Source organism: Haliotis rubra, unplaced genomic scaffold, assembly GCF_003918875.1.
Source record: "Haliotis rubra isolate DU_JTF1 unplaced genomic scaffold, ASM391887v1 Scf763, whole genome shotgun sequence".
In the NCBI taxonomy this organism is placed as follows: domain Eukaryota; kingdom Metazoa; phylum Mollusca; class Gastropoda; order Lepetellida; family Haliotidae; genus Haliotis; species Haliotis rubra.
In genome coordinates, this window is record NW_025767483.1 from 68,903 (window position 1) to 200,455 (window position 131,553).

Here is a 131,553-nt window from a genome sequence, read left to right on the forward strand (position 1 = left end):
GTGTGTACCTTTTGTATTGTATACATTTGTTAATAACTTTTGTAAGATAACTCAATAAATTATATAACATTATTAACATTAATCACATAATGTGAGATAAAATAGAAACAAACATATGAGGTACAATTGAACCTAATGATGGATTTTGATGCATTTCAGGCTCAACCTACAGGAAATAGAAGCATTGGTGTTATTTCAAATGACATCATGACTGCCTTAGATTAAAACTTGAAGGAGGTGACATTCCCCAGAAAAGTAAGATTGTCAAGTTTTATCATTTTTGTCAGAAAATGAACAAGTTTGATTTACCTTTGAAAGAAATCCACAACCCTGTCCATGGAAAATACAGACTGGAAATTATTGATGGGGACAGGAAAATAGTGATTCCTCAGTCTGGGACTTCATAATGTCATATCCACAAATTTACACAGCGCGTTTGTTGGGTTCAGGATCCGAAATTCCGAAAATATAAGAACATTGATAAACCGGTATTATGCTGAAAAATTCTTAGGAATCCGTACAGGAGTTTATTGATAAGCAGGGTGACAGGCAATTGTTATCCCAAATTTCCTAATGAAGCAAATTTGAAACCTGATATAGAAAACACCAGTGGGGCAACATACCATTGACTTTGTGGATCAACTACATAGGATCTACCTTGAGTATGGATGGGGAAATCCAAGAATACCACAATGTGACCAAGGCTCTGAGTTTAAGTGAGCAGTCAACCAATTATTAGTGGTGGTCTGATTAATTGAAATAATCAAAGATTGGTCGCAGTGACTAAATGACCAAGCAATCGAAAATGTTTTCTCATAATCGAACACAAGCAGTTTTGGAACACTTGTTTGCATTAACAATGTTTTTTCACAAGGTTGGTTTGTCTGAGTCATTTTATTTACATTTCATAAGCACTACAAGCTTGTTCCAAGTCATGATTGAATTTATCTTAAAGACTCCTGGAAATTTATGTTCCTCACATACTAGCCATCCTTTAAATATGTGAAGTATGAAAATGCATTTTGTGCAATTTACCCCCAAACCCAAAGAACTACATGTTGTTTTTTTGTAAATTATTTTGTGCATTAACAAAGGTAACAGGAACATTTGATAAATGATCCTAACCAATTATTTTCGATGATTGATCGGTTGTAATGGACCAATGATCAATTTTAACCAATTCCCAACACTACTAATTATGCATTGAAATGGGAACAATAATTGTCATAAGTCTTAACTCACCATCCCTAATATCAGGGAAGAGTAGGAGATAAATAACAAATAATATATATGGGATCTGAAATATGATATGTAATCTATAAAGGTCATGTCCATGGTTAAGGTCACAGATGTAAAGGCATCTTTGTGAACCGTTGGTACCACCACAAACTGGTAGTAATTCATGAACACTGTATGCCATAGTCACAATCAAACAATTGACCCCACTTTTGTTAGGATTATAGAGATATTTTGCTAGTTTCATTTGCACATGCATGGCTGAAGATGTATTTGTTATTTTTCCATTAAGTGAATCAATGTATTTGACAGTTCACATCTTTCTGTCATGACAACTTAACAGGTATGCTCCTTTTTTGGCAATGTTATATACTGTAGTTAGAGTTTTCTGTTTTGATGTTACATTTTAACCTCAATTGTCAAATAAGGCATTTTTTAAGTTAAATCTCAACATCTGTGTCTATTTTGTGCATCCCTTCATGGTTACTCAGAAAACATCAACGCATGGATGCAGTTATTATTTATATTATGGCATTAAAAACAAATGTTTATGTGTATAAATAACTTCATATGTTTACAGGTTGTTCACCATACCATCCCATGTTGGGTTGCCCACCAGTCCAGATCAACAGTTTGTTGAGGAAAAGCTTGGAATTCAGTTGATGCCTATTCTTGCTGTGAAGAGGAGCAATCTGAACTGTATGCAGGGGCACTGTTGAATTTTTAGATTTATCATTTAATTAGGCAAGTGGGCACATCTGTTATCCCATGTCATACAACAGTGCTGTATCTATATAGGTGAAAATAGATCCCCAGGAAAAACTCCCTATGTTAAGTCAGGTGACCAGGCGGTAGTCAGTCTTGGTAACTAGTTTATGGTACAGCTGGAGTAGTCTGGGATGTTAATTATAATGCAGAGGCAATTAAAAAGAAAGGTACAGCATCATACAAACATTAAAGGACTGATGAATGCTACATTATTATGATTATTATTATTATGAATGTATGACTTCAGTCTTTGCTGTCAAATGCAAAACTCAGTCACTGAAAAGTACCAGGGTACCATTTCTAATTCATGGCATTACAAGATATTGAAAGCTTTAAGAGTAGGGAGTGAGGGAAAGATTTCGGTGAAGTCATTATTATGTAACTTGTGCTCATATGCTTTAGGATTAATGGTATGTTCTCTTATGTTTACACTTCTGGTGATTTTATGCACCATTGAAAGGGAAAAGGATGTAGATTTCTGTGCCCTCTTGTTACTGTTTGCACAAAAGCTATGATTTAAAATCAGTTTGACAAAGTGTATTCATATTGTATCTTAACATTCCCATGTTTTTTATGTATTTTTTTTATTTGTTCCCATAGTCAAAGGTATACAGTAACAACAAACACAGAAAAGGTGTAAAGATGTAATTATAATTTGTTGCTGAATATTGGCATGAGTGAATTCCATTTAAGACTTAAGACTGAATTTATCAATTTCATTGTTTCCCTTGAAAATAAAGTTTTGAACAGAAAATATCTCTTTTGATGCCATTTTATATTTAATGAATTTTGGAATTGATTTTTTAAATTTACATAAATTGATATGTTTTTTTGCAGAGATAATGATTTGATTTAGTAATACATCATTATGTAATGTACCAAACCAAATCAAATATTTGTAATGTTTATTTTTCATGGTAAATAGTTGTTAATTGATTTCGAGATCATTCCAGAATTTTATGGTTTCACAACAGTCCTAATAAGCACAACAATTGCTCTCAGAAACATCATTGCAAACTAACGGTAGACAAATCATTGTCAGTCAGGTTCATTTTGAATAATTATATTTTAGTATAAATAACTATTTGCAGAAATGTGTATTGAAAATTCACAATCATTGAATATCATTTCCCATTTAGTACAAATCTTAAGTTTGTCATTTTTAGAAATACACTTGTCATTAAGTAATCTTGAACGCTTTGAGAGTTTTAATATATATTTTATAACTTAGCCTATCTCACGGTATGCACCATCTCTCTCTTCTACGACCATGTGTGGAAACGTGCTGTCAGCTAAGTTGAGTCAAATCTAACTGGCTTCTGACCCGCCCTGACCTCTGCCTTCACCCTGACATCAGTGCCTGTCAATCATCCATCAAAGCGTGGGGCTCGCCTAAACGATCACATGACCACCTCTACTTGTCATTCTCTTTCTTGTCGCCACGCTGTTTAAGAGAGTTTTTTGTTTGTGTTTTCTACTATCGGGAAAGCAAATCGTCACGCTTCAAAGAAACGCAAACATTGTGATAGATGCAATAGTAACTATTTGGCAGCAGACCCTCATAACTCTTGCGTGGATTGCCATGAACGATGCGATTTGTCTAAACGTTGTAGTTTATGTGCTAACCTGGACGACGATGCATTCTCAGAGTATCGTCGGGTAGCTAGCAGGTGCAAGGCAGATAGAGATCCGAGGAATCCATTGCAAGGTCCAATGGAGCCGAAGTGTTCTAAATAAGATCGCCAAATAAAATCTGCAATACGTTCTAAATCCAAATCTCCTGAAGAAGATTTTCTGTGCTTCAACTGTTCTGACCCCATTCGTCTAGTTCTATTACTTTGGAAGATTCGTCACCTCCACATATTGTTGTTTTGTCTACATCTGACATACAACCAGGGCCGTCCTTGTTGGTAAATGTGACTCAACGCCCTAATGGGTTGGAGGTGGCGACTACTCATACTATTACATCACAAGTGACGGTTACAGGCAGTGCGGCGCTTTCAACCAGTGCGGCACTTTCCTCGGGAGTGACACTCTCATTAAGACATTTATATACGGGCAGAGCGCCGCTTGTCACAGATCCCAGGTGGCTACTCAGAGCGCCGCTCTCTTCCAGTGTGGCGCTTTGGGTGGATTCGGCGCTTACTACCAGTTCGGCGCTTCTTCCCGGTGCGACGCTTACCCCTGGTAATCCCAGTTCGGCGCTTCCTCCAGGTTCGGCGCTTAACCCTTGTTTCCCCGGTTTGGCGCTTCGTCCTGGTTCGGCGTTTAACCCTTGTTTTCCCAATTTTTTGCTTCCTCCTGGTTCGGCGCTTAACCCTTCTTTTGCTGGTTTGGCACTTCCTCCTGGTTCGGCATTTGCTCCTGGCGTTTCCGGTTTGACGCTCCCTACTAGTTCGACGCTTCATCATGCTGCTTTTAATTCAGCACTCTCTCACGGCCGTCCTGGTTCGGCGCTTACTGAAAGCGTTATTGGATCAACGCTCACTCCTATTGCGAGTTTCACTTATGGGCCACCTGGCTCAACGCTTACTTATGGTGTTCCTGGTGCGGTACGGTCTCAAGCTGCTGGAGTGGTTCATGGTTCAACGCTTCCTCAGGTTTCAGCGTTTACCCACACAAGTGCCATCATCTCATGTGGGCGTGACTCAATCAGCTGTATGTTCATCCTCGCTGTGTGACATACCTCATCTTCCGTTCCTTCTGCTACAGTTTCGACGGTGAGATCTGTTTTGCCAGTTTCCTGGAATCCAGTGTCTGAGGGGGCAACGTCTCAACCTATGGACTTTGATGCCTTTGTGTTGGTCGTAGCATCAGCTACAGCATCAGGAGCCAGTGTCATCTCCTGTTACTCAGTCATCAGGGTTTTCGACTACGCTAGCGGTGCCTGTGCAAGAGATTCTACGTTCAACAACGCTGTCTATGTCTTCAGGAAGTATGTCTCCTTCGGATGTGAGTGTGGATGCTGTTGACTCACCTCAGCTACTTATCTGGATTGCTGATAACCTCAAGTTACAGCGTAGTACTTCGAAGGATGACATTTTATCCAGTTTTGATATGAAGACTGGAGACTTTGCTTCTATCATGTTCCCCTCCCCGACCGTGCATCACTCAGCTGACTGCGTCCCTGGATGAGGCTTTTGATAGTTTGAGGAAGATTAAAGATGGTTTTGCTGAGCCTCGCTTCAACTTGGCATCGGCTCATGTACATGGATTGTCATCTATAATTGTCTCTCCTCCAGAAGATGATGATATCACGCTGTTGGGGATGAAACAGAGAGATTATTCGCCCTTTCTGATCGAAGACGATGAACTGATACATTTAGATGCGTCCATAAGGAAGATTATGGCTCCATTGAACTTAATGTTGACAACTACTGAAGTGGTGGTCATGTCTGACGCACATGCTACAACCCATCAGCAAGCATACATCCGAGCGGCTATGGTATTATTGCAGGAACAATTCCAAACCATCCTAGATATCTTGGCTCGTTTCTTCTATGTCCACGGCTATGAGGCGTAGAGGACTGTTACAATTTTCATCCTTGGAAGACAGATTCAGAACAGACCTCTTTTGCCCACCCTGGTCGGGTAATTCTCTGTTCAACAGGGCGATTAGGGAAGTAGCCCATATTCCGAAGATCCCGCTTCTCACATCAATATTCTGGAGTTCAGGGCAGTGATTCTAGCAATCAGTCACTGGCAGAATGCTCTACAATCAACCTCTCTCATGGTCAGATCGGACAACGCAGCGGTGGTGTAGCATATCAACAGAATGGGGTCAACAGGGTCTCCACGGCGTCTACAGTGGACACAACGATTCTTCAACCTGGTGGATTCTTGGTGCGGGCCAACCACATTTTTGGGGTGAAGAATGTCATCGCAGATGCTCTGTGTCGACCGAGTCGTCCCTCTCCAATGGAATGGAAATTACATCCCCAGGTGTCTCAGACTCTTTGCCTTCCAATGACGTTTCCAACAGTAGATCTCTTTGCTACGAGGTTCAATCATCAGCTACCTCGGTTTGTGTCACCAATACCGGACCTTCTAGCTTGGGACCTGGATGCTCTGGCCATTCCGTGGGAAGATCTGAACGCTTACACGTTTCCGCCAGTGGCCCTTCTTCCTCGCATTCTGGTGAAATTGCGTGCAACTGGAAGGATAACTCTGCTTTTGGTTGTGGAAAAGTTTTGAAGCTTATTGCAGGAAGAAGGGCATCTTGTCTCCTACTACGCATCCCGCAGATGGTGGCAGAATATCTTCAACATCTCCGACCTCCAGGAAACTTAAAGGATTTATCTAGCTGCCTCGCAGGATCGCCGAAGACTACGAAGAGACTGTTCATCCCTATATCTACTGCCTCGACTTTGGAAGTCTCCCTGCACTGCCTTGGCTTTGGGATGAGAACTATGATCCTGCGTGCCTATACCTTTGCTAACCTACCTCCGCCAGCAATGGCCAAGCCTCATGAGACCCGAAGCTCTTTAAGGCCAACCATGGCTCTTCACAGGAACTGTTCCTTCAGTCCATCATGGAGGGCTGTTTTTGGAGATCGGATACTGTGTTCTCCTCACACTACCTACGGGACCTCTCACTGACAGATGTGGAAGGACTACATCAATTCGGCCCCTTGGTTCTGGCACAGCAACTGTCTTCGGCCCGTGCTCGCAGATAAAGCAATCCTTCTTCGGTCGGTTCTGCTCTGTACATAATAAATGATATCGATGTTATCCTTATCTTGGTACTTTTTGACCTGGGTCTAGACCCTCCTCATCTAGAGAACTAGGACGTGTTGGTATTGTCACACCATGGCGAGAAGACTATGAGGCAAGTCCTGTACTACATGTAGAGAAGGTCGACATTCCGCTTACTGACCTCTACTCTTTGAGCAATCACGTCAGTGAAGTGTTGATCCCGATTACCTGTATGGTTTTCAAAGCGTTCTGCTCCTAAGTCCTTTCTCACCTTTGGTAAGTTAGGGAGATTGGTACTGAACGTTAAACTAGTTGAGCAACCGGGCTATTCCTTCTGTCATTGTCTGTGGGGGATAGTTTCGAAGCAGGGACTGTCCAGATTAAGGTCCTGGACTTTAATTCACTGGGGTCACCTGATAAATCGCGGGGTGGTGGGGCCTACTTGCCAAACTGCGTCCTTTTGCTTGTCAAAAGTTGTGGCTGAAAACCACATTAACCCGGGAGCGCCCACTCCTTAGAGTTTTTGTGCTGTGTAAACCTGAATTTTTTTTTTAAAAATCCCCAACAAAAAAACATCTCAAGTTTGGAGTTTGCATATCGGGAGTTGGTTGCTTTCTCCTGGCCTCCTTGAGTTATGCGTTTTCCCGGTGGTAGTAGTAACCGGGTAATCTGCAACACGCCTACCAACCATTGGATTATGCATACCGTGAGATAGGATAAGTTTAAAAATTTGAAAATTTTATAATAAATTGTATATTTATATACTTGTCCTATCTCACCCCACCTGCCCCACATCACAGATTACTGGAAGCTCCAAGACGAGAATGACAAGTAGAGGTGGTCATGTGATCGTTTAGGCGAGCCCCACGCTTTGATGGATGATTGACAGGCATTGATGTCAGGGTGAAGGCAGAGGTCAGGGCGGGTCAGAGGCCAGTTAGATTTGACTCAACTTAGCTGACAGCACGTTTCCACACATGGTCGTAGAAGAGAGAGATGGTGCATACCGTGAGATAGGATAAGTATATCAAAGTATCAAAGTATTTTCAATTCTTTGGTAAACATTGATGTATGAATTGTAGGAGGAATGATAACTGTATTTTTAATAACATTTTTCCAAATATCAGGTCAGATTTGAAGTAGATAGTTATAGTCTAATTGTGTCCCTCTTATTTTGTATTGTATCTTTAACTTATCAAAAGGCATAAATCCATGCTCATCACATACATCTTTTACTGTCAATAAACCCTTATCCGCCCAGTGTCTAATATAAGTGTTTTTATGATTATGATTGAGCCATAATGGTTGTGCAAGAATGTGATCAGTATTGTCAGAATCAGCATTAACCTTTTTGCAATAATTGTTCCATGCTTTTAAACATCTTTGCAATAAGGGTTTTCAATGTTAAGTATTTTGTGAATATTTGCTCCATACTTGAAGTTATCATTATAAGGTATATTAAAAGGATTATTTTTGGATGATTTTTTACAGTAATTATTGTCTAAGAGTGGATAATTTTAGAGCTTCAATAAATGTTTTATATCAACCATACCCAGTCCCCTTCAGCCTTTTAATCTTTCCATTGTGATTCTTTTTATTTTATCATTATTACCATTCCAAATGAATTTGAAAAATATCTTTTCAAGAAACTTGCTAAAGCCATCTGGAGGATTAGGCAATGAGCTTAAAATATGTACTACTTTTGAGAGGGCTAATGTTTTTATGACAGTAACCTTTCTTATCAATGTTCCCAAGGTTATATGATCAAGCTGGATTGTGTCAAATAGTTGTTTTATTTAAAGAATGTGTTATTGCCATCGAATTCAAATAGGAATCTATCTATCTATCTATCTATCTATCTATCTATCTATCTATCTATCTATCTATGTCTCTGTGTCTGTATCTCTCTGTGTCTCTATCTATCTCTCTATCTATCTCTCTATCTCATCTTTCTTCTCTATCTCATCTCATCTCATCTCATCTCTCTCTCTCTGTCTCTCATCTCATCTCTCTATCTCATCTCTATCTCTATCTCATCTCTCATCTATCTCATCTCTATCTCATCTCTCTCATCTCTCTCTCATCTCTATCTCTCTCTATCTCTCATCTCTATCTCTCTCTCTCATCTCTCTCTCTATCCTATCATCTTCTCTCTCTATCTCATCTCTATCCCATCTCTATCTCTATCTCTATCTCTCTCTATCTCTCTCTATCTCTATCTCTCTCTCTCTCATCTCCATCTCTCTCTCTATCTCATCTCTCTCTATCTCTCTCTCTCTATCTCATCTCTCTCTATCTCATCTCTCTCTATCTCATCCTCTATCTCTATCTCTCTCTCTATCTCATCTCTCTCTATCTCTCTATCTCATCTCATCTCTATCTCATCTCTCTATCTCATCTCTCTCTCTATCTCATCTCTATCTCATCTCATCTCTCTCTATCTCATCTCTCTCTCTATCTCTATCTCTATCTCTATCTCTCTCTATCTCATCTCTCTCTCTCATCATCTCTCTCTATCTCATCTCTATCTCATCTCTCTCTATCTCATCTCTCTATCTCATCTCTCTCTATCTCTCTATCATCATCTCTCTATCATCTCATCTCTCTATCCCATCTCTCTCTATCTCATCCATCTCTCTCTATCTCATCTCCTATCATCTCTCTCCATCTCATCATCTCCTCTCTCATCTCATCTCTATCTATCATCTCTCTATCATCTCTCTCATCATCTCTCTCTATCTCATCTCTATCTCATCTCTCTATCTCATCTCTCATATATCTCTATCTCATCTCTATCTCCATCTCTCTCTATCTCATCTCTCTCATCATCTCTCTCTCTCTCTATCCATCTCATCTCTCTATCATCTCATCTCTCTCTCATCTCTCTATCATCTCATCTCTCTCTATCTCATCTCTATCTCATCTCTATCTCATCTCTCTCTATCTCATCTCTCTATCTCATCTCTCTCTCTCTATCTCTCATCCTCATCTCATCTCTCTCTATCTCATCTCTATCTCTATCTCTATCTCATCTCTATCTCATCTCTATCTCATCTCTATCTCATCTCTCATCTCATCTCTCTCTATCTCTCTCTCTCTCTATCTCTCCTCTCTCTCTCTCTCATCTCTCTCTATCTCCATCTCTATCTCTCATCTCTATCTATCATCTCTCTCTATCTCATCTCTATCTCATCTCTATCCATCCCATCCCATCTCATCATCCTCTATCATCATCTCTCTCATCATCTCATCTCTCTCTCATCTCTCTATCTCATCTCTATCCTATATATCATCTCTCTCTCTATCTCATCTCTATCCATCCTCATCATCTCATCTCTATCTATCTCCATCTCTCTCTATCATCATCTCTCTCTCTATCATCTCTCTCTCTATCTCATCTCTCTATCTCTCATCTCTCCATCTCATCCTCTCTCATCCTCATCTCTATCCCATCCTCTCTATCTCATCATCCTCTCTCTCCCATCTCCATCTCATCTCTCTATCTCATCCCATCTCTCCCATCTCATCTCCATCTCATCTCTCTCCATCTCATCTCTCTCTATCTCATCTCTATCTCATCTCTCTCATCTCATCCTCTCTATCCTCATCTCTATCTCATCTCTCTATCTCATCATCTCATCTCTATCTCATCTCCATCTCTATCATCTCTCTCTCTCATCTCCCTCTCTCATCTCTCTCTCTCATCTCTCTCTATCATCATCTCTATCTCCTCTCTCTATCTCATCTCTCTATCATCATCTCTCATCTCATCTCTCATCTCTATCTCTATCTCATCTCTCTCTCTCTATCTCTCTCTCTCTCTCATCTCTCTCTCTCTCTCTCACACACACACACACAAATTATAATTCTAATCATAACAAAAATTGCACTCGACTGATTTTATGTCACTGGATGAACATTGGTTGATGGTAAGTTAGTGGTAAATAAAATCATCACTTTTTAAACAAGTTCATGGTCAGCACAGGTATGGATGGTATATAGTGCCTAAATGCAAGAGGTAATTTGTTTAGAGTGTGTGATGAAGTATTTGTTGATATTTAGCCATTTCTAGAGCCAACAAAGAAACAGTACATTTTTAACCATTTACAATGATCCACTCTTACATGAACCCATGAAGATTCGGGTTAGAATTGATCTTCAGTAACCCATGCTTGTCGTAAGAGGCTACTAACAGGATCAGGTGGTCAGGTTTGCTGACTTGGTTGACACGTCATCTTATCCCAATTGGGTAGATCGATGCTCATACTGTTGATCACTGGGTTGTCTTGTACAGACTCGATTATTCAGAGACCGCTGCCATATAGCTGGAATAGTGCTGAGTGTGGCTTAAAACTTAACTCACCTACTCACTGTTATATGTACCCTGAAATGAAAACATTGCTGATGCCTGGATTTGTACCAAAGTAGGTAAAATATCATATTTTTTCACATGTATTGTCGTAACAGACTCATTGCCAGATGCAAAAGAAGGAGAAACCCATGACAAAAAGGTTATTACAATTTGAGACACTTTTAAGAAATATTATAATGGTAAGCATTGCTTTATGCTAAAGGAACATGTTTGCACTTGGTGATAAATAATTTTACTTTTCAGGAAGGGGAGAACAGACTCCAAACAAGAGTAGATGTGATGACACCAAGAAAGGTATTAGCTGATGGGTATAGTATATGGGACTAATAAACTCAAGAAGAATCATAATTTGGTATGCAAATGCTAAGTATGAGGTTGTGTCAGTTTCTCATTTGGCTTCAGATATGGCATTTTCTCACGTCATTCATTTTTCTGAAATGGTTTATTGTCTCAGTTGATAAATGCTACATTTGTACATACATTGAAGAATATTTGTGATACTCATGAAAATGTGTGTGTGTGGGGATACTAGAAGGTACAAACTGTAAAAGAACTGGAGCTATAGGCCTCATTTTGTGATCTTGAGTTTGAACAAGAAGGGCAGCTAACTGCATATCTGATGCACTGTCTCAAAACCACCAAAATGAGATCAGTCTTGAAACATTTTTAAAACAAACATGAATGTTTTGTTTTGTAACAGTGTAATGATGCAACATGTTACATCTTGGTGCAGAATAGAAAAGTGGATATGTAATGTCCGCTTAAGGGAACGCTCATTAATTATGGCTTTGTTACATTGGTTTTTCTAATTATATGATGCTTTTTAATTTTATTTATGTATTTATGTTTGATACCATAGGGTATACTTTCTCTATTTTTATGTACTGAAATTTTACCCAAACTAATTATTCCTCTCCTGCTCAAACTACACAATTGAATTACATTTTGACTAAGAATAACAATTCTGTTATATACCAAGATGACATTTACACATCAAGTGAGCTTTAATTGCGAATAATCAGGAAGAACCCGAATGTCAAAGTTCAGACATTTTTCCAACAATTCAGATTGCTAATTGACAAAACTGAAAAAGACCACATTAACAAGATTTTGGAATAAATGTTTTATGATTTTGAGTTTATTGTAATGAATAAACACTTCCTCTTGCCAGATACTGATAATTACAGCTAAAATCTGTTTGTTTTGTTTGTAAAGCAACTTTTAATGCATTTTAAAATTTGCCTTTTTTTTAGTTTGACTGTAACTTTTCCTTAATCTTAGTTTACAAACTTTCATCCATTCACAATAAATAACGCATGTATAGGCCACACAACAATCAGTTATTACTCTCACTTTTCAAAACACCTGTTTTTAATATGGGCAATTATCCTAATCAAAATTCAATGATGTTTTCGTTTTGGAAATGTTAAATGCTTGCTCTATCAAATCATAAAGGTTATTTTTTGAAAAGAGTTGAGAATTTTATTTCAGACAAACTTAATTGGTAGAAATAGAGGGTGGGTGGGTTGGTTGGTTGGTTGGTTGGTTGTTTTATGCACAGAGGGTGGGTGGGTGGGTGGGTGGGCTGGTTGGTTGTTTGGTTGGTTTTATGCACAGAGGGTGGGTGCTGGGTTGGTTGGTTGGTTGGTTGTTTGATGCACAGAGGGTGTGGGTGATTGGTTGGTTGGTTGGTTGATGCACAGAGGGTGGGTGGGTTGGTTGGTTGGTTGTTTGGTTGTTTGATGGTGGGTGGGTGGGTTGGTTGGTTGGTTGGTTGATGCACAGAGGGTGGGTGGGGTGGGTTGGTTGGTTGGTTGGTTGGTTGGTTGATGCACAGAAGGTGGGTGGGTGGGAGGGTGGGGTTGGTTGGTTGGTTGATGGACAGAGGGTGGGTTGGTTCGTTGGTGGGTTGGTTAGTTGATGCACAGAGGGTGGGTGGGTTGGTTGGTTGGTTGGTTGATGCACAGAGGGTGGGTGGGTGGGTTGGTTGATGCACAGAGGGTGGGTTGGTGGGTGGGTGGCTGGTTGGTTGGTTGGTGGGTTGGTTGGCTGATGCACAGAGGGTGGGAGGGTGGGTTCATTGGTTGGTTGGTTGGTTGATGCACAGAGGATGGGTGGGTGGGTTGGTTGGTTGGTTGGTTGATGCACAGTGGGTGGGTGGGTTGGTTGGTTGGTTGGTTGATGCACAGAGGGTGGGTGGGTTGGTTGGTGGGTTGGTTGATGCACAGAAGGTGGGTGGGTGGGTGGGTTGGTTGGTGGGTTGTTTGATGCACAGAGGGGTGGGTGGGTGGGGTTGGCTGGTTGATGCACAGAGGGTGGGTGGGTGGATGGGTTGGTTGGTGGGTTGGTTTTGATGCACAGAGGGTGGGTGGGTTGATTGGTTGGATTGGTTGGTTGGTTTGATGCACAGAGGGTGGGTGGGTGGGTTGGTTGGTTGGTTGGTTGATGCACAGAGGGTGGGTGGGTTGGTTGGTTGGTTGGCTGTTGGTTGATGCACAGAGGGTTGGGTTGGTTGATGCACAGAGGGTGGGGGTGGGTGGTTGGTTGGTTGATGCACAGAGGATGGGTTGGTTGATTGGTTGGTTGGTTAGTTGATGCACAGAGGGTGGGGTGGGTTGGTTGGTTGGTTGGTTGGTTGATGCACAGAGGGTGGGTGGGTTGGTTGGTTTATGCACAGAGGGTGGGTTGGTGGGTTGGTTGATGGGTTGGTTGGTTGATGCACAGAGGGTTGGTTGGTTGGTTGATGCACAGAGGGTTGGTTGGTTGGTTGATGCACAGAGGCTGGGTTGGTTGGTTGGTTGGTTGATGCACAGAGGGTGGGTTGGTTGGTTGGTTGGTGGGTGGTTGGTTGGTGGGTGGCCGGGTTGGTTGGTTGGTTGGTTGTCTGGTTGGTTGATACACAGAGGGTGGGTTGGTGGGTTGGTTGATGCACAGAGGGTTGGGTGGTTGATGCACAGAGGGTGGGTGGGTGGGGTTGGTTGGTTGATGCACAGAGGGGTGGGTGGGCGGGTGGGTGGTTGGTTGGTTGGTTTGTTGGCGGGTTGGTTTGTTGGTTGGTGGGTTGGTTGGTCTGCTGGTTGGTTGGTTGGTTGGTTATGATTTTAAGGAGGGTCACCCGTTTCTTCTGGGAGGTAGGGTAGTCGTGGAATTTTGTACACATGTACCCGGGTGGGTCAGCAATTTGTGTACATAATTATATTTAAATTATAAATATACAAATTAATGTGAAGGCGAGGGAGGGGGGGCATAATTGTATTTGTACATGGAGGGGGTCACTTTTGTACATAAATTTTAAGTTACTCAGATTGTACATGCTTCTCCATAAAAATCATCAAACTCCTCTCCCCCCTCACCCTTGTGATTTTTGTTGGACTAAGTTTGTACTGCCAAAAGAAAATTAGCTTACTGATGCTATTATTATCTCATTGAAACTGACTGTTGCTATTTTTTAACAAGCATAAAATATTAACTGAGTTAATGTATCTCAGTTGATGTATAACACAGTTTCCCAAATATGACCAAATATTGTGATGCAGGTACATGATATACATTTATGGTAGTTCACCTTGTCCAAGCATTCGTTCACAATGGTACAAAAATTCTTATCAAAACGCCACACTTATAAAATAAAAAAAGGTTGTTATCCATAAAAAGTTGTTCAATATAAATAAAAACACTTCTATCTTTTTGTACTTCAGAGCAGCCACATATTACCTCGAGAGGTTAACCAGAATGCAAATCAACAGAATATGATGCTGACCAAGTACCAGGAAGAGGTGTCCCCATCACTGTAGATGACAAGTGATGACAGTTATCTTGATGGACTACAGGAATAATTCAAGTGCATTCATTATGCAGTTTACTGATTTGTATGATGTATTTTGATAATTGTTTTGGCATTCTGATGTCAGCTGAGTAACACCTCCATAATGGAGACAAATTAAGGAACTTCTGTTTTGAAGCAGTAAAATAGTCTCAGCAATAATTTTTATTTATTTTGCCAGCAGAACAGAAGTTTCCATTAATTTTCCCACACAAACATTTTGTGCTTTTCTGTCCCCCATTTGTGCTTATTGTCCTGCTGAACAATTGGACCACCTTTCCAGTGACATTTTTTTTACACTGCATGACAATGTGATTTAGAAGTATGATTTGATATAGTTTGATGGTTTGATATTAGTATATGTGGCATGTAGTAAACAATGGAATAGTAAAGTTATACCATATTTCTTGTATTTCATGATACTGGCTGTTATATTACTTTTGTGATAGTTAGTATTTAATTAAGGCTTTACATACTGGCAACTAAGTCTCTGCATGTCTGCCATGGAAGGCATGTAAAACTGTTGCCCTTTGCCAGAATGAAGAAAGTTTTATATGTGTAATTTATGATATGTGAATAATGTCTTACATGTGATGTTACATCTAACTATTTAATGTGTATGCTGTTAGTCTTAGAAAAAAGAAAATTTCCCCATCTTGAAATATTCAGCTTTGTCAGTTTTTGTTGCTCCAGATTTTGCCATATTTTGTTTCTGGAGGACATTTTGTTAAATGTAGTTACGTATCATGGGTTCATACCAAATCATTTGATAAAGGTAATAATTTATAAACAAGATGTGCAGCTCCAGTGAAACAGTGTTGTTTCCATAATGACTACAACACAAAGATTAATGAGATTATTCTTCATTAGTCCTGGGAATTGTTTTGGTAAAATGTTCATGTCACAAGACAACACAGGTTCTAAGAAGGAATTCACACATGCATAATTAAACATGACATGTGCTTCTTCTTTCAAATGGATACCCTGTTCTTTGAAGGTTTTGGTCATGATCATTAAAGTTGATGTCAGTGTTCATGTAGCTGTAAAACATGTTTCACTTATTATTACTCATATATGATGCAAGGTATTCCTTATTTTCATGTCTGGTTATAATTACTGAGTGAGTGAGTATGGTTTTACACCACTTTTAGCAATATTCCAGCAATATCACGATGGGGGACACCAGAAATGGGCTGTACCCATGTGGGGAATCAAAACAGGGTCTTCTGGGTGATGAGCGAAGATTTTAACCACTAGCTATAGGCTAAACCACCACACACCTCACACCCTACCCTCCCCCGAGATGATTGTGAAATGTGACTGTAATACTTGTATTTATATCATAGACTTGGTTATTGTTGGATTTTAATCAGTTGTATGGTTTTACATTATTCTTGTAACACTTGAAAAAAATATTTGAAAATATTTTCAAATAGCTACCTTGGTTTGTTTACTAGTTTATATTTTCACAAATATGATGGGTGTAATGTTCAATGCCATATACATGTAACCTCCACGTATTTACACATTTCACGCTGGTGAGCCAATGGCATTACTTCAATTGTTTGTAAGAGTCTTTTCAACAGACATAAAGATATGTGTGTGGAACCAACTTAATGAGTTCGGTACTACATATAATTACATTTCATAGTATTCTTCTTGCCTGTCCCATTTCAAGACAGGCTGCTCTGTATTTTAGTAATAAAACATCTTTAACAAAACTCATTTCTTTTTGTCATTTTATGGGGAAATCTGACAATGGTCAGTTTTTATCTGGTCAGCTGGTGCTCTACAACATTTCTGAATACACAAACAACTAACACCATGCAGGATTTGATGGATGTCTATACTTGGACAGAAAATGTCCACTGTGACATGTTCACCTTGCACATGCTTGTCTATGTTCAGCTGCATAAACTTATGTGACGCCTCAGGCATTGGTTTGACTCCTACCCCAATGCAAAATATATACAGTTGATGCCCTTGATTGGGATGTGACTGGTATGATACTGATAGAGGCATCATAACCAACTATCTCTCATTTCACACTATTTCAAAGATGTCCCAAATGTTTAAACTTCTCATATCTTAAAAATCACATAACACATTTGCATCTTTTACCTTTAGTAAACTGTGCTAAAGGTGTCCTGTATACATTGCTTCTCATGCATACTGTATAAGCACACCTATATTTCAAGTTTAGACTAGACCAATTCTATTTCTTGTTTTAATGATCCTCCAGTTGTATTTTTCCAGAATACTTAAAAGAAATAAAAGTGAATTTTCCCCGCTTCAAAAAATAAAATCCTAATGTTTTTATTGGTCAAAAATGTAAACTTACAAGAAATTCTTCTGAGGACAAAAATATGTAAAACAAGAAATACATTGGTCTGGCCTTATTGATAAAGAACATGGCACATAACCCAAGAATTGATTACCAAACACCAAATTCAGTTCCAACAGGGAAGACCTGCAGACAACCCACCACCCTGCTAAAAGACTGAGTATGGGTTTACACCACTTTTTAGCAATATTCCAATATTAATAGGCTTGTTCCGATTTGGCCATATCCGCGTATTTAAAATATTCTTTTCTTGGTTAATAGTCCTAATACGGATAATATCGACAACACTTCAACAACCGAGGAGACTTACTAAATGTTATACCGTGAGAAGAAACACACCAGAAAGCGTGTTTATTACAATATTGTTGTTACTGTTTATTTGTTTCACACTTTCTGACATCTTCAAAATATCATCATATTTTTCAAATCCTGTTATACATTTTGACCGCCGGTTTTGAAAGAGGATGGCATGTGTTGATCAAATTTAGAAAGAAAGACGCATCTTTGAAATTTGTACGTTTGCGCGGGTACCACAAATGTTTGCAAATCGTTTGGAAGAGATCATCTTCAGTGTTGGTCACAACAGTAATAGTTGTTAGGGTAATAGCATTCATAGAGAAGACGAAATGGCGGCTGCTAGAGATGCATTCGCGATATTTTTCAAGAAAGATAAGGTAAACCATGGTCCAACCGTGTAAATGTTTATACACATGTATCTTTAACATAGTCTGAATATAATACTTTTCATGACATGTTCTTTTATTGCCGAGCATATAACAAAAGTGGCCGATGTTTTGAGGCATGAATCATCGGGCTTCCTGTAGGCTCGTCATTTTGACAAGTCTTGTTACCGTGGTTGTCACCCAACTTCCCTAAAGATCTGTAGACGCCCTGTGTTATACGTGCAACAGAATTAATCTTTTTAAAATTAAAAAAAAAGATTCAGAAAGGCCACCTACATATTCTCCCCTGGTTAAATATTTTGACTCCTGATCCCCTGGCCCCCGACTTTGACATCCTCGTGGGAACTATAAATACACACTTCCTCCTTCTCAATCTAATTTTTCTAAAGTAGCCTCTAGAAATATCGTTGCGATTTTAAATTAGCTCTATCTTCTTTATGACAAACTGACAAGAGGACTACTTGTCGAGTTTTTGTCACCATATCGACTTGGGCATGTTGACTAGGAGATGGGAATTCTGAGTTGTAGTATTTAGGTTTGTACATTTACAGAACCGTAACCTAAATTCGTGGATAACCTTGATTCGTGAATTGCGGAATTATCATGCAAGCTCGTAAATTAAGTCTCAACTGACGTCACAGAACGGTACTTTTGATGTACATACAAGATACCGTTAGCTCCATCCTTCTCACTTCTCGTTGTCTGCTTTCCTTGGTTTCAATACTTACTGCGGTGGGATGTCGTACATAGTGGTATAAAGTAACCGACTATGTAATCCACGAAACAAGGTGATGTCACATTTTATGGGCACACGAATGTGTGATGATTGTAAATGGCTTCCGTAAACAAAGGTTTTATTCACGAGTGGAATATTAGGCATTTTAAATTTGCTGAATCAATGAATAAAATATTCAGTGCGTATACAAAATGAAATCATGCATTTAATATATGAATTTCGCCGCACTTCCCTTATATCCACGAATCAAGGTTACGCTAGTGTACTAATTTAGTCAAATTCCACCCTGATAGCTGTATCATGAATCTAAAATTGCATATTGCACTAAACAGGATACCACAACATGCTCAATACATGAAGTTGTTGGTTGTTTTTTCCCAGTAACAAGCTCTCTCACTAATCTTCTCAGGAGTGAATTACTTAAAAATGAAGTCCAATGGCCATTGGGATACCCTCGCGTCATAGGTTTCCGTGGTATTAAGAAATTTATGACTATGAATATGATCGCTCATATTGCCAAGTCATATAAACATAACTTTGTGTTAGACGACATACCTTTGTATGTATCATTTAATGTCAATAAAACATTTTTGTCATTCTGAAGTTCATTGTTGTCCGAATCGGACGACAGGCGTCCATTGTGCACAAACTCAGGTGACGTCATATGTTTCCGTGGTATTTCCTACAGATCAAATTACGGGCGTACAGCACATGTCACAATCTCACACGTTGTCAACAGCCAATCCGGGAGTGTCAAAGTAGGTTTACAGTAATAACGAAGTTGATAAATTGTAATACAGTAAACGATTTTGTAGAATTAACGCAATAGTCATATTTCTTCAGCATAAATTTCCAGTTCATAAAATATGTAGAGTTGATCAAAGGGATACGTGAAATGAAAAGTGAAAAAACAACTTAAGAGATGACCCTATCGGGCTTCCATAGTTTAAAAAATAGAGCTGGGATTCACCCCTTAGGTCACGTGATTGTTTTTATTGATGACATCAGCTAGCAGACGAGCGATGTTTGCAAAACTTTGAAGCTGAATTTGTTTATAGAAAATGTTTGTAAAGATCGCACAAAAAGTGCATTACATGCTAGACATAAAGTTGCATTAGTTTTTAATAGTAGATGACTGTAACGTAAGCAAATTGATGAAAGTCTGAACATTTTTTGCTCAGAGCCGTGACGATTGACTGATGAACGTAAACAATCGATAGGTGGCGCGATTTGTTGAGTGGATCGTGAGAAATTATGTCATGAGAAAATACCACGGAAACGTAAGTTCCACGGAATCATATGACGGCATGGTATGTCCATTTGACCATCCATTTGAATACATTACCGTGTTCACGAATAGAGTCGGACCCTCTGACAAATCCGGCAGATTCCCCAACAGTTCGAAAAAAGTATACAACCCGCAGGCCCCAGTGTCTGACTATATTTGACAATGACTTTGACTCAAGTTGTTATATGAGACACGTGACACTTGTTTGCTGTTTATAAATCTTATGTTTGTTAATAATTTCAATGCCAATTATGAGAAATGTTAAATCTGAAATATGTGTTTAATTTCATTCTATGGGTCCTGTGAATTTTCAATGGGTCAGACAGACATCTGAAACTTACAGGACCCAATGTCCTGTTACTTTGAAACACCATTCGTGAACACTGACATTAAACAGACATGTACCATCACACAGTTGCAAATCATGGTAATTCACAATTGCCAACAGAATTGGAATAAAAATGAAAACTTCTTTGTACTCGAAACACACCATCAGTTGTGATGTTTCTGGCTTACAGAATATACAGTTACTAATCAGTGTTTTCTCTGGAATTGTCTTACGAATGTCCCTATCAACAGTGGAGTAGTGTATGTTATTGTATTCTGAGCATGGTGAGAGATAGTGGATGTTTTTTAATATAAGAGGGTTCATCATCATGTTCGTTCAAGGCATCAACATTTGATTTTCAGTATGGCAACAAGGTGGGCATCTTTATTTAAAAATAATATTTTGAGAGTTTTCTTCAAATCTTTACTTTCATGCTTGGCTTCAAGCTAATGTTGGACATCCATCCTTTCTCTGATATCCATATTGATAAAATAACGAAATCATTTGATGCAATCTGACCATGCTGAAAGAAACTATGTCACTGGGTTTTTTTTCACCTTTGATGAAACCCCAATTTTGAATCCGATTCATTTGAAAGCCTATTCTAGTTCATTTCTCAAAAAGGTCTGACATTTGAATAAGCCTGACAGGAGACCAAAACCAAAAGTACTGAACAACAAAATCTTTAGGGCAACCTGTACATATTTGGGCTGAAAGGAAAGATAGTAAGCTGCAATAAATACACTAAGAGGCCGAATACTATATGTTTAACGAATATATTGGTCCAAATGTGATATTTATTCATCAATATTTATGTTTAATACCAATGGATTAAAATGACAAACATGTCATGTAATTGTTAAGGTTGCAATATTTCAGTGATTATGTCTGAAAAGGCAATGCATAGCAAACAATAGCCTAATGACGGTGCCATAAGGGGCCTTTTGAAAGTAACAAAAGTCAGGTTGCTGCATGGCTTGGTTATATTCCATTTTGCATATCTCACATAAATAAACAGCAAAATAGTTCCAATTAAAAACACTCCCGTGAAAATGTTCATAAATATTTTATCCAAGAGGCCACGAATAATGCACTGATTTCATGAAGGGATAACGTTTGATTTACTGAATACACAAGTGAATCGTAACAGTAATAGAAGATAGGAGTCTGGAAACTTTGCCTCATTTACAGTCAGTGCCAAACACTCTTCAGCTTGGAATTGAGCATGCCGGGTTGGAAGTAGAATTTTGCAGTTGTATATCACAGGGCCCATTTGCTGTAACGAAAATATAGAAAGTACTTATTGCATTTGACAAGAAACCACAACATGCTCAAAGATATACATTGTTGTTTAACACCGCACTACGTAATATTCCAACAATACAATCCAGTGATTGGAACATGAGCATTGATTCATGTTATTGGGATACAATAACATACCTAAAATGGGGAGGTATGAATCTTGAAATCTCACCACATCTACACATTACACTATTGAGCTTCCTGGTCTGAACTCACTTTTAAACATCAGTGTTTGTAGATTTAGTGTTATATTATTTACTATTATTAGATAATGTTACCAGACCAAACAAAATTTTATTTGACACAGAACTCAGAGAAGGAAATTGCAGACTGCATTTACCCATGAATAAGTGCCTTTTTATAATTTTTTGTATTTTTTTTTCAAATAGTTATGTAAAATGTACTAAACGTGCTGACATTTCAGACTTTCCGTCCCCGGAAGAAGTTTGAACATGGTACTATGAAGTACAACCTCCACAAACAGGCCAATGCTTCCCTCAATGCTGGGATTGACCTGAGAGAGGTTGTTCGACTCCCTCAGGGGGAGGACATGAATGACTGGATTGCTGTGCATGGTAAGGGAATAAACATATAAAACTTTGGAAGCTTCAATCTTATTAACTGACAACTGAGCAAAGATCTGAAGCAATTGTTAATGTTTGTTATTGGTCATCCTTCCATCAAATAGAACCTACCTGATCATTGTGAACGTGACGGTCGGAATGTGTTTTCTAATCATGTGATCTCTGATTGGTTATAACAGGGTATTCTGAATGACAGGGTTGTATTACTGATTCCTTCCAAATCATTGTCTAATTATTGCCTCAGTGAGATAAATATTTGACTCGGAAGAGATTTTCTATGGCCTGTCAGAAGTATTTGATCACCTATAAGTCATTCCAGAAATTTCTTTTGTTTGTGCTCAAATTTGGACTTGATATTTTTCAAAGAAAGAATCTAGAATGGAAGTCACATGTTTGAAATTTGTGGTATAAAGCTTAGAAATGCTGCTTTCCGATTGGCTAATGTCAATAGTTTTTGTTACTCCATTGGTTGGTTAAAGTCTGTTGAAAAACTGTTCTGACATGAACTATGTGGGATTCCTCAGATCGTTGTGTTGCATTATGGTAAAGTCTGTTGAAAAACTGTTCTGACATGAACTATGTGGGATTCCTCAGATCGTTGTGTTGCATTATGGAGCACAAAGATTTCGTTTTAATGAGATAATGGGCAGCTTGGGTTTTGTATGATGTAATTTAGAACAAAAATGTTCCAGACACAAGTTTGGAAATGTTAACAAATCTTGCCACAGGTTTTGAAAGAATAATTGCAGGCTGTTGACTGGATATCCTGAGAAAAGTCTGGTACATTCACGGCCCCGTTCCTCAACACGATCGTAGTGCTACGACAGTCGTAAGTCCATGTTAAAGTATGGGAGTTACGATCATCTTAGCTTACGATCGTGTTGAGGAATGAGGCCCAGGGCTCCAGATAAGGGCCGTATCGGTCATCTGTACAGATAAAAAATATGCACGATACGGTAGGAAATAATTTAGCCGATACGCACCACAGCAATGGTGTATGGTCTTAGAATCATTTACAGACGTATTTATCTGAAAAAAAGTATTGTTTTATTGTTTATTGACCTGTTTACACAAGAGTAGCAATGTTGTGGTGCATATATGAAACAAAACACAAGATTACTGATAGTACATTAGCTTCCATTCAGTACTCTAAATGTACACTAAGGTTTTCCAGTACTCAATATTGAACAAATAAGGAGTACATACTCCTGATGTTGAAAAATTATCTGGAGCCCTGTACATTGGCTGAAGGTCATGTTCTTAAAGAGTAACCTCCCTTTCCATATTGCTTTTCCTTGATGTTTTATTACTGAAATATCTCCACACACTTGGTTACATAGTTTTTCCACCCAACCTATGGTAGACTTTGTTTTATTTTTCAGTGGTTGACTTCTTCAACAGAATTAACCTTCTCTATGGTACAATATGTGAACACTGTACTGAACAGACTTGCCCAACGATGTCAGGAGGACCAAAGTGAGTTATTGCTTTACCTTGATGTTTATGATCCAATGACCCTATCCACAAACTGTTCGTTGGACTACACTAAGCCTATGATAAAGTGAGTGAGTGGGTTTTACACCACACTCAGCAGTATTCCGGTTGTACGGTGGCAGTCTGTAAATAGTCGAATCTGGACTAGACATTCCAGTGATCAACAGCTTGAGCATCGATCTACGCAATTGGGATACGAAGCCATGTGTCTACAAAGTCAGCGAGCCTGACCACCCTATCCCATTAGTCGCCTTTTACGACAATCATGGGTTACTGAAGATCAATTCTAACCTGGATCTTCATGGTCCCTATGATAAAGTATGGAGTTGCGATAGGTTGTAATGCTATGAACAACTTGTGGATCAGGACCATGCCTCATACTCCTGTACATCCAAGTTACAATAGGTGTGTAGTACTCCTTTGCTTGTTGTGAGGTGACTAAACTGGATTGTGTCATCAGTTGTTGCTATTAGGGCTTGTTGTGAGGTGACTGAACTGGATTGCGTCGTCAGTTGTTGCGATTAGGGCTTGTTGTGAGTCGACTGAACTGGATTGCGTCGTGAGTTGTTGCGATTGGGGCTTGTTGTGAGTCGACTGAACTGGATTGCGTCTGAGTTGTTGCGATTGGGGCTTGTTGTGAGGTGACTGAACTGGATTGCGTCGTCAGTTGTTGCGATTAGGGCTTGTTGTGAGTCGACTGAACTGGATTGCGTTGTGAGTTGTTGCGATTGGGGCTTGTTGTGAGTCGACTGAACTGGATTGCGTTGTGAGATGTTGCGATTGGGGCTTGTTGTGAGGTGACTGAACTGGATTGCGTCGTGAGTTGTTGCGATTGGGGCTTGTTGTGAGGTGACTGAACTGGATTGCGTCGTCAGTTGTTGCGATTAGGACTTGTTGTGAGGTGACTAAACTGGATTGCGTTGTGAGTTGTTGCGATTATGTCTTGTTGTGAGGTGACTGAACTGGATTGCATCATCAGTTGTTGCTATTAGGGCTTGTTGTGAGGTGACTGAACTGGATTGCGTTGTGAGATGTTGCGATTGGGGCTTGTTGTGAGGTGACTGAACTGGATTGCGTTGTGAGTTGTTGCTATTAGGGCTTGTTGTGAGGTGACTGAACTGGATTGCGTTGTGAGATGTTGCGATTGGGGCTTGTTGTGAGGTGACTGAACTGGATTGCGTCGTCAGTTGTTGCGATTGGGGCTTGTTGTGAGTGTGACTGAACTGGATTGACTTGGATTTCGAGTCAGTTGTTGCGATTAGGGCTTGTTGTGAGAGCTTGTTGTGACTGAACTGGATTGCGTTGTGAGTTGTTGCGATTGGGGCTTGTTGTGAGTCGACTGAACTGGATTGCGTTGTGAGATGTTGCGATTGGGGCTTGTTGTGAGGTGACTGAACTGGATTTGACTGCTGCGCCGTCAGTTGTTGCGATTAGGGCTTGTTGTGAGGTGACTGAACTGGATTGCGCTTGTGAGTTGTTGCTATTGGGGCTTGTTGTGAGTCGACTGAACTGGATTGCGTTGTGAGATGTTTGCGATTGGGGCTTGTTGTGAGGTGACTGAACTGGATTGCGTCGTGAGTTGTTTGCGATTGGGGCTTGTTGTGAGGTGACTGAACTGGATTGCGTTGCCAGTTGTTGCGATTGGGACTTGTTGTGAGGTGACTAAACTGGATTGGCGTTGTGAGTTGTTGCGATTAGGGCTTGTTGTGAGGTGACTGAACTGGATTGCATCATCAGTTGTTGCTATTAGGGCTTGTTGTGAGGTGACTGAACTGGATTGCGTTGTGAGATGTTGCGATTGGGGCTTGTTGTGAGGTGACTGAACTGGATTGCGTTGTGAGTTGTTGCTATTAGGGCTTGTTGTGAGGTGACTGAACTGGATTGCGTTGTGAGATGTTGCTATTAGGGCTTGTTGTGAGGTGACTGAACTGGATTGCGTCGTCAGTTGTTGCGATTAGGGCTTGTTGTGAGGTGACTGAACTGGATTGCGTCGTCAGTTGTTGCGATTAGGGCTTGTTGTGAGGTGACTGAACTGGATTGCGTTGTGAGATGTTGCGATTGGGGCTTGTTGTGAGGTGACTGAACTGGATTGCGTTGTGAGTTGTTGCGATTAGGGCTTGTTGTGAGGTGACTGAACTGGATTGTGTCGTCAGTTGTTGCTATTAGGGCTTGTTGTGAGGTGACTGAACTGGATTGCGTCGTCAGTTGTTGCGATTAGGACTTGTTGTGAGGTGACTGAACTGGATTGCGTTGTGAGTTGTTGCGATTATGTCTTGTTGTGAGGTGACTGAACTGGATTGCATCATCAGTTGTTGCTATTAGGGCTTGTTGTGAGGTGACTGAACTGGATTGCGTCGTCAGTTGTTGCGATTAGGGCTTGTTGTGAGTCGACTGAACTGGATTGTGTTGTGAGTTGTTGCGATTGGGGCTTGTTGTGAGTCGACTGAACTGGATTGCGTTGTGAGATGTTGCGATTGGGGCTTGTTGTGAGGTGACTGAACTGGATTGCGTCGTGAGTTGTTGCGATTGGGGCTTGTTGTGAGGTGACTGAACTGGATTGCGTCGTCAGTTGTTGCGATTAGGACTTGTTGTGAGGTGACTAAACTGGATTGCGTTGTGAGTTGTTGCGATTATGTCTTGTTGTGAGGTGACTGAACTGGATTGCATCATCAGTTGCGATTATGTCTTGTTGTGAGGTGACTGAACTGGATTGCGTTGTGAGATGTTGCGATTAGGGCTTTTTGTGAGGTGACTGAACTAGATTGCGTCGTAAGTTGTTGCGATTAGGGCTTGTTGTGAGGTGTCTGAACTGGATTGCGTTGTGAGTTGTTGCGATTAGGGCTTGTTGTGAGGTGACTAAACTGGATTGCATCATCAGTTGTTGCGATTATGTCTTGTTGTGAGGTGACTGAACTGGATTGCATCATCAGTTGTTGCGATTATGTCTTGTTGTGAGGTGACTGAACTGGATTGTGTTGTGAGATGTTGCGATTGGGGCTTGTTGTGAGGTGACTAAACTGGATTGTGTCGTCAGTTGTTGCGATTATGTCTTCTTGTGAGGTGACTGAACTGGATTGCGTTGTGAGTTGTTGCGATTGGGGCTTGTTGTGAGGTGACTAAACTGGATTGCATCATCAGTTGTTGCGATTATGTCTTGTTGTGAGGTGACTGAACTGGATTGCGTCGTCAGTTGTTGCGATTAGGACTTGTTGTGAGGTGATTGAACTGGATTGCGTCGTCAGTTGTTGCGATTAGGACTTGTTGTGAGGTGACTGAACTGGATTGCGTCGTCAGTTGATAAATGCCAAAGTATCGTGCACTGAAGCTGCGATACGATATGAATCCTCGATTTAAGGGTGACGATACGATACGTATCATGATACTAAAATATTTAATCCTAACACCAACTATAAATAATCTGAATATCCAAACAAAACCATTTTAAAGTATTTCGTCAAATTCCGCCATCGTTTTTCAATGTTCATTCAGAAACGAGATAATTAAGTTTATACACGGACTTTGGAAATGATAATAACATGTGAGCGTTATGTCGGACACAGTTCTTGAAGCAAGAATTTCCGAGAAAACGTTTACTTATGAAGGGAAAATAAGTAAGCAAATATTTTAATCATCAAACAAAAGTGAGTCTTTTTCTTGACAGATATCGCGATTCGGCAATATTCAAACTTAAACATCGATGTATCGTTGCCCATTTGAAGTATCGTATACGGGATATACGACAATGTAAAACTTTGTATCGATTCACTGTATCAGCGGCCCATGGATCGATACTTATCGATGAATTGTCACACCACTTGTTGTCACTCAATGTCAGGCTCGCTGACTCGGTTGACACATGTCATCATATCAACACGTCATTGATCACTGGATTGTCTGGTCCAGACTCTATTGTTTACAGACCGCCGCCATATTGCTGAGTGCAGCGTAAAACTAAACTTGCTAAAAATTGAATTACTGCCTTGAATGTGTCTATCAGCATTATATGAATGTTAAGTTTTGGTGGGCTATGTAATGCATGCTACAAGAAGCCGGCTGTCTACCTGGTAGTGGCTATGTTTGTTGTGGCGCTATTTGAGACAAATCCTGGCTAATTCTTTTCTGTGCTGACATCTGACATCTTGCTACAGGTATGAGTACTTCTGGAGTGATGGTCAAAACTACAAGAAAGCCACAGCCCTCCCTGCATCTCGGTATATCGCACTTCTCATGGAGTGGATAGAAACTCAGATTAATGATGAGAACATATTCCCTGTTTCTGCAGGTAGGTTATCAGTCTTGTATCTTCATATCAGTCCCCACATCTCGGTATATTGCACTTCTCATGGAGTGGATAGAAACACATTACCATGTTCCACTTACCAATACATCTATCAATTATTTGAGTCATTTTGCAGACGCACTAAAGCCTAACATAGTGATTGTCGTATCATTAGGGAGTATAGAAACCGACCCCAAATGCTGTGCTAATTTGTTTTGTTTATGACTTTGAGTTGGTGATCTGTGTCTGGGTGATTGTTGAAAGAAGTTAGTGAGCAAATAACGAAGCATATGACCTTTTGTAAACCAACTTCTTGTTTATTGCATAGATTGATGTTCAGAGCAGATTCTTACACGGTTAATGATAGTGCTGTAAGAATCTACTTCGACACTTAGCATTTAGCAATAAACAAGAAGGCGTATCCTTTGTTATATCTGGTGGTAAGAAATTGGAGTTGTCTCCCTTCATGCATCATTTACTCCATTCGTCACCACTCACCCCTTTCTGTAACCTCCAAGAAGACTCGTCCCCCACTCGATACTTGTTATGTGCGAAAATACGACAGACCAATCAGAACGCGCATAAATGAGCGCGGTGCTTTGATAAAAATAATCCCAAGTACTTAAATCATTTATGGCATTATGTCATTGTTTCAAAAATCATGAAAAATATATATCGTCATATTGAAAGTACACAGAACGTAGCTAAAAGGATTTTGCTGCCTTTATGAAGTTTTTAATAAGAATCATGCGATTGACGGTGAGAGATTCAAATACACGACATGCGTTTGTTGACATAACTGCTCTCATGGGTCCAACTGCGTGTATTTCTGACGATCTTGCGGGCTTGTTATGGAGATTGTACGTGCGCTTCGACCATTTTTAGGAAATGTAATTATACTGCTACGAGTTTCAAAACAATAATATCGTATTTGTATGTAACTAATCAACCTTAATCTTTAACATTCGGCTTATATTTCATAGCTCTGGGGATATTTTAGTCTGACTGTTCTTTGATCATTCATATTTTTTTCAGCAAATTCATTTAAATTCCACCAGGGTGTGACAACACGGTTCCACGAATGTTCAGTTTGAGAAATATTTCAAGTCATTTTTGAGTGTCTGCTTTGGGATTTAATGTAGCTGAAAAAATATTATTTTATTGGTATATTCAATAAGACAATTCCCATTGAAAATGTATTGCATTCATTTAAAAAAAATACATCCTTCAATGAGGTGCAATATTTATAGAATAAAAATGTTATTGTATGGCAATTTTGTATCATACCTCATTTCAACCCTTAATCCCATATCAGCCAAAAGCTCTCAGTCTGATTTTGGGCCTCCGTTGATGGTGAGTAAGATATGAAAACAGCCATATTTAAACCTCTAATGATCTTATTGGTTGCACAGTATTGACAAGCTTATTAAATAGGTACATCCGCCCATAAGGGTATATTGTGCATTGATTCATTGCCACATTGTTTGAATCTTGTTTCAGAGACACATTTTCCCAAGAACTACCTTCAAGTGGTGAAGAAAATCCTCAGTCGCCTCTTCCGAGTCTTTGTCCATGTCTACATCCATCACTTTGACAAACTTGTTGCCATTGGCGCCGTATGTAAACTTTTCTCAAAGAATTCTCATCTTTTGTCTGTTGTTAGTGTTCGAACCAAGTAGGGGCCATGGGGTAGTAGAGTTGTTAAAGCCGAAGACCCGGGTTTCATTCCCCACACGAGTACAATGTCTGAAGCCCATTTCAGAAGTCCCCAACCATGATATTGCTGGAATATTGCTTAAAAACAAAACTCACTCAATCCATCATTCAAACCAAGTAATCCTAAAGTCCGACCAGGTGGATAAGGTATTCATACTCCCAGTAATTGCTGGCTGACTGTCATGGTGTACTCTTGATCCTCCCAGAAGCCAGTAAAGTTTGTATTGAATTTTACCCCCATTTGTTGTCAAAGCCATATGTAAAATAGATCTGCAGTAATGTTAAAGATGATTCTATTTTATCATTTTGAAGAAAATGCCAATGGTTTTGTAAAAGAAATCTTTGCTAGACATTTAGAAGATGTAAGAACATGAAGATATGAATCTTTACGAATAAGAACTCTTTTGTAATGTTTGTGAGTGAGTGAGTTGGGTTTACGCCACTTTTAGCAATATTCCAGCACCCAAAATGGGCCTCACACATTGTACCGATGTGGGGAATCGAACCCGTGTCTTTGACTTAACCAGCGAATGTTTTAACCAATAGGCTACCCCACCGAGCCCTCATTTTTTATGAGTTTCATGGCCACTTGTTGCATCTTCATCAGGTGAATGTGTCTGATGCATTCACTGAATGGGGCTAGAAGTAGCCCTGAGACATTGCTGCAGAAAAATAGAAGTCATAAACACAAATGTTTCATAGTTATGACACAGATGCCGCTTCAGTCCCATTAAGATCTCACTATCTCTGGCGGTGGGGTAGCCTAGTGGTTAAAGCGTTCACTAGTCAGGTTGAAGACCTGATTCGATTACCCACATGGGTACAAATCTACAATGTGTCAGAGGTACAGGTAAGCTGCGTATCTGCGTAAATTACGCAAATATTTATTTGAAAACCCAATTCCTATTACGTCTGTTGCGTACAAGTACGCTTGTATTTTTATAAATACTCAATAAATTTGATTGTACATGCGCACACAGAAAACTGTCAAATCTTAGCTTTCGTACCAGTGGATAGATAAAGCAGCTGAGGTATATTTAGAGGTTCTATTTCGGCACATGAACACTCAACTAGCAGTCGTTTCTCATATAACAGATCAAATATAAATAACAAACACTAACATTTAAACTTTATTATATTTATCAATTAATGGAAAAAGGCAAAATACCCAATTGAGTTTGAGTGCAGTGAGTACAATTTGTTTGGTTACTCAAAGGAAAATTAGGATACCCAATTGAGATGAAGACAAGCGGGTACATAACTCATGACCCAAAAAGTTATCTGTAGCTCTGATGTGTGTAGCTCATTTCTGGTGTCCCCTGCTGTGATATTGCTGGAATATTGTTAAATGCGGCATAAAACTAAACTCACTCACTCACTCTCATTATCTCTAAACAAAGATATGAGGACGTGACATGGATCATGTCAGAACTACCTTTCATGAACTTTGATCAACCAATGAACAAGATGCTTACATTGGCCAATCAGAAACCAGCTTTTTGAGCTATGCTGGCCACAAGTGAAATGTGTGTGTGAAAGCCTGCTCTTTGTTTCAGGAAGCTCATGTAAACACCTGCTACAAACACTTCTACTACTTTGTCAATGAGTATACTCTGGTGGATAAGAAGGAACTAGAACCCTTGGTAAGATACTGCTAATATTTGTACTGTATGGTACAACTGTGTCATTATGTGTCCCTTATTTGTGTGACCGCCTCCGTGGTGTAGTGGTTAGAGCGTCCGCCCGGGGTGCGGAAGGTCGCGGGTTCGATCCCCGACCGCGTCATACCAAAAGACGTTAAAATATGGTACTTGTTGGTCCCTGCCTGGCGCTCGGCATTAATGGGTACAACAAGGACTGGTCGGCTCGGAGTCAGTATACTGTGTCTGAGTGGGGTATTCATGCTTCACTGGGGCATGGTATCTCAGTGGGCTAGCACTATAAAACCAGCTTCAGTCTGGGCTAGTACAAGCAGCCCCACATACACATACACACGCATGCACGTCGTCATATGAGCGAAATATTCTCAAGCACGACGTTAAACCCAATTCCACCACTACCACCGTATTTGTGTAGGATCTGTCATAACTATGTTTATGTGGTACTCAATGGTGCTGCAATATACTGTGAACAGTTATGTCCCCTATATGTGCCAGGATTTGACATACCTGATTTCATGGGGTCCATGGTTCTGCAATTTACTATGAATGGTTATGTTCCCTACATGTGCTAGGATCTGACATGTCTGTGTGAAGGGGGTAATTAGTGTTGCAAATGGCAGCATAGAGTTGTATCCCTTGTTTGTGCTAGGATCTGAAATGGCTGTGATCCATGGTACAATAAATAACTATATGGAGTTGTGTCCCTTCTATGTGCAAGGATCTTATATAGTTCTGTGACATTGTCTCTACTGCTGCAATTCATTTGTGTAGAGTTGTCACTTACATATGCTAGAATCTCACACACTTGTTTGCATGGTACTGCAGTTGGCTATGAAGAGTTTTGTCCCTTATATGTGTAAGGATCTGATGGTGCTGGTTCTAGAGGGATCCCTTTGCTTGTGAATCTAATGATGAAGTGTACATGGTTTCATAAGAGCAAGCATGAATTTTGCATATCGTATGTAAGCCTTTTTGGAAACTTTATGTAAAGTTTTTATGTATTGACTGTCTAGAAACTCTATTCTTTACTTGTTTTTTCACAGAGAGATGACGGAGAAGATCTGCCACTAGTGTTGCCAGCCACCGTAACAAGCTGTACATTGCAGCCTTCACCAAGCACTACCAGTGTAGAAACGCAGGGCTATATTTTTGTGTCTGTGAGCGATGGGCTAGTTTGTATGCACAGAACCTGCTCTGTGAAATCATGGCCTAATTTGTCTGACTAAAGTGCAGTTTTAGGGTGAACGTTACATTGAGACATAGCAACATCAAAATAGGCTACCAAAACAAGAAATTGTGCCCATGCATGGAATTATTGCAGTACTTTATCATTGAGGAATGTTAGACTTGTGATCATATCATGTCATCTGATTGTTTCAAAAAAGTGTAGAACATGTGTCTCCGAATTCGTACATCAGGAAAGAAATTGAAGAACGTTGCTTTCTCAGCTGTACTGTAATCGTGTCACTGTGGACGTTTTTGATGGATGTTTTGAAAGTGTCTTGAGATTGTGTACAGTTATTATGGAATGGTGCTTCCAAAAAATTTGACACAAGTATCAGGGACTTATCTAGGAATTTAAACTTGCATCATATGGTCCTTAAAATGTGTAAACGAATAGAAATGTTAAAATAGGTTAAAATTAAAATTATTTTATTGGGAAAGGATATGCCATTGTGAATTTGTAACCAAAATTCTGTATCGTTTGTGGGCTATGAGGTGTTGTTAAAGCCTAGATAAGTCTCTGGTGGTGTATAATAGAACCAGTACCCTGTTCATAGTCATTCCAGTGCAAGCATTTCAGATAGTGGACAGATTCTAATCTCATAAATATTTTATTTTGACTCCCGTGCAGTGTCTCTCAGTAGGAAGACCTGATGACACCTTAGTGGAGGGACAATGAGGTGAAGCATTAGGAGACTTTTTGTTTAACCAAAGAAATTTTAACTTTGACCAACAGACCCATACTGTACACAAATATTTCTTTGATGTGTTTGGGTGAAGGTGTCGCAGTGCTCAAAAATGACAGTTTATTTACTGTGGCGGTGACTGAGTTAAATTTGGAACTGATCCTTTTTAATTCCTTGTCAAGATAAGAGAATGAAATATTCTGGTCTGAATTTTCAATTGTACCTTGGATTCATAAGTCTGGATATACACCCGGCACGACCTCCCAAGAGGAGTCATCATATCTTCATGCAGGGGGTATTTGTATTGGGGTTAAAGATCAAATTTTGTTGAGATTGGACAGATTGCAGCTTGCTAGCTAGGATCCTTAGTGACAAGCTTTAACAATCAACATCATTTGCCTCAGGACTGGTTGCGTCTGACTTGTTGCTTCCGAAATCCACCGATTAGTCTCTTTCGTCAGTAATGTCCGACAGGCAGTTCCAACATTTTGTAAACACTTATTTACAGATAAATATGCCAAAATCCTGGCTTATGATGCTCAAAGTTTCATCTGTTTTTGTGGCAATTTTGTAGCCTGAAACAAAATCGAACGTTTTACATTAATACTTTCTCAGGTTAACTTCTGTGCAACATTACTCTTGCCTGAGAAGGTATATAAGTCTGTGCAAGTTTATACATTGAGGAAGACAAAATATTACCATGGAAGAACATGGCGCTGTCATCTCATGGTGTTGAATGTATGTTATAAGAATTGACAGTCCGCCCAGCCTGAAATGTAATACACCTATTAGGAGCTGTTTGATGAAGCTCTAGGGCATTCTCGTTTGAGTATACTTTCATACCTTAGGGTGATTTAAGACAGCTTTAATGAAGGTGTGATAACATAGACAAGCCTATTGAACTATTCTTGTTGTCTTGATCAACTTGAAAGTTAATTTCCTTCATCAATTTCTTACACATTTTCAATTTTGTCAACAGTATGACGTATTGATTTGGAATGGTGAAGGGTATATCTTGTCTGCATTATCACACCACTCCAGTAATGTCATAACATGTAGTGTTGACATCTCATTCATGCCAAGCCACTATCATCCTCACCACACAGGGGATGTTGCATTCTGGTCATACACTTACTAACCCTGGATTCCCCTCTGAACCGTCTAAAGCAAACATTTTCAGTCGGATCAATATGCATTAATCACTAGACTGTGTGTCTTTATATCCCCTTGAAGGAAACAGTTTTTCGGATAATGTAATGACTGTGCATACGCTGTTTAACTGTTTGATGATCAGAGTGCAATGCCTGAGGATGTATTTGTGTTTTATAAGTACCCTTCATCCTTATCATGTTATCAGTCCACAGATCGTGACATGCTTGTGGCTGTTCCAACACTGAGACAAGGCTTCGGCCACTCCTAATACAGAATAGTATAATCCTACATGCCATGTCAGCAGTGCTTCCAAACATGAAAGGTTTTGTTTTCTCAATCATCTGATAATGCAGTAATACAGTGAACCTCCCAGTTCAAGGGAGGTAACCTGTGAAAGACTATAGAAAATTAAACAAGGAAATTTGCCAGTCAAGATTTACATAAACAGTTACATCTTCCATAATCAAAGAAGATGTGTTAAAAGTCGTTTTTATTTGTTTGGGAATAAAACATGGAAATTCTTTGTCAAAAGATAAGAGATCTGAGCTTTATTTCACTTATTGTTAAGATTCAGATGACATCTAGAGTGGTGGAGCGTCTATTATCATTGTCTCGTGACTGGCTCAGAACAATCTATTTCCGAATTATCGGCAAAGATATCTTTTACCCCCCAGAGCTATCAGCTTGAGACAACGATCAAGTGTCTCAATAAAAAAAAGATTATTGAAATCTGTGAAGCAGTGTGTCGTGGCCTTGTCTGTGGTCTGAGGACATCACATTGGCTGCCACAAATCTGTGACCAATTGCTGTGTTACCCTACCTAGTCATATGAACAGTCGAATCATTACATGGCTGTTGCATGGTGTAAATATTGTGTAGTTACTCTGTTCCTTTTCAATGTCATAATCAAACATTTGTCATTCACATTGGAGTCTTGGATCTCGCACGTGAACAAGGATTTTGTCTGCAGACTGAGTTATGGGTCCCATGTTTTCAAATGAAGCCACATTAGAGGGTTACTTTGTTAAGGTTGAACCTTTGTTAACCAGTAACTTCCTTCAGTGGACAGTCAGTGATCAGTTAGGTCCTCTATCCAGGAGTCCTTTTTCTGTTTGTCTCAGATGCTCAGTACTTAAAATGATTCTGATGGATTTGAACTGACCAATTGACCCTGTGTTGATACAGGGTTAGAATATAGGCCCACAGCAGACTATGCCTGTCATATGAGGCCATTAAATGGATCAGGTGGTCAGACTGAGTCATTGTATCCCAGCTGGTGCTCCTGAAGTTTCTGGTCCAGACTCGGTTATTTACTAATTGATGTCATATTGCTCGAATAATTGCTGTCCACAGCATTAAGCAAGGAACAAACAAACTGTCTGGATTAACAGAGTTGTATATTATAAATTTCTTAAACAGCAATATCATACCTTTGTGAAATGGGGCCAACTTTTAAGAAATTTGCATCAAACTGTAACTTGAAAGAACACATTTTCTGTGGTAGGGTTAATAAAAAGAATAATTTGTTAAGGGATTTGAAAGATAGCTTCATTTTGAAATTCTAACACTCAAACATGTCCTTTGTTAGCCTGTGCAGTTGAAATGATAAAATATGGATCTGCTGGTGCTAGAGGAAGAACTCATCTTTTCACAGCTAATGTGGGGAATTTGACTCACCAGATTTTGGATTCATATTCAATATGATATTTGCAGTGTGTAATTCAATTACAATCTTCAGTAGATATTTGAATTGTAGTGATGAATGAAGTTGTCCTCCCTTCCAGATATAAATCCTGCAAAGGCTATTTTTGTAGCATCAGGTGCTGTTCCACAAAGTTATCATAGGGATAAGGTGATCTATCATAGCACTAAGGTGATCGGTCGTAGCACTAAGGTGATCAATTGCAGAGCAAAGGTGATCGATCATGGCGTTAAGGTGATCGATCACAGCACTAAGGTGATCTATCATAGCGTTAAGGTGATCGATCATAGCGCTAAGGTGATCGGTCGTAGCACTAAGGTGATCAATCGCAGAGCAAAGGTGATCGATCACAGCACTAAGGTGATCGATCACAGCACTAAGGTGATCTATCATAGCGTTAAGGTGATCGATCATAGCGTTAAGGTGATTGATCACAGCACTAAGGTGATCGATCACAGCACTAAGGTGAAGGATCGTATCACTAAGGTCATCAATCGCAGAGCAAAGGTGATCGATCATAGCGCTAAGGTGATCAATCGCAGCGTAAAGGTGATCGATCGTAGCGCTAGGGTGGTTGATCTTAGCACTAAGATGATCCATCATAGCGTTAAGGTGATTGATCTTAGCTCTAAAATGATTGATCTTAGCGCTAAGGTGATTGATCATTGTGCTAAGATGATCGATTGTAGCAGTAAGATGGAAAGATTAAACATGTAACAGTTGAAATGCTCTGATTGTCTTGTGGAACGAGGCACTGGTCTTATTTCGTGACCATACATTTATATGTCAATTGCAATTTATCAAGCATTTCTTATGCTAATGCTTTGGATTTGCTACAATGTTTACTATTTTCTAAACTGTATACATGATGTGCATTGTTGCCATACCTTATAGCTGACATAAATGTTGAGTCTTTCATAATTCCATCAGTAATAATTTTCACTGTCAGCACCAGTGTTGTAGTTGTTGCACATGCACTATATAACTTCCTCAAATATCTGGTCAAGTTGTGTCTGTAGTGCTCCCAGATGTATTCTGTCCATTTGACAAAATATCCTTATAAGAATGAAAAGATTTTATATGGTGCCTGGCTCTGGTTGGAGAAATACAGTTCTTTTGAGCTGAGTTGTCTCCCTTAGCTGTACCATGATACAGTGGTTGTGGGTTTGAATCCTGCACCACTTGACTTTCCTGTCACATTGAGCTAGATCTGAATACTCTTGACTTACTTGGCTCACAGGCTGATGGGGTAGCCTAGCTGTTGAAGCATTCACTGGTCACACCATAGTCCTGGGTTTGATTCCCCACATGGGTACAGTCTGTGAAGTCTTTGTGTCCTCACTGTAGTCCTGGAATAACACTGGAAGCGGTTTAAATCCATCCTCACTATTCAGATTCACTCAAGGTATGGTGTCTATAACACCTCATTTCTGAGGGTTTTGTTATCTGCATAATTTGAATTGTCAGGATGACCCCGCTATTTGTCACCACTGTCATATTGTCAAGGAGGGGGATGTGGGACAGTATGGGCATGACTTAACCTAGGTATATGAGGGAGAAAAGATTCTTGTCAGTGTACCGATTTGAGTGATACAGTGTGCTTATGTATTGTTTCATTGTTAATAACTATATATGTATGTACACTCTTGTCAACCACTCTGGGCTCTTTGGGTAGTCATGAACTATCAGCTGATTAAAAATAAATGAAGTTGTGATAAACAGAATATTCTTAAATATACTTTTTTCACAAGCATAGGGTAAATATTTATGGGTTTTCTATTTTCTTTTGTCTCCTAGAAAATATTTTCATGTTTCAATTAAAGAATGTGACCTTCGACGACAACTGCCAAAAATGTTCACTTCATATAATGCAGATATTGTGAGAGATTTTTCTTACAGATATAATCAGATTTGTGACTCATCAAGGGCCCATACTTGTTGCTTGGAGTTGAATATTTTGTTGAGAAATACTTGTTTCTAGATTGTTGTAGCAGTTTGCCTGTGCATAATCTATTGCTGTTTCCGTACGTGACAATTCAATCATATTTGAAGCTTACACTTTCAGACAAATTTACGCCACATGGGTACATTGTGTGAAGCCCATTTCTGGTGTCCCCCGCCGTGATGTTGCTGGAATATTGCTAAAAGCGGCGTAAAACCAAACTCACTCACTCACTCACTCAGACAAATTTACATGAAATGTGTCATATTTCAGTTAAATTCTAAAAGATAGTTTGAAATATTTTCTTTAAATCCATTGGTAAGGTGTATTTGTTGAATGTAAAATGTTTATTCTGATCGTATGATATTTAAAATGATAAATGATTATTAATAAAGTTGTCCTTTGTAAACTAAACTATTATTAGGTTCTTATCTTTGCAGTAGATGGAAAAATAATAAGAATTAAGGGTTAAATCTGACAAGTTTATTCCTGTTTTTCATGACGTTTAATGTTCCGAAAAAACATTTCAACTTTGAGAAACATTTTTGAACATTTTTAACCAGGATGTCACCTGACAGTGTAAGCTTCCACCCTCATTTTGAAATGTATATACTCTTGTGATGGGTAAAGGTCTTAGAATGGTTTCTTAAATTGTAGAATTTCAGCATATTTTTCTGTCATGCTTGTTTGATCCATTGTAAATATATTCTTGTGCCTGTGTTTTAAAGCATTTTGTACATTGTAGTTCACTGACTGGACAATTTTATGAAGCAATATTGTGAGATTTTAGAAAGTCCCACCTAACAGGGTCAGATGAAGTGTGACTCATTTCATTGGTGTTTGGAGGGCCAAAATAGTGACTGTTTTTGTAGTAATCAACATTCAAGCTCATTTTACAGGAATTCTGGTCTTTCTTATTTCTGTAAACAACATTGCAATGTAGCATTCCGTTAACATTAAAGGTTCATGTTTATAGTGTGGCTAGAACAAGTCATTATTATGCAGATTAAAGATTAACATCCTGTAACCTGCCTTCAAATATTTTGGTTCAGGGCCATCAAGCAATAGGCACGAATAGCCCTGTTGTCTCAGGTGACATAGTTTGATGTGCAGAGTCATGTCCCTTAGGTGTTACAGGAAACTGTGATCCCAACTGGGTTTATAGCACCTGTCCCATGCTTATGGGTTACACCTATGAAGTAAATGTGTTAGGCCTGCCTCACTGCTGACTTCCACATCAAAAGGTGGCGATTTAACTGACACACTATTCAGCTGCTGTATCAAATTGGAGCGGTGGGGTAGGCTAGTGGTTAAGGCGTTCGCCGAGGACCCAGGTTCAATTCCCCACATGGGTACAATGTGTAAAGCCCATTTCTGGTGTCCCCCCGCTGTGATATTGCTGGAATATTGCTAAAAGCGGCGTAAAACTAAACTCACTCACTCACTTTATCAAATTGGAAAGCTGTCATTATGAACATGAACCTACAATGTAAATCTTTAGTTTTAGCACTTCTGTGATGTCTGACAGCTCTTACTCTTTAGAGTAGCCTATTGCTCATGAAAATATTTATATATCTATATCCTAAAGTCCCTTATTACCAGTGTGAATTTTTCGGATGGTTCTGAAAATATGTGATGCATTTTCTTCTCTAACATGTTCATGGAATTGTCAAAGAACACCATTGTCATTTGGTCATTTACATCATTTGGATTAATATCTCATTTGATTTGATAGTTGGCAGAATACCCAAATTGAATATGTGTTTATTACTGAAAAATATAATAACACTTAATGAAAAATGCTCAATGGTCCTTTAGATGCTTATGAGACAAACAGTTTTATTTTCAGTATAGATGTTTTGTGAAAGTGAACCTTTGTAGCATTTTGTTTTAATCTTATGAATTTGAAACTATGTTGATGAATTGTGTCAATTATGTGTCATAAAAACCTGGACTTGATAGTTGTTGAAGTTCTTTTTGTATAGTACTTTTGTTATTTGCTTATTGTTTACAATATACAGGTAGTATTCACAAACATTGTTTTAATTTTATTCCTTTAAGCTAAGTATGAGGCAAGTATTGAGATGTACCAGCACTAAGTTTCTCCAAGGGTGTGCTATTTTGTGCTTGTGATGCTGAAAGCTTTCAGAGGGAGTCTTGCCACAAAGCTGTTTGTCGGCGTTACAGGTACCTTGTCTAGTGTCAGTTACTTTATCAGATGGCAAAAAAAATTATATATTTTTTGGTGAAATTACCTCTTTAGAGATCTAGTGCATGAAAGGCACCCTGAACCTTTGTAACCAGAACCAACACAGGAGGATCTTGAGGCTGCGTTGTTAAACCAGTCTATGTATCATTATGCCTGGTGGGATGAATTGGTGCTCATGCTTTCAACCACTTGTTTGTCAGTCCCAGTCATGATTAGTAACAGACCAGATGCTATGACCATAATTGTTTACAAATGCAGTGTAAAGTGTTTACTCAATCTCACTGAAACGCATTTGGCCTATATATTAGGCCATACTGTCTCAAATTACAAATTTTATTAATTAACATAGGATGTTACCTGATAGAAATCTGCAAAATCAGAAAGATGTGATGTTACATTTTTTTCCATGCATAATAAACTCACTTGATTCACAAAATATTGTTGAAAGAGCCCCCAACTGTAATCGGACATTCTCCAATGTTTGGAAAGCTCCATCCAACAGCTTTTTGGCATCACAAACATGAAGAGTGTGTAATGGAGTATAATCTTGTATGATTCTGCTTGGCTTGGCTGTTGAACCAGCATCTGGCCACTGTATTACACTGTCAACAACACACTAATGTTTATATATGAGAAACTATTTGTAGTGACCTTGGTGAGTGTCAGTGGCCTCTGTTTGTAGTGAGCTCTGGCATGTTCTGTGGACACTGGACTTGTCTATCACTTTTTCTGTCGTGGCTGAACCTCATCAAATAAAAACGCTGTCAAATGATCATTTGTTTTGCCTTTTCGGGATATATTGAAAAGATATGATACAAACTTAGATCAGAAATATAAGCTATATTTAACAGAATTTGTCGTATTTCTTTACAGGTGATTTGTAGGTGGGAGAGCTGGTTAAGGCATCTGCCTGGTGATCCAGCGAGCTTGAGGTGTCAGGATCGAGCCATCTGTGACCGGGTGTAAAAACCTTTGAGTCAACTTTGTGTGCAGTCTCTTTCAGTGTTTTCACAACCACTAGTGTACAGTACACAACCCTGTGCACTTAAAAGAACAGGAATACGTGCAAACACCTAGTTGCAGGTACAGCAATGTGCAGTAAACTTGGACAAAGTACTGTGACTATGTGTCCCAGTCCACCCTAGCGCTATGGGATCCTCGTTAGGATGAGAAAGCCGCAATAACTCAGTGCGCCTTGTGGCTGCAAGAGTTGTATGCTCCCCGGGGAGTTTAGATTGATAATACGATGTGCAGTTGAGAATGATCGAGTGAAAAACATACCAGCGCCTTGAGCATATACTAGTTGCGTGGATATGTGCGATATATAAATATCTTATAATAATATATGTTTTTTACACGGCACTTTGGGAATGCTAAAAGCTTGAATTTCTAATGGGCATAATCCAGTCATTTCTGTTAACAATGTAATTGGAATATGTGTAGTGGTGGGGCTGAACACATTCACATCATTTTCAATGAAATCTTACATTTCTGGTGTCCCCTGCCGTGATATTGCTGGAATATTGCTAAAAGCGGCGTAAAACTAAACTCAGTCAGTCAGTCAATGAAATCTTCACGAAATCCTAAAGACAGTGAATCTGAAACTTTTTTCCAACATTGATAACTGAATTTATTCAGTCAAACTTCGATGTTTAACATATTAAAAAGGCAAAATTTGGCTGTAACCAAGTTCTGGAGCCCTACAGACATGTTCTATTTTGTTGTATTTAAGTTTCTGAATACTGGTATACTGGTATGTGTCTTTCGACCGCCTCCGTGGTGTAGTGGTTAGAGCGTCCGCCCGGAGATCGGACGGTCGCGGGTTCGATCCCCGACCGCGTCATACCAAAAGACGTTAAAATATGGTACTTGTTGGTCCCTGCCTGGCGCTCGGCATTAATAGGTACAAGGACTGGTCGGGTCGGCTCGGAGTCGGTATAATGTGTCTGGGGTATTCATGCTTCACTGCGGCATGGTATCTCAGTGGGCTAGCACTATAAAACCAGCTTCAGTCTGGGCTAGTACAAGCAGCCGCCCATACACACACACACGCATGCACGTCGTCATATGAGCGAAATATTCTCTAGCACGTCGTTAAACCCAATTTCACCTCACCTCACCTCACCTCACCTCACCTTTATGTGTCTTTCTTTGTTGTCATTTCAAACTGTTCAAAAGTCAAATAGTCTACATGTAGAGTCAAATTTGCTATTCAGAGATGTGAGATCCGTTACTTCTGAAACATTTTCCGTTGAACAAACGCTTCGATCTTCTCACCACATGTCTGCAGTAGATAAAGGGAATATTTTGGCCCTTATCATGCTGGGCTTGTCATCAGCCTTTAACACTATTGACCACGACATCCTTTTGAATCGTCTGTCAGTTGAAGTTGGTGTAGGTGGTAAATGTTTGGATTGGTTCGCCTCCTACCTGAAAGATCGCCAACAGTCTGTGATGATCAACAAGGAACGATCCAACTCTACAACCCTGCAGTGTGGTGTGCCACAGGGGTCTGTGCTTGGCCCTGTCCTCTTTACACTGTAATATGTGACTAGTCTTGCCAACATCATCCATCATTTCAATCTTCTTCATCATGGCTACGCTGACGACACGCAGATGATGGACAAGTTCCAGTTGAGCAAACTAAAGGAAGCATTTCAACGAGTCACTCAATGTACCTCATCAATAAAGTCCTGGATGTCAGCCAACATGCTCAAACTGAATGAGGATAAGACCGAGGTGATGCTGACAGGCACGAGCAAACAGTTGGCCAAAGTAGAAGAGACATCCATACTGATAGCAGGATCACATATACCAATCTCTCACCACGTCAAAGATCTTAGCGTCCATCTGCATTCACAACTCTCCATGGAAAAGCAAGTTTCCCACAGAAACGTGGCGCGTGGTCCTGTGCTTAAAGCTCAGGTCACAAATCGGCGAAGTTAAGCAGCGTCGAGCTCGGAGAGTCCTTGGATGGGTGACCGTGTTTGGCAGGTTGACTCCTGATAGTTTCTAGGACTTGAGTCCTGCCCCACAACGAAGCACATGTGGTCTCACCTTAGGCAAGTGAGTTTGTTCAAAATTGTCTCTGTTCACCCAGCAGGAAAATGGGTACCCGGTGGAAAAAAAGTCATATGACTATAACCTTCTAGCGCCTAACAGGCAGCTTGGGTTATCCGGGGTAATAATGGCCTTGATTGTTAGCGCTATGAACACCTAGTGTGGAGTTTGGCGCTATATAAATGGACACATTATTATTATTATTATCTTAGAGCCATTGGCAATATAAGACTCCTTATAACAACTGAGGCAACAAAGACCCTGGTCCAAGGTCTAATAATATTAAGACTGGATTATTGTAACAGTTTGTTGCAGGGCATTAGCGACAGACATCTATCGCGACTACAAATGGTCCAAAACACAGCGGCTAGGATCATTACCCAAACCAGGAAGTATGCGCATATATCACCCATCCTTAGAGAGCTTCACTGGCTGCCCATCAGAGCCAGAATACAGTTCAAGGTGCTCTGCATTACATACAGATGCCTCCACAACAACAGCCCTGACTACCTTAGTGACTTACCTACTCCATATGTACCAGCTCGACAACTTCGCTCCAGTGACAGCAACTCACACACAGTTCCTTCCTACAGACTAAAATCCTTTGGCTACAGAATGTTCTCTCACATCGCCCCAGTGCTGTGGAATACTCTTCCATCTGACGTCAAACTTTGTCCCACGTTCGAACTGTTCAAATCAAGACTCAAAACACACCTGTTCTCTCAATGCATCTGACTTTTCTGCTTACCTTCCTATCAAATTCAAATCTCTACTCCAGACTCTTAACGTTATTTTGTAGCGCCTTGAGCAGGCTTTATGTCTGGATTGTGCGCATTACAAATGCACTTTATTATTATTTATACCACAGCCATTGATTCACAAAATGGTTTGTTTGAGAGTTGCCACAATTTTCAGGTAGACTGGCTCAGCAAGTCGACCTGAATTAATTACTTGTTGAATGAATTCTGTTTTACACAGCAGACACTAGTATGTTATCCAACAACAGTCGCTACCCGCGAAGATGCGGGTTAGAATTGGTCTTCAGCAACCCATGCTTGTCGTAAGAGGCAACTAATAGTGCAGTGGCTAAGGGTGAAAATATATATAGTATGACCAGAAATTATTGAGAATTTTAGGAATATGTTTAATTGGATTTCTAGTATAAACAACCTTGACCAGCTATCAAGTGCTTGGTTTCATTCAAGAGAGACAACTCCGTTAATCCTTTTTCATTAGTTTGTGAAGAGTTATCCCTCTTTGTTTACTTGCTAGCAGACGACATTTTCAGTGATCCTCTGTATGGATGATTTCGAGAAGAGAAAGTTGATTTTAGAGTATTATAACAACGACATCAGATCAGCTAAAGTGATTTCAAGTAGAACAGGCATCCCTTTGTCCACTGTTTATCGTGTTTTGAAAAATATTGCAAATGGATATGGCACTGAGCACCAGGGAGGCGCAGGTAGGCCCAGAAAATTTACTGTCGCTGACAGGAGGCCGCTTGGTATCCTTGTTTCTGAAAACAAACGAAGGAGTTTAGAAAACTTAAGGCTGGATATGATTGATAGAGGAACTGTGGCTGTCTGTAAGGAGACAATTAGAACTGAGCTGCATGCAATGCGTTGGCAGAAAAGTCAAGGAATTCCATCACCGATCATGAAACCTGAACAAAAGGAGCGAAGGTTGAACTGGTGCTTACAGCATAGAAATCTTAACTGGGACAATGTGATTTTCTCATATGAAAGTTCTGTGTGGCTGTTTCCTAATACACTGAAATTCTGGACCAAACAAACTGAAAAACCATGGTATCAGCGCCCAAAGTACAGTCCAAAATTTAACGTGTTGGGTGGCATATCTGTGTTAGGGGCAATGCTCTGTGTATTTGAAGGGAATATGAACAGTGAGCGGTACACAGATATTCTCAAGGGACATTTACTTCCATCTGCTCACGTGTTCTATGGATTTTTTTGATTTTCCAGCAGGACAACGGCCCGAAACATCGTTCAAAGCATTCACAGGCCTGGTTTCAGACCCAAAATATGACATTATTAGATTGGCCAAGCTATAGCCCTGACCTAAATCCAATAGAAAATGTTTGGGGACTGATGAAGGAAAGTGTCAATAAGAAAAATCTGACTAATATTGCTGAAATGAAAGAAGAGGTGGTCCGATATTGGGACAGCATGGACCACGACTTTCTAACTTCTTTGATCAGTAGAATGCCCCGCCGCATTGAAGCCTGCATTGCTGCCCATGCTGACTTGACAAAATACTAACTGTTCACCTGTCTTTGAATCTGGAGTTATGTTCTGCTAATATTCACATTTAATACGTGAGTAATGAGTGAAAAAAATAATAGATTTACAATCTTTAAATTCTCAATAATTTCTGGTTGTACTGTACTTGGCGGACTAAAGCATGAAACTTTGCAAAGTGCTGGAGAAAAACCGTGGTAAAACATAATTTTGAGTGGTGCCCGATTTTTTGGGCCCATTTTCCGAAAAATCCAAGATGGCGTCCACGATGGCCGCCAAAATCCAAGGATTTCAATTTTAACACTGTATTACTTTTCCTCGCTGGATTAAAGCAGAAAACCTTGCACAGCGTTTGGGAACATCATGATAAAACATATTTTAGGCGTGTGCCCGATTTTGGGGGCGTATTTTCTGAAAATCTAAGATGGCCACCATAAATCAAAAACAACATCACCAACTAGCAAAGCTTCAAAGAGATGCTTACATGTCCTCACTACAACCGCATGTTCAACAAACATTTGAAGACTGGCTGGAAAAATTAGATGTCAGAAAACAGTTCAACATTCAAATACTGGGATTTGATTCTTCATCTCGAGACAATGATACCAATCTTTGTGAGGTCCCCTCTCGAAAGAAACATGTCTCTGTACATCCAGGTAATGGAACAACTTGTCCCTTGGTTCTTTTCTCTTGATCACACCAACTATGCACGCTGGCTGTCAGTTCACATCAGAGATATGAAAATCCTTCCTGTTGACAGAAGAGAGTCCCTTCAGAGAGGCTGGGTTTTCCCCCAAAACACAAAACACATTTTCTGCCATGCTTTGGGATCGAGCTCATGAACAAAACAGCAAAGTGGTCAAACACTCAGGTGGTGCAGTTGGATTAACAGAAAATGTTGCCTTAACTAGATGGATGATATCTGTACCAGAACAAGCAAGAATTATCAAGGGTTTGAGAAGCAAGATGACAAGGTGGATACAAGAAACAGTGACCAAGATTTTGCTACACAGCAGACATTTAAGACTCAAGTCAACATCGTATGAGGCACAGTTGCTTCGATGGGAAATCCCTTCCTGGAAGAGTCTCCTGAACTGATGACCCTTGATGAGCATCACTGTGTTGGTGAAGCTGTCGTAGCATCTATGAAATCAATGGAGAAAACAGGGAAAGACAAATATAAAAAAGTTTGTAAAGGATGATTTTGTGGAAATAACAGAGTCAATTCACAGCCCCATCAAGAAAAATCACCTCCTTTTTCAAGCAACCACAAACAAGACCTCAGTCTAAATCAAGCAGCAAACGAATGACTTGGAAAATGACTACAGTCTCTTCAGTCAGGTTGTCAATCTGATTTAAATCAATTCTTTCTCATGAAAACCACCCGTGGCCACCATCCATAGCAATTCATGGAAAACTTCGTTTGCCAAACTGAAAACCAGAGCTCTTAGATTGTCCTGCACCACCTGAGTATGACTCTGTTCGAGAAACCACAGGAATAGCGAAGAAAAGGCAGTAGAAGAGAAGTTTCCCGTCATACTAGACTACCTATGATCTTTGCTTCTTTTCCAAAAGAATCAAAGGACAAAGAAGAACTCTTTGCATTCATAACAGAAGGTGTGGCTAGCAGCTCTTACCAACCAGGAAAGGTCGTATCCCTAATGCGTAGATCGATGCTCATGTTGTTGATCACAGGATTGTCTGGTCCAGACTCGATTACTTAGTGCTAGGTTCTTACTAGCACTAAGTCAAATGATGCTTTAGCAAAGGACTTCTGTCAGTTATTCCAAGACAAGATACAACTGATTCGTTCGAGTCTCGAAGCAACTCGACCTTTAAGTACAACACCAAGTGTTTTTCAAGCCCCACTCCAACCTCTGTCTAAGTTTGTACCTTCAACAGAACAGGAAATTAAACAGATCATTCTGAAATCACCAACCAAATCTTGCAGTTTGGATCCATTACCCACGTGGCTGATTAAGGAATGTCTTGATGAAACTGTGCCAATCATCACACACATTGTGAAACAGTCTCTTGAGCAGTCTACTGTTCCTAGTAACATGAAACAAGCCTTAGTAACGCCTTTGATAAAGAAATCTAACCTAGATGCAGAATTTCTACGCAAAAACAGGCCAGTTTCCTATTTTGGCATTTGTATCCAAAGTTTTGGAGCGAGTTGTAGCAGCAAGGCTAAACCAACATGTTATGGCCACTGGCAACGCTGAAGTGATGCAGTCAGCGTATCGATGCCAGCACAGTACCGAAACTGCGCTTGTTAGAGTACAGAATGACATTTTGGAAGCTGTTGATACCAGTGGAGCTGCCATTTTTGTATTACTAGACCTAACGGCTGCATTTGACACCATCGACCAGACCATCTTGCTGCAGACCATAAACCAGAGATTTGGTGTTGACGGCTCCACTTATGACTGGCTTCAATCATATCTATCAGGGCGCACTCAGGCTGTGAAGATGAAGAATAGCGTGTCTATGAAGGTAGAACTTCGCTGTGGTGTACCTCAGGGATCCTTCTTAGGGCCGATCTTATTCACCATATATACTTCTCCTTTGGGAGATATAGCCCGCCGTCATGGTCTGTCCATACATCTCTACGCAGATGACAAGCGACTATATCTTGCATTCAAACCCATCGGCCAGAGATCTATCAGCTCAACGTTCAGTCGGATGACACTCTGTGTAGAGGACATTAAACAGCGGATGGCTTGCCACTTCTTAAAGCTGAACAGCGAGAAAACGGAACTAATGATCTTTTGTTCCAAATCTGCACGACAGAAGTTGAGTCTTCCATCATTTCACATTGGAGAACATGTCATAAAACCAGCACAGGAGGCAAGGAATCTTGGATTTGTCTTTGAGTCAAGTCTCTCAGCTGAATCACACATCAACAAAATATGCCGCAGAGCATATGCCAATATCCGCAATATCAGCCAAATAAGGAAGTTCATCACTACCTATATTGCTGCTTTGCTGGTCCAATCATGTGCTCTCGCATCTGGACTATTGCAGCGCCCTGTTGTATGGACTACCCAACACCCTCATCAACAAGTTCCAGCGAGTACAGAACTCAGCAGCCAGAGTGGCGACGAGAACACGGACATCTGACAGCATGACACCTGTTCTGAAGCGCCTTCATTGGTTGAAAGTGGAGAAAAGGGTGAAATACGAAGTACTGATGCTTGTGTTTAAGTCAAAACACAAACTTGCTCCACCTTATCTTCAGGATCTCATTACAGATTATCAACCAGCCAGAGCCTTACGGTCAGCTAGACAGAATCTGCTTGACCCTTCATCTTCAAGGTCAACAACCTAACTATTCCCTTTTAGTTTACACAAGAAAGCTCTGCTCTTCCAGTCTATTCTCATCCCTCTTTCAGCTTGGTCCTTCTTGAAATGCATTTTACAGACGGATGCTCCGATATTTTGACTGACAGAAAGCGGTCGATCGAAAACCGGAAACTCCCGAGCTGTGATGTATTAGGAAACCGAACCATTCATCACCACTCGTGTGTTTCCGTACCGTGGATCGGCTTGTGGTGTATTGATAAGAGCGCCATCTAATTGAAACTCGATACCAAATTGGATTGCAGGCAAATCACATCCCACTCATTCACCAACAGCCGTCTAATAAGAGAACATCAGGTGCAAGTTTAACCACGGGTGAGATTAACTGACCAACTACCGAGCAAGCACATTGTATTCATTATAAATATAAACCAGAACCATTCCCAAACGAATTATGCAAACTAACATAAAATTGAGAGACCGTGCATTTATGGTCGATGTCATTAAAACCTGATGGGAAACTCACAGCTGAATGCAAGCGATTAGGTAATTTGAAGATCAATCTCTGATCGAGTGTTGGCTTGAGGTATCGGCAGTTGTACATGTATACTAGCCACAAAAAGAAACTCTACATTGTTAAAATCCTTCGAGATTTGAAAATATGACACCAACGAAAGGTTTCCATGGAAGCTTTAATGGATGGATATTGAGATCATAAAAAGACGGAAGGATAGCAATTTTAATGTCCAAGACATTGACGTTAGGAGTATACACTTCGAGGTAGGGGTCAAGCAACAGTAACACGAACTCAAAGGGTATGCCCATCATGAGCAGCGATCGCCGACCAGTCTGTGTTCTATGTTTGTCATCTAAGTCGACAAACACCACCATCACTCCTGGATCTCATCCAACATCAAACCGACTTGCCAGTGAGTGAGTGAGTGAGTGAGAGTGAGTGAATGAGTGACTGCGTGTCTGTGTGTGTGAGTGAGTGAGCGAGAGTGAGCGTGGGTGATAGTGTCTGTGTGTGTGTGTGCTGTGTGAGTGAGTGAGTGAGTGTGTGTGTGTGTGAGTGAGTGTGAGTGAGTGAATGAGCGTGGGTGAGTAAGTGAGTGTCACGTCTCATCGGCTATGTACATAAAATACACGCGTGTTACTGAAACAATGTTCAAAGTGGCTTAACAGCCAACTCACTAGGCATCTAACATTAAACTACAAATCATAACTCCTATTGGTTTAAAAGTGACTGAAGTATAAACCATCAGTCTCAAGTCATTCAAGTCCGTAGCTGTCAAGTCACTTATCCTGCACCCCATACATATTTTCTTTAATCTGAGCCCCTGAAATAAAACGAATACCCGTAAAGTTGACACGTTTACAGGATAATATACTGAACAGCAAAAGAAACGCAGTCTGGCTTTTTGTCACTTTACCATGAACGTTCTATCAACATGACTGACTGACTGACTGACTGACTGAGTTTTGTTATACGCCGCTTTTAGCAATATTCCACCAACGGCCAGGGACACCAGAAATGGGCTTCACACATTGTACCCATGTGGGGATTCGAACCCGGGTCTTCGGCGTGACGAGCGAACGCTTTAACCACTAGGCCACCCCACCGCCCCCCATCAACATGAACGCTTACTTTATGAGATCTCTTTCGAAACTTGCATTTCTTTTGCTGTTCAGTATAGTTTCCTCGATGGTGTAGAGTCTTGATAACGTGTATAAGGAGTCTGTGTCCCGATTCACATTGCGACCTATCGTAGTCATTCGTACCCGGAAATAAATCTACCCAATATAGCCCATTCAAGTCTAGAAAGTAGTCTAGATTACCCCAGTTTCATTTCTGAAAATGAAGAAAGTCTTGGGGCTCCTTTTCATTATATTTTGTGAATGTAATTTACGAACTGGTTTTCGCGTATTCCTTTCAGACTCAAGATGTTAGTCTAGAACTATTGTGACTATATAGTTTATCACAAGCTTACGAAAGTCGCAGCGCTAAGAACGTTTAGTTGATGAGGGCCCTGTTTCAGTTACTATACCTTTCTAGAGGCAGAGGGGCGGTGGGGTAGCCTAGTGGTTAAAGTGATAGCTCGTCACGCCTAAGATCCATGTTTAGCTCGTCACGCCTAAGACCCACGTTTGATGACGCACCCCACATACATTACACTGTGTGAAGCCCATTTCTGGTGTCCCCGCGGTGATATTGATGGAACATTGCTGAAAGCGGCGTAAAATTAAACTCACTCACTCCACTGATTCCACGCCTGATTTAAAGACATATTTAATTTTATATTATTGAATATTTTAAGGAAGTCGAAAAATACGAACACACCTCTGAAACTCATCTGTTAATACCATGATAAAATCAGCCTGGTTTTATGGTCCCTTCAACCGACTAATATCGGAACAGTTATCTCAACTAACTCCATGCACGCCAAACTCATGTTTCGCTTCATTAAAACTACGGAAAATATTTAGACATGTATTTTATTATTGCCCAGATACTGTACTATAATTCCCCAGTCCACATACATCAGCCTCAAAATCAATTGCCTGTTATCAGATCATCATTAGCAGTGGCAAGGCATGAACGCAGGCAGGGAACGGCCTTTGAATACCAACGTTACAATAAGCCATGACAAGTGATAATTATCTATACAAAATAAGGCCATTTTCAGTGGCGTTTATAGCATTGCCGTTTTCCAGTAATTTACTAACCAGCGTAAGAGCGACTGGTTTGATTGTCAACGAAACGTCAAATGTCCGGGTATTTCAACGAACCGTTTTCTCCCCCATGGAAATTGTCTATTTTTTTCTTAAGTTAAGTGGATCGTTACGGAAGGGGGTTAGTGAAACAATCTAAGCCCGTTTGCGTTTTGCATGAGTAGTATAGTGTCACATTGGAATGAAATGTCGTGAGACAAAATGGTGGACGGTGCCATAACGCGGTATTAATCTATATACGCTGGGATAACGCGCCATGCAACGAGGACAGTTAAATGGATAATTTCTCTGAGATTTGCCTTCCAACCGCTTTAAAACCGGAGCTCTCTGTCAAACGACTGACATGCAAACGCCGGTAATTTGCTTGGGTCCGCTGCATTCAACTCTGTTCCATTCCACTGTTGTGACAACAAACCCATGCTGGTATGTTTAATGTAGAAACATAAGAATTTCACGGTCGACGGACCAATCCAGGAATGACTGCTTAACCAGTGCTGTGGTGTATAACCCTGTGTTCATGTGAAGAACATCGTACCACTACCGTGACTTCAAAGCGGGTCATTAAACTTTATCATCCGTTACAAACGCCCTGTGTTCTTCTGGAGCGGTTGCCCTTTGGTGCTGCGCCCTTGCAATGTTCCTCCTGTTGTTTTCAATAGGACTGGCGTTGAACGTTGCGCACGGGGAGTTCTACAGAGGGAAGGAGGGGTACCGCCTCATCAACTCGGGGGGTTCGAACTCGGAATGTTCCCGGAGTGATTGTTCCCTTTCGCGATCTGAATGTGCAGTTCTTTGTAGTCAAGAGAACTCGACATGCGCGAGCTTCAACTACAAGCCAGCGGATGGTTCCTGTGTTCTGAATCCAGGGGAGCTGTACACCTTTGACGCAAAGTTTGAGGAGAACCTGTCCTGGGCCTATTATGGACCCGTTGCCAAAGAAGGTAAACCGTATTTCAAATTATTTCTTAGTTCTCCATATTACAATTCGTGAAACTAATTCCATGCGTCTGGATACGCCTACTTTAAATTGAAGTTGAGTCATCCGTATATTTCAATAATTGTGTCATGATATTTCTTATTTATGTGTAAAAAAACGACTGTAAACGAATTAAGGATGTGTGATCTATTTTATCAGAAAAAAATTGTATCAATTTCGACGACTTATAGAGCGATGGTTCCATGTACACCCCAATTATGCTTCTGAATTTGTCAGCACCACGCCCGTTCTCTTGGAATCAACCAAAATGGTAAACGTCTTAGACTTGCACCAATCTAGGCTTTCCTACATCAAGCTGTCACACCGTTTAATAACAGGGAACTTCACTCACTCACTGACCCAATGAAGCCAGGTCCCTTGTCTTTGAAACTCATCCTTGTCAAGCATTTAATATCCACTGATATAACTGAAACAACTAAATAACAACTTCATCTATTCTATCTATTCTGTGTTCCATCAGACGTCCCCGACGTTAACGTCAGACGTACCGCTACGATCGAAAGGTGCCCGTTTCACAAAGTAATCGTAGCGCCACGACTGTCGTAAGTCTATGTTTAAGTATGGGAGTTACGACGGTTGTAGTTATATTGCTTTGTGGAACGAGGCCTTGGTGAAGGTTAAAAAAGTAGCACTTAAGTCTTTACAAAAAATTAATTAATTGTTACCACTTAAAAGATTGATGGTTTCATATTTCCTGCCCTGTTACGCCATTTACGTAAGAGTAGCAGCGCAGTCTGAAACGAACGTAAGTCGTACAGTCTTTGGGGTAATATAAATGACATTGTACGGTTTTCAGCAATCCAGTCCTATATTTTTCACCGCTATATTACCCTTTACGACATGGAATATTTTAGGTTAGATAATCGAGACTGGGTAATTTCTGGCGTTATCGTAACATGCGTACTACAGGGGAAATGACCTGGGCCTAGATTTTCGAAGCTCTCTTAGTGCTAAGATAGTCGTAAGTGCCATACATTAACGTTAACTTACGACTATCTTAGCACAAAGAAAGCTTCGAAAATGTAGGCCCTGAATATTGTCGCTTTGTTTCAATATGTGAAAAAGAGGGATTTATTGGGGGAAATAGCAACGCGTCTCATTTTAATAAAATTCTTTTCAGTTTATGTGTGGTAACTTCTTATTGCATGTGCTTCCAACATACCAATTTGCTATGACTATACAGTGATCAGTGTGTGGAAGTTCTTATCATTAAGACATTTCATTGCATAATCTTTTTTCAAAACTATGAGGCCTGCATCATTTCGTCCTCGTGTCGGGCTGACACTTTTTGATGTAACCGGGCTACTGTTCAACATGGCGACCCAACTCAGGCAGTGACTATTTTGAACCATTTCTAAATGAATGGTGAGATCTGGTTTTGAATTCGAACGAATAGTTATTAATGAGTTAATTCACGAATACTGTACTGGGTAGATGTATAAAGAAAAATGTAGGTTTTCGGATGTAAGTTCGGTATCGTTTTACTCCATGTCCATTCTATATAAAAGCAGTGTGACCTGGCTTTGGACTGAATTCCCGTCATGACATTTCTTGAGTGTACAGGCCAATTCTTACTGAAAGTTGGATGTTAGACTGTTCAGTAAAACTGTCTGTTTGAGTTTGATCCATTATTTATTGGTTATTAATGACAGGAAGTTCAGGATCTGTATGCAACTTGCATAAAGACATTACGAGCATTTTATTGCCAATTACCAGACCGATAATATAGCAATGCAATGATGGTTCATTGAAACCTGACGTGTGTGAACATGCAGCGTATTATTTTGTCATGGTTTCACTTTGTTTAAAAGACTTATAAATATAATTTAAGTGAACGATCAAACCCGGAAATTAGACCCGATCCTAATTCGTTTAATTATCACCCGGACATGTCAACAATTTTGGCTTAACGGCGTGATGGATGGATCTGATTCTGATTGTAGAGACAGCACACGTGGAATGGGGAGGCTCAGTGAAATGGGGTCGGTCTGCTAGCTTAGTGGTTAAGGCTCCCGGACACCCCGGTTCGATTCCTAACATGGGTTCAATGTGCGAAAGCCATTTTGTGAGTTTCCATACTCTAAATACAATATTGACAGACAGACAGACATTTTATTCAGTAACAGACCTCCGGCTCATAATACAATCATGAAAATATGTAACACATCAGCGCATACTTACGGTATTAGCAGTTTGTGTTTCTTGTTTACATGATATAAGAATAAACATACATTTCTTATCATATCCATATTTTCATTCTGTAGAATAGATATAAAATTTCTCATTGTGGGGAAGTTACTGAAATATTTCTTAATATATTTATACAATACAATATTGCAATGCTCACTTACTGAACATGGAACGTCCTTTGTCTTCTCAAAGTAGACTTTCCCGTGTTTATGTGATCATGCTGTGCAGAGTAAAAAGTACATGCTGAGAACTTTTGTTTTGTTTTCTTTAATAGTGATATGTGATGATATGCCCTGGTTGGATGTCTCGAAATTCGGATAACTCGATATTTTTTCTTGGTCCCATGAATATCGAGGCAACGGTGCTCGACTGTAGTTCGATACGTAATGGTGCGTAAACCGGCTTTCACACGACAAACTAATGTTTGACAACACATGTTGTTGAAATTTTAAAATTTGTCAAACTCGCTTTTTCACACGTCAAACTCGCTTTTTCACACGTCAAACACATGTTGTCATTTGAGCGCCATGCCTCTATCGATGCGGTCACGTGACAATTTCGTTTGACTGGGATTGGTTGTTTCTAAAGCGGCCTTCACACGGCAAACTAAAGCTTGACAACACGTTGTCTAACTCGAGTTTGAGAGTGTGAACATTCCAACAACTCGCCACCAACACCAATTTCAGAGTTGTCAAACAGTTCTCAAGAAATAGAATCGGTCTCTATTCTCACCAACTTTTCCATCAAACCTTCGGTATTGTCAAACTCGAGTTTGACGTGTGACGTGTTGTCAAACTCGTGGTGTTCAGAAACAACCAATCGCAGTCAACGAAATTGTCACGTGACCGCACCGATAGAGGCATGGCGCATGACACGAAAGTTTGACATCATGTGTTATACCAGGGAGATATATAAGGGGGAGTGGTCACTCCTCGGAAAGCCCCTTAGCGTATGCCTCGGCTCGTCACGTGACCAGTGTAGCCAATATGGCGGCAGCGTAGTTTTTAAGATTAAGCCCGGTTTATTTTCAACAGCTGATTGCATACGCGGAGTGTTGTGACAACTGAAAACCTACATGTAGAAGATAAGTTACCTATTCTGTCACTTCATTTTAAGTCAAATAATTGTTATTAGTGTCAGTATTAGTACAGTAGATTTGTAGTAAAGTTTCAAGTCGGCATGTTGTAGCTCACTGGCTTCAATTCTCAGTACATCTTTCACATACACCTTTAATTTTTATGAGGGGAATATACCATCAGGTGAAAGGTGTTTGCAAATAATAGTGATATTTTTATAATTTTAAAAAATGTGTGAGGGTGTTTTTGAGGTGTGTGAAAAATATGACATATCGCCGATCTGCCATTGAAATACTACAGGGCGTTGTTTGAGTGTTTCTAGTTATTGTTCTAAAACATCTTTCACATACACCTTCAATTTTTATGAGGGGAATATACCATCAGGTGAAGGGTGTTTGCAAGTAATAGTGATAGTTTTATAATTTAAAAAATTTGTTAGGGTGTATTTGAGATGTGTGAAAAATATGACATATCGCCGATCTGTTCTGATACGCCATTGATGCTTGTGATGCTTGAGTGTTATAGTTCTAAAACTTCTTTCTTTCTTGTTGATCTTAGCAGGGAGACTATATAAGGTTGTAGAGTATCCCTGATCTTAGTATGTGACAAAACTGGAAAGGTGTTTACAACGCTTTGTGATGGTGCTAAACTTTCTGTTTTTTGAGGGGTCTGTGACAGTGTCAGTTAACATTCTGTCAATGTCCATGCCATTCCACACATGCAATAAGATATCTGAATTAGTTACTAATGTAAAAAAAATTCTCAAAGTAGATTTTTTTTTAAAAAGGACAGCTGATGTTAACACATGTGTTCTACCGATAGTTTTGCATTTCTTTAACATGTTTGGGGAGGGATGGCCGTGGTGTATCATTTATTCTTTCATTCATTCACATATGTTCTTTTTCTTTTGTTCTTTTTCTTTATTTCTTTCATTAATTCACATATAATTCTTGCTCTTAATTCATTTATTCATTCATTGTAAAATTCCGACTGATACAATACACTGACTGAAGTACTGTTAAACGCAGCCGAAGTTGCGCTGGGAATGAACCAAGTCACTGTGTGCGTTGGAGCGCAGCCGAAGTTGCGCTGGGAACGAACCAAGTCACTGTGTGCGTTGGAGCATGACGAGGCACATGTTAATTAGTACAAATGGTAAAGAAAGCAAGCGAGTGACCTATCCCTGTTGTAGAGTATCCCTGGTTATACGTGTGAAAACGTGAGTTGACAACTTTTAAAATTTTATCTACATGTGTTGTCAAACTTTAGTTTGCCGTGTGAAGGCCGCTTAAAGGGTCTATTTATGTGTATGAGACAGTTACAAATTCAAGCATCACTGATTTTTTACATTTTTTAATTATTTTTTATATGTATTGTTTTCCATCATCATTCATGGTGGGACGAGTATTTTAAGTTTCAGCTTGATTAGTCCAGGGTTTTACAGGGGTTTTGTTTATTAAGCTCAGAAAAGCATTTGAGAGGATTTAACTTTACACTTCATGATCAGATGCGCGATCAATATCAATTTTGTATTTGTTTTACTTAAGCTCCCCATTAGCGGGAACACTCCTGGCGGATCCTTTGTCCTGCTGTAATACATCATATATAATAACAGGGGTTGATCAGTGGAATACCTTGTTATCAATGTCAGGAACAAAAGGGTGCCGGTCATGGATATGTATTGAAAGATAAACACCTGATTCGAAGACAAATACAGGCATTAATATATTATACATCGTTCGTGATTCTTATTACGTGCAGACAGCCATGTCGACACAACTCAGTTGAATCTTCACAGGAGTCCGGTAAATGAATCGTGACTGTTGATATTCTCGTTGATGTAGCTAAGAGCCACGCAATTCTTTGGAATTATTCATCTTAAAAAATTCACAAAAATACGAGAACTTTTGGTATAAGTCAACGTAGGAACCTGAATACATATGCTTGAAGCAAGTCACTACTTTCACTTCACTGATGCGACAAATTGAAAATATCTTCCACATATAAACTTTACTACGGCATGGAAAGTATTCTTTTGAAACTTTTGAAACTTTTGAAAGCAGCTTTTGAAAGGGTTTAATATAGACAAACTTAATGCATAACAACTTTTTTATTCCGTGAAAGCGACGTTTCGGTACAGATTCTTGTACCGTTGTAATGCCTGCTTGACAACGATACAAGAACCTGTACTGAAACGTCGCACTCACGAAATACAGAAGTTTGTCTGTATTGTACCTTCCAACTTCTAAAATGCCACTCAAAGAAGTTTCGAGTGGATGTCTGAGATGTCAAAATGGTGACCCTAAGTAACAATCTTTTGTTCAACACAATACCATCATACAGTTTTCTCCCATGAAAATCCGGGTTAGAATTGGTCTTCAGCATCCCATGCTTGTCGTAAGACAACGGGATCGGGTGGTCAGGCTTGATTGCTGACTTGGTTGACACATGCCATCGTATCCCAATTGCGTAGATCGATGCTCATGCTGTTGATCACTGGATTGTCTGGCCCAGAGTGTGGCGTGAAAAAACCAACCAACCAACCATACAGATTTTCATGTCGTCGTAGAGCTGAAATATGTATTACTGACTTATTCCCTATAAAACTATTAAATAAAGAATTCATAAAAATCATACAATAGATGCATTATTATCTCATTTTCAGTCTTTACCCTTTTTAGAGATTTTTTATATTATTTATAGATCATTTGAATAAGGGAACATGGCTGGTTGCCTAGCGACTGCCCGCCAGATGTCATGACTGAAGAAGCAGAAACATCGCGAAGATGGCAAGTTATGAAACCTTGCTCAAAGAAAGTTGACTCCATTGTAAAAGGTTTTAAAATGTTATTTGGATGATTGACATGTACGTGATTGTATCCTTGCCCGTGACTACTTTTCAACCTATTCATATCATGTGATTATCTCTTATGAACACTCAAATGAGCAATTCATTGTTTCACGAACATATTTTCAAATATATATAAATCACACATTTTATTGCTACGATGCAACATTTACGAAGCTACATGGCTTTATTCTTATTTCGGAAATATACTCCATCTGAGCCCATGAAAATAATAGTGAGTGATTTTTCTTTGTGACCCGGGTCTTCGGCGTGACGAGCGAACGCTTTAACCATTAGGCTACCCCACCGCCCCCATGAAAATAATAAAACACGCCTTTAGTCATAGACCGCCTCCGTGGTGTAGTGGTTAGAGCGTCCGCCCGGAGAGCGGAAGGTCGCGGGTTCGATCCCCGACCGCGTCATACCAAAAGACGTTGGCTCTCGGCATTAATGGGTACAACAAGGACTGGTCGGCTCGGAGTCAGTATACTTTGTCTGAGTGGGGTATTCATGCTTCACTGCGGCATGGTATCTCAGTGAGCTAGCACTATACAACCAGCTTAAGTCTGGGCTAGTACAAGCAGCCGCACATACACATACACACGCATGCACGTTGTCATATGAGCGAAATATTCTCAAGCACGACGTAAAAACCCAATTTCACCTCACCTCACATTTAGTCATATATATTTCACCGAATCGACTTTGCAGTATCCTGTAGTTCTTTAATTTAACAATACTATGCATGCATCATTGTCCCTTCTTTCCTTGTGTACGGCCATTGTATGGCTAGTAAAGCAACAGGATACTGACAACCCCTAGTAGACGCTGTCAACTTTCTGGTCTCTTGTTCCTTGTTGCCTCGGTAATACGTCTCTATATATCTAATACGCTTTGGGGCCCACTTAAGTGAATTTGAAGCGTTTTATTTGTCCATACTGAACAACGATGAATATGAAACTACTTACCAGCTTACATGTAGTAATACTGTTTTCATGATATTCGCTGAACCAGTTTTGGTTTAGCTCAAACTATGTGGAATGAAAATGGGAAGGGTATTTCAACAAAAACGTACATTATATTAGGGTTAGCTTTAAAATCCACGAGCTATGCCGAGACAAACTAGAGGATGATGGTATGAGCATCAAACAATGTTACCGGGAAATCACGAATGCTAATTCAGCCACTGAACTCATTGCAACTAGTTTTCGCTCACGATAGTCTACCACTGTCTGAGGGTACTACCACTGGATACATCGAGTTCAAAGGGTGAAACACATCATGGTTGTCGGTTTTCTAAGAGTGATTGAGAATGAATGAATGAATGAATGAATGAACTGGGTTTACGCGGCGATGGTTTATGACTCATGTGGCCAAATGGCACCGTTTGGCAGCCATATTGGATTGAAGTTTTTGGTCGTTTTTGTCACGAGTTTTCTGAGTACCTGTCTTCCAAAATGTGCTTTGCTCGAACCATCAGCTCCAGAGCTTCCACAATGTCCATACTTTGTGTCCAGGAACTACTCTGCACATTGAGCACAAACAGTGCCGACATGTGCCTTCGATGGCCGCCATATTGAGTCCTAATTCTGGGCCAAAGTTCTCGCCAAACATTTTCAAAGACTTCTTCAAGATTTATTCAAAAGGAAATTAAGCATGAAAATACTGAAAACACTTACTAAAATCTATGTAACCTGTAGGCGTCTTCGTCTGATAGCAGAGGTTCTACTGATTCCAGAACACTAACTGTTTTGGCTATAAACCTAAGAACAACGGTGCTACAGTTTGCTAAAGAGGGAACTATTTCTCTTCCGGGACTACTTGTACATGACCCCGCGACCTCGGCTGTCTTCAAGAGATCCACACTCGTTTCACAAACTTGTTGGCTGTGGTTTTGAGATCTGTTCACGATTCCTGGCCCTCAAAAATAAATTTCAAACACCTGTAAATCAGACATTGGGTACATTTCGGCTATGTTTGTCCATTGTATTCTCCAATTGTAGCCCGTCGCTCGTAAGAGTAAGGAGAGAACAGGAAAACATGATTCAAGCCAAAGTCTTATATTGCTTACTAAAATTCGTGTCACCAACGGCCTGGATAAACAGCGTTCGGTTCGGTCGCGGCCACCCAACAGTAAGTGTACCTGACAGTTGGAACAACGGGTTCTTGTCCTTTAAGACTATTTTTCCCCATTCTCTTCCCACAGAGGCTACTTGTCATATCTTCCTACGAACCTCTGTTCTAATACGGCCATATTTCCCGGTTCTCGTAAAATCCCCCTAGCGGCAAAAGATCGCAACACGAATTATCTCCCTTCTTTCTATCCAATCAGAACACGTGTTACATCGACTTAGATTCAACTTGACTAACACAAGCAAATGTGGGGCCACAAATATCCCCCATCTGCCGGGGACTTGTGTTGATATTACACACAAGACGTTTAATGGCTAGCTTGTCCGTTGTCAACGAGGGCGATGGAGACGCCACTGATCCGCCATAACATGACTGAGTTCTGTCTAGAGGCTACGTAGGAAGATATGACAGGAGTAACCTCTGTGGGAAGAGAATGATTTTTCCTGTGACACCAACTGATATTCTTAGATCCATGACTATGAGCTTTGAAATAAACTGAATGCAAGTCAGATGACATAACTCCTATTTATACATTCCTACACTGGCGTCCTGGTGCATCTCATATTGACTTTAGGATCCTCCGAGGAAGTTCTCAAAGGGTAACCTGGTACTAAACGGCTTGTCGCATAAGGACCATGGAGCCTACATCGTTGCTCACGGTTATATTTTCTTGCGTCTTTTCTTACAGTCAGCAGCAACGAGTGGACGCTGGTCTTCAAGGCGGTCAGTGGGTCTGGTATAAACTTCATAGAGTCCTGGTCACAGCCTGGGGTGGCACATGACCTGGAGCTGACCAATCAGAACCCTGCTTCCTTCTCGAAGTATGCCGCATCCTCAAGCTACCCTTTCTATCGGTCTCACTGGTTGGATGATTGGTCGACGGCAGGGATCAAAGAGGTAAGAGGATATGTACCTGAACATGGTAAAACTACTGCCTGGTAGAAAATAGTATACATTTTGATTTGACCAAAAGTGTACAAATAACAACGTTCCTAAACAGAAAACATTCGCCGAAACACTACACACATAAGGGCAAAGCACCACTAAATTCCTGATACCCACTGAAATACATCACCATCGAATGTGGCCATCGACATTTTTGTGGTTCTGAACTCCAAGCTCAAACAGCAAGGGAACTTCATACGAAACAAATTGTTAAAAATGAAAAGAGAACACTCGCCATCGATTCTGATTAGATTATGAGCCTTTGTCTATGAAACACGTTCCATATGGTTTGGATGCAAGATATTTGCGAAACGGTGGCTCACCATCGTCACAAACACATGTAAAGGCAAGGCAATTGTTCTCCTCAACATATGGTACGCGTCAAATAGGGAACTATAACAGAGGCTATTATTTTAAACTGGTGCGTGGGGTAGGGGAGGGTACTCTCACTTTTTCTGTATCATCACTATTAAAGTTTAATAGCGATTCATAAACACATGTTCATGATGCACTCGGGGTCGTACAGTGGACTTTGCTTTAATTTGGATTTCTTGAGGCTGTGGAAAGGATTCTGTCGCATTTATTTGATCAGTGTACTGAGCTCTTAGATAGACTGGTAGAATTTCTAAGATGCGCTGCGCAAGCGCCTTTTTCACTATTTGGTACTAGTGTTGAAATTAATTAATTTTATTACGAGATTGGGTTACTTTGCTTTTGAAACGAAAACACATAGCTGAAGAAAGATGGGAAGAGTTCTGAAGAGTATGCAGTGGTGGGGGTATTTTCGTGTCACATCGAGGCAGATTTATCAATTTATTTATGTTATTTCAATTCACACTGAAAATCAGGGCGATTGGAATGAAAATTCAGTAGATTGGAAACTCACGCACACGCACAGATAAACCACGGACTACCCAACCGTTTCTTGTCTGTTTCCTTTCATAGAGACTAATATGTCTGTGTTAATATTTCCTTTCGGTTGGGAGTGTAATGATATTTAATGTCACAATATCTATTGAGGTTGAGATAACTGGTTGGAATAAAAGTTTGGTACAGGTAGGTAAAAGACAAGCGTCACTTTTGGGCGTCTTGAGGCTTTCCTATAACTTTCAATTTTTTTTACAAATCCGCTGTTTCACTCATGTCGATGATCGTTTGTGTTATGTGTTTGTTGTCTGTGTAATGTGTCTGCGTGTCTGATGTCTGAGTAGTTGGCATTGTGCCAGTATCGTGTCTACTGTGTCTGTGTGTATGAAATCTGTGAAGTGTGTCTGGTGTCTGGACAGTAGCTTTGATGTCTTCGTTGTGCGCGCTTGTGTCTATTTGTTGTCTGTGTAGTGTTTCTGACGTCCGTGTAGCACGTGTGTGTGTGTGTGTCTGACGTCCGTGTAGCACGTGTGTGTGTTTCTGACGTCCGTGTAGCACGTGTGTGTGTTTCTGACGTCCGTGTAGCACGTGCGTGTGTTTCTGTGCGTGTGTTTCTGACGTCCGTGTAGCACGTACGTGTGTTTCTGACGTCCGTGTAGCACGTGCGTGTGTTTCTGACGTCCGTGTAGCACGTGCGTGTGTTTCTGACGTCCGTGTAGCACGTGCGTGTGTTTCTGACGTCCGTGTAGCACGTGCGTGTGTTTCTGACGTCCGTGTAGCGTGTGTGTAGCACGTGCGCGTGTTTCTGACGTCCGTGTAGCACGTGTGTGTGTTTCATGTTATGGTGCATAACCTAACAACCAGCTGGAAAGCCCACTATCTGGATCAAAATGTATTTCAGCCAAAGTGAGTTTTTATATTTCATGGACACAAAAAGAGAGTGTATGATGTATGTGTATTGTCTGATGTCGGTTGTAAATACAGGTTACATGGCAGAATAACGCAGTGCAGTGTGCAAGTGTTACGTTTCTTTCCCGATGTGTATAATTCATGAACACGAGTCTGCCTGATCGCATGATTGATGAAATACTTTCACAGCCAATTACGCCGTTTAATACATCTGACATGTAACCGTTTATGTGAAATCGAACACAACGCGACATTCAATGAGTGGTGTGTAGAGTTATGTTTGAGGCCCAATGTTATGTGTGATCATTTAATTGCAAAATTATTTTGTATTTCTAACATTTAGGATATTTTACAACATTATAAATTACGTCTTAGGAGCATTTTTACCAGGCTGGAAATCGATGTCAGCAAATGAACTACTTCTAGTTCAGATATAACAATTACCCTAATGAGTTTACGCTCTTAAGTTAATTTTCAGGTAATAGAGGCATTCATATATAATTGTTACAGTTTATTGCATAATGCTTTCAGACTATTTTATTTTTAGTGTTCTCATATTCTATATTGTTTGATGCCTCGAATAGAGTTCCCACATTCAGTGCTTTTGTCATGGTCATTAACCGGTTTCGACTGACAGGCAGCTTTTATGAAAATCAACCGTCACCATTTTATTCACTTCTACTTTACCGCTTGTTTTTCATCCGGTCTTTAACGGTAACATATGATGTCATTTGTGGCGCGAGTTTGTGTGGTGGGATACATGCGACGTGATTCCACAATGCGGTGCGGCATGATATACCATGTAACGCGGTTGCGGTCGGTTTGCGTTGCGTTGCGTTGCGTTTGCGTTGCGTTGCGTTGGCTTTAAATTTACGTTGGGTTTGGTTTGGTTTGGTTTGGTTGCGGTTGGATTCTGTTCGGTTGCGTTGCGTTGCGGTCCGATAAATTTAGGTTTGGTTTGGTTTGGTTGCGGTTGGGTTCTGTCCTGTTCTGTTCGGTTGCGTTGCGGCCTGACACCACGTATGTGTTGTTATACCAGCTATATGACACTTTTACTTGTCAGCTTGTAAGCTGTTGTGCAGCTTGTTCCCGTGTGATCTTGCGTACTTAGTCATAACTTTATGCTCCTGTGCGAACTTTACAGACCCATAAGTTTTGATAACAATTTCATAAAGAATCATAGAACTTGCAAATTTATGTGAATGGAAATACACCAAACCGTGCGTGGTGGGCGAGCTGGCTAGGGCGCCTGGCTAGTGATCCAGCGAGCATGAGGTGCTGGGATCGAGCCCACCTGTGACCGGGTGTAAAAACCTAGGAGTCAACTCTGTGTGCAGTCTCTTTCAGTGTTGTGTACAGTACACAACCCAGAACCCACGAATCCGTTGGTATATGACCAGATGGTGGCCACATGAATACGTGCAAACACCTAGTTGCGGATACAGTAACGTGCAGTGAACTTGTACAAAGTACTGTGACTGTGTCCCAGTCCACCTAGCTGTGAATGGGTACCTCGTTAGGATGAGAAAGTCACATTAACTTGGTGCGACTAGTGGCTACAAGAGTTGTGTGATACCCAGGAAGTTGAGATGGACATCCAATGATCGAGGGAACAAATACCAACGCCTTGAGCATGCACTAATGCCTGGATATGTGCGCTATATAAATATCCAATAATAATAATAACATAAAAAAAACATCAGGGCATAGTCGCATATACAATACAAATCCAGTATTGATAATCTTTGCCGACAAAAGAAACACTTCACAAAAGAAAAGATGAAAAAAACCGCAGAGGTCAACAATAAGCAAATTTATTAAACGCATTTAAGTGTACATAAGTCGATTAAGCTTGAACATAAATAAAGGAAATTCGACACATGGATGAACATATGTATTGTTGTCATTGTCAGCATTAACTCAGTCCATTCACTGCACATGTGTGGACACAAGGGGTTCAAATTGCTTCAAACACACATCTTCTAATACTTGCAAACTCGTCGTGCAGCGTGCTCTATCGCACAGCCTGCTCTGACAAATGGCGTGGAAATCTCAAATCGAGGCTCGGCCGCTAGAAAAGTTTGGCGGTCTTGTACGACCTTGATATTATATCCAATGACATTGTACATTACAAAAATACACTTAATAAGCGCAAATAACACTTAACAGGTGTAACCAGTCACCCAGATGAATTGTGAATTATTTTACGACTTTTCAAACAGGGGCAGTCTGTGACGTCTTAATTAAGGTCATGCTGCCTAAACCTCGTCATAAAATATAGAAATACGATTTTGTATCAGTTTAAAATTAAAATTAACTTGTAAATACCATTTTCTTATGAAACAAGGAATTGGAATTTCGTGTAACCATAGTTGTTTGTAGTGTCTCTTTTCACTTTCACACGAGAAAATTCGGATCGGCTGAAAATTAGTTCCTTGTCTAAATTGGTTTATGAGACTCATGTATCGGTTTGCGGAGTGACGAGCGAACTCTTTAACCACTAGATTCATCCATCGCCCCGTTTCTAAGAATAAATCTTTGTTGGGTCCGTCAACCTCATCAGCACCTCCCCACTGAACCCCCGAATCATTTTTTTTTATCCCTCTTAAACTTAAAAGGAGTCATGACCTCTGACTGGCACACCCCTAAAACGTGTTTGTCGACCAATTTATAATATGCTAATTGTTTGTTTGAGCTTGTCTCCATTAGGAAATTACATTGTAATGAGCTATTAACGACTTGCCATTGTAATGAGCGATCATTTTTGACAAATATAGAACATCGCGCAGCAGACTAGGTCACTCGATGCATGTAATGATAGGTTTAACATGAAACAAGATGAAACGCTTCGTTGACTGGGCTCCGCACCCCAGGACATATCCCCCGTGACAAAAGAACGCCATGTAATAGCTGTTATGACCAATGTCGTCAGTGCAATGCCCCTGTGGCTAAATTGTCTTAAATCAATCAAAAACGTTTATCAAATGCCCCAAAATCAAAGTCGCGTGATTTTGACAACCATTTCACAATAATGTTTTATCGCCTATAATCACATGACTTGGTTTACTGCCGAACTCCGGGAAGAAAGATATGTATCAAAGAGTTTAGGAAATTATACTAGTCGTAAAACTAATTGTGTGAAACAAACAGCTGCAGAGTCAGTTTGAATAACCGAAATGTCAATGTATCGTGAAAAATGAGCAGGCTATTAACACACGTTGTTTTTTAGACATATGTTGGAGTATAATCGGTTTTATCGATTAGTATGATTGTGCTTATCAATTTTACAATCGGTCTCACTCGGCTTATTCCGTCAAGGTGAGATGTCACGTAGAATGGTTGTCCTATTACGTTGGGGTTGAATGAACATGCTTTTTCGTTTCATGTCCTGTTTTTTAAATTTTAATAACTTTTTATATTTAAAATATTCAGATCAAGACTTGCGTAGAGTGCAGACCCTTAAGTGGCCCAGAGGAGAGAAGGTCTGCCTCGAGAGCGAACTTTCGGTGCCTTGATACGAGCTGTGCCATATTAAAAGACGCGAAGAGTACCTGTTACACCCTGACGTTCTGTAATTTCAGGGGGCGGTGGGGTAGCCTAGTGGTTAAAGCGTTTGCTCGTCACGCCGAAGACCCGGGTTCGATTCCCCGCATGGGTGCAATGTGTGAAGCCCATTTCCGGTGTCCCCCGTCGTGATATTGTTGGAACATTGCTAGAAAGGGCGTAAAACCATACTCACTAACTCACTCTGTATTTAAGTATAATCCATCTTTTCATCGCCTAACGATTGCATGATTTCCGACCACCTTCACAACTCAGACTTCAAAGGGACAACCTATTGTGTATAGACCAGTGTCGTTTCACAAATTGTTAAACCATCCTTTCAGTCAGCTTCTCGGTTTCCGTGATGGAAATATTAAACAGCATTACCATTTTGGTTTCATATTTTCATCGTATGTGGATAGATTTATGACAAGTCTTTGTTATTTGTTTTCCAAATGGAGACTGCACGACTTGGGGCAACTATCGCAGTAACATAGAAAACTAGCTCACCAAATAATGATAATTGAAACTAAGGATTCTAACAGACTGACATTTATAACGTTCAACCAAATGTATTTGATAATGCAGTCTCATCAAAATCAGATCTTGGTTCTCGCTACCACTAAACAAGAATCTGGAGATATCTCATTTCATGTCGCGTGCCGATAGTGACCAATCAGAGCGTTGTTTACCGGATCCGGAAAGTTACAGCCCTGCGATGCGGTAATATTGTTTAGCGTTACGTTGAACTAATCTGAGATATTTTCATCGAACGTCTTGGCATTATATGTCCAAATGATCAGGTGAAAGTATTTCTTTGTAAATGTATTAGGATTTTCACACTGAGAGTTCGTTAATATAAATGTCACCATGAAGTTAGAATTTTATGCCAGTGTGAAAAAAATGTCCTTCTTTTCATCATTGGTCTAAACCTTATATGTCGCCATTAAATGGCACAATTTCTAGTAATCCAAATCTTTTAAACTTTAAAAGCGCCATCGATTCACACTCAGAGTAATTGGGTGAGTGAGTGAGTGAATATGGTTTTACGCAATATTCCAGCAATATCACGGTGGGGACACCAGAAATGGGCTTCACACATTGTGTCCATGTGGGGAATCGAACCCGGGTCTTCAGCATGACAAGCGAACGCTTTAACCACTAGGCTACCCCCACTCGAAAAATACAGTGAAACGTGTAAATGTGATGTGCATTCTCAATTAAACGTTTGTTGACATACTGTGTCTGTAATGTCAGGAACGGCTATGTGCAATGGACACTGATGTTGGAAGTTGGAACAACACCTTTGTCGCACGATCTCTTAACGTTTCACAGTTAGTTATTGGCATGATATGTTAATGATTTTGACTTTTCTTGGTAAAAGGCGTATTGGCAAATCATCAAATAAAATCTATGGTCATCTGACGTTCAACAAATTACACTTTTAAACTAATTATCTCATTAAAGATTTAAAATATTAATAGTTGTGATGACTTTTTATTATTATAGTGTTGAGTATCATATGCTACGTGTCTATGTGGTGTTAAGTAACGTACGCTAAGTGTCAATGGTTAGGTGGTGTATACCATATCCTAAGTGTCAATGGTTAGGTAGTGTATACCATATCCTAAGTGTCAATGGTTAGGTAGTGTATACCATATCCTAAGTGTCAATGGTTAGGTGGTGTATACCATATCCTAAGTGTCAATGGTTAGGTGGTGTATACCATATCCTAAGTGTCAATGGTTAGGTGGTGTATACCATATGTTAAGTGTCAATGGTTAGGTAGTGTATACCATATCCTAAGTGTCAATGGTTAGGTGGTGTTTACCATATCCTAAGTGTCAATGGTTAGGTGGTGTATACCATATCCTAAGTGTCAATGGTTAGGTGGTGTATACCATATCCTAAGTGTCAATGGATTAGTCAATGGTGTATACCATATCCTAAGTGTCAATGGTTAGGTAGTGTATACCATATCCTAAGTGTCAAATGGTAGTGTATACCATATCCTAAGTGTCAATGGTTAGGTGGTGTATACCATATCCTAAGTGTCAATGGTTAGGTGGTGTATACCATATCCTAAGTGTCAATGGTTATGGTGGTGTATACCATATCCTAAGTGTCAATGGGTGTAGGTAGTGTATACCATATCCTAAGTGTCAATGGTTAGGTAGTGTATACCATATCCTAAGTGTCAAGTGTCAATGGTTAGGTGTGTGTATACCATATCCTAAGTGTCAATGGTTAGGTAGTGTATACCATATCCTAAGTGTCAATGGTTAGGTAGTGTATACCATATCCTAAGTGTCAATGGTTAGGTAGTGTATACCATATCCTAAGTGTCAATGGTTAGTGTCAATGGTTAGGTAGTGTATACCATATCCTAAGTGTCAATGGTTAGGTAGTGTATACCATATCCTAAGTGTCAATGGTTAGGTGGTGTATACCATATCCTAAGTGTCAATGGTTAGGTAGTGTATACCATATCCTAAGTGTCAATAGTTAGGTAGTGTATACCATATCCTAAGTGTCAATGGTTAGGTAGTGTATACCATATCCTAAGTGTCAATGGTTAGGTAGTGTATACCATATCCTAAGTGTCAATGGTTAGGTAGTGTATACCATATCCTAAGTGTCAATGGTTAGGTAGTGTATACCATATCCTAAGTGTCAATGGTTAGGTGGTGTAGTGTACTATATGCTAAGTGTCAATGGTTAGGTAGTGCATACCATATCCTAAGTGTCAATGGTTAGGTAGTGTATACCATATCCTAAGTGTCAATGGTTAGGTGGTGTATACCATATCCTAAGTGTCAATGGTTAGGTAGTGTATACCATATCCTAAGTGTCAATGGTTAGGTAGTGTCTACCATATGTTAAGTGTCAATGGTTAGGTAGTGTATACCATATCCTAAGTGTCAATGGTTAGGTAGTGTATACCATATGTTAAGTGTCAATGGTTAGGTAGTGTATACCATATCCTAAGTGTCAATGGTTAGGTGGTGTATACCATATCCTAAGTGTCAATGGTTAGGTAGTGTATACCATATCCTAAGTGTCAATGGTTAGGTAGTGTATACCATATGTTAAGTGTCAATGGTTAGGTAGTGTATACCATATGTTAAGTGTCAATGGTTAGGTGGTGTATACCATATGTTAAGTGTCAATGGTTAGGTGGTGTATACCATATGTTAAGTGTCAATGGTTAGGTGGTGGTATGTCAATGGTACCATATGTTAAGTGTCAATGGTTAGGTGGTGTATACCATATGTTAAGTGTCAATGGTTAGGTAGTGTATACCATATGTTAAGTGTCAATGGTTAGGTGGTGTATACCATATGTTAAGTGTCAATGGTTAGGTGGTGTCTACCATATGTTAAGTGTCAATGGTTAGGTGGTGTATACCATTACCTAAGTGTCAATGTTTACACCGCCATGTTAAATGTACAAAATATCATTTTATTTCATGTTAAAGATCGCTACCGACTATATGACATGCAAACAAAATGGCGTCTGCCTCTCGACTGGATTTTTAACATCAGTGAAACATATTCTGACAAGCATAAAAATGCTATAAAAATTGTTAATTATGTTTCAGCTGAGTGTTCAAACCACTCAATGTATAAAATAGCTTAAATGAAGCAGTGCAACTGGGTAAAATAAATATGTACAAAGTGAACAGAAAAGCAGCTGAACGACATGCGTCATATTATGACGTCATACGATTGTTAGCGCTACAGCTTCTCGGTGGAGAGCTTGGCGGTTACCGTGGCAGCGGGTAATATTTTTTCCAGTTGTCACCTCACCCATTTTCTTCCGGGAGGTAGGAGGGATCATCAATCTTGCACACATGTACATAAAAATATGAAACTATTGTGGGAAGGGGGTGTAATTGATTTTGTATATGAAAACAGTGTGTGTGTGTGTGTGTGTGTGTGTGTGTGTGTGTGTGAGAGACTTAAGTTGTACATACATTTTAGTGTGTGTGTGTGTGTGTGTGTGTGTGTGTGTGTGTGTGTGTGTGTGTGTGTGTGTGTGTGTGTGTGTGTGTGTGTGTGTGTGTGTGTGTGTGTTACATCATCAGTGTTATAACATTGTTTGCCAGAAAGAAGCGATCTCAGTGTATCTGGTTAACTTAAATACACCCCACCCCTAGCCATAAATTATGAACGGTCCCTATAGTTTGGCATGAAATGCATGTGGCATGAAATGCATCTCTTCATCCAATGACCCAATCGATCTCAAACTGTGCAAGTGGATGTTTTGTCAGACAACCTAATCACATTGTAAATCACCGATTTTATGCATTTGTATTAAAGAATCTGTTTGCGGGTCCACGTGCATTTCATGCCAAACTATAAGTAGCATATGTTAAGTGTGGATGTAGCATTGAGCAAATGTCAACAGTGTTATAGTTTATGGCATAACGGATACTGTCGTGTCTTGTCCTTACTTCAACACATGCTTGCTGTCACTAGGTGAAGCTGGGACTGTACGAGAACGGTACAGAGGTGTTGTCCATGACGTTTGACGGCGTGGCCAGTAGCAGGGACGACTGGTTCTCCTACGCCCGACTACGCACGCATCCCTACACTGTAGATCTACCAACCTTTTCGCCAACCTTCTTCTCTATCCAAGGGTAGGTAGTGTAACAGGCGGGAGCAATGTTTTGTTTTTATAACCCGGAAGTTCAAGGCACCACAACGCAAAAAGACACTTTATGACTGCATGTAGACGACGTCAGTTACGACCTCACATCAGTTGCCTCCGCATGAGATGGTTTATGTTTGGTCTGAGGATATCGCATTACGTCAACTTAGACCAACCAATAAAATGAACAAAATGAAGTCGACTTTAGTCAGTCAGAGCACAGCTTTCTCAAACTTTACGGCAGAAGTTTCAAACTGGCGACTTCCAGTCTAGTCAACGCTTTGAAGATTAGTTCGAAATTGAGAAAAAACAAATTATCAGCACTTTCTAGAATGTTTATTGAGATTGTACGGCAAAACCTCAAACTGAACAGATAGATAGACGATGATTTTGGCGGAATCAGTCGTGCGACGACAAACTGTCGTTCGAAATACACCCTGAAAACTATGTCATCGTATCCCAATTGTGTAGAACGATGTTCATGCTGTTGATCACTGGATTGTCTGGTCCAGACTGGATTATTTACAGACCGCCGCCATATAGCTGGAATATTGCTGAGTGCGGCGTTAAACCAAACCAAACCAAACCAGTTGGACACACTGACCTGAAAACATTAATCCAGGTGATTCATTCATACACATCTTACACCAACAGGCAGTTGTTCCGGAAGTTCTACATCTCGATGTCGGGAGTCTTCAACAACTGCAACAACTTCGGCTGGCTCATCGTCACAAACATGGTGGCCAACGTTTGCAACTTTGACAAGGAGAGTCCCAAACCCCAGTTCCTCTATGCTAAAGGTTCGGAGGGCACAGAGTTCCAAAACAAAGGTTTGTTCCATCAATCGTAAAAATATTCCAGTTTCAGCCGCTTGTGGTGCCGTGTCACGTGGTACAGGTCACGAATCAATGACGTTGGTAAGTAGGGTAGATAACTTTGACGGGTGACCGTGTTCGCCATGTTGATAGTTTATTGAGCTTCTGTCCAGTACCCAAGTAGCACTGTCGCCTTCGCTTAAATGAGTCTAGAACCGTGTTCGATTCCCACCATGGGTTTAATATGAGAAGCCCATTTCTGATGTCCCCGACATGATATTGCTAAAAGCAGCGGTGGGGTAGCCTAGTGGTATGAAGTGGTCACGCCGAAGACCCTGTACAATGGGTACAATGTGTGAAGCCCATTTCTGGTGTCCCCCGCCGTGATATTGCTGGAATATTGCTAAAAGCGGCGTAAAACCTCACCAACTCTCTCACTCTTCACCCAGCAGTAAATGGGTAGATAGCGGAAGAGATGGATGTGAATGTTAACCTTCCCCGCCTCACAGGCAGCTTGTTTTTTTATGATCCCAGGGAGCTGAGAACACAACTCGATTACACACAGACCCAGTGACTGCTGTAAATGTATAGCGCTTTGAACATGCTTTAGGTGTTATCTGGTACATTCTGAATATGCAAATTAACATTATAATATTGTCGGTTTCCATAGCATTAAGAATACATAGAGAATCTCACCCAAGTGTCTGCTGATATCAATTATATCAGCACGAGTTGATAAAGTTACAAATATCTGAGGTATTTTTACTTTTATCAACGAGTGTTCATACATTTGATATCTCACGAGGGTGAGATTCTATTTATCATAAAAAAATCACTCTTCATTTGTTTCCAATGAAAAATGTACATCTCTGCACACTGCCAATAGACTTGCAGAGAAGCGATGTCATAACATTGTGACGTCAGCGAGTGTATGATGTAATAGCATTGTGAGTCATGTAATTTGACGATGTCAAAGCATTGTGATCTCATGTAATTGATGACGTCAACGCTTTGTACGAAATCTACTTGTACAATGTGTGAAGCCCATTTCTGGTGTCACACGCAGTGATTATTGCTGGAATATTGTTAAAAGCGGCATAATACTAAACTCACTCACTCACTTTAGTGGAACACCGTTTGGGATGATGAATTAGTGTAAAAAATTAGGGGCCCATAACTCTGTACAGAGTTGCGCTCCTTTGCAGTGAAAGGATCCATTGTCCATTATGATCCTCGGCTTGGGATTAAATCCAGACACAAACTACATGCCAGACTTTAGCACCGTTGACATTGTGTTTTGGTAAATATCATGTGACGAATAATATATTTTTTGGTGTTTTTAGAGTATGGAAAAGCAGAGGCCCTTGCAGTCTTTGTGAAGTTTGTGTGAAGACGGGATGTGAAGTAAAATCTTAACACCAATGTGAAGGTCTGAGCACATCATTTGGCAATAAAGGGTTTCTCCTTAACGGACTTGCTGATAGTGACGCCGCTTCAGTGGCAAATGTCTCTTTGCATTTTCTCAACTAACCCATTTTATTGGTCTTGTTAGTTACGTCGCCTGCCGTTAGTTCGGATCCTACAGTGGTCGCAAGTATGATACACGTCTGTCTGTTCCTTGTTCCCGTGCCTTCTGTCACTTTGGGCTTCCCCCCCGGGGCGATGGGGTAGTCCAGTGGTTAAAGCGTTCGCTCGTCACGCTGGAGGCCGTAGTTCGATTCCATAAATGGGTACAACGTATAAAGCCCATTTATGGTGTCCCACGCCGTGATATTGCTGGAATACTGCTAAAAGCGGCGTAAAACCCAACTCACTTGGGCTTTCCTTCAGCACTATCTTGACAGTTGACACTTGTGTTGAAACTGAAATACTGTTAACACCAGACAGGTGTAGCTTGCGTGACGCACTGGCTGAGGTGCCGCCATTTGCTCTGCTGATTGTTGGGTTCGATTGTTTCTTGGTTTGTCAGTATGATATCCGTAAGACTCCACAAATTGTATGACAATACAATACTTAATCAATCTGTAAAGTCTCATTAATGTGTTTGACATGCGGTACTACTGAACCAGCAGCATATGGGTACCCGGTAGGTTGATATGTGATTGGAAAACTTCTCTAAGAATAGAAAGCAGTCATCGGCAGAAGTCATCCTTGTCTCGATCGTTATTTCATCGATTACTAAGGACTAACCTGTCACTTATCAAATATATGCATGTCTTCACGTGAGTATTTAATGGCTTTCACTACACAATACATTTTGAACTTCATAACCGATATTCAGCAGAATACAAATAACAGAAACATCATTCCATATCACATCAGGGAAATACCAGTATTGTAATCCATTCACACCAAAGTCCACACAAATGACGTCATCAAGTGACGTCATCCTGTCGATTGTCTCTTGAGTGACTTCCGCTTTGATCGCAAGCTCAATCTGTGAATAAATCCTCTCACTTTATTGCAAGCTTGTTCCTGGCAACGAGATCGCGATCGAACGCACCTCACTTGTCTAATAACATCGTGAAATATACTCCGCACCTTCTCCAAGTCCATTCTCGTTGAAGTCTCGTAAAATGCCGTTCCAATATCAAACGCCATGTCCCTACCATCAGACACAAGGACCTCTCGCTCCGTGAATGCGTCACCCTTGTTACCTGCAACATATGTATGTTACACCAGGCGTGTTGCCATGACTCATCTTCAAACTGTAACATGCATTTCAATAGAATTATACAAACACACCTCGAAAACGAATAATCGTGTTTTCAGGAGCCTTTTGCTCAAAATCGAGCTCAAAATATGTCCAAAGTAATTCGAATCCGAACAACACCATTATCGAGTTTGATTACTGATGCTAATTACACAGATCAACTTATTATGATGTTTTTATGGCCAGTTTGCCAAAATATCACACAAAAATTATATTTGCACATTCATTGTCCCAGTACACAGAGCAAAGTTTTCCGAGCAAAGTGAGTTCCATGCATTGTTCCAATATGGGATATCGAAACTTGGGAGTGATTAAGGCTTTAACATTCTTTGGTAAACAGGGAGTTTATTTGACATAACGTTCGGTTCTGTGTTTGGTGACAGGAAGTCCTTCTGTGTTTTTCTGTAGAATCTTCTAAGATTTTTGGACCAATAGTGTTGCATGGAATCATCCACGCTTCAACAAAAACGTACAAACAATGACGTCTTACAACACCTTATTGAGGTGAGCTAAAACTGGAATCTTGTGCAGACTCGACTACAATCGGTTACCTACTTTCCAAATCGGGAAGAAATGTCGTTTATGATAAACCGCCACATATAGTTAACATTACAGTTAACAGTCGTTATCGAAGCCGTGATATTAACATTAATTTGGTCAACACTTTGTCTGGACGACAACGGCTAAGCTAAATTAGTTTCAATACGGTTCCATAACATGGCTTGCCGATGATGCAATCGAGCCGAGAAGACATATGGGAGTTACCTCCCCTTGTGACACTGCTCAATAGATGTCGCTGTGTGTCAATTTGTGTTCATCAAAGATGATCCTGCATGTGAAGATAAGAGGGCTCCCAGGACGATACAGCTTTTCGGTACTGATGTTCCAGATTTTACGAGAGCTTCAAGTGGACCTGCTGTCTCACTCTGTCACACTCGCCTCATCTACTCTGTCACTTACCAACTAGCACTAGCGGTGTGTCGCTGTTGTTTCTGATCTTGTGGATAGCTTCGTGGACTCGTGATGCAGCGTCGAAGCTCCGCTTGTCGGTGATGGAGTAGACGAGGATGAAGCCGTCTGCGCTCTGCGTCAAGGATCTCACAATCTGTTCGTCGTCATCTCCCTGAAACATACGTCGAGGTTCATCACGGTGCGTCCTGCTCGCTCGAGTCATCCGAAAACGTTCTAGTAAATCGCACCATTTTCATGGTGTCGTTAATGTATAAACCCTCTAAAGAATTGTTCTTTAATGACCCATGCTTGTCGTAAGAGGCGATTAACGGGATCGGGTAGTCAGCACGCTTGTCATCGTTTCCCAGCTGTCAATGTCGCTGAATTGTCTGGTTCAGCCCCCTCTATTTACAGACCGCGATCATATAGTTGGAAAACTGGGTGCGGTGTTAAACAACACACAAATACCTTAGCGCATTAATCAGTGTTATGGGCGATATTTCAGCTACGACAATGATTGTATGACAACTGTAAACAATAAAAAACGTAAAGAACCTTACACACATGTATTCTACATAAAGATTTCTACATTCAGAGATATGTTTCAATCTTTGTCGTTCAGTAATCTGTCAAATGCACGACAATCTTTGCAAATTTTTCTTTTATAAAAACAATTACTTTTTATTGGTTGACACATGGAAACATTTATCATCATATCCAATCAATCTGAGGGGTTGAACCCAGGAGAAACAAGCAGGAATCCTTTTACCCTTGAAGTCCCGGGTTATATTTGAGCTTCAACAACCCATGTCGTAAGAGGCGACTAACCGGATCACTTGGTCTGGCTCGCTGGCTTGGTTGATAAATACTAACGTATCCCAATTGCGTAGATAGATGCTAATGACTGGATTGCCTTGTCCAGATAGATACAGACCGCCGTTATAAAGCTGGAATATTGCTTAGTGCGACGTTAAACAACGAACAACATAAGCCCCATGCTTTGAGTACAAGTGGGGCGTTGGGGTAGCCTAGTGGTTAAAGCGTCCGCTCGTCAAGCCGAACACCCGGGTTGGAGTTCCCCACATGGACACAAAGTGTGAAGCCCATTTCTGGTGTCCCCCCTGTGATATTGCTGAGTGATGTCGCTAAAAGCGGCATAAAACTAAACTCACTCACTCACACTGAGTATAAGTACCTGAGCTGACATGCGCAGTTCAAACAATCTCATACAACAAGTCTCCCCGTCCACCGTCTCCCACGTGTCAAACTCGGCTCGCCTCCCTGCTCAACAGATAACATATACAGGTATACTAAGTATTGCATATACATTATATACCACTCAACAGTTGATCTGCCATAGCACGACGTAGTCATTCGCAAAAATGAGTGTTCTTTATCTTATTTTGAGTAGCATACAATAAGCAATAAACAAACCATGAAATCAGGATGTAGAAAAGACTTGCAACCACAATTATACACTTGGTCTTAAATTTACCACAAACCCTCGTATTTCACACTGGTGAACACAGTTAACTGAATGCGGCCTTAACAATTTGTTAGTGGACAGTACACTCTACACTGTGAGAGGCACAGGTTCCCCTCCATTCGTCACCACTCGCCCCTTTCCGTAACCTGCAAGAAGACTCGTCCCCCACTCGATGCTTGTTATGTGCGAAAATACGACAAACCAATCAGAACGCGCGTAAATCACTGCGGTGCTTTGGTAAAAATAATCCCGAGTACTTTAATCGTTTATGGCATTATGTCATTGTTTAAAAAATCATGAAAAATATATATCGTCATATTGAAAGTACAAAGAACGTAGCTAACAGGATTTTTCTGCCTGTTATGAAGATTTTAATAAGAATCATGCGATTGACGGTGAGAGATTCAAATACACGCACGTGCGTTTGTTGACACAACGGCTCTCATGGGTCCAACTGAGTGTATTTCTGACGATCTTGCGGGCTTGTTATGGAGATTGTACGTGCGCTTCCAACAATTTTAGGAAATATAATTACAAATCGCTACGAGTTTCAAAACAATAATATCGTATTTGTATGTAACTAATCAACTTTAATCTCAAACATTGGGCTTATATTTCACATCTCTGGGGATATTTTAGTCTGACTATTTTTTTGGTCATTCATACTTTTTTCAGCAAATTCATTTAAAATTCCACCAGGAGTATGACAGCAAGATTACACGAATGTTCAGTTTGAGAAGAATTTTAAAAACTTGCATATCTCATGCATATTCAATAAAACAATTCCCATTTGTGATTAGTAAAACCCTAATTGGAAATATAAGGTTAACAGCTGGTTATAATTACATTAGAATATGTCATTAACAAATATGTTTTTCTCCTTCTTTTAGTTGTATCAAAGAGGTTTAATTCTTTAAAATAAATAAATAAACAAAGCCCCAAAACAACAACCTAGCAACACAATGTACATGTGCTTCGGTGATAATTAAGAAACACTGGAATCAAACAGGGATAGAGTTATCGTTCTTGTTTAAAGTAGTTCTGATGTTCATGCGCCCATATGAAATCCTTCCAGAGGGGCACGAGTTGCTATTCGGCTTGTCCCGGAATAACACGAGTTGGTCACGAATGGTTCCCCTCGTGGAAGACAACAATTCGCTGTGCAGGGTTGCGCCCCTTGGACACGTGATCGTGGGTCTGAATGCCCGTTCGCCCTGGTTGTGTTTCCACGTTTATCAGAACTGTTCTTATGCTCTTGTGTATGGGTTTAACCAAAGACCTGCTTCAGTTCGGGTTTTCGTTCACATATGAATTTAACTACGGATATATTCTACGGAATATTTTGATATGAGTTATTTTATGCGATCTGTGATGTATAGATTTGAAATGTATTGCTGTATAGAAAGGGTATTCTATTTACTGACAAGCAGTGTATGTAAACAATCACTATTTTGAAAGTTGATTCAAATCTTTATGACGGTTGTGTTTGAAGGGGGTTTAGAGTCGCGTTGAAAATTATTGAACTTATTGTGAGTGAGTGTGTTTTTACGCCGCTTTTAGCTTTATTCTTGCAGTATAACGGCGGGGGACACCAGAAATGGACTTCTCACATTGAACCCGGGTCTTCGGCGTGATGAGCGAACGCTCTAACCACAGGGCTATCCCACCATCCTTATTGCACCTTAAAGCGACATGTGCGTGTACGTGCGTACGTGCGTGTGTGCGTTTTTTAAAATTCGTGATACATGAAGGCTCTAGTCCAGTGCACTGCCATTCTGCAGTTGTATTGTAGATACTCCATAAAGACATATTAAACTGAAGACACCGACGAATCTTTCCTTTAAAACCCTTATGCCAAAGGCAGGCAGGGTGACAACAAGTACCATCTGTGACGTGTTTGTCATGATGCAGCTGGGGATCGAACCACCGACCTTCCGCTCCAGGCAAACACTCAACCACCGACCTTCCGCTCCAGGCAAACACTCAACCACCGACCTTCCGTCCCAGGCAAACACTCAACCACCGACCTTCCGCCCCAGGCAAACACTCGACCACCGACCTTCCGCTCCAGGCAAACACTCGACCACCGACCTTCCGCTCCAGGCAAACACTCGACCACCGACCTTCCGCTCCAGGCAAACACTCAACCACCGACCTTCCGCTCCAGGCAAACACTCAACCACCGACCTTCCGCTCCAGGCAAACACTCAACCACCGACCTTCCGCTCCAGGCAAACACTCGACCACCGACCTTCCGCCCCAGGCAAACACTCAACCACCGACCTTCCGCTCCAGGCAAACACTCAACCACCGACCTTCCGCTCCAGGCAAACACTCGACCACCGACCTTCCGCTCCAGGCAAACACTCGACCAACAAGACAACGGCGTTGATCTGCGGGATGTGGAGTCGACAAAGTCACTGACTAATATGTTACGTCCATTTCTGGTGTCCCCCGCCGTGATATTGCTGGAATATTGCTACAAGCGGCGTAAAACTAAAAACTCACTCACTCACTCACTCACTGACTAATACCCCTGTGGTTTACAGAAGCCATTTTTATGGTAGGCAGTTCGGTAACGCTGGCCAGAGTTTTCATCAGTATAGGTTATTGACAAAAATGAAAATATATAGCTTGGAATGTCGAAACAGAATGTAAATATGGATCATACACGAGTCGCGTATCGTATCATCAGGTGTAAATTCGACATATCGGTGAATCGTGACACCTGTAGTTTTGCACAAAGTATTCGAGCAAGAGCCTACTTTTTACAGAACCATGTCGTACCTTTAGAGGACTTCTGCAAGTGTTTCGTGCCGTCCTCTCCATCAGAAGTGACGAATGTGTGACACAGAGCTGAAAATACAACATCATAAATACATCTGACATTTGAAACAGATCCGACTCACATGCCTCTGCCAGGATTGGGGGAACTATATCTCCCCTACCCTGACCTAGGGCAGGGAGGATGGCATTTCTCTTAAACCAGCTTAACCCAATATCCTAAGATGCCATTTGTGACGCCACAGGGTATCTGTATAAACATGCATGTATATAGCTTCAAAGTGAACACAATCCGTCATTATCTGGGGTATAATGTATCCATTTTGTTGGGGAAATATCCTCGACCACTGCACTACTAAAGCATTGGTTTTCGGTGTGACGTCACAATCTCAAGATCTATCATAAATTTGCACACATTTTCTGTTGCTGCTGAGTGTAACCTGACTGGGTGGCTGCTTCTTGCGACGAGTCCTTCGAAAGCGGCTCAAAACGAAGATATGTCAGCAATATGGTCTAGATTATTTAGGCTTTTATTTATTATGCGTGTGTGTGTGTGTGTGTGTGTGTGTGTGTGTGTGTGTGTGTGTGTGTGTGTGTGTGTGTGTGTGTGTGTAGGTGAGGGAGGGGAGGGAGGTTGAGTTGGGTTATCATTAAAATATCACAGCCACAGAGGGGAATCTATCACAACAATTGAATGGGGCGAACATATCACAGTTTTACTACTACTACTACTACTACTACTACTACTACTACTACTACTACTACTACTACTACTACTACTACTACTACTACTACTGACCGCCTCCGTGGTGTAGTGGTTAGAGCGTCCGCCCGGAGAGCGGAAGGTCGCGGGTTCGATCCCCGACCGCGTCATACCAAAAGACGTTAAAATATGGCACTTGTTGGTCCCTGCCTGGCGCTCGGCATTAATGGGTACAACCAGGACTGGTCGGCTCGGAGTCAGTATAATGTGTCTGAGTGGGGTATTCATGCTTCACTGCGGCATGGTATCTCAGTGGGCTAGCACTATAAAACCAGCTTAAGTCTGGGCTAGTACAAGCAACCGCCCATACACATACACACGCATGCACGTCGTCATATGAGCGAAATATTCTCAAGCACGACGTAACACCCAATTTCACCTCACCTCATTACTACTACTACTACTGCTGCTGCTGCTGCTACTACTGCTACTACTGCTGCTTCTGCTACTGCTACTACTAGGGGCGGTGGGGTAGCCCAGTCGCTTGCCCCCGGGTTCGATTTCCCACATGGGTACAAAGTGTAAAGTCGATATCTGGTGTCCCCCGCCGTGACTTTGCTGGAATATTGCTAAAAGTGGAGTAAAACCCAACTCACTCACTCACCATGTTTTAAAATAAAGCTGTATTTGAACATAAGCAATTGACAAGTGATCATGAATAAATGTTACATATATAGCGGATGGCGGTACAATATCACACAGTCGTAAGTCCACGTACGCATGCGCACACGCACACACACACACAAACACACATCCCATCCTCATCCTATACCAGGAAATCAAGGACTATGTACGTGTGTTGGTGAAAGGACGTTCACCACCGTGAGTATAAACATATATTAGCTGTTATTGGTATCACCATGACCACAGCTCTATTAAGCATATCAATACATGTGGGATTGTTGCTTGAAGACTCAGCTTAGATGGCACGAACTCAGCGGGGTTGCCACAAAGTGTTTGTCCAGAGGGACCTAGTGGTTCAAATATCAGAAACGCCCTGATCATGATTCTGAGTTTGTTAGCCCCCATACCTGTGGTCGTGGGTGGGCGTTCCTCGTCCGTTGTGAGGTTGTATACGTTCCATTAACATCTGCACATTTACACCCAATAACTAGCATCAGAATACAGACATATGCTAGCTACTTCCGGTTTTTTCGGTGAAGGTCGTCAGTGAAGGTCAAGTCATGGGTTCGAATCTCGCCCTCATGATCTCACTGCATTTGTAAATGTCTACAACCTACGACTATAAATTCCACACAGACATGAATATGTTCGACTGTTTGTTTGGTTAATGCCGCTCTCACCAATATTCCATCTCTATGGTGACGGTCTGTAAACTGGACCAGACAATCAAATGATCAATAGCATGAACATCGATCTACGCAATCGGGATACGATGACATGTGTCAAGAAAGTCAGCGAGTCTGACCACCGATTCCGTTTGCCGCCTTTTACGACAATCATGGGATGCTGAAAACCAATTCCAACCCGGATCTTCACGGGTCGACATGATTATGACATAAGGTTCAGGCTATTTGATAATCGAGGGTGGAACGATTCTGATGCTATTGGTTTGTCTGTCTTGGACCCGTAGGACGTCGTGACTTCGCTGGTTATACTTGCATAGTCTCTAAAGCAATATTTTTAGTTTAAGTAATAATTTATAGATTATATAAGAAAAATAGAAAACAGTTGTTCTGGGAAAGACTGGCGTCCTATAGTGTCGTTTATCTAGACTTGCCGATAATTACTACACATCCATGGACTTATAATTTAGTACAGCCTTGGAGTAAGGCTAATTGCTGACGTATGCACCTGTGCAAATACTCAGCACACACGATCTGATCAAGATAGCCTGTAACACTTGACTTGGTGACAAAACTCTTTACTTATGAATATAAACAGTTAACTGAGGATTTATCTACATCTTGGCAAAACAATTATCCCAAATGACGATGATATAGGAAGCCTTATCCCTCATCAGCAGTCGACAAGAAAGTGAAGAATTTTGTATTATTTGGCTGGCGATGAGGGAGTTGCCCTGGTTAACAAGTACCGCTCTTCTATTAATATTCAATCTAGAATAAACACACCAACGTCCTTCAAGTGTATTCAATTAGTTTCTATTTTTATATGTTAAACTTTAGATAAAAGTTATTCTGAGAAACAGTTTTATGAAAAACGTGGTTATTTTGAAGGAAAATCATTAGGATAGTTAACTAAAGAATCCATGTTGGGAAGTAGATGGATAATAAATGCATCTATATGTATTCTGAAATTGGATTACCACGGGGACCGTGTCAGGTGATTTTCGTGTCAGGGTTATCTTTCAGCCTCGTCGCTCTGCTGAATTACGCATAGTGTGGACACGGGGTTTCACATGTGAGCGCAAACACATATGGAGTAAGTGAGTTTAGTTTTAAGCCACACTCAGCAATATTCCAGCTATATGGCGGCGGTCTGTAAATAATCGAGTCTGAACCAGACAATCCAGTGACCAACATTATGAGCATCGATTTACGCAATTGGGAACCGATGACATGTGTCAACCAAGTCAGCGAGCCTGACCACCCGATACCGTTAGTCGCCTCTTACGACAAGCATGGGTTACTGAAGATCAGTTCGAACCCGGATCTTCACGGGTCATGCACATATGGAAGTTAATGTTATAATTTATGATTTCACAGACTGCTTATCTAATTCATAACGAAATACCTTGGACAACAATGACACAGTTTCGCGCAACAATCCGACAAAAGCCCATTAACGCCACCCAATCAGGAAACTTTAGTCTATTAATTAGCAGGCGTGGCTTAATAACGGGTTTTTTCTTGGATTTTATAAAGCCAATCAAATGACACAGAATCATATTCAATTCATTGAGCACAAAATCGGTAGGTTGGTCAACCCTCGGAGATTTACTGCAGTCTTTGATTTGATGTCAACAGCTCCTGAAGACATATAACATCGAGCTTGTACAATCCCGGTTCGGCCTAAATCTGTCTATGCTTGTTCCAGGCTGATGTCGTGACATGACTGAAATAGTGTTCGAAGATGAGATAAACCAACTCCACACACTTTGAGGCGAAAGTTAAAAATGTTAGGTAACCTCTAACGAACCGAATAACAGCTGTGATTCGTCTCCTCACTTCGGTAAGTGAGTTCAAAGAGTTGTGTCAGACTGCGAGAGCATACAAACGTTTTTTGGGGAGGTGATTTCCAGAAGAGCGCCTGTTTTAGGTTTTATTCCGTGTTTCTTTGAGCTTAGTCTGTGATGCGAATGATCTTGTTGGCACGAGGGAAGTTGTGCGCGTTCGCCTACTTGTATATTTGAATATCTGGGGTCTGTTTTGTTTACGTCATCTACGTCAAGGTATGGTGGAGTGAGTGAGTGAGTGTGTCAGCTTGATTTGGGAAGCAAGCCGGAAATGATGCAAGTTTTATACGCTTACCACTTTGGTCAAAACGTTTTGTAAACCCACGATGGCCTGTTACATCAAGAATCAGGAATCATTAAAAATCTGGGATTCAAACACGGGATCACAGGAATCTGGCATGGAAAAGGGACGCACCTGCTCCACAAATACCAACGGCTTCGATGCTGGGTTGCCCGTGCGCCCGTAGTAGTAGTAGTAGTAGTAGTAGTAGTAGTAGTAGTAGTAGTAGTAGTAGTAGTGAGTGAGTTGGGCTTCACGCCGCTTTCAGCGATATCACGGCGGGGGGCACCAGAATTGGACTTCACACATTGTACAATGTGGGGAATCGAACCCGGGCATTCGGCGTGACGAGCGAACGCTTTTAACCACTAGGCTACCCCACCGCCCTTATTCCCTACACAACATGCGTTATCACCAACCCTCGGCATATTAAGACCACATGAATCCCTATGTACTGTATAACAAACATGGACGACAGGTGGTGCGCATAAAGTGATGACATCATTCGTAACCTCAACAAAATGCACGTCGAAGAGAAAATAATCGGCCGAGGCGTATACGTTTCATCTGACATTTAACGTCGACTGTGTTAGACATTCTGATGTGAGCTAAATAAAGAACTCGTCACTGTATTAAAAACATCTGAATACAAAAAATCTCCAACGTTTGGGACTCTCTGAAACACGATGTTTGTTTTTCTTGAAATCATATTCATCTTCGCATCGTCGCTGTCTTGCTCAGTGCTGTATGTAGTTTTTGTCGTCATGGCAAGAAATAGAAGGTTGCTATGTATCCTGAAGGTTGCACAAACACCCATGATATATGTCAGATTCGCCTAATAGACAAGACATGCCGCTTGAATTACTTCAAAAAGGGCTTACATGAACTTGTTTACATTCTTTTAGGTCAGAACTCATATAGACAACATGAATCTGTTTAATATTTCAAAACAAAGTGAGAACAGTATTCGTGACAACGAATACATGTTTCTAAATGTGTGCACGTACGATTTTAATCAAAAGGCATCTTTTTCACAGGCTCGCATCAGTCGCAACGAGTGCGTCCATGAAATATGACGTCATATCCGGTGGTGATTGTACGAAGAAGGTCAAAGAAACATTGTGCGCGTGTAATAAGAACTGGAATTAACCGGATTGTATATCTGTATATTTACCCAGTTTCCTGTATAGACAAGAAATAAACAGAAACACGTAGGTGAAACCGAGAAATAACAAAGTCTGGCGAGGCGGAGCAACAATCCCAGAAGGATGTACGGTATCAGAATATGATGTGTGGGGTTCGGGGTTGGGGTTGAACCCTATTTGTTAGGTTAGTTGGTTTAGTTGTCGTTTAACGCCGCACCCAGCAATATTCCAGCTATATGGCGGCGGTCTGTAAATGATCATGTCTGGACCAGACAATCCAGTGATCAACAGCATGAACATCGATCTACGCATTTGGGATACGATGTCAACCAAGTCAGCGAGTCTGACCACCCGATCCCGTTAGTCGCCTCTTACGACAAGCATGGGTTACTGAAGACCATTCTAAACCGCATTCTATTCTAACTTCCGTGTAAAAGGCAAAATGGATGTGACAAGAACACAAAGTCATCAATATCGCCGCAATGGTCAACTAGTTCTGACTATGTCAAATGTACACTTTGATGTACCTCAGTAATGTTGATAGTTGAAATAGAGTGATAATGTTGATTTCTGTCATTAGGTTCTTGGATACCCACAAAGTGGAAAGATTTTAAAGTTCTGCTCCGGAAAGGAACACTACAACTAATTCCAGTCAAAGTAAAACTTGTTGCCATGGAAACGCAACAAAAAATATTCAGAAATACAAAACTACAAAATGGCACCAGTTCACCACCAGAGCTATCTATGTGCCAAGTTTGGTGAAGAAACATTGAACGGTTTGATAGTTCTGCTCCGAAAAACACGAATTTGCACGCAAGGACGGTGTCCAAAATAATACCCCCTATGCAGCAAAACGCGTTGCGGGGGATAAAAATGATATGAAAGGATTAGTGAAAATCAGTAATGACATAAAATGTTCACCAAAAGGGCAAACATGTCCTACTGGTACCGCTGATTGACCGGCCCAGGCATAACTGACTTGAACTCCACACCCATCCCTAGTGAACCATTAGATAGTAAAGAAGCCTTTGGTTGTTCCCTTCACATTACGTGTTCCTGGTCATGAAAGAGAACATCCCTAGCTCGTTGCAGTAAGTGGGTTCTGTTCACGCCGCCTTAAACAATATGTCGGATTTATCACCGTGTCTGCTTGATGGGGGCGGAAAGCCCAAAGCGATACAGTCTCAGATGTTAAAACCACTTTGGAGATACCCTCGACGTATCGTTAATCCCAGCACACTAGCTCGTTAAAAAGTCAAATCGCCCTACCAAACCTAATACAGTTCTAAAATAGATTTCAGATAGATAAACTTTCCAGTAAACTGACGCCCTTAAGATAGACTAACGCTTAGTCTCTGAATATATATAATTTTGATTGAAACAATTAGTTCGTTTTAAACTGAAAAGGAGCCTCAGCGAGATGGGAAATTCAGAACCTGAGGAAATCTGGACTAGCTTCATTATGGCTTTAGCATTGCAATGAGTGAGTGAGTGAGTGAGTTTGGTTTTTACGCCGCTTTTAGCAATATTCCAACAATATCACGGCGGGGGACACCAGAAATGAGCTTCACACATTGTCCATGTGAGGAATCAAACCCGGTTCTTCGGCGTGACGAGCGAACGCTTTAACCACTACGCTACCCCACCGCCCACTTTAGCATTGCAGAAAGGGCTGGGTGGAAGTGAAAATAATGCTGTTCGGGGACTGTGAGACAGACTACCCTTGAGGTTTATCTCAGTTGTTTACAATCACACACAAATTGTGTTCGTGAATTTGACTTTAGAAAGGGGATAAAAATCTCGAACATAAATCAGACTGCACAAAAACATCCCCGATTGTTTTGGCAAGCTACTTCATTGTCTCGGCGAATCTGTTCTTTAAACAATTCAGTATCCAAACAATGTTAAGTCAGAATGGAAACAGCCGCCGTCTCACACACACATAGCCGTTTTCCTCCATCAGTTGAGTAAATCAAACACCCTCACTTACATAAATACCCGTGGTAACAGATAATGTCATCGGAATACCTTGAACATATGGCGGGGGACTTGGGGGTCTCGCTTCGCATGAAAACAAACATAAACACATATCCCAGAGAACCTAACGGTATATTTTCCAGCTATTCTGTAACGAACCAATACCTGTTTCAGCTCGTGCGGGACTGCTCTATTTTTATTGGCCGATCTCAGCTTTAGGTCCGGCAAATGGGGTCGTGATATACTCAAAATACACCCCTTACGACGCTGATCGGTTTTGAGTGTCGAAAAATCGTTTTAGTATTTGGTTTAGTTCGGTATATAGCATTTATGGGGTTATCATTACCAGGAAATGTTTTTCCAAGCGGTGGTTGTTTGTTTCTGGCTTAAAGAGAAGACGAGGGGATGGGGAAGAGGATATAGAACAGGTTAGCTGGTCATTACGTTAAGTGAGTTTTGAAGCCGCTTTTAACATAATTACAACAGTGGATTAGCTAGGGCACTGAAAAGGGCTTCGTGTATTATACCATGTTAGCATCGAATCCGATCTTCGGCGTGACAAGGGAACGCTTTAAACACCAGGTGATCCCATCGCTCCCAATTAGGTTGAGGTTTTGTTAGCTATTGTAGAAATATTCCAGCAATTACACAGTGTGGGACATCCGAAATGGGCTTCAGACTCTGTACCGATGATGTGAATCGAACCTGACCCACTGGCGTGACGAGTGAACGCATTACCTACTAGGTTGCCCATTAACTCTTATTACGCTAAGAAACTGTTCTCGTCACGATATGGCTGAAGTATTGCCGATGTGACGTTAAATATTAACTCACTCACTCACTATTATGCTAAGAAGGTATTATAGTCCCTTTTGAAGTTGGAAGTACCAGGGTTTCTCTGATGTGTCCAAGATCTGCATCACTTCGTGCCTTCCTCCAGCATTATGTGGGGCGGTGGGGTAATCTAGTGGTTAAAGCGTTGGCTCGTCACGCCGAAGACCCGGGTTCGAATCCCCACATGGGTACAACGTGTGAAGCCCATTTCTGGTGTCCCCCGCCGTGATGTTGCTGGAATATTGCTAAAGCGGCGTAAAACCAAACTCAGTCAGTCCAGCATTATGCTGACCGACCGTTACGCTACACAACACTGCTCAAAGAGGCGTTAAACCCCACTCACTCACTCATTCCTAAACTATGTCAAAATGACGACCCATTAACCCATCCACAGAGCAGCCTCCATATTATGAGATGGAATAATAAATATATATTATGTACGTCCAGACTTATCGATGTGAAGAATAAACAACTACAGACGTCGGGTTAAGTGTAACAAGGGGGTAAGGATGGCAGTGGTAAACAGCTCGGTTACGATCCTGTTGCACAAACAACACACTGGCATGCGTGCGCACCACACGTGCATTTTCTAGATACGACACGTGAAGATATCCCGATTAATCTTCGTTACAGCAAGTGTATTGATAGATGAAAAGGGCAGTTCCATGCCATGGTTTACAAGCGGCGTAAAACTGTACTCACTCACAACTCTTCTCAGCTTGATAGAGAGAGAGAGAGAGAGAGATGAGAGAGAGAGAGCGTAGAGAGAGAGAGAGAGAGAGAGAGAGAGAGAGAGAGAGAGAGAGAGAGAGAGAATGTCGAGTGTGGGAAAAGTGAGAATATCCTTTAACAGAATATCATTGATCCTTTTTAAACTTGTGGATTAACCAACTGAATTTTTTGTATATGAATTTTATATATTGAACCTACGTATGTTTTCCTACAAATTAATCAATTCCTGATCAGGGCTATGATTGCTAACAACAGAACTGTCAACAAGGATGTTGTATTTAGATGCTTGATAACTATACTCGAGAAGGTCTGGTATATGCGCCATAATTGGCCCGGGACATGCATTTTATACCCAGAGCGAGAGTTCACGTGTGAAAGGTTCATATTCCACGTGTATCAGGCTGGGGCGATTCAAGCAGAACATTTTTAAATCCTCTCAAATGTTTGATCTTCGGTGTTTTGAACCTTTTGTGTTCAACAGTTGTTTGAAATATACTTGTAACATTCTTGCACTCGTGTCTTATCGCTGAATTGTAACTAATAGTGAGTGAATGAGTTTAGTTTTACGCCGCTTTTGGCAATATTGCAGCAACATCATTGCGGGGGACACCAGAAATGGACTTCACGCATTGTACCCATGTGGGGAATCGAACCCGCGTCTTCGGCGTGACGAGCGAACGCTTTAACCACTAGGCTACCCCACCGCCCCGAATTGTACCTAATAACTGAACTTTCCTTTTCAACGAGAAGGTACCAAGTCCCTACAGACAAAACAGTTAAATGCGGCCAAAGCCTCGCCGGTTTTAGACATTTATTACTTCGGTAAAACCAACATGCTAGCACAGCCATAATGCTAACACATTACAGTGTATAATTGAGGGATTGGAACCAATGGATCTGCGGATCCTGGCACGGCCAAGAGACGAAACTCTACAGAGCTTGTTACGGCGCCTTCTACCACCAACCATCTTGTTGCCTTGATTTCATTTTGAAAACACTCCTCTACACCAGGTAAAGCGTATCTCAGGAATCTTTTAAAAACTACGTTATGTCGAGTTTGTTATCTGCGCTCCCAGGGGTGTGAATTTCGACTTGATAACAGATAATCCCTGAAATGAAATAAATTAAATCGGGCTCGCATAAGAAAATCACGTTACTCAGTGTCAATACCGGATCTTTCCCGTAGCGAGATTGAAAACATACGCTCCAAAAGACGCCTATTTATTCAGACATACGGATGACTGTTTTCTTAATTGTTTAAACCTGTGCTGTTATCTAGGTTTGGGAATTTATACCTATTTACATCCCGAGCAACGTTTCCTGGTACGCGATGAGCTGTATCGTGTTTCGATGAGAGATCTCACATAATCTGACTGGCTTATTAGTGATAAGTCACGTGAACTTCTGGGCGTTCTGCATGCGTGAAAAGAACGGCTAATCGTTTAATCTGAGGAATTTGGCAAGAACACATTTGGGAGGTCGATCATAGGACTTTCATGAGCTGGCCGCATGTGGGAACCCATAAACTTACATCCGGGCTATTTGCACGGAGTACTTGCATTTCTCGGGATTCGTTTTATTTAAAAGTTGCACCACTGATAACGCAGTTGGGAGCATCAGTGAAGTGAGATGATAACACGGGTTTTGTGATACTTGAGAAAAGTTGCAGAGATGATGTGCTGTGATTGATGCCTTGCTGTGGAGGAGTGATTGATTGATTGATTGAGTGATTGAGTGAGTGAGTGAGTGAGTGAGTGAGTGAGTGAGAGTCAGTCAGTCAGTCAGTCAGTCAGTCAGTCAGTACGTTTTCAGCTGGACTGGGTGTCGTCTCACAAAGCTATCATACACTGTTTGTCCTAGCTTTACAAGAGACTCAAAACATTGCTCCCTTGTCATTGCATCCATTTTCCGTGTTAGAATTGGTCTTCAGTACCCGGGGCGGTGGGGTAGCCTAATGGTTAAAGCGTTGGCTCGTCACGCCGAAGACCCGGGTTCGAATCCCCACATGGGCACAATGTGTGAAGCCCATTTCTGGTGTTCCCCGGCGTGATGTTGGAATATTGCTAAAAGCGGCGTAAAACCAAAGTCAGTCAGCCAGTCTGTCTTCAGTAACCAATTAGACTAACAGCTAGTCTCTGAAATGAACATATTTTACAGAAAAAAAGTCTTTAAATTAAAATTGTAAATACAATCAAAAGGAGCCCAGGGACTTTCTTCATTTTCAGAAGCTGTGGAAATCTAGACTTGCCACATTTTCTAGACTTGAGAGGGCTTTCTTGGATATATTTGCTTCAGGGTCTGTATGACAGACAAGTAACCAATAATCGTCGTAAGAGGCGACTAACGGGATCGGGTGGTCAGGCTGGCTGACTTGTTGACACATGTCATCGTATCCCAATTGCGTAGAGCGATGCTCATGCTGTTGATCACTGGATTGTCTGGTCGGGTCTCAATTATTTACAGACGGCCGCCATATGGCTGGACTATTGCTGAGTGCGGCGTTAAACGACAAACCAACAAATTAATATTATTTCCAGTAGTATATCAGTATTAAATACGCCATTATTTGTAAGGTTGGAAGTCTTTAATAACGCTGTACGTCGATGATTCCAGCAGCCCATTTATTCAGTGACTCAGTCAGACAAATACCTCCAACGCTACTCATTCCCATATCACAGCCAAAACACCGTGTGGTGATACTGAAACCTAATTTTATCACGCTCACTGCCGTAAATCTAACAGAAAAAGGAAAGAAGTTTTAATGATACGCGCTGAAACGAGATCGGGGGAATCGACAATTTCGTTTGTGAGTGAGTGAGTTTAGTTTTACGCCGCACTCAACAATATTCCAGCTATATGGCGGCGGTCTGAAAATAATCGAGTCTGGACCAGACAATCCAGTGATCAACAGCATGAGCATCGATCTGCGCAATTGGGAACCGATGACATGTGTCAACCAAGCCAGCGAGCCTGACCACCCGATCCCGTTAGTCGCCTGTTACGACAAGCATGGGTTACTGAAGGTTCATTCTAACCCGGATCTTCATGGGTATTGTATTGAACCTGCATTAACTGTATGGAGAGTAACTAGGTTCTTCAAACGTCAGCCTGTCTTATTCACAAAACAGGTATTACAAACTTTACAATGTTTTCTGATTTCTGTCACCTTCGTTTTCTTTTGTAAATGTGAGTGAGACAAATATTCCGACAATATCACGGCGGGGGACACCAGAAATGGGCTTCATACATTGTACCCATGTGGGGAATCGAACCCGGGTCTTCGGCGTGACGAGCGAACCCTATAGCCACTAGGCTACCCCACCGCCCCTTTTGTAAAAGTGAACATGCAAGCGATGTTGCTGAGATACAGAGATGTCATAAGGTGATACGAAGACAGGATGTGAAGAACTGCGCATCGCACGGCACCGCACCGCACCGCATCGCACCGCACGGCACCGAATCGCATCGCACCGCACCGCACCGCACCACACCGAAGCGCATCGCACCGCACCGCACCGCACCGCACCGCACCGCACCGCACCGCACCGCACCGCATCGCATCGCATCCCATCGCATCGCGTCGCACCGCACCGCAACTCAACTCAATGCAACTCAACACAGGAGTGAGTGAGTGAGTGAGTTTGGTTTTACGCCGCTTTTAGCAATATTCCAGCAATATCACGGCGGGGGACACCAGAAATGAGCTTCACACATTGTACCCATGTGGGGAAGCGAACCCGGGTCTTCGGCGTGACGAGCGAACGCTTTTACCATTGGGCTACCCCACTGCCCCACTCAACACAGGAACACACAGCACCACATCACATAGCACCGCATTACATCGCACCCACATGGCATAGCACCGCGCCAATTCGAGTCGTATCGTCAAATTTGCCTTCATTTTCCAAATAAATTCGAAGGTGTGGAGATCCCAAATGAAATCTGCGATAAGTCAACACCCGTCAGTTCATCTCGTTCGTCTGAACTACATTTTGTAAGACATGGGAAGACGCTGTTTTGTTTGAAGATGCTTAATTGGCCAGTTCACGTCTTATGTAGATTCTAATTTTACGTGTTGCTTCAACATGCAGTGTTGGGATGTACAGTATCTTATATCCGGAAAGTCTCGAGGGGTCGTGTAGGGTTTGTTAATACAAGTAAGATGGGTTTGCTGAAAATGAGGGTTTGCCTAGGGCGTTGTTCTCTTCTGTAGAAGAGCAAGGTAGTGAGCGATGTGGGTTTAACGCCGCTGTGAGCGGTAATTCAGTCACAACGTGTCTGTTGAATGTGGGAGGAAGGCCCGAAGTAACGCATGTCTTGAGACGTTTACTGCGTTTAGTGGCAGCCAAGAGCATGAATATGGTTCAGACAACCAGTCACAATCAGGGCGAATTTGTAGGATCCTTTCACGTCTAAAGTCCGTAACTCTGGATCACCAATGAATCCACTGTAATTCAGGGAAGAACGATGCTGTATAAGATTCACCTGCTAAATATTGTTTCCATCTCTTAATTTGAAACTTAATTCCAATTTCCTTGCGACATGCATCAGCTGAATAATTTATTCAGTGAAACGCCAGAAATGTCAGCGAGAAAGCGTTGACGCGGCGTTCAGCAATATTCCAGCAACATACGAAGGTAGACACCAGAAATGGATTTCACACATTGTACCCGTGTGGGTGATCGATCATTACATGTGAAATTCAGCAGCGGAAACAGTACATACGTAGTTTACCAGTGAAAACACCAAATATTCAGTTCAAGGGTGAAAATATCACAACGCTGGTTTCTTCAGTGAAAGCAACACATGAAGTTCACCAGTGAAAACATTACATGCGGTTCACCAGTGAAAACATTACATGCGGTTCATCAGTGAAAACATTACATGCGGTTCATCAGTGAAAACATTACATGCGGTTCATCAGTGAAAACATTACATGCGGTTCATCAGTGAAAACATTACATGCGGTTCATCAGTGAAAACATTACATGAAGTTCATCAGAGGAAAATATCACATGAAGTTCATCAGTGACAACATAACAACAAATGAGACCAACGGGACTTAATGATAACCTGTCACGGAGAGCTCAGCTGAAACTGTGTAACAAGTGGCCTATAAAGCAGCTGAGCTCTGTTACGCCATGAAGATGGCGATCGATGGTATGAAACAATTCCATCTGACTCTTGCTTCCTCTCCCTTATCGCGATCAAGTGGTTGATGAGTCACGTGGGCTATTTACGAAACGTCAGTGTATTGGTAAAACACTCTTGTACCATTAGCGAGATAGGCTCTATCAACACAAAGAGTTCCACTTATAGCTGATCTTCCTCTCAACCATCGTTATACGAGAAGTCCCATCCCTCTACCATCCATCCTTGGACCAGTCTCCACCGGATCTAATTCATCTCCTTATCATCGCTACACGCTCATTTACATACTAAACAAACAACTGTGCTTTATCAAAGTGTAATAAACATGCATATATTTGAAACTGAATTCAACACATATTCAACTTGATTCACTATACTGAAAATTCGTTTTGTTGAAAATCAACGTCTAGCGCCATGAGTATGCTTCAAACAGGAATGGCACAAAAAGTTGTCAGACATTTTAATGTCCATCGAAACACAATGCGATCTCCTTGGTGACGTTATCCATTGAAGGGCAACACTTGAGACTTGCATCCAGCAGGCCGTCCACTTGTGACGTCACGTCAACAAGACAACCATATTCGGTTAGTGCATCTAATGAATCGATACCAAACATGATCAGTTTGGGAGGATGTTTAAAGGCGTAAGATGGTATCATAGCTCATGGGAGAATAATGTTCATCATTGTGTATGGTAATGGGCACTCTACTGGGAGAACGTGCACAAGTTATAACTGACATTTTGAATCAGCACAATATTGCTGTACTGCCATTTCCGGCTGTTGCTCCAGACCTGTCCCCAATAGGAAGTATCTGAGAGGAGACGGAACGACAACCACGACAGGACCAGAATACAGAATATCAGAATATTGACACCTTATTTGAGTTCTTATACCATCCATCTTTATGGGCGGGTTCGAGATCATGATCGTACCCCTTAAGGGTTAAGGATTATGTCTGTCGACATGTTGCACGTGTCATAACAGACTTTTTGAGGCAGTGTGTACTGATGTACTGCCATTTCCGTCTGTTTCTGCAGACCTTCCCCCCATAGAAAATATCTGAGAGGAGACGGAACGACGACCACGACAGGACCAGAATACAGAATATCAGAATACCGACATCTTCTTATATCACCCATCTCTATGGGCGGGTAACCCTGTCTCCTGTTACTATGGAAATGTTATGATAAAATAGTAATCAATCTATCTATATACAAATATTGCAAATAAACAAGTCAAAGTGGATAAAAACAGCCAAAACTGTTATCTAAATGTATTTCTCTACTCAGTTAAGTACGTAGCTGTATGATAAACGGTTCACGCTGCGTTGATTTCGCCGAGTGAACACATTGAGTACTGAACACGTGTTGACGAGCACCGTGCTGAAGAGCGTATCAACTCCGATTTCAAATGATTATTCCATAATGAAAAACATTCATTTTAAATCTCCATATTTTGCACAGTTTCCCCACGAGGGTCTTAAACGATAGACGCCATCATCATGAAGCCAGTTGATTGCTATACCATATCAAGGTAGCTGGGAGTGATTATGTACTGCGGATGCGAACGTACCTTATCACATGATATACCTTAAACTGCAGCATGTTACAAGGTCACTGTGACATTGATTGTACTGAACTGGAATTCAGTAGAGGCTTTACCTGTAATGGGGGCACTAGCGCCGAGAAAGTTTGTTTAAAGATTTTGAGGATGTTCTTTATAGAGACATATATTTGCAAAACTGTGCTAATCGCTCTGTTAAATTATGTCCCTTAACTGTGTCGGGATCTGCAAAACATGCCAAAAAAGGAATTTCGTGTTAATATTAGTCGCCTGTGTTTGTTGACTAATAGATAGGGTGGCAGGTTCGTATCCCGACGTCGTGGATCGTTCCTCACAATATCAACCACTGGTTTGTCAGTTATTTGCAGGATCTGGAGTATTGCAGAGTGCCAGCAACAAACAAACTGTATAATCCGGACTGGTGAGGATGACCATATAAACTGACATATTAAAGAAACTACACATCCGGTGCCTTTTGAATAAAAATGCAATGTTACTATTTTGATTGTGACTTACAAGTCGCAAACACCGTCTACGTGTTGCCTAAACACCATAGATATCCTTTACAGCGTTGAGCATGGGATAACATGAAAATCATCATTTTTTTCAATCGCACGTGCATGTTATGCGTCAACAGCATAAAACGAAGTCAATTGAGAGTGGCTTGAACACGTGTACGTCACGTGAACACGCAGATATATAAAAAACATCAGCCAGTGTTCTTGACATCCAATTTTCGCAAAAATTCAAACATGATTGGTGTCATGTGCTTGTCAGTTCAATTCATATCCCATTTTACATTCAAGCCATTAATTTTACACAAAATTACCCATTTCAATCACATAAAAAAACACCAAGTCGGTTTACTTCTTAATTTTCACAAGATTAGTAGAGTGGTAAACAAATATTATCTTTCCTTTTTAAATATTCGTTTAGTTTTTCTCGGGGACTAGTCAGAGTTCTTAGCGAAGCATCATGGTTGCAGATGAAGATATGGGGAACCAAAACCACCGGGTATTTTTTCGTTTTCTGTTTTTGTATAATTCAGGTTAAATATGCCAGCTTTTATTAGGAATTGGTGGTTAAAAACTATTTGGAATATTATTATTTTGTCTCGCCTTGGCAAACGTGATGAAGACGTGTCGTATCCGATCCTTAAATATGACGTCATTAGCCTGTTAACGGAACATGGTGTTGACTGAAATTGAAATATACACCACTTTGCTGAAACATTTACTCGGAGGTCAATATTCTTCGGTATTTTTGGTTCTACGATAAATAGAACGAATGGGAGAAGATCGGTATCATATCATCGTTAGGGCGTCACTTCAAAAATACATGTGCCGACGTGTGAAATTCTCAATATTTGTGAGATATGTTAGATGCTCATGTCGACAACTGATTGACATATGATAAGGCGATATTAGTCAACGCCGACACCAAACTTTTTAACCCCGTTTTCGGCGTCGAGTAAATAAACATGCTCAACGAGAACTTTCTATACGCAGGTCCCTCAGGAAGATGTTTAAACATATCTTCAGGTCGTAGAGGGCAAAAAGTGATTAGGTTGTTTTCTATGCTGTGAAGTTTAGATGTCAAATTGGTAAGAGTGAGTGAGTGAGTTTGGTTTTACGCCGCTTTTAGCAATATTCCAGCAATATCACGGCGGCGGACACCAGAAATGAGCTTCACACATTGGTAATTTACCCTAAATTGGTAAGAGAACTAAGTGTAGTTCTGTGCCCCTTTCAACACTATCAAAGCGACCGTGAGGATCCGTATTAGAACTGATCTTCAGTTACCATTGCTCGTCGAAAGAGGCGACTAACGATTGGTCAGACTCGGACTTGGCTCATGCATGTCATCGTATCTCAAATGAGTGGATCGATGTTCATAATATCAATCACCGGATTGTCTGCTCCAGATTCAATTATTTTCAGATCGCGTTCATGTAGCCGGAATATTGCCGAGTGCGGAGTTAAACAAAGACAAAATATACAAAGGAGTATCAAAGCTATTTTGCACGACTGCCAGGTACTAATGCCTGTTTCCCTGGGTACAAGGTGTGAAGCCCATTTCTGGTGTCCCCCGCAGTAATGTTGCTGGAATATTGCTAAAAGCAGCGTAAAACCATACTCACTCACTCAACTAATGCCTATTGTCCAGTCCAAAAGGGGCGGTGGGGTAGTCTAGTGGTTAAAGCGTTGGCTCGTCACGCCGAAGACCCGGGTTCGACATCCCACATGAGTACAATGAGTAAAGCCCATTTCTGGTGTCCCCCGCCGTGATATTGCTGGAATATTGCTAAAAGCAGCGTAAAACCATACTCACTCACTCACTCACTAATGCCTGTTGTCCAGTCCAAAAGGGGCCTAGTGGTTAAAGCGTTGGCTCGTCACGCCGAAGACCCGGGTTCGATTTCCCACATCAGTACAATGAGTAAAGCCCATTTCTGGTGTCCCCCGCCGTGATATTGCTGGAATATTGCTAAAAGCGGCGTAAAACCAAACTCAGTCAGTCAGTCAGTCCAGCCCAAACCGGTGATTGATAGCATGATAACATGCTGTGACGCATTACAATCCTCATTTCTATCCGCTTACCACAGTTGGGCACCTATTCTCTAGAACTTACTACAAGACTGTCAGACACCCTTTATTTTACAACGAATTGTAAGAATAAAGATCAATTTTGACCCGGACTTTCACCGGTCTTAACTGCTACTTCAACTCACTAGAGCTGAAAACGTTTGCCCTTTGAAACATTACTTGATGCTTCTCTCCGTCCGTCAGTCCGTGCGTCTGTCCGGCTGTGTATTATCATTACCTGTAACCCGGTCAGCAGTTGTAGTCAGAGCAGTTAGCGCATTCGTGACCAAATCGTGTTATTCCGGGACAAGCCGAAAAGCTTCTTGGAGGTTACGGAAAGAGGCGAGTGGTGACGAATGCACTTAGCGGTTAGAGCACAGCGAAGTTAGAACGAGCTTGGAAACTACATGCCTATCGACTATCTACGTCTGATTATGGTGAGACACGGTCGTGAGTTGGTCTTCGTCGTCCCAACACTTTTACATACTTGACCCGTGAAGACCCGGGTTAGAATTGGACTTCAGAGTAAGAAGTGGCTAACGAGATCGGGTGGTCATGCTCGCTGACTTGGTTGACACATGTCATCGTATCCCAAATTTAAATCGATGATCATGATGTTAATCACTGAATTGTCTGGTCCAAACTTGATTATTTTCAGACCGCCGCTATATAGCTAGAATATTGCTGAGTGCGGCGTTAGACAACCAACCAACTGCTTCATCTGAATCGCGGTTAATCTGATGATTGTCGCAAGTTAAAAGAAACAGAGTAGACGATGGCCATGTTTTTAGAACGAGGAACAGTTTGAAGGTTGATGAGAATCTGATCGCAAAAAAGCCCTACAAAAACGCAAACATTCAATGTCGAGTCTTTTTGTAACATGCGCCAGTACATCATTCTGTCAAGGCGCTGAAAGTTCCGTGGATGAGGATGGGTTTCTTCAATGAGAAAAGAAGCTTACTGCCTGTTGTTTATGTGTCAGTTCAAGAGCCACATCGAACTGACAGGTCTATTTTAGACGTCTTGCGACTAGACTCCCGCAAGGACTGTCAAATATTAACGCAGGTTTGATTTGTGAGATGTGTAACACGATGACGATGACGACAACAACGTCTTTACCATGCACGGGGGTATTATTATGTGGCTCCATTATTAAGTGTGGCTCCATAGCTAGTTGTTTTACGCCGCACTCAGCAATATTCCAACTACATGGCGGCGGTCTGTAAATAATCGAGTCTGGACCAGACAATCCAGTGATCAACAGCATGAGCATTGATCTGCGCAATTGGGATTTGATGGCGTGTCAACCAAGTCAGCGAGCCTGGCCACCCGATCCCGTCAGACGCCTCTTACGACAAGCATGGGTCACTGAAGACCAATTCTAACCCGGATCTCCGTGGGTCGGCTCCATATTAAACAGAACATCCATTGATAAAGTCGTGTGTCTAGTCGAAGGTAGCCTAAAGCCTTTGCTCGTCATGCCAAAGAGCCTGGTTTGATTCTCCAAATGGGTACAGTGTTGGCACCCGGTTTCTCGTGTTCACCACGTGATATTGTTGGAATTTTGCTAAAAAGGCGTAAAACTAAACTCACTCACTCACTCCTTGCCCATTTCTCCATTTCTTTCTCCTCTCTGCTAATCCTGTCACACTCCATCCTCATCCATGTGCATTCGCACTCACATCTCACCTCCACCTAAGTCTGTCACACAGCCCCTACAATACATTAATTTCCCTTCGACCCAGTCCCTTCAGCTTTGTACATCTCCTCAGGTTCTCATTCTCCAAAGGGGCGGTGGGGTAACCCAGTGGTTAAAGCGTACGCACGTCACGCCGACGCCCTGTGTTCGAGTCCCGTCATAAGTAGAATGTTTGAAGCCCATTTCTGGTGTCCCCGCCGTGATATTGCTGGAATATAGTTAAAAGTGGCGTAAAATCCAACTCACTCACTCACTCTGAATCTCCCATCTCACTTGGACTCCTTTTTAGTTTGTAAGGAATTATTTGTTTCTATCAAATTTATACATATATAGAGACTAAGCGTCAGTCTACTCCCTAACCAGATAGACTCAGACTTTATGTTTATACTACATGAATCTCTCTCTCTCTCTCTCTCTCTCTCTCTCTCTCTCTCTCTCTCTCTCTCTCTCTCTCTCATGCGCATCAAGGTGCGTGACTGACTCTTCACCGCCCCCCTCCTCCCCCGGATTACACCTCTGGGTACCTACATACTTACATCACAGATGTTTTCGCCAAACGCCTACAAAGTACCAAAAACAAGTCGCCGCAAACCTCCCGGGAATCTTATAAGAAACCATGTTTGTTGTGAGTGTAGTTTTTCTCAAAGAAATCGAATTTACGGTGACGCCAACCGAGTGCGGAAAGTGTGCTGGAGCACGTGAATAGATAAACCATGTGCACGCGCCTTCACGAGTGTGAATTTCGAGGGCGGATGTAGCTACATAGAGTTCAAGGTTGGGTTACGTTACAGAGGCGACGTGTGGCGTAGGTCATGAGCCGGAGGTGGTGGAGCACACTCTGTAATCTTTTAAAAGAATGTTTACAACGAAAGGCTTATATAATAATAATTTCGTGTTTATGGACATGCTAGTTTAAAATTTGAGATAAAGTATGTATGTGTGTGTATGTGCGTGCGTGTACGTACGTGTGCGTATGTGCGTGTTTACGCCAGTGAGTGTTAGAAACAGAAGGATAGGGTTGGTGGGTGTAAATTCTTATAAAATATATTTCAAGGGATTTATTGCCAATTCAGTTATCGAATAAATTGGAACTATTTAAATTGTGAGATCTTAATATTCTGTCAGGGTCGTAGATTTTCCGATTTCCCCATTTCGTTACGTTTCGGATTTGAGACATAATAATTCGGTTTTAAGCAAACAAGATATTTCTCAATGCATCCAAACATATGATTTCCCCGCGGCATACTTCACCCAATCATACGCCAGGATAACTGGTATAAATGTCAGCTATTCTTGGCTCCCTTTGAACACCTTGATAAAAGCCACCTGACAGAGTCATTTAACGTAACACAGGTGAAAAATACCTGGCTGTTTTCCCCCAAGAGTTTCTGCTTATTGCAGGCATTATGGAATGACGTCCAATACGTCCATGTTAGAAGCTGGTGTGACCTGCCTGTATTTAAATATATTGAGTACATGTATAGACGCTTGTAGTGGGCTGAAGGACGGTTGTGGGCATTGAGTGGGTGCAGGTGCTTGTTCGAGAGATATTCTGGTACATTGTATACCAGTTTTAGAAACACACAGATGTTTTCCATCCTCCGCACCACCACGTACAGCAGCGAACCGATAGTGATGTAAGCCATACGAGCATCACCATAACATAATGATGTCATACATACAGAGTCAGATGAAATGAAAATCAGAGAGAGAGAAAGAGGGAGAGGAAGAGAGAGAGGGGTGGGGTGGGGAAGAGCAGAAGCAAGGATACATTCGTACTTCACAAGCAAGCAATGGTGTATTTGTACTTCACAAACAAACATGAGTTAGCAGTGGTGTATGTACTTCACAAACAAGTTATGTGTGTCGTACTTCACAACAAGCAAGCAGTGGTGTATTTGTACTTCACTTAAAAAAAGCAAGATGTATGGTGTGTATAGCGTACTTCACTTGAAAAGAAAAGCAAGCAGTGGTGGTAGTTCGTACTTCACAAGCAAGCAATGATGTATGAGCGTGAGGGCTGAACAGTAACTCTTAATCCAGTAAGGATGTCAATTCTTGCGGTGATAGGTATTCGGACTTGTTGAAAGACCAAGCAATGATGTATTCGGACTTCACAATCCGTGGTATATGGACAATCAGTGTGTATTATCACATTGTTGTCCCGAAAGAAGATGGCCACGAATTTCTTAGTGGATCTTGCTAACTTAAGCCACGACTTTCTTGGTGGATCTGGTTAACTTAAACGTCTTGTTTAGTGGAGATCTTGGCCCACTTGCACAGAACGATCTTAGCGCTACAATTATTGTAAATCCTTAAGATCGCGATCTTAGGCTTCGGCTAAGATCATTCCAACCCACAATTGGTCCGGACCAGTTGTAAGGAGCTAAGATCATTGTAGCCTGTGACGAAATGGCGTTCAAATTAGTGTCTGTTTCACGCAAATAATGTTTCCATATCAACGCAGTCTAAGTAAACTAAGGCTCAGTATTATTCGTTACACTGCTATACTGACATAGCAGTGTAACGAATAATACTGAGCCTATGTTTACTTAGACTGATCCCAACGATTCTGATTATCTCTGGTTATATTAATCATTCGTAGAATGCTGTATGTGAAGGCATGGAATATATAGGTCTATGGACATGTGGCACTTTGGTGAAGCCTAGAGCATTGGCATAGTGCTAAAAGATCAGAGAGCAGAACGTCGCGTTCCAAATACAGCACATATAAGGAGTGAGTGAGTTTAGTTTTACGCCGCTTTTAGCAATATTCTAGCAATATCACGGCAGGGGACACCAAACATGGGCTTCACACATTGTACCCATGCGGGGACACAGATGAAGGATCAGTTGGTTTGTTGTTTTACGCCGCACTCAGCATTAATCCAGTTATATGGCGGCGGTCTATAAATAATCGAGCCTGGACCAGACAATCCAGTGATCGACAGCATGAGCATCCACAGGTATAGGAACATGTGGCGACTTGCACTGATCCAGACTATGCCAGTTTCATAGTGATAGCGTACTGAGATACCATGCCCAACCCAGACACATTCAGATTGTTAGCGGGGCGGTGGGGTAGCCTAGTTGTTAAAGCGTTCGCTCGTCACGCTGAAGACCCGGGTTCGATTCCCAACATGGGTACAATGTGTGAAGCCAATTTCTGGTGCTGGAATATTACTAAAAACGGCGTAAAACAAACTCACTCTCCCACTCTGATTGCTCGCCAGCCAGTCCTTGTAATATCCGCTCCATGCCTATAATGCCTAGTGCAGGCAATGCAACAACAAGTATCAACGCTTAACGTGATTGGGTATAACGGGACTGGGGATTCGTCAGTATTAACCCTCCAGATATAACATGTATTTTCACACCAAAGCAGTTCCCCTCCACCGGGTCACCGTGACCTTCACCAATGTAAAAAGTAGTATTCTAGACAATAATCGAGCATGTCAGCCAGTCAACGTAAGTCACGTTGTAAATGCGTTAGCGTGATATACTGTTCGAACAACTGTTCTCCTGTCTGCCTAAACTACCATACAGAGATACAACATTTCTCCCACGCACAAACACGGTTCTAAGTGAAATGTCAGAGACAGATGCGTGGTATTACGAAAATCACGTTTTCCGTGATTTTTTTGTCTACAGTAGTTTGCAGACGCATTATGTTTTTGTCAATTTGGAAGAATGTATGAACATATATTTACCGATTTAAATATATAAAGGATTAGGGCTGTGAGTTGTGTGTGCGATAACCCCTACCCGTCTGCACTCGAGTTTGTTTCCGAGTCTGATATACGGCATGAAATCTCGGTGTCCTTTCATCTGACGGATGATGATGATGGTGATGATGATGATGACGATGTTGATGAAGCTTTTAAAATCCCTGTCCCTGAATGGACCCACGTACATACATGTACAAGAAATATGTTATGATCATGATGACAATTACGTTTTGGACTGATGATGATGATGATGATGATGACGACGACGACGACGACGTTGATGTTTAGTGAGTTTTCCGTGGTGGTGATGGACGGGTAGTTGATGATGTGACGATGACAACGACGATGATGTTCATGATGACGTTGATGTTTAGTGAGTTGTCAGTGGCGGTGTTGGACGTGTTCATGATGATGGGATGATGATGATGATGATGATGATGATGATGACGACGACGACGACGACGTTGATGTTTAGTGAGTTTTCCGTGGTGGTGATGGACGGGTAGTTGATGATGTGATGATGACAACGACGATGATGTTCATGATGACGTTGATGTTTAGTGAGTTGTCAGTGGCGGTGTTGGACGTGTTCATGATGATGGGATGATGATGATGATGATGATGATGACGACGACGACGACGACGACGTTGATGTTTAGTGAGTTTTCCGTGGTGGTGATGGACGGGTAGTTGATGATGTGATGATGACAACGACGATGATGTTCATGATGACGTTGATGTTTAGTGAGTTGTCAGTGGCGGTGTTGGACGTGTTCATGATGATGATGATGATGATGATGATGATGATGATGATGATTATCATCATCATCATGCATTTAGAGACCAATCCAAAACAATCCATCATCAAATGTTTAAGAGACTTGAAAGCGTGTAGATGAAACAATTTCAAATATGTCAGAACAAGCATACATTACTTAAGTTTAAACTTTAAACATTTCTTCAGCTTCAACCAGCTCACATTACGTCTATAAACTCAAAGTACGCAATAAGACGCTTACAGCGTAATTCTAATACCAACCCCGCCTTATAATCCTAACACGGCTCAATTGGGGCTGGAGAAAAAAACAGACTGGCCCACATTGTGTCGCTGTATGTCCCTTCATTTCAAGAGCACAGTGACCTAGAGAATAATAACGCGTGACAGAGTCGGACATGGAGTGTTTTGCCATCTCGTGGGCGACTACACAGGTCCAGGTTTTTGTCCAAGGCCGTTTTAACCCTCTATGGTGTAACTGTTGAGATGCTCTGTGGATGTGAGGCTGTTAAGGGTAAACACACTGTGTCATGTCATTAGGGTTTCTTTGCTAATGGGGGCGGTGGGGTAGTCTAGTGGTTAAAGCGTTGGCTCGTCACGCCGAAGACGGGTTCGAATCCCCACATGGGTACAATGAGTGAAGCCCATTTCTGGTGTCCCCAGCCGTGATATTGCTGGAATATTGCTAAAAGCGGCGTAAAACCAAACTCAGTCAGTCAGTCAGTCTTTGCTAATGTCGCCAAATGGGACACAATGATGTTATTTAAAACCTTCACGTCTATTAACATTTAAACCTTCACGTCTATTAACATTTAAACCTTCACGTCTATTAACATTTAAACCCTTTTCATACAGCGGATATCCAGGAAGGTCCCGGTTAACATTTGTCCTCAGTTAACCCATGCGCTTGAGGTAAGAGGCGACTAACGGGATCGGGTGGTCAGTCTCGCTGACACGTCATCGTATCCCAGTTGCGTAGATTGATGCTCATGCTGTTGATCACTGGATTGTCTGGTCCAGACTCGATTATTTACAGACCGCCGCCATATAGCTGGAATATTGCTGAGTGCGGCGTTAAACAACAACCCAACCAACTTTATACAGTGGATCCGTTCATCAATAGCCTTTCCTTATCATATTAAACTGAAGACTTACACGAAAAGACAAAACCTTTTCCCCAATCATATGAAATGTCTGCTAAAAGCAGACTGTACGATTCCAGTTATATAGCATCCGTGTGTTGATGAATCTCTAGCACACAGTGATGATACCAGGTGTTCCCGAACATGTGAGCGGATCCTGCCGTCGATGACACCATCACAAACACATGCAAAGACGCGTCAATTGTTCAAATGAAACACGGGAACATATTGCACAAGCCAAAATAAGGAACATAATTGGAGATATTTTTCTCTTATGCCTTAATGTTGGAAATGTCTTCAACTAAAGATTGTCAACTGCGGACACGTGAGGATTCATCAATCCGTGACCAAATGCATTTGTGAGCAAACTGACGACGCTAGATTTTCATGAAACAGGAGGCAATTGTGAAAACCTGAATTCCCACACGGGACCGTATTGAGATAAATGTTCAAATGCTCAAACTAACAAACAAAGCAACATGTGTTATGCTAAGGAGAAGTGCATGAAGGATATGCACCCGTCTGTTTAACTGCATGGTTTAATGTCTAGTTCGTGAAGATGCATCAAAGCAGGTTTTAACGGTCTATTCAACTGGGAATAGCACACTTTCCCCTTTAAGTGTGGGACAAAAGCATCTGTTTAGAGAGCTGAAGGGTTTAACTTTACCTCATATACTGAATTGTGTTCTCTTTATTGTGAAGCATGACCCGCCATATATAGAGAGAGTTATGTCAAGGTCACTGCTCTTATTATGCTGATGAAAACAACGGCGGTGGGGTAGCCGTGTGGTTCAAGCGTTCGCTCGTCACGCCGAAGACCCGGGTTTGATTCCCCACATCAGTGAAGCCCAATCTGGTGTCCCCGCCATGATATTGCTGGAATATTGCTAAAAGTGGCGTAAAACCGAACTCACTGATGAAAACCGTACAATGAAGGGCAAGCGAGGGAGTTGTGTTTCTCCTGGTTTAAGCACTAATGCAACAAGCAGTAATGTCCAGGAGGGAGGATATGTGTGTAGTGTGTGTGCGTGCGCGCGCACAATGAATGGGTTACTAACATTGTACCCAAGTGGAGATTCGAACCCTGGAGAGATGTCATATAACCTTTGCGCCACAACCGATGACACTGTAACAAAGGGTCACACATGCATTAACCTGTTTGGGGACGGTGTTGATTATCATTACATTTGCTATGCAATAATGACGATGGCTGCAACATTAATTCTAATGATATCAACGACAGCGACGACGACCGCCCCTTTAACATAACCAGCATTCACGAAAGCGACGATGACTGCACCATTACCTTTGTTGACATAAACGAAAGCGAGGATGACCACACCGTTAACATTACCGAAAGTGACGATGACTGCACCGTTAACATTATCGAATGTGACGATGACTGCAACGTTAAAATTACTGAAAGTGATGATGACCGCACTGTTATTATTACCGACAGCGAAGAAGGTGATGATGACTGCACCATTATTATTACCGACAGCAAAGAAGGTGACGATGACTGCACCGTTACCTTTGCTGGCATAAACGAAAACGATAGCGACGATGACTGCACCGTTAACATTATCGAATGTGACGATGACTGCACAGTTAACATTATCGAATGTGACGATGACTGCACCGTTAACATTATCGAATGTGACGATGACTGCACCGTTAACATTACTGAAAGTGACGATGACTGCACCGTTAACATAACCGAAAGTGACGATGACCGCACCGTTAACATTAACTATGACTGCACTGTTAACATTATCGAATGTGACGATGACTGCACCGTTAACATTATCGAATGTGACGATGACTGCACCGTTAACATTACCGAAAGTGACGATGACTGCACCGTTAACATTATCGAATGTGACGATGACTGCACCGTTAACATTACCGAAAGTGACGATGACTGCACCGTTAACATTATCGAATGTGACGATGACTGCACCGTTAACATTACCGAAAGTGACGATGACTGCACTGTTAACATTGCCGCATTATCGAATGTGACGATGACTGCACCGTTAACATTACCGAAATTGACGATGACTGCACTGTTAACTTTGCCGCATTAACGAAAGTGACGATGACCGCATCGTTAACAATAGCGACATTAACGACATCGACGATGTCTGTACCGTCAACTTTAACGACAGCAACTGTGCCTGTACCTTTACCTTCCGTTGACTGTCGTCCATGCATTCACTGTGCAGAGTTGCACCATTAAGCGCGCCACAAACATGCTGTGACATAACAACTCATTCACTGCAGCCATTGTGACCATACAATCCCCATTACAATCACCTAGACACAAACACGATTCACAGAGGATGTTTTTCCGAGGTTGCGAAGATCAGCATTAGGCATTCCCAATGATATTCCACATGGCATTTTCGAAAGTGCGGACCATAATACAATAATCATGTGTGACTAACTCTAATAATTTTCCTAACAGATGTTAAACTAAAGTATACAAATATAAACACGAATGTCACGCAGTGATTGTCTCACTGACGTAATTGCACCATACTCGAGGTCTAAATTACAGACAGTCGGTGCACTCCCGACACATTGCCGTTTGACATATTTTGACTGGAAATGCCACAACAAGCTATGCCACGAGAACAGCTACTACCACAAACCATTGTATCGAATGATAAACCTTTATAAGCAGTTATAGTAATTATGTTTAGGCACCGGATACAATCACTTATACCCATCGCGTCCGCTCGGCTTTCATTGTGCATGCTGAATCCTGTGTTTGCTTACCTTGAACCCGATGTTTCAAGATAAATGTCGACCATGTTAGTTGGCGTAAAATATACAGCGCAAACATATAAAAACGCCATGTCACCAAGACACGCTGAAAACTGGGCTCTCGGTCTGGGCAGACCATATGCATTAAAGGTCAATATGAGGAACTCAGCCATATGCGCAAACACAACCGTACCTCCGGAAACAGTCGAGTCGCTCTGAGTGGTAATTGAAAGTAAATACAGATATTTTCTTGATAGATGAACTCGTGAACTGGTGTCAGAACACACTTTGACTGATTGGATCGATTTCGTAGTTTGGACAAGAATTATTGCACTAAATGACACGATAAATTCTGAGAAAATGTACAATTCGTAGGAAACAGTCACTTCCGAGTATAACCTACTGGTGCGCTGGAAACCGAATGTTGGACATGCAGCGAGCTTCGGGCATAGCATGCGCCGATTCCTCAGTGTACAACTATTTTACACAACAATGTGAAATAGATATATCTCGGAAGCAATGGCATAAATAGTTATCCTATTGCTCATTCAGGCTGCATTCCGTCTTAGTAAAGACCGACGAAAGTGACCTGAATTTCAATTGTTTTGTTCATTTGTACTTTTTTTGCGCCATTAACCGATATTCTCTTTATTCACATACACGTACTAAAACTTGATACTGTCGATGATGCTGTTGTCTTAACATCGATACCATCTCCAATCATAAAACGGCAATAAACTTTTATTCAATGTTGGTTTTTAATGTAATGATATACGCTAGCTGGTAACAAATGTCTAAGCTTTTTATAGAAATGGATACTATCTTATATGGAAATATTCAAGCATCAGAAATTGAAAATTTGCAAATTGGTAAATCTGTTCATTGTTTTATAGAAAAATCTTGTCGATTTAAATTTTAAGAAGTAATGTACTCAAACACAATGTGATACATAACTGTAAATCTAGTGTAAACCTAGAGTACCTAGTGTAAATGAATTTATTTCATTCATCAAATTCAATGTCACTTAATTATTTACTGTTGAAATATCATACATATGTACATAATCAATGTTGTTGTATTGGAGTGGCATTAAAATAAGCTTTGTGGCTTGTTTGCCAATCCTTTTCATTACTCATAATGAATAAAAAAATTAAATCAAATGTCTAAGCGTGTATATGGGTTTATATGCAACGGTATGTAATCGTGATTGTTGGGAAATGTATACTGTCATTACCAAGGTAATGTTTCCAGTTTTAGAACATTATATGTAAAAGTACGTTTGAAGATTGGATTTGACTAAACATTTACAAACGTTATCAAAACGTTACTAGATTGAAAACAGTCACCGCAACACTGTAGAAATCCATACACAACGGCGTGTTGTATGAAATATATCGCAATTGAATATACAGTGAAACCTGTCTAAACCGGCACCCCACGGTACCGAAATAAAATGCCGGTTTAGACAACAGTTCTTGTTGGTTTCATGTATTATAGCTATCGGTAGGTTATACATACGGGTTATTACAGGAGCACGTCAGTCATACCGATGATATGAAACGAGTGTCAGATATAAGCTAATAGTGAGTGAGTGAGTGAGTTTGGTTTTATGCGGCTTTTAGCAATATTCCAGCAATATCACGGCGGGGGACACCGGAAATAGGCTTCACGCATTATACCCATGTGGGAATCGAAGCCGGGCCTTCAGCGTGACGAGCGAACGCTTTAACAACTGGGCTACCCCACCACCCCCCTATACGCTAATATATTAATTAAACGCTGTGGTATTAATGAAACGTTGTGATATAGATATGTTATCACGATGTGTGTGATATCTGTCTTGAGATCAGCTGATTCACATCACTGAGAAGGGGGTAGGGGTAGGGTAGGACTTTGGGTATCGTTGGGTGTGAAGCTTCCCATTCGACTGACTTTTAAAGAGAGTCAATCCTATGTCGTGACGTCGCAGTTTACGATTGCATTGTACTAATATTTTATGTAAGTGTAATTAATGTAGGTGTTCCCATTCTATTAATACACATTATGAAATCTGAGACTCCAGACAAAGTTGTAAGGGTCTTGGATCCAATTAGCTTGGACTGCATACTGTAAGTGTGCGAGTGTACCCATGTAGGAATCGAACTCGGACCTTAAGTGTCACTAGCGAACGCTTTATCCACTAGGCTACCCCACCTTCCAGCAAACGAGGTAACAGTAATGAACCTACCTGTCTTTCCTACGCTGGATGAGCCTACGACGACGATCTTGCACTCCTCGTCGTAGGTGGAGCATTCGCTGTCTGACCTCAGTCTCTCCCTCCCCGTACGTCCAGACCCACACCACATGGTGCCACGCCCTGTCTGGAGGCGCCACGCCCTCACTACTGACACCCTATCACTTGACAACAAAGATGATCACCAGCTGTCACGGTTGTCCATGCTAAACATGCATGAATATCTCGGTGTCTCCTCTAAACAAAAGTGTATCACTTGGTGCTTCGGATATCCTGAAAAACGTATCACTTGACCTCTTGAAGAAGTTTCACTTGCCCTCTTATAGGCGTACCAGTTCACCTTTTATAGCCGAAGACGTATCACTTGACCTCTTCTAGACGTACCACTTGACCTTTTATATACGTATCACTTGACCTCTTCTCGACGTACTACTTGACCTTATATATACGTATCACTTCACCTCTTCTAGACGTACCACTTGATCTTTTATATACGTATCACTTGACCTCTTCTAGACGTACCACTTGATCTTTAATATACGTATCACTTGACCTTTTCTAGGCGAACCTGTGTCACTTGACTTTACAAATATGTACCACTTGTTCTTTATAGAAGTATCACTTGATATTTATGTACCTACCATTTGATGACGCGAGGTACTGTAATATAGTAGTATCACCTGTCTACATATACTTGTATCACTTGTTGCTTCGCTAATCCCATAAGACGTATCATTTGACCTCTCATAGACGTATCACTTGACCTCTCATTGACGTATCACATGACCTCTCAAAGACGTATCACTTGACCTCTCATAGACGTATCACTTGACCTTTTCCAGTGGCCTCACTTGACATGCCAACACCACAACCACTTGGTGTCACGAGTAAAGGTAATAAAGTTGTATCACGTGACCTGTATATATTTGTATCACCTTGAACTTCTTTTATACTTGAGCTTTGTATCCTTGTATCACATCATTTTCGAGATTCATAACACTTGATAGGATCTGTCCTGTTTTATATATTTGTTTCCCCTGTTCTGCGTATACTTGATACACTTGAACCTTCCGTCTGTTTTATATTTCTGTCACTTGATGGTACAGACCTTGGCCTAAATCTGTATCGCTTGAACTTGGTGTATTTTAACTACAAGCTGCTCTGGCCGTCAATGTACTCAGAGTGTATTTACATAATGTACAGTTGCATTACAAACACATACACCTGTCTGTCTGACTGACTGACTGACTGTGTGACTGACTCTCCTTGCGTTCAGTGACAGACAAATATACGTACGACTGTACTGTGTAAATGTCAAATCCCTTCAGCTCCCTTTTCAGTTGATGTGAATACGATTATTCACCTTAATCCACCACAACACAGTCTGTATCAACTTCCTGAAACATCTCCACTTGAATCCAGCCACGCGTACACTGCTTGTCACTACTCTGAATCTTCGGTAAATCCGTTTCTCTAATCAGCGTTAATCCTGGATATAATCCACGATGCAGCATTAAATAGCGGCCTGTGTTCGCTGAACTGTGTAATGATATTGTTAAGCTGACTGCACGTCCCCAATCCAAATGTACATGTGACAGGGACTCGTCACAAATTACATTAATTACACGCAGTATGTCGAGCGTCTGTACAAGCGTTCTCCTTCCTGTATGTACTCCGTATTTACACGAAAACTTTCACATACTTCCTCAAACACTTCCCTCGCTCATCCTTGTCCATCATCCTCAAGTCACCACGATGTCAATGCATGTTAATATCACGTGGCTACGTGTTGATTACAAATTAACAACCATATTCCGGCTTTTTGGTCCAGCGCACTGATCCTATTCTATATCCACCGCCACGTAATCGGACACAATGCCACAGCCGATAGCCGTCCACTCCCAGTGATTCACCGCTCGATGTCTTTCGCTTGTATATTGCACATGTGACAACAAGGAAATGCTATGTACAACGCTACATATCCAACGTCCCACTTCCGCTGAGAGTAACCCAAGCGAGAGTTGACTTTTTCCGCTGATTGTTTACATCAATGACAAAACCCAACACCGCTATGGGACGGGTGTAATATCCAACCTCGAAGCACTCTGACCGAATTCGCCGGCCGGGAATAAGAATGAACGCGCTCGAGCTAGGCGGAGACTCAATCGTTTTCTGATGCCATGCACATGTATGCCGGTAGAGCCGATAGCTAGTCTTCTACATTGTGTGTTCCACCAGAGGTATAGACGATTGGATCCTCGTTAACTCATTTCAGACCTTGGAACCAGCAAGTGCGGCGATTAGATAACCCAGGTATACTGCGCCTGGTGCTGGTAGCATGGGAGTTCCACAGATACGCTGGAAATTGCATCAGATGAAAAAGACATTGAACACATTTCGGGAAATGTATTATAAATGTGTATTTGTGAGATGTGGGAGCGGGGATCTGACACGTGCTGGGTAAGACTGTAGCGTTAGTTGCTGATGCTGCAGAGTATTTACAAATCTTTTCAAATCCGACCCGTGAGGTCCGGGTTGAATGAACCTTCAGATGTTTGTCTCCACCCGTGAAGGTCCGGGTTAGAATGAACCTTCAGTAACCCTCCACCTCCGTGACACGTGCTGGTCACCTTCAGTAACCCATGCTTGTCTCCACCCGTGAAGGTCGGGTTAGCGTTAGTTGCTGATGCTGCAGCTGTTGTTGACAGTAAGAATGTTTATCTTCTCACATCCGACCCGTGAGGTCCGGGTTAGAATGAACCTTCAGTAACCCATGCTTGTCTCCACCCGTGAAGGTCCGGGTTAGAATGAACCTTCAGTAACCCATGCTTGTCGTAACAGGCGACTAACGGGATCGGGTGGTCAGGCTCGCTGGCTTGGTTGACACATGTCATCGGTTCGGGGACACCAGAAATGGGCTTCACACATTGTACCCATGTGGGGAATCGAACCCGGGTCTTCTGTGTGATGAGAGAACGCTTTTACCACTGGGCTACTCGGCGCTCTTATACATGTACCTTGCAAGCGTGCGTGCCGGCGTGTGCGATGTATGTGATAGGGGTTGGGGGTGGCGGTAGGGAGTGCAAGGTGCAGGGGTTCGAACCTGCCCCCTCAGCAAAACCGAAGCATGAGTCTCATTAACCAATTCAAACAATGACCTACTGTTCAGCCGATCCGAATTTTCTCGTGTGAAAGTGAAAAGAGACACTACAAACAACTATGGTTACACTAAATTCCAATTCCTTATATAAAATCGTATTTCTATATTATTTTTATGGCGAGGTTTATGCAGCATGACCTTAACTAAGACGTCACAGACTGACCCTGTTTGATGAGATCGTAAAATGATTCACAATTCATCTGGTTACACCTGTTATGTGTTCTTTGCGCTTATTCAGTGTATTTGTTTTAACGCACAATGTGATTGATATAATATCAAGTCCGTACCAGATCGGCAAACGTTTCTAACGGCCGAGCCTCGTTTTGAGATTTCCACGATTTCCAGATTTCCGTTTGTCAGAGCTCGCTGTACGACAGAGCACGCTGCACGACGTGTTGTGCAAGGATTAGGAGCGTAGTGCTGCAGTATACAAATGATTAGATGTATCAATTAATACTGATTAATATTTATGTATCCAGTTGAATGAGTTGGTCTAAACATTCTGGACTGGTTATTGTACTATGTTCCGCAATAGGACGGAACCCAGTCAGCAGGAAACGAGACTGTGTAGGCAAATCAATGTTTTGACTTGAAAGTTAATTGAATGAGTTAAGTTTTACGCCGAACTCAGCAATATTCTAGTTACATGGCGGCGATCTGTAAATAATCGAGTCTGGACCAGACAATCCAGTGATCACCAGCATGAGCATCGTTCTATGTAACTGGGATACGATGATATGTGTCAACCAAGTCAGCGAGCCTGACCACCCAATCCCGTTAGTCGACTCTTACAAGCATATGCACGTGCACTTGTATAAAAAAACACAATATCCTTTTATCATGTGGTATTGTTTGGTATAGTTGAATATTTTTGGTCCAACAAACACACGTTGCTTTTCGAGGACAGTACCGGTACTAATTGTATTTGAAGCTGTGTCGTCACAAGGGTTATTAGGGACCTATTTCCCCCGAACCCGCTAACAACATGCTCTCTTGGCAGTTATGATGGGAATATTGGTGATGCTAAAACTGCCAAGGAAGCGAAGTGCATCGCGTGCAATACAAAAAACACAGATTATAGCATGTGCCAAACCAGTCACTGGTTTGTTTCAAACGAACAACATCTAATCCGTCTGATGAGGACGCCAGATCTGCACCGTCAATGCAGTTGTGGGTTGTGTATATCAGGCAGTGAACTAAAGCCTACTCTCCCAAAATATTTAATTTTGATAGAACCAATTAACTCCATTTACATGTAATTGAAAAGGAGGCAGGGTGAGATGAACGTGATTAAAATCTAGACTTGCTTTGATTATGGCTTTGCTGCACAGAAATTCTGGACGGAAGGAGATATTATGTAGTTCTGGGACTGAGAGACAGGCTAATGATTATGGTATGTATAAAGGTAGCCTTGCTTCAATATAAACAAACAACTTTTTTTATTGAGAAAGTTTGTTCTATATTGTACTTCCCAAATTCTAAAATGCCACTCAAAGAAGCCTTGCTTCAAGGCTGTACTGAATGCTAAACTCATGGATGTATAGTAAAGGCAAATCTAGGGGACCAAGGACGCCAGACTATTATTGATATTATTTTTTTTAGAAATTTTCAATTAAACTATTAATTATTACCTTAGAGACTTATGCAAGTCTTATGCAAGTCTAGCACAGAGGCTATGCAGAACAGACAAAAACAAAGGCAGAGGGATCTCTTGCATCTGTGATATTCATGCGAGGTAAACGACAGCTGTTCGTACTCTGTATCGTGTTGAGAAATATGGCGAGTTTAACAGGATCCAGATCAAAGGTGCGGATAAGACATACAGTACATGGCTTGTAATTTTCTGGTAAACTTTGAAAAAATGTTGTAGTTGTCTATTCTTTAAGGGAAGCCGATGGAACGCGACTGTGGATAATGGAAAGTTTGCGAGGCAAATCCTGCAGTTTAGTGTCTCGTTTTTATAAACTTATCTGCGTGAAACATCATCGTGCAAACGAGGGGAAAATTTGTTAATTTTTGTTGCCTTCTTCTTGTACATTCTATAGACACGCGATTCCATGAATCCATAAACTATGAATTATAGGCGTAATAAAATGAAATACCTTTAATGTTTTGACACGGGGTCTTGTAAAAATGTAAAAATTGTAAAATGTCATGGTCCTATATTTGACACGCAATTAATTGATTTAGTGATTATGCATGTTGGTGCATAGTAAGCAGTAATGTATTTTTCAAACCAACCGTTTTATGAAGCAATGAGCACTTTTTCATGCCTCTCTCATACTTGACATTTTTCATGACCCCAACACACACACACGCACGCACGCACGCACGCACACACACACGTATACCTATAAGTATTATGTTTATGTTTTTTGGTTTGGCCTTGCAACGAATGACGCGACAAAGCTCGTTGTTTCCAATATTTCTTTTGACAATCTCCTTGACAGCGGAGGAAACACGAAACCAGCTCTGATATGATGATGTTCTTTTCATGTTGTTTCAGCAAAGTGATGTCTAAGCTGCAATCAACAAGCCAAACGGCCTTATAATGTTTTCGAGTCACAAGACACAGCTCGAGTCATGTGCAGTTTTAAGGAAAATAGGTTAGAGTTACCCACTCTTCTTTTAAAATTCGGAAATTGAGAAAGCTCGTAGAAGGGTTGAAAATGAACCGGTTGTGACTAGACACATAATACTTTCCTATTTCCTAATGTTGCAGCAATTCTTGTCACTCCCAAGACCAGGTTTCGGTTTCCTCAAGGGTACAATGTGTAAAGTCATTTCTCATGTGCCCCGCTGTGACGTTGTTGGTGAAAGTTGATCAAAACCAAACTCATTGACTCAACCTACCTTTCACTCAACCTACCTTTCACTCAACCTCCTCCCTTTCACTCAACCTCCCTTTCACTCAACCTACCTTTCACTCAACCTACCTTTCATTCAACCTACCTTCATTCAACCTACTTTCACTCAACTTACTTTCATTCAACCTACTTTCACTCAACCTCCCTTTCACTCAACTTACCTTTCACTCAACCTCCCTTTCACTCAACCTCCCTTTCACTCAACCTACCTTTCACTCAACCTCCCTTTCACTCAACCTACCTTTCACTCAACCTACCTTTCACTCAACCTACCTTTCACTCAACCTACCTTTCACTCAACCTACCTTTCACTCAACCTACCTTTCACTCAACCTACCTTTCACTCAACCTACTTTCACCCAACCTGCTTTCACTTAACTTACCTTTCACTCAACCTACCTTTCACTCAACCTACCTTTCAGTCAACCTACCTTTCAGTCAACCTACTTTCACTCAACCCTACCTTTCACTCAACCTACTTTCATTCAACCTACCTTTCACTCAACTTACCTTTCACTCAGCCTACCTTTCATTCAACCTACCTTTCACTCAACCTACTTTCACTCAACTTACCTTTCACTCAACCTACGTTTTACTCAACCTACCTTTCCTTTCACTCAACCTCCCTTTCTCTCAACCTACCTTTCACTCAACCTACGTTTCACTCAACCTCAAATGGTTGAGATTCCATTTTACATCATATATTCCCTCGACTCTCCATATTCTGACTTAAAACCCCACCTACCCCGTTGGCAATATTGGCTTCGCTAAAAGCCGACGTTAAACTGTAAATTTCGTTCGTTCGTTATTCTGACTAGATTCACTTTGGCTGCTTCATTGTAGATTCGGTCAGCACTTTGGGCATGATACTGGAAGCGTGTTTTGAAGATGCTGTGGAAACAATTGTAGTTGAGGCACGAGGATGCTCACGTCCACCTTTCTATCTTCGTTCTCTTGGTGTACTCATTCGTCACCACTCGCCCCTGTCCGTAACCGCTAAGAAGACACGATTGGCTTACGGACGGTGGTGCACTGTACTATATAACTCCAAAATTCGTACACCCGCCAGTCTAGGCTCATAGCATGAACGTGATGAAACAAAACTCGCATTTTTGTCACAGAAACTTGTCTATTACAGTGTGAACAATCGCTTCTTGTAACTCATATGTACCTGATTACGTTTTAAGCTGCAACATGCGAATATAGAAAAAAAACAGTTTAATTGTTAATCATCTGAACAGATCGGATAATATTCATAAACTGTTATGACTTGTCCCATCACTCTAAAATTTGTCACAGTGTTTTAAGAGAGACCGCCCTGAACTTTCATTCCGACGTGACATAATAATAAAAATAATCTTATCTCAGTTTTCCCCGTCTCTGGGAAAATTTATCCCCTGATATCATAAAAAATACTCTTACCCTTGCACACTGATAAAAACACCAGGTCACAAATTAGTTAAAGTTGGGTGACCTGTTTGATTCCTGAGAGTTTCTGGGACTTCTGTCCTGCCCCACAACGAAGCACACGTGTTCTCACCATAGACAATTGATTTTGTTTACAATTGCCTCTGTTCATCCGGCAGAAAATGGGTACCCGGCGGGATAAGTTAACGTTCTAGCGCCTCACAGGTAAATTGGGTTACCCGGGGCAATGTTGTCCATTACGTTGTATGCGCATGCCCGTACGGCGTGGACTTTAGCGAGATATAAGTGGAATAATTATTATTATCTACACCTACTTAACAAATTAGCGTTAGAAGGAAGTGTCTTCGTGTACATAGAAAAAACCCCATATGTTTAGTTCCACTGACTGGTTTATGTATTTGTGAATATATTACCATTGTATGCTATTTCAGGAATTGGAAGGAATACAAAAATTCTAATTATTCCCAAGGCCAACGTGAAAATGTTTATAATATCTCGTAGATAATACTATCATGACGAGTCCTGGTAATCTTGATTTTCCCGACAAATAAACATGCTTGCTTAAAATAGCAGATTTTAATCAAATTTATGATTCTTATATGCGTGTTCTGAAAACGTTTCGGATAATTTTTCAAAGAACCGATGGGCGCGTTTGTTTAATGACTTGTTGTGGTAATGTTGAAAATGTAAGTGCTGATGTAACTTATGATTAAATGTTTGTTTTGAGTATTATGGAATAAAGGAATATTGCCTAGAAGAAAACCGGTTTGAGAAATGTGGTGTTATAACTACCCATATTATATGGGGCTAGCTAGAGCCGTACAAATTATAGCGCTTGCGTAGCCTAGCGGTTAAAGTGTTCACTCGTCACGCCGGACACCCGGGTTCGATTTACCAGGCTGGTACAAATTGAGAAACCTATTTCTGGCATCCTCCGCCGTGATATGCTTGAATATTGCCGAATGCGTAAAACCATACTCACTCACCATGCAAGAAGCGACATGCGGTTGCCCTATACCCTCGTCCGTTCGTCGTTTGATATCAGTGTTTCTATATGTCCCAACCCTGGGATGATTAACGAACGGATGAGGGTATGCCGTAACAGCATTCGTGACCAACTCGTGTTATTCCGGGACAAGCCGAATAGCTTCTTGGAGGTTACGGAAAGGGGCGAGTGGTGACGAATGCCGTAACAGCTGAGAAGACCTGTCCCAATCACACAACTCGCTCTGAGTTATGTCCCTTGACATTCCGGACTGGTCAAATGGAGAGTGCCTGCGTGAAGATGGGAAGGCCGGTAGTTGGATCCCTTGACTGACGCTAAGTCTCTGAATATATAAGATTTTGAAAGAAACAAATAATTCCATTTAAATTGAAAAGGTGCCCCATTGAGATGTGAGATTCAGAACCTGGGGAAATCTAGACTTGCTTCATTTAGGGATTTTGCATTGCAGAAAGGGCTACGCAGTAAGGACAATAATGTGGTTCAGCGACTGTAAGAGCGATTATTTCATCCCCGACATATGCCGTTATATTCCTGTTTTTACGGTCTGTTTTGTGCCGGTCGAGGGGCCTTGTATCCAACAACTAACAATGATTACGATGGTTGACGTCAGGTGCCCACAATTATACCAAAACAATATATTTGCCTATCTCCCATTACCTTCCACAGAACACACCTTACATGTCGACACCCACACATACATTTTCTAGACAAAACTCAATACATGTCGCGTCATATTAAAAGATGGTACTTTTTGTTACCCTGCCTGACTCGGTAACAGGGGAATAAAACACGGACTGGTCGGCTCGGAGTGAGTCGGTACTTATGGTGTCTTAGTGAGTACTCCGTGGTATTTCAGTAGTCTTGCACTATAAAGTCGGCATTAGTCAGGACTGGTACAGGAGTGAGTGAGTGAGTGAGTGAGTGAGTGAGTGAGTGAGTGAGTATGGTTTTATGCCGCTTTTAGAAATATTCCAGCAATATCACAGCAGGGGACCCCAGGAATGGGCTTAACACAGTGTGCTCCTGTGTGAATCGAACACGGGTCTTCGGCGTGACGAACGCCTTAACCGCTAGGCTAACCCACCGCCCCGACTAGTACAAGTAGCAGTGCACGGTTGATGTATAAGTGTAATAATGACTGGTTGTTAAACTTCTTCAGATCAATACCCATGGTCATTGGCTTCACCCACAGTATTGCATGTCACCTCCGACGCATTTATATAAATATCCAGCTTTCAGATTACCCTTGCCAAGACCTCAATATTACTGTAGCATGCTGTATGTAGTGAATGAGTGAGTGAGTTTAGTTTTACGCCGCTTTTTGCAATATTCCAGCAATATCACAGCAGGGGACACAAGCAATGGGCCTATGTGGGGAATTGAACCTGGGTCTTCGTCGTGACGAGCGAACGCCTTAACCACTAGCCTACCCACCCGCCCGCATGCGGTCTGTAATCCGTCATATGCCCGTGTTGGAAGAGACACTTAATGAGGTACCAGAGTGCCAAATACTATGATTTGGTCTATGACAAAGAAGCTTGGTGTCTACTAGCTGATGCGACCATTGACCACACTGGGCATATTATACTGGATTCTGTTTTCAGGTTTACAAAAACTCTCTTTCTCTCTCCATTGTGGTGATGCTCGGGCCGTATGACTCATATCATTATCTGTTTGCTGCTGTAGGAGGTGGTGCGGAGGAACGAAAACATCTCTGAGGTTCTAAAACATGCAACAATCTACAGAATATGTCTGGAACAAGCACCTGTAGTCACTTAATGCCCACACCCATCCTATAATCCACCGAACACAAGTGACTGTATACTCATTGTACTGAAGCACAGGTAGCTGTAGGCCATGCGTTGCTACAAACATGGACTCCCATGTAATAAGCAGAGACTCGTGGGGAAACAGCCAGGTATTTTTCACCTATGTTACCTTCAATGACTCTGCCAGGTGGCTTTTATCAAGGTGTTCAAAGAGAGCCAAGAAGCTGACATTTAGTCCCGGTATCTGGACGTGTGACTCTGGGTGTATCTACCGTGTACTACACGGCACAATGGTACAGGTGTAGACAGGGTACATCACACAGATTGATGGGGAAGTTTCTTCGACTCGTTTGTATATCCCGACGATAGAGGAAATCTTATGTTTGCGTACATAGTTTCCTGATAAATTCGGCTGTTCGTCTGGAACAAATCTGAAACGTAAAGGTGAATCGAATCAAAACAATTTTGGAAAGAGTTGCAATAAAATCGATAAAGATCAAAGATTTTATGTACATAAATACCAGCTTTCCCAGCCCCCAACCTTCTGTATCTAACAAAAAACGTATATAAGTTAACCAGATACACTGAGATCGCTTCTTTCCGGCAAACAATGTTATATCACTGATGACATACCACAGATTGTGAAGTCTAAACTCATCTCTCTCTCTCCTCTCTCTCTCCTCCTCTCTCTCTCTCTCTCTCTCCTCTCTCTCTCTCTCTCTCTCTCTCTCTCTCTCTGATTTTCATTTCATCTGACTCTGTATGTATGACATCATTATGTTATGGTGATGCTCGTATGGCTTACATCACTATCGGTTCGCTGCTGTACGTGGTGGTGCGGAGGATGGAAAACATCTGTGTGTTTCTATAACTTGTATACAATGTACCAGAATATCTCTCGAACAAGCACCCACTCAATGCCCACAGCCGTCCTTCAGCCCACTACAAGCGTCTATACATGTACTCAATATATTTAAATACAGGCAGGTCACACCAGCTTCTAACATGGACGTATTGGATGTCATTCCATAATGCCTGCAATAAGCAGAAACTCTTGGGGGAAAACAGCCAGGTATTTTTCACCTGTGTTACGTTAAATGACTCTGCCAGGTGGCTTTTATCAAGGTGTTCAAAGAGAGCCAAGAATAGCTGACATTTATACCAGTTATCCTGGCGTGTGATTGGGTGAAGTATGCCGCGAGGAAATCATATGTTTGGATGCATTGAGAAATATTTTTGTCTGCTTACAAACGTCTTATTTTGTCTCAAATCAGAAACGTAACGAAAGGGGGAAATCGGAAAGAAAGAAGATCTCGTAATTAATTAATAAAGCACATATTCTAGTATCGCTTTTAAACTTAACCCTCAGCGTTGCGTTGAACATAAATGCATGTATATTATGTGACGACGTGCGTTCCTATCTGCACCGACTAACTAAAGCCGGTTTTATAGTACAAGCACACTAGGATACCATGCCGCAGTATTAACGTGTCAAGTCCTTGGTTTATCCCCCCAATGCAAAGCGCCAAGCATGGTAACAAACAACCAACATCTTTTAAAGTCTTATACCCAACTCAAATCTATTTCAATTGAGCCGTGAAGGTCCGGGTTAGAATATTGTCCTTCAGTAACCCATGCTTGTCGTAAGAGGCGACTAATGGGATCGGGTGGTCAGGCTCGCTGACTTGGTTGACACATGTCATCGGTTCCCCATTGCGAAGATCGATGCTCATGCTGTTGATCACTGGATTGTTTGGTCCAGACTCAATTATTTACAGACCGCCGGGATATAGTCGGAATATTGCTGAGTTCGGCGTAAAACTCAACTCGCTCACTCACTATATTTCAATTATCTCTATGATTGTTGTGTCAACTGTACCGTGACCTTGACCTTCACCCCGGCCTTCACCCCCACATCCTCAGTTATCTTTTGTGTTTTAGATTGTGACGACTATGACGAGTTAAATCTATATGACCCGCACAAAACACAAGCTCCGACAGGTGAATATTATGGTATGGATCACATAGGCGGATCCAGAGGTGTGTGTGTGTGTGTGTGTGTGTGCGTGCGTGCGTGCGTGCGTGCGTGCGTGCGTGCGCGCCGACCCTTTGTCCTATAATTTTATTAAATGACCATTGAAACACCCGTGAAAATGAAGTGTACAACCCCATTCTCAGAAGTGTGCGCCCCATTTCTCTAAAAAAGCTGTATCCGCCCTGGTTCAAACCCTTCAAAACTTTGAGGGGTGGTGGGGTAACCTAGTGGGTAAAGCGTTCTCTCGTCCTGCTGAAGATCCGGGTTCGATTCTCCACAATGTGTGAGGCCCATTTCTGGTGTCCCCGCAGTGATATTGCTGGAATATTGCTAAAAGCGGCGTAAAACCATATTCAGTCAGCCAGTCAGTCAAAACTTTGACGTCAGTGCCGAATTCCCATGCCGCAGCAAGATTTGTAAACTGTATTTATCTGCGGGAATCCAAAGCCTAGATTTAAAAATAACAAATGTTTATCACGTTGTCACCGTTAAGTGTACTTGCCCTATATAGTTTTATACCCCAAGATGAATTACGAGCACGTGCAAGTTTTTGCCACTCCATTATTCAGTGTATTATATCATATCTCCATTTGGAAAATAGTCCAGATCTATTCGACACCACAAATTTTTATATCGGAAGTGACGTCAATACCCCATTCAGCGTTTCACTCAATTACCACAAAATGTTTTTCGCTCGAGCTATGCATTTGATTGGGAGCCTATTTTCAGCCTACTGCTGGAAAAAATGAATCACTGTCGCGCGACAGGAATGTTCTATAAACTAAGATGTTTGCCAGCAATTCTGACGCCCACAACATCAGTCGACGCTACATTGAAGCACAGTTTTTAAAAATTAGTCCTACTATAGACTTATTTTTTTCTTGTTTAACATGGATAGGAGGAGATTACCTGATTGCGAAGGCGGCGACAAATAAGCAGTGTTAAGTAGGGAACGTCCATCACAGTTGTTGATCGTCTGCTCGCCTAACGCTATTTAATTATAAGAAGATTAACAGAAACATCAGCTGACTAATGAGGTAAGACTCGTCTAGGGTTTGGGCGACTACGTCCCCATCAGCACGTACAGACCGCACCAACTAAGTATCGACTCAGATCTGCAGGTTTTAGGTCAAGGGTTGTGATCCTATTCTGTCACATCGCCATTACTCGGACCGTTTTGTATGGCAAGAGGTGGCTGGATCTATAAGACAAGGAGGAAGATCCACTGGATGGGGAGAGAAGGTTCTTCATGTGACACAGTGTCACGGAGCAAACACAGACCATTTGTCATCTGTCATGGCGTTGGGTTGTTGATATTCCATCCACCTCAGGACGTCACAGGAAGTCATGTTTGGACAATAAGCTTCATTTTGACCAGAGACCATATAATTCTGGGGGATAACTGTACTGTGTTTGACGAATTGGGGACGTATACCGGTGGTTATATAGCCGCAAATTTAGTTATATCGGCGACGCGTAAGCGGAGCCGGTATAACGTGCGACTATAAATAACATTCTAATTCAACTCGTTTTACGCTGTTTTTCGTTAAAGAAATTCATTATTTAAACCAGGTCAAAGTTCCTCTAGGTCAAAGGTTAATCACATCACTCCTTCAACTTACACCATCGCCAGAGAAAGTAGTTCCTTTTCAACCTACACACGTTTATTATGTGCACACAGACTAAATTTGACAATGATGAATAGATCATAGTATTATAGATAAAATGGACGGTATTATGATGAAACCGCCCTCTAGTTACAGAAATGAGCGGCCCGCTGATTCCTCAACTACGGGCCATTATCAGTTCTGTTGTCAAATGACGTCATAGCAGGTGACGTCACGCTCCATAATGACGTCATAAACCTCGTTTCATGATCTAACAGTGTTGGTTCAACAGCCCGTTGCGAGTAAGTTGTTTGAACTTAAAATTAAATTTATGATACTGTTTTGTCTTTTTTTAACACAAATTCCACCCATTTTAGCTGGATAGGGGGGTTAATTGACCAATGGCTTCTGCAAATGACAATGTCCTGCGAAACAGCGTTACCCCAATAGTGTTTTAACCCCTGGCTGCCGAGTTTTTTTTCAGGCGCACATTTTCATACGGTTTGAAAAGTGAACGTTGTGCGAGAATTGCGCTCGCGTGGTCCTGGATCTACGTACGGCTATAAAATTACACAGAAATGTAGAATATTAAATTTCCTATCCGTTGGTATAAATATAAGTGCAACTACCTTGGCAGTTTGAGAAATAGACGCTGCTAAATGTTGTCCAAATGTTTGTTATGCGTTAAAAAACAGTAAATTTATCCGCTTTTTATCGCGCACCGATAAAAGCACTGTGCTACGAATTTATTAATGTGGCATCTTTACGGAAAGTGTGAGCGAAGAAAATACAGCCTGATATCTGAACGACATAAGTGCATATGAATTGGGTTTATTTGCTTGTGCATAACGTTATACGCTCAACATTAAAATGACTCACAATAAGTGTCAAAATGGATTTTCTTCTATGACGTCAAACGACGACAGAGAGGTCATACACGTATAATGATAAGGGGGCATAACTCCGTTATTCGTAACACTAGGTCAATGTAACTCAGGTCAATTGGAGAGAATTTGTTGTGGATACGGACGCTATATTTTCGTTATTTTATGTTTATGGTGAACCAAACTATTACAGTTCAAAGTTCCCCAATGTGAGCGGATGCAGTTTGGTAGTTTCACAATTTACAAGAAAAATGACAACGTCTTACATGTGAAAGCACGTAATAGCGATTTGGATGGCCCTATCCGATATATAAGTTAGTTCTTAGATTCCCATATTCTCCTGTTTGTGTAGATGTAATTTGACTAATTTTGCATTGTTATTACCAAAATACTAGCCATATCTTCAAATGTAAGGAAATTGCTGAAAATATCACAACATTTTAGTTGACGTCATTGCTTGTTTTATGCATTTTGCGACGTCGGAAAAGGACGACATTGGTATGCTGATTAGTATATATCTCTAACTTAATTTCCATTAATTGTATAAAAGGTCTCGGCTTCTACGTCAGAATTTAACACTCTATAAACAAAACATAAAATGACTGATTTTTCCATTTAAATAGTGTCCTGAATATATCATCAATTAGACGGTTTGACAGTGTATCTTATTGTGAACAACACGCGCACCTGTTTGGTTTCAACTTAACATAAATAAAAATAATATTTCTCAACACCCGAATATTTTGTTTGGGATAAGAAGTTTGTTTGTTTATGATTATGTAGCTATTTCTCTTCATACGTATGCAATGAAAGATGCAAAAAGATAGCTTTTTATATATGGAACTATATATTAGAATATGGAAGTAAGATTTGTCCGAATTAACACAGATGGTATATGAGATGGTATATATATATTCAACAATTTTCCTATAAATGTAGTTAGAGTTTGATATCCTGTCATCGCAATATTATTTAATCGAATATGAATTGATTATATTATCGAAAACAATGATAGAGAATCATAAAACGTTTCCAACAAACGCGCACCTGGCCAATCAATATGCATTATTCTTTTGTCTATAAAACGACACAAATTTATGCAATGAACAAGACAATTCCTTTAAATATGTGTGCATATACATTTCATACCATATATAAATCATTTTTATTAATATTATCAGTTTTACATATAAGGTTGAATTAAATCACCGTTCATTAACCAGTTCATATGAAATTGCAATATTAGTCCAAATAAATTGAATAGGAACTAAAGTAGTTGCAACTATGGCTACGTTTGATCGTCTAACACTTGTGTAAAGGTTTAGAATATGGTGTATTGCACTAAATATGTCAATTTCTTATGTAAATATGATGCAAACAATCAAAAACTTTCAAAGAATAAAACACCGTAAACCCTATACGCGCGTATGATATGATATTGAACAAGGCTAAATGTGGATACTGAAGTCAGTTTCATGAAAAAGTATCTGAACTATACGCAAAAATACACCATAATACTGACAGTGTAATCGGAAGGATTGGGCGATTGTGTTTACTCTTGTTCAACCGACCTTCACCTCAAAGAAATTGCCTAATATGTACAACAATGTTGACGTATGACATCACTACCGCTGACCGATTTCTTACAAAATGGCGGCTTTGCTGACAAGGGTACACAGGATTTTGCAAGGTCCCTTATATTGATTCAGGGATCGTTTGTCCATAAATATGACATGTAAGTAATCAGAATGATTCTGACTATCTGTGTATTGTTATATGTTTTTATCGTTTTCACTATAAGTAAGAGAAAAAGCCAGAAATCCAGATAATTACCGTTGTCGTTCTGCGTGATTTTGCGTCAGTCATGGCGTCACGCTGCACGGAAACTTTGACAATTTTCTTATGAATTATCAAATCATTGCATTGTATCTATTTATAATTTCCTATTTCTTGCTACGATACTCTTTCCATGCATATTCCAAAGGTATTGAGCCATTGCAAGCAATGAATAGACGGATGAATGTTGGAAAATTTCAGAAAATGCTACACAGTGTAAAATAGGTTTTTGTCTTTGTTTACATTTCGAACCAGCGCAGTCTTTCGAGCACAGCGTTCGTTTTCACACCCAATATGTTTCGTCTCATTTTATCTAGACAGTTGGCATTGGTGACAAAGACCAGTTGCAGTTTGATTCTAAAATGTATGGGGAATTCATTGATGCATTTTTCGAAGCTAAATATGAAATATACGTGATGTAATAGGCGTCTCAATACCGGCCTTCGCGAAACGTGATTTTGTAAACACTATCCAATATGGCGGAAAGCGCTCTACGGCGTTCGTGTAAGTGTATTTTCGAAAACATCCCAACCGATTCTAGATTCATCGGCAACGTTTCAGAATTATCATTAGCGATTTCATGTAAAAGTGATATCAGTGTTCATTAATATGTTATTTTTAAATTCAATACTCCCAGTAATTATCCGATTTTCACATTTCAAAACATACAGCAAATAACGCTGTGAATCGCGATTTCGTACTGTGTCAAAAATGTCGCCATTTTCGATGAAGCCTATTTTGAAAGGTCATTTTCAGCACTTGAGCTTTGTCTAAAATAATAGTGGATGGTATCAAGAAACAGGAAATTTCCCGCAGAATTCGAAACTGTGAAGTGTATTTGTGTGCGTGGGATATTTTGATTTTTATTGGACTTGAAATTGAGGGTTGAAGGGAAGGACATATATGTCCCTGTGGCATCCAGGGGCTAAGCTGGGCCCCGTCTCGCATATTGCAATAAATTACGCTTTGTCGCAAGGTTACGCGCGCAAAGGGGCCGGAACCAACTTAGGTCAACAGCCCGTTGCCAGTTGTTTGAAGTAAACTTAGAAATACATTTTGATACTTTTGACTTTTTAGCACAAATTCCGTCCATTTTGCTATTATAAGGGTAATGCTACTTTTGAGGGCATTATCATTTTGCAGAAGCCCGAGGTCTTCCATTAACAACGGGGTTGACTGCCCGAATGCAATTACGTCATCGAACAATTCAAGTGACGTTACAGCAGAAAGTGACGATATTCGACCTTGGCGTTTGACAAGACCATAGCCTGCCACATGTGAAACTATGTCAGTGTTCGGTTTTGGTCCATCAACAGCCTTAAATAGTGCAATTGTTAAGGTTAGCACCAACAAGAAAGCCAATATTACCGCTATTTAAAGCGGGAATTCGGGTTGCTTTGACTTATTTGACCCAGAATTTCTGCCAGTCGAAAGCCAATGTCGAATGAACCGTAAGCCCACGCACCGACTATGACGTCACTTGACAACAGAACTGATAGTGGCCTGTTGTTAAGGTTGAGCGGTCCAATATCATTTGCAGCGGCCCGCAAATTTCTGATAATGGGAAGGCCGTTTCATGATAATTCCATGTATTTTAGCTATAAAATAGGGGGTTACTTGAAGACTTAGGGCTTCTACAAATGATAATGCCCTGAAACAGCGTTACCCCAGTAGTGTAAGGATACATTCAAAGGTTTTGGTGAATCGGTTTTCAAATTGCGACCGTATATGTTGATTGTACAGTCGCAAATTTATAGCATTGGCTAATCAGGACTTGTGTTGCATACTAAGTTGAATTAGAGTCGATGATAACCTTCGTTTGGATTGTCGTTATCATCAGTACTGTCGTACATTACATGGTACACACCCTCTTCTCCTTTACGTCATAATTACACGATACATGTGTGTGTGTGTGTGTGCCTGTGCTTCTCAAGATAAGTTAATGAACACTTCATTTTCCATATGAGTACAGTAAATCTCGTGACTGTAATCGTATGTTAAAATGGATATTTGATATTTTCATTTGAGTGGTCAATAGACCGATCCAGTCTGTCAATCAAAACTGGCGCATGCGTCAATTTTGGCCAATCAACAGACCGGGCGCGCTGTGTGGATTTGTCAGACTTATTTCCGGGGTCAAACGATGCCTCCGAAGCGATGTGCTTCGATTTATGCCATTTACACTCGCTATATCTATTACATATTGCTGCGATTAGATGTGTACCTTTACCAAAACCATTATGGTCAAGACAAAAGGAATTTAGGCGGATCAAGGAGCGCGATAGGCCTAACGATCAGTTAAATGTCTGCACCATCGTTCACGAAACCTTCGTCTGCCTGCAGATGAGAATTTGCACGAATTTCCACACTTTTACACGTATGTGCAAAATCATTACCAATTGATGACAATAAATAGCAGTTTAAGACTTTTGCAAGTGTTATAAACACGGACAATTCTTGTAACTACAAAATTTGTTTTTGCTTAACGTTTTTAGTCCTTACTGGGCATTGACTTGGTACGCCATAACGCTCAAATGAAACGTGCGAGAAAGCCGTGACACAATGTAATCAAATCTGACAGCGATCTGATTTCGGTTCTAGGGTCGACCGAAAGAGCAAAACTTGTTACATTAAAGAACAATGTGGCGGATAATGTTCCCTTCGCTCTTAGATATTCTTAAATTTGTCACACATTTAAGGACGTTTTAAGTATCTAAAGCATAATTCATCAACAACGTTCTCAATCACGTACGTTTCGCGGGCGGTGACGCCATTGTGAATAGTCAGTGGTTGTCCCCCCTAACGTCAAAAACGAAGTGGGCGGGGCTTATCGGCCGGGACTGGATCGGTCTATTTTGTCAGTCCAAGAATAACGTGATGACGTCACAAAGGTGATGACGTAGTTCTGCCACACACAAAACAAGTGTCCACGGGTTCATGCATTGTCACTTGTGTCAACTCTCCTTTCTCCCCACACCTGCCACTGGCGATGTCAAACGCCTACTTGTGGTCTGGAATTGAAATGAAAAACTTGTGTGATTGATGTGATTTATTTGCAGCTCGCATTGGTTCAAAGAGATAACCCATTGAGGTCACATTACACAAATACAATGGAACCTGTATGAAGTCAATTGTTTTCAGTTGTTCCCAAAAAACCTTCTCTTGTCACAAGGCGACTTCATGGTAGTGGGTTGATAGTCCGTGTCCAAGACCATCGAGAATATATTAAAAACTATTCAGACTCAATTCTAGAATGATCTGACAAGACAGCTTCAGCTCGAGGTTGAAAATAAGGGTTGTCCTGAGCTACAGTTATTTTACTTCTGTGGATATACATTTTTAATGAGAAATATTTATTTCAGGACCTAAACGTTAGTCGAATGTGCTGAGAGCGGGTCAAGGTATCCCGATGTAGTGGGTTGTTGCCTATAATATGAATTAGTGGTGTCAGAAATAAGGTTGTCGTTGTGACGATGTGAATATCATCTCCATCGTCACACAAACCGTACAGACCATATTAGGGCGAAGTTTGTTTGAATGAGTGAATATTGTTATATTTGCAACATTCCAGCCCCATTAAAGTCGTACTGTACTTAATGCTGACTGAAAGCATGACCGATTTAGCTGGAATATTTTGCCGAATGTGTCGTTAAACAATCACTTGACAATATACAAAGCACAAATAATAAATAGATTAATTAACAATAAGTCGGACCTTTTAACCGGTGGTGCTCTATACTTTCACTCATTTTATAAAACAAACCTACAAAAGATAAAAAAAAATCCGCATTTTAAGAAATCAAGTTTTCTTAAAATCAGGGTTGGCTGGGAAGTTCGATGAGTTGCAGAAAACCGTAAAAGATAATCTTGGTTTTTCTTTTCCTGGGCAAATAAATACGCCAGCTCAAAGATATTTGTAATCAAATTAATGATTTAAGAAGCA

At 41.1% G+C, this 131,553-nt stretch overlaps 3 protein-coding genes and 2 long non-coding RNA genes across 7 annotated transcripts; 4 read left to right on the plus strand and 1 right to left on the minus strand.

The window, feature by feature from the left end:
- The first annotated feature begins 212 nt into the window (after positions 1-212).
- Positions 213-15,690, plus strand: LOC124260445. 2 transcript variants are annotated; one of them, XR_006894083.1, is made up of 4 exons: positions 213-255; positions 1,817-1,935; positions 11,314-11,364; positions 14,769-15,690. It is a non-coding gene; the product is annotated as an uncharacterized LOC124260445 (long non-coding RNA). The 2 variants fall into 2 exon arrangements; XR_006894082.1 differs by lacking the exon at positions 213-255 and adding an exon at positions 456-716.
- A 2,166-nt stretch (positions 15,691-17,856) lies between these two features.
- On the plus strand, positions 17,857-32,242 carry LOC124260439 (MOB kinase activator 3B-like). Its single transcript, XM_046694759.1, has 7 exons — positions 17,857-17,911; positions 21,999-22,149; positions 23,541-23,634; positions 27,801-27,934; positions 29,432-29,547; positions 31,204-31,290; positions 32,192-32,242. Exons 1-7 carry the CDS (start codon positions 17,864-17,866, stop codon positions 32,240-32,242), a joined length of 681 nt encoding a protein of 226 aa, XP_046550715.1. The 5' UTR covers positions 17,857-17,863.
- Positions 32,243-32,355: 113 nt separating this feature from the next.
- LOC124260447 lies at positions 32,356-36,775 on the plus strand. Of its 2 annotated transcripts, none has more exons than XR_006894084.1 (2): positions 32,356-36,306; positions 36,559-36,775. It is a non-coding gene; the product is annotated as an uncharacterized LOC124260447 (long non-coding RNA). The 2 variants fall into 2 exon arrangements; XR_006894085.1 differs by having other exon boundaries at positions 36,601-36,775.
- Positions 36,776-51,858: 15,083 nt separating this feature from the next.
- Positions 51,859-74,019, plus strand: LOC124260443. The gene is made up of 5 exons (XM_046694762.1): positions 51,859-52,515; positions 61,507-61,715; positions 71,564-71,724; positions 72,390-72,565; positions 73,894-74,019. The coding sequence occupies exons 1-5, from the start codon at positions 52,209-52,211 to the stop codon at positions 73,938-73,940; spliced, it is 900 nt and encodes a 299-aa protein (XP_046550718.1). The 5' UTR covers positions 51,859-52,208; the 3' UTR covers positions 73,941-74,019.
- Positions 74,020-74,767: 748 nt separating this feature from the next.
- On the minus strand, positions 74,768-113,230 carry LOC124260444 (ras-related protein Rap1-like). The gene is made up of 6 exons (XM_046694764.1): positions 111,572-113,230; positions 111,013-111,433; positions 80,488-80,556; positions 77,410-77,495; positions 76,224-76,386; positions 74,768-75,207 (listed from the first exon to the last, which is right to left on the minus strand). Exons 2-6 carry the CDS (start codon positions 111,128-111,130, stop codon positions 74,936-74,938), a joined length of 708 nt encoding a protein of 235 aa, XP_046550720.1. The 5' UTR covers positions 111,131-111,433; positions 111,572-113,230; the 3' UTR covers positions 74,768-74,935.
- Positions 113,231-131,553: the final 18,323 nt, after the last annotated feature.

Excerpts from the sequence above, each read along its gene's own strand:
- LOC124260439 (XM_046694759.1), top strand. The coding sequence starts at position 17,864 with ATGGCGGCTGCTAGAGATGCATTCGCGATATTTTTCAAGAAAGATAAG. Across the intron at positions 29,548-31,203 it reads AACTTGTTGCCATTGGCGCC|GAAGCTCATGTAAACACCTG; the intron begins GTATGTAAACTT and ends TCTTTGTTTCAG. Across the intron at positions 31,291-32,191 it reads AGAAGGAACTAGAACCCTTG|AGGGATCCCTTTGCTTGTGA; the intron begins GTAAGATACTGC and ends TGCTGGTTCTAG.
- LOC124260443 (XM_046694762.1), top strand. The coding sequence starts at position 52,209 with ATGTTCCTCCTGTTGTTTTCAATAGGACTGGCGTTGAACGTTGCGCAC. Across the intron at positions 61,716-71,563 it reads CGACGGCAGGGATCAAAGAG|GTGAAGCTGGGACTGTACGA; the intron begins GTAAGAGGATAT and ends TGCTGTCACTAG. Across the intron at positions 72,566-73,893 it reads CACAGAGTTCCAAAACAAAG|AGTATGGAAAAGCAGAGGCC; the intron begins GTTTGTTCCATC and ends TGGTGTTTTTAG.
- LOC124260444 (XM_046694764.1), bottom strand. The coding sequence starts at position 111,130 with ATGTGGTGTGGGTCTGGACGTACGGGGAGGGAGAGACTGAGGTCAGAC. Across the intron at positions 76,387-77,409 it reads AACTGCGCATGTCAGCTCAG|GGAGATGACGACGAACAGAT; the intron begins GTACTTATACTC and ends CGTATGTTTCAG. Across the intron at positions 75,208-76,223 it reads CACACCGCTAGTGCTAGTTG|GTAACAAGGGTGACGCATTC; the intron begins GTAAGTGACAGA and ends CATATGTTGCAG.